General features: G+C 49.2%; 2 protein-coding genes across 3 annotated transcripts; one reads left to right on the forward strand and one right to left on the reverse strand.

Moving 5' to 3' along the window:
* Positions 1-29,304: 29,304 nt before the first annotated feature.
* Positions 29,305-35,904, reverse strand: TIMM21 (translocase of inner mitochondrial membrane 21). The gene is made up of 6 exons (XM_058676885.1): positions 35,361-35,904; positions 32,823-32,885; positions 32,627-32,724; positions 30,732-30,805; positions 30,543-30,648; positions 29,305-29,573 (listed from the first exon to the last, which is right to left on the reverse strand). The coding sequence occupies exons 1-6, from the start codon at positions 35,896-35,898 to the stop codon at positions 29,469-29,471; spliced, it is 984 nt and encodes a 327-aa protein (XP_058532868.1). The 5' UTR covers positions 35,899-35,904; the 3' UTR covers positions 29,305-29,468.
* Positions 35,905-36,317: 413 nt separating this feature from the next.
* Positions 36,318-79,952, forward strand: FBXO15 (F-box protein 15). 2 transcript variants are annotated; one of them, XM_058677082.1, is made up of 10 exons: positions 36,318-36,495; positions 41,163-41,270; positions 45,480-45,584; positions 48,055-48,297; positions 48,782-48,991; positions 51,906-52,032; positions 53,506-53,588; positions 54,972-55,114; positions 76,690-76,814; positions 79,578-79,952. In XM_058677082.1, exons 1-10 carry the CDS (start codon positions 36,350-36,352, stop codon positions 79,845-79,847), a joined length of 1,560 nt encoding a protein of 519 aa, XP_058533065.1. In that variant the 5' UTR covers positions 36,318-36,349; the 3' UTR covers positions 79,848-79,952. The 2 variants fall into 2 exon arrangements, with proteins under 2 accessions (XP_058533065.1, XP_058533066.1); XM_058677083.1 differs by having other exon boundaries at positions 48,097-48,297.
* Positions 79,953-141,831: the final 61,879 nt, after the last annotated feature.

Here is a 141,831-nt window from a genome sequence, read left to right on the forward strand (position 1 = left end):
TCTCTGCCAGTCTGGGCAGGCAAATACCTTCCCATAAGTTTAGAAGTGAGGCCAAGAGTCTGTACTTGAGTTGGAGCTATGTATGCATGCATTTAAACTCATTTATGGAAGGAGAATGGGGTGAATTGAAATTCCCCTCAAAAGACACTGCAGGATTTGGGAATGGGCCTTCATTTGGAAGTAGTCACTGTAGATGTAAGATGAGATTGTATGGACACTGGTTCGAGTCCCAACTGTTCCATTCCAATCGAACTCTCTGCTAGTGACCCAGGAAAGCAGCAGTGGACGGCCCAAATACTTGGGCCCCTGCATCCACATGGGAGACCCAGAGGAAGCTCCTGGCTTTGGACGAGTCCAGCTCAGGCCATTGCAACCATTTGGGAGTGAATGGAAGATCTCTGTTTCTCCTTCTTGCTGTAACTTTGCCTTTCAAATAAAAATATAGAGGTGTAAGAAATAGATAAATAAGTTCAAGGAGGTCTCATGGTACTCAAGGTCCCAGGAAGGGCTCTGCCCTGGGACTACAGTAGCCTGGTCATGTACTTCACAGAAACACAAGAGACAGGAACGTGAAGGCCAGGCCCTGAGCCCAGCCATCGTGGAGTCTCTCGTGGGGTCGGCTTCCTTGGTACAGAGCCACCCCTCATGTCAGTGCCCTGTGCACAGTGAGCCACTCTGTGGCCCTTCATCTGCACTGATTTCTTCTCCTAGCCTGAACTGCAGTGTTCTTTTGTTCTCGAGAAGAACATTGCAAGAAAAACAAAGAAGCTACACAACAGGGCACTACCTGGCCTTGGGCTGGTGTCCAGCAGCATCCCCAAAGGGCTCCTCAACAGTGGAGATCTGCTGCGAAGCCTGAAGCATCACACAGGTAGCAGGCAAACAGACGTCCAGGGAGGTGGAAGGGCAGTGCCCAGCAGCTCGAGAAAGGCTGTGAGGATGTTCCAGGCCACGCTGACTACAGGGACACGGCCGTTGAAGGCAGGAGCAGGTTCTGAAGGAAGCCTGCATCAAAACGCCAGCAAGGTGACTGACAGATGGAAAGTGCGAAGAGTTAGCACTAAGTGTAGCGAGGTTGGAAGCTGTGCTTGGATTATGTCCGAGAACCTCCTGGTCTTGGGGAGCACACCTCAGGGGAATTTGACCCATCTGACTCCTCACAAGGGGACTGCGATGCTCGCAACCTGCTCTCAGACAATTCAGAGAGATCACAAAATAGTGACAGCAGAGGATGAGGCCACAGGACAGCAGCGGTAACCCAGGCCATGGAGACAGCAGTTGTTTTTCTCTCAATGTTTCTATACCTTTGAACTTATTACCAAATAAAAAGTTCAAAAATATTAAACACCTAATGCATCACACTATTGCTCTTGGTATCAGATAGAGATGACCTTAAGGTAATTGTACCCAAGACCTAAATTGCCTTTTGATTTGGGGGGGGGGATGGGGCACTTAAAAGTTGTGTAAATGTTGGCTTGAGTGACCCTGCTCTGTTTTGTGTCCCACCTCAGCTGGGATGCCTTGCCACCCAGGGCCAACAGAGGCTGATGCTGAAAGGGGAGAAGGGGAAGGAATACACACAGAGAGAGAGAGAGAGAGAGGGCAAGAGAGAGAGGAAGGAAGAGAGAGAGAGGAAGGAAGAGAGAGAGAGGAAGGAAGAGAGAGAGAGGGCAAGAGAGAGAGGAAGGAAGAGAGAGAGAGAGAGAGAGGGCAAGAGAGAGAGGAAGGAAGGAGGGAGCGAGGAAGGGAGCAAGGACGAGAAAAAGAAAGAAACTTGAAAGGAAGCCCAGGATCTGCATATCCTTCTTTCTCTAAATATTTTCGCTTTTTCATTTGGTTTCTATAAACCTTCTGCTGCCTGAATGTTGCAGGGAATTTAATGCGAAAGATGACAGCAACTTTGTTTCCTGTCTCATATGAAGGAAGAATTTTCATGCAGACAATTTCCGTGTGCAAAGCAAGATTTCCTTGAGAAAGAGAGAGAGGTGTAAGGAGTTATTCGAATATCCCACCCTGGACCCGGTGCCATTTCTTCTTCCTCACAGCTCACGAAATTTGCGCCAGTCCAGCCATCCACCAATCAGATGTAACCCGGCATTTCACCTGAGAATCCTACCCCCAACCCCCAACCCGTTCCCCAACCCTGCCCACTCACCAATCATCCCTAGGCATTCACCTGCAGGCACCAATCCCCTGGGGCCTGCGCTCAAGCCCTCCCAATCCCCACCCCCACACCTTGCACACAAAAAGGCCCCCAGGTGCAGGCTTAAACTGTTTTAAATAACCGACAAGAGGTCTCCTGCCATAGTGACAGAAGGAGACTCCAAGAGAGGACAGGCCTGAGAAAATGGTGGAAGTGGTGTCTTCTAAGTACCATCTCAGGGAGGTGACAAATGAGTCACAGGGTAGAAAAGAAGAAAAGGGAGAGAGGAGTCATTCACAATGGGCAGCTTTGTCCAGCACGTTGTCCAGAACAACAAGGACATCAGGATGGTGTGGCTGGCGGCTTCCTCCTCCCATGTGATGAACGGAAAACTCCCACATCATCTCCTGGCCAGGCCTCAGGGATGGGAGTCAGGCTACTCTGCTTGCTTTTGTCAAGACAGCTCAAGTGAGGGGAACTGATATCCTGATTTTATCCCCCTACTCTCCCTCAGGGAGACTGTGGGGCAAAGCCAGGGAGAAGGTGGAAAAAAATGAGGAGAAACAAGATTGTAGACTTTTGAAAAGTAACTTCATAAGGGACCAGAGACCCCAACTACCTGTTACAGCTGGCTCATCATTCTGGAGCCAGCTCTGACTACCAGTAGTGGGGCTCCTCACATGAATAGAGTCCATTTATGCTTTTGCCACAGGGGCTACAGAGTGTTTAAATGTGGCTGCCGAAGCAAGGGAGGCGCTGCCGACTTCTCCGGAAGTGAGAGCTGGAGAGGCAGCATGGGGACACAGTTGGCCCTGGGAAGCCTGCAGGGACGGGCGGACACTGGAAGTGCAACAACCCCAGGAGGAGTGAGTCTCGTGTGGGGTCCTGGCCGGGCTGAAGCCCACAGAAGACCACATGATCCCCTTTGGGACCTCGGAAGGACCTTCTGGGTCTCATTTCCAAGGTGGAGTCTCAGGGAAGGAAGAGGAGCCAGTGTCCTCACGCTGCAGGGAGGGGTCTGGGAGAGCTGACTACGCAAAGAGGAAGTCCCAGTTCAGCCATGGTGTCCCTGATCACCACATGGGCCACAGAAGCGGTGAGGTCCTGGGGCCAGGGCTGGACTGGGTTCCTGCAGCTACCCGTGTCAGGGAGGGTGTTCCTGCCCAGCTCTGTCCTGTTCTGCACCCTCCCTTCTGTCTTATCCTTCCCTTGAGCCCTGTGGCAGCCTGAAAATTCAAAATAGTGCCATTGCAGAGCATGAGAGATCATACCAGACAAGTCTGGATGTACTAAGGAGTCCTGGTGAACCAAGCTTGGCGATGGCAGTGCCCACCAGAAATCAGCAATGACAAGTCCAGTGGCAATCCAATTGAAACCCTGACAGGAACAAACAGTCATTACCGTGGAACCTGTCCATGAAACTGAGGACCCGTCCCAGCTTCCTTGGCAATATGGATCATCCTAAGAGACGCACAGCAAACAGCCTGGACACAGGAGCTGCAAGCCTTCGCCCTTCCCTGGCTCCTCCGCCCACATTCCATCACTGCTAGGCTCCACCTCTCCTGGACTCTAGAATGTACACGAACTAGAAGTACAAAGCATCTTGGCATTTGCAGCTTCACTGACTCGCCCAAGCAGTGAACAGAGGATGAGGAATACAGACATACAGGGGCCAAGTTCAGGAGTTATCTGTCCCCGGAGTCTGTCCGCAGGAAGCCAGAGAGCAGGTGGTTACTGGGGAGGCCAAGAGTTGGAGTGCAAGAGCGATGGAAACATGACCGAGAGAGCGAGCCCCTCCCTATCCTGGGCCTTATGGGGCCTTGTGGGGAGAGTGGTTACACAGCAGTGCAGTACCGCCCCCTCTCAAGTTCCAGGTGACATGGGCAGGAGGGACCACATGGGGGAGGTTAACCCTGAACTAGCTGCTTAGGACCGCAACAGTGTCAGTTTTTGTCAGGCCCTCTAAGTCTGCATGAGTCTCAGTGTGAGCAGAAAGATGGATGTTCTAATAAGGACACATTTGTGGGACCAGAGTGTTAGAAAGATATCCACGTCTACTTTAAAATTCGGCAAACTGCCAATTTGGCTTCTGTAACCCAAGCTTGCTTGTTTGCTTCAGCTCCTAACTACCAAGTAGGCTGTGTAAACACTGCCCGCTGGATAGTCACATCATTAATGGTGCTATTGTTTCTCCTAAGGGTTCGTGGCAGTGGCTTGCAGGTGGCCGATCCTCCCCTTTTTCTCAGATTAGAACTCAGCTGTAAGGTTGCTCCTGGCAGCCCAGGCCAAAACACAGATCTTATACAACTCTGGGAAGGAGCAGAGCTCAGCCCGACAAGACAAGAATTCCTAACATTCGCCCCCCTTGGTCACATTTTTCATGCCAGTGTGTTTAAGAGCCCCTACGCGTGGCCTGTGGGGGCTGCTCCTCTCTTCCAAATGTGGTGGTACGGGACAGTCCTCTGGTTGGTGCCTAACGACTCCAGAGCTTCTAAGAGTCTGCCTCCAGCTCATCCAGCTCACAGCAGCCCAGCACAGGGCAGGCCTCTCCTCGCCTTCCAGGCCTCCCTGCAGCCCCAGGGGAGGTGACTTGTTCATTCTGAGTAAACCAAAGACAGCTGCTGGTGACCCCGGGTGCTGTCCCAGCACAGTCGCTCTATTGCAGTGAGGGCTGAGCTGCTTTCGCGCTCTGTCTTCCATGAGGGAGCCTGTCCTTGGGAGATTCTCCAGGCAGCTGAGAACGTGCGGTTTTAATAAACGCAAGTAAAGTTCTTCAAAAGCAAGGTCCTCGCTGGTTCTCTTGGGCTGCCAGAGCCACTCAGTGACGTGTGGGCCCTTCCAGATTTGGGAGGAAGCATACCAACACAGTGCCTGCCCTGCTCGAAATGCCCAAGGCCCAAGGCCTCCTGGACCAGGGAGCTGCCAGGGGCTTGGCCTTAGCTTCCCGTGTCTTTCCCTGAGGGCTTTGTCTGGCTCCACCAAGGGGGCAGGCCCAAAGGGCTACAGGGGATGCCTAGGGACCCTCGGAAGCACAGGAGTGGGTGGATGGAGGGCAGCAAGTTCCAGGCCGTCTCCCGAGCCCTGCTCGAATGGAACCCCAGCTCCCTGTGACAACGTCCCTCGCTCAACCAATATAGGTGCCAGCAAACCAGCATCAGTGCGAGTACGCCAATTAGAACTTGCCTTCTCAGGGTCCAGCAGCTTGGCATGGTGGGTTAAGCTATATTCTTCCATGCAGGCATCCCATATGATCGATGGCTCTAATCCTGGCTGTTTCACTTCCCATCCAGTTCCCTGTTAATGCACTAGGGAATTCAGTAGAAAATGGCCCAAGTGCTTGTACTCTGCACCCATGTGGGAGACCTGGAAGAAGCTCCTGGCTCCTGGCTTCAGGCGTGGCCCAGTCCTGGCTGCCATGGCCATTTGAGGACTGAACTACCAGTAGAAGACCTCTTTCTCTCTCTTCCTCTCCCTCTCTCTTTGTAACTCTGCCTTTCAAATCAATCAACCAATCTTTTTAAAATTTTCTTTTAATTTCTCTACCCCAAAATAAATTTCTAAATAACTCATACAATAATTTCTCTTCTTTAAAGATTTATTTATTTATTTGCAAAGGCAGATCTACAGAGAGGAGACAGAAAGAGGAAGATCTTCCGTCCTGTGATTCACTCCCCGAGTGGCTGCAGCAGCCAGAGCTGAGCTGATCTGAAGTACACAGTAGGGCCCGACGGCGTGGCCTAGCGGCTAAAGTCCTCGCCTTGAAGGCCCCGGGATCCCATATGGGCGCCGGTTCTAATCCCGGCTGCTCCACTTCCCATCCAGCTCCCTGCTTGTGGCCTGGGAAAGCAGTTGAGGACAGCCCAAAGCCTTGGGACTCTGCACCCACGTGGGAGACCCGGAAGAGGTTCCTGGTTCCCGGCATCGGATTGGCGCGCACTGGCCCATTGTGGCTCACTTGGGGAGTGAATGATCGGACGGAAGATCTTCCTCTCTGTCTCTCCTCCTCTCTGTATATCTGGCTGTAATAAGATGAATACATCCTTTAAAAAAAAAAGTACACAGTAAAACCTTGATGAAATTAATTATAAAATTCATATTAACATACTTAAGGATCATTTTTGAATTAAAAGCAATAGTCTTATATAAACACTTTATGTGGTGCTAATATATGATGTTATATAATATTTATAATAATAAAAATATGTATTCTTCAAATAAATATTTTAGGAATTGTACCTGTCAGCTCCTAGTTTACTAGAAATCCATGTTAAGGATGACTAATCTGTTACTGCCGGTCAGAATTCTGCTGGCTGACAGAAGATCCCAGCACAGCATGGGCACGTGACACTGTATTAGCTGTGGGGGCTGTCAGTATGTGGAAGGTGTGATGGCTGCTCATTCAGCTGGCTCACCCATACTCTTCACTGACAGTGCAAACGTTAATCAGATAGGTGCTGCTCGGCGTTGAAAGCCCTGAGAGACGGGACACAGAGTTGTGATCGCATGGGCCAGATGGAAGGCATGGAATCCTGTAACGGCACATGGAGCAAAGCTCACACCACATCCCAGACGAGCCCAGGGGCAGAGGCCAGGGCTGAGACAAGGCCATTGCGTGTGAGATCTTTGAAGTGTTACATGTGTTGTTTCCCAACAAGAGCTGGGGTTGACCAAATTGGCCCTGTTTTACTTTTAAGTCCAGTCGGTTATCATGATTTCAACCCACAGTTGAACCAGCCTTGCGACACAAGTGTGATTACAATCCAGCGGGATCAACCTCATTTGGAAAGCAATGTGCTATTGCCTCACTTTAAACTGCTGGGCTATAGGGCCGCTTGGCAACCCCCGCTTGTTTGGACGGAAGGAGCGCTGGTTAGGAGCTGGGTAGCAGGCTTTACGCTTAAGGTTTTCCTTTAGCTTATTTTGTGACCTTGGTGGTGAGTCATGTAACTTCTTTGGGTCCCATTTCTTCAGTTGTAAAATAATGGATCCACGATAAGCAAGGTTTTGTTGCACAGGAGCCAGTTTAAGAAACAATTAGAAGCTTTTCCTTAAAAAAAAATAAGTGTGTGTAGGGGGAAGATGAATGGGAACTTCCCAGTTAGGGTTGCAATGCCGTATATGCCCTGAACTTGGTATCTGCACCCTCCTGCTCCTGAAATCAGTGAGGTGCATCCATATGGCTCAGTAACAGGCAAGGTCATCTCCAAGGCTTCTGGAGACTTCCATTAGATGGACTTGTGGCAGTGGCTTGGGCTCAGTTTGATGTCTATTGAGACACCTGTGGGTCTAGAAATGACACGCGTGTGTAAAGCCTGTGATCCATGACTAGTCTGAACTTCCCAGGGTTCAGGAGGCATCTCAGGGCTGGCAGGTGGCAGGGAAGTTTGTGGCACTGCCAGCCGCCATTTGCTATTCAACGGTCATCTACTTTGTGAACTAAAGGGACCTGTTGAGTCCAGAACATAGGGGGACGATGACCGCTCCTTGACGTGGCTGTTTGCTTGTTTGGATTCTTCCTGGGTCGTGTTTTCCTTTCCTCTGTAGTTTGTCCTGCTCAGTGATGTTATTCACAGGTTACAGGAGTTTGCTCAAACTCTCAGCATCAGAACAGCCCGCACGTGCCAGGGCTACTGTGTGCGTGTGGCCTGTTCTGCGCTGGGTTCTGGTGCTCTGACACTGGTCCTGCGTGGTTTCTCAGCCAGATTTCTTCCTTGTCTGTGTCCTGCTTGGCTCAGCAACATCTAGGGGTGACCCTGGCAGGTACCATGTCCTATACTCTCAGATAGCTGACTCAGCAAGTGGGACCTAGGAGGCTAGAGAGATGGGGCAGGGAAAATCAGGATACCCCCACTCTGTTTCGTGCAGTAACCATGTCTTCCCCATTAAGCTTGTTTCCATCCACAAGGGCTGTTGCAGTCCCCAACCCTACCAGGTGACGCTGGGACGAGGTCCGCCTTTGTCTTTCAGCCCAAGATAGTAGTATCTCCTGGGGCTGCCAGTCTCTGGTTGTCTCCTTGATTTAACTTCTCTGCTCTTCTGTCCCTAGTGTGGCTACTTCCCTACATTAGGAGCCTTCTGTTTTGAATATTAGAATGTGCTCTGTTTCTCACTTTGGACCTTGAGTCATACAGTTCTTGGGGTTAGTGGCAGAGTACATCTTTGAGAGGAGCTTCTAGGGTGGAGCTACTCCCCTGTGTGGGCCCACCACAATGCTGGCCTTACAGGTGGACCATGATGCTGGCCTTGCAGGTGGACCATGATGTTGGCTTTGCAGGTGGACCATGATGCTGGCCTTGCAGGTGGAGCCTGAGATCCTAGTCGCCAGTGGCTGCAGTTGCATCCTGATGCCCATATAATCACCTGGTGTTGCATGAGTTGAGGTGTTGGTGAGTTCAAGGCTATGGAAATTACATAGAAGCTGCACTTGCCTGATGGCCCAGCAATCATGACCACAGGACTGTGAATATCCGATGGTCTTGGAGAGCTTTCAAACAAACAGTATTAGGCTCAGCAGCCTCAGTACAAAAGGTCTCCCAAGAGCAACCCTAAGGAGGCTGTCTTTCCTGTAGCTCCAAGGTAGGAGTGGCTGGGAGCCTCTGTCTGGGCTGCAGAAACGGCACTGCTAGTCCCTGCATGAGTGCCATGGCCCTGGGGGAACCAGACGGTAGAGCCTTGCCCTCCCCTGCTCTGAGCCTGTCTTCCTGGACTCCCCTGTCCCAGGCAGGGGAAGCTTTCCCACACAAAGTCTCCTGGTCTCAGTGTCCGCCGGACCTGTGAGCTTTTCGTCCAGACTTACAGCGGACGGCAGTTCCCCTTCTCGCTGACAGGCAGGGGAAGGTGAGGTATGTCAGCTTTACTTCCTGAGCCGCCTCTTCTGCCAGGACAAGTCTGCTCATTCTAGGCTGAGGAGAACCTCAGGGCATGGCGCATGAGGGAGCTACAGGGAGAGGGCAGGCAACAGCTGGGACTGACTGGACAGCCACGCTTATTCTAAAAAAAGAAAACAAACAAACAAATGAAGAAACCAAACTATTTTTATTTGGAAGCTAGAGTTTACAGAAAAAGGATACTAGAGATAGCCGTAATGGTTAGAGCTGAGCCAATCCAAAGCCAAGAGCCTTGTCTGGGTCTTCCACATGGGTTCAGTGGCCCAAGGCCTTGCATTATCCTCTGCTGCTTTTCCAAGCCATTAGCTGGGCGCTGGATCAGAAATGAAGCAGCTGGGACATGAACCGGTCCCCATATGGGATGCTGGTGCCTCAGGTGGAGGGTTAACACGCTATGCCAAGGCGCCAGCCAAGCTCTGGGTACACTTATTTGAAAGTTGAGATATCGCTCGACAGTTGTCCTAACTGAAGGTGCTCTGTCCTTTCTTGATCAATTGACTAAAGCAGGGGTGTAGACTGGCTGACATTGAGCAGAGCTGAGGAAGACCCTGCAAGTTGGAGAAGGCAGGACGCCCAGGGCAGTATAAGTTGTTGTTCGCTTTGCATGGGGGAAAAGTGTCCAGGGAGAGGATTGATTTTGACATACAGGCAGTGACTCAAGACTGTAGTTTTCATGGATTTTGACAGAAGAAATTTCAGGACATCAGGAAGGAGGAGTTAGAGGGTCCTCTGGCAATGAGCCCAGAAGGGGCGGGAAATATTTGGGGCAGAGTCCCATCAGCCAGGGAAGAGGCCCAAGGAGAACAGCACATCCCACCAACCAGCTGAGCCAACCACCTGCTGCTTCCTGGGAAGCAGAGAGCAGGAAGCTGGAGTGGGGACAAAGCCAGGGCTGGAATCCAGGCTCTCTGGTGTGGGATTTGGGCATCCCAGACATCATCTTGGCCATTAGGCCAACTCCCTACCCTGACTGATTCCATGGCGATGACACAAGTTGACCGAGACCAGAAAGCCCAGGGATGTCTTGCAGTATTTCCATACTCTTTAGCGTGTGTCAAGGGAGGAATTCAGCGGCCTGCTAGCTCAGGCCCAACGCACTCAGGTGCAGGGAATTAGATCAGCCTGCTGTTGGAGGCGTGAGTGGCACAGTGCTGGCTGTGGGGAGGGAGGAAGGGAATGGGAGGAGAGAGGAGAGCGGCAAGCACTCGGAAGATTCGAGGCTCTATCACCAATCCTTAGGGCAACCTCACTGAGGTGTGCTTCTGTTTGAAGCACCTTATTTGCATTTAAGGCTAATCCATTAGCATTGGCTCAGCACCACATTGTGACCTGAATGAAGTCTATCTCATGCCTTTATTCTCCCCATAGACATTTTGCAGTCTTTGCAGCCCTGTGCTGGTGGAAGGGAGGATATCTTATGAATCAAGGTCACCAGCAAAGTGCACAAAAACAAAAAATGTGAAAAAGAACACTGCTCACATATTGGAGTGCAAGCAAGGGGCCAGAGCGTGAATGGCTGAGTTGAGCCAGTCAACAGTTCCGGGACTTAGAGTGTGTCCTTGTGTGATTGCACGGGCACCGCGACTGCTGGCTCTGGGGTCGCACTTACATGTTAATGGGGAGGTGAGTCCGTGAACAGCAAGGACTGACTGCACCCACTTGGCCTCTGCCATGAGCTACGGTTCAGAGCAGCAGCCGTGCCCACTGGGGTGTGATTTTGATGCTCTGCACCCTGGTGACTCTGACGATGTAACTTAAACTGTGTACTCAGTGATGTGTCACCTGACCACAGAAGCTCCTGAGGAGGGGAGCACGCTTGTCCCCTGCCCAGGAGAGAGGAGGTGACTGCCCCTGCTGGTGGGGACAGCTCCCCCTTGTTGTGAGACAGTTACGTGGCCACCAGGCCATTCCTGGGCCTGTGTGCTGTCACACTGCCTGCTACCCTCCCCTGCTGTGGGCACCAAGAGCCATCCATCCAGGCTGTGTTAGCCAGGCTCTGCCTGACCCCCAACCTACAGGAGGCAGCAGGCACGAGAGCCAGGCCAGGAGCAGGAGCAGCTCGTGCAGCTGGTCTGTGAGCCCTGGCCAGGCTGCAGCAGGCGTGCGTGGCAGTGCTGGCTGTGGGAAGGGAGAAAGGGCCCCCACTCCAGCCCTGATTCTGCCTCCCTCCCTCCATCCCCCCACATCCACTGTGGGTTTGTTTCCTCTAGTTTGCCTCCCTGGCGCCTGAGTAACTTTTCGGACCTTCTGTCATCTGTTCAACAAATCCATCTGTGTTGAATTCCTGGATTTGCTTCTTAATACTCAGCATGGCTCCCACCTCCCTGACCTGAGCCCAGCTGACACACATGCTCTAACTTCATCCCACAGCTGAGCCAACAAAGATGGAGACCACAGAGCTGATCGGGCTTAGCTACGGTCGAAGCAAGAGCAAGGCCACCCCGTGGGCCAGCCTGCCTTCAAGGCCGGTGAGCTAACCATGTGCTCCCCTCCTCGCCCGATGATGGTGGAACTCCAAGGAAGCTCAGACGCACAGCTTTAAGACAGGTCAAATATAGAAAAATACAGAAGGCAAATTATTCTAGAATGATGCCACATGCCTCGCAGCCTTTGCTGGTAGGGGCCAGCTCTGGAACGTGATGAGGGACATGATTGGATGTGGCTCTGCAGCTGAAGCCCTTTCCCAAGGGGGAACTTGGCTGTTGGCCTTGTTCTGGCTCTGGGAACAAGGCTCCTCTCTCCCACCTGGCCCTGCCCGGTAGGTCCTGTCCCAGCGGTCACAGCATCTGGCAGCAAGAAGAGTTTCCCTTCTGCCACCTTCCCTCTGAAAGCTCAGCGCTCCCCTCTCCTGCCCTGACCGGCTTCCCTTGTTGTGTACAGGTCCCTCTGTCTCTCTTTTTCCTTCCTCTCCTCCTAAGACGGTGCACCTGCCCCCTGGCAGCCTTTGAAGTTTACAGTAGTTATGACTGTGCGTGGCAGAACAAGGTGGGCTTTGAAGCAACATCAGGCGGAAAGGGGGGATGAAACCCTCGAGGCCCCCGAAGTGCCATCTCTTGTCCGTGGCTAAGCATCTTCCCTGCCTTTCAAAACCGCAGCCAAGGTGAAAAACTAATAAAAAAGTGAGAATTCCCACCTTAGCCATTAGTCTGTACTCAGAGTAAACCATCCCTCCAGGTTTCATATTGGAGAATATGTAAACTAAAATGTTATTTACTGAAACGCAAATTATAATGACAATCAGGGAAAATTAAACTGTCTATAATCTAATCAAACAAAAATAATTCCAAATTATTCATGTTTTAAAAAAAACCTATTTTTTCCATTGTCCAGATTTCTCAGTAATATAATTGAACCATGATATGCCTTTGAAATTCTTCTTGTTTTATTTGTTTTTGCTGTTTCCAGATAACTAGAAACCAATTTAGTGACAAAGAAGTATTTGTAAATCAATTATAGTTCTTTTCAAGATTTATTTATTTGTTTTGCAAGTCAGTTACAGAGAGAGGTTTTTCATCCGCTGGTTTACGCCCAGGTGGCCTCAACAGCCAGTGCAGGGCAGGGCCAAAGGCAGGAGGTAGGGGCTGCGTGCAGGTCTCACACACGGGTGGCAGGTACCCACACACTGGGCCACTCTCCACTGCTTTCCGTAGGCCACTAGCAGGGAGCCAGCTGGAGTGGAAGTGGAGCAGTAAGATGCAGACTGCCTGCATGGGAGGCCAGGCGTTGTTGACAGCGGCTTAATGAGCAATGCTACAACACCTGCCCAAGGAAACAGCGTCCGTGGAGCGGAGTGTGCGAGGGTTTACCAGTGCACGCAGAGCGACACAACAGCACACGTCCAGCTGGAGCTGGCTGTGTGCTCTGGCCTTGTGGCACTCAAGGCTGTGAGCACTTGGCAGTGAAATAGTTTCTGCCAGAGAGATAAGATTGCAGGAGCAATGAATGTGTCCCAAGCTTGGCGCTGGGAACCCAGTCTCCTTGCTCTCCTGACCTTCTGTGAGTCAAGTGCGCGTCTCTCGCCTTCCCGCCTTATCTCCCACGCTGCCTGCTGTGTCCTGAGCACTCCACGAGGACCGTGAAATGTTCCACACACAGAACACACCTCATTCAGTTCTCCCAATGACGTAAGAAGTAGAAGATGACTTTCTCTACCCTACAAAACAGGGTACTAACACAGAACTTCCAGAATGTCAGCAGGCGCACAGCTAGCCAGGGACACAAGGCAGGGCCAAGTGCAGGCAGTAAAATCAGTGCCACTTGCACTAGGGGTAGGTCTAGAGGAGGGTGGCCCTGGCACCCAGAGGCTGCCCAGGCCAGAACTCTCCTGGAAGCCTCGGGAGTCCCTCGGGCCACCTGCTCTAGCACACATCCTCTCAATGCTCAACATGAACAGAACTAGAAGTCAGGGGAAGGGGCCCGGGATAAAGCAGCTGGAAAACGTGGGGTCCACCTCAGGACCCCTGCCAGCCACCCAGCCCTGAGAAGGCCTGTGTACTTGGCAGAGCCCCCTAAACAAGGGAACCCAGAGCCAGCATCCAGCACCGCCAGCCTCACAAGTAGCCACTGGCCAGCCCGCATCCCCAGCTGCAGCACTAGACCACTGCCCCATCTTCACCCTCACTACTCTCCCCGCCAGCCTCACAAGTAGCCACTGGCCAGCCTGCATCCCCAGCTGCAGCACTAGTCCCATAACCAGCATGTAAAAGGTTATTTTACAATTCTTTCTTTAACTCATATCTAAGCTTTCCTTTGTCTTGCCATGCCATCCTCACGTTAGGCCTCAGTTATTCTCAAGAGGAGGGGCACAGAATTGATCATAAGCTGCTCTGAGCAGTCAGCACCCAGACCTGCTACCTTCCTTCCTTGCCGTTTGCTGAACAAAAATGAGATTCTCATGCTTGCTGTGCTGAGGGAGAGAGGTGGTGGGTAAGGCTGAAGGTGTTTCCACGTGGACGTGTTGCTGTGGCACTGGTTCCAGGCAGTTTTATCACCTGCTAGGATCTGAACGTGGCTGCCCAAAGCTTGCTACCTCACCACCTGGCCTCAGCCACCTGGCCCTCAGTCCGGGACGCCCATACAATGACCAGCCGTTCATCTCAGGAATGTCCTTCCCACTCCTGACTCCAGCCCTGCTACCACCTGTGGGCAATGCCCCGAGTCACCGTGTACCCCGAGCTGAGCGGAGGGAATAGGGTTACAAAAAAGACAACATGCAGTGGGTCATTCTTGTAAAGAGAATGCCATTTATTTGAACTTGCCTGCCTTTTTATAGTCTGCCTAGTTCCTCCCAGTATTTTCCCAATGCTCAAGCAACTCCTAAGATCCCCCGGGGGTATCTTGAAAAAGGAAAAGCAGGGAAGAGGGAACATGCGGTCAAGGCAGGGGCTAAATGTATCAGGCCAAGATTGCCTATCCTGTTACCCCTTGAGAAACAAGCTAAGCTGTGGAGTTAACCCTGGGGAGACTGGGCCCGGCAATCACGCCCTGGCTGAAGCCGGCTAGTCCTGAGGTAGCATCTACCAGGCTCTCTGAGGTGAACTGAGAGGCCCTGGGCCCAGCCCCGTGGGCTGTCTGGGTGCAAAGCCCTCACCAAGAGCAGGCTCCGGACTGTGTCAAGCATGTTCCAGCTGTCCCCAAGGGCCAGCTGCCTCCAGGGTGCAGCTGCTCCTGGCTGCTCAATCCTCTTTGATTTTTTAATTTTTGTGTTTTAGAGGCCAGGAGATATCACTTTTGTTTTGAGATGTGTTTCGGATGCTTGAAGGCACAGGAGCCTGACTTCTTCAAGGTCACATTGCTAGGTTCTGTGCTGATGTATTTCTGAATTGTGCCCAGTCATGCACATCTGCTGAAGGCATGAGTGTATAGCAAGGGAGCAGACGGCAGCGAGAAGGGGTTTGGGCTCTGAGGGGACAGCTGTCACACACGTGCACCTCCGCTGTGAGGGGAGCTGACCACTTCTCACCTTCTAGGTACCCATGTCTTGAGTCTGCAGCCCACCATGCACTGTGCATGGGTCTTAGTATGACAAGAGCTCACAGATGGAGCTGTTAAACACATGTGCTCACTTTAGAGGTGAGCTGAGTGCAGAGATTGTCAGCTTATCTCTCCCAGTTAGCCCACTTGGAGAAGTATTCTCAGAACGCCCTTGATCCTTCTCCAAGTATGTGGAGTCATGCTCTCTTCTGAGAGCCAGCACTTTAATCAAAACCTGTTAGCGCCAATGGGATCTCAACCGCTGACGGCTTTGGGGTTATTCTTTTTGCTTCTACAGAAATGATTTAAGCACTTTCTTCTGAGCCACATACAGAAGCCCAAAGCACCTGATTTAGGAAGACATCTATTGCCTCGGAACTCAGTGCTGGAACAGCGAGTTCCTGGCATGGCTCTCTCGATCAGGAGAGAAGCACTGTTTTCAGGCCCTCGCGCCAGCCTCCCACTCCTGCACCAGGCGTTCCGAGGACTGCACACACCCGTTTCAGGTTTTCCTCTTGTACAGCTTTAAAACCCTCTCCTCACCCTATTTCCCTCCCAAGGATTGTGGCCAAATGAAGCGTTCTATCAGGGAGCTAGGAAGAAAAGCATGAGGCCTCAGCGTTCTGTGGGTAAAGACATGAGTGGTACTGTCTGACGGTGCCCCGGATGCCCAGACCCCAGGCTGCAGGCACCAGAAGGCACTGTCAGCCCTTCTGCCATGGACCCAGAAGGTGCTGCATGTGGGGCAAGGGCCCTGGTAGCCCTAATTCCAACGTTTCCAGCCCTGGAGCCATCCCAAGAAACCAGCTCTTCCTGTCCCACCACCACATTCCAGAGTGAGAGAGCTAGGGTCCAGGAGTCAGGGCCCCCGAAAGCATGAGTTCTCTCTTCTCAGATGATGCAGCCACGCATGGGTCACCCAATGCAAGTGCTGCAACGTGGACACCTGTCCTGGGGGAGGAGAGGTGGGCGACCAACATGCTGAGCTCATGTGGGGGGTGAGGGGCCAGTCTGAGTGCTGGTGGCATCTGTCCACTCACTCTGTCCTCCTGACCCGAGTGAAAGGTCCAGGTGTCCTGCTGCCCCACCGAGCATGCTGCCCTACCAACAGGCTCCACAAGGACAGAGAACCTGGACTTCAGGTCTGACCCTCCTCCGCAACCTCCCAGTTGCTTCCCAGGGAAGCTTGTCACTTCCCAGAGACAGAGTCTGTCGCTCTCCTGGGATCCCGGTTGTTTCCGGCCATGACTTGTCCTTGGTGAAGCCCATAGAACCAAGGCCTGGCTCTCTCTGCCTGCAGCACCTGCCTCAGGCGCAATCTGAAAACCCCATCTCTCCAACCCCTCGTCACAGGACCAGTTTCGTTCTCTGACAGCCATACAGGTTTCTTTCTTCTTGCCTGAAGGTGGCTGTCAAGTTCTGAGACTGTAAATCCGTGCTCATAAACTCATCCAGAAGTGGAAGAGCTACGGCCCAGCTCTGTTTGGGTGTATTTCTCTCTATCCACAGCCCAGGTTGAAGGTAAAAAAATGAGAGAGACCCGTTGAGTTTCTGAGAGTGCTGCCAGCCTCGTCTGTGAATGCCCCACCAATCCCTGATCTCAAGGACTCATTATTCCTCTGCCCCAGGGCTCCCTGTGGGCACAGCCGTGGTGCCTGGCATGACCAGTCCTCTGCCCCAGGGCTCCCTGTGGGCACAGCCGTGGTGCCTGGCATGACCAGTCCTCTGCCCCAGGGCTCCCTGTGGGCACAGCCGTGGTGCCTGGCATGACCAGTCCTCTGCCCCAGGGCTCCCTGTGGGCACAGCCGTGGTGCCTGGCATGACCAGTCCTCTGCCCCAGGGCTCCCTGTGGGCACAGCCGTGGTGCCTGGCATGACCAGTCCTCTGCCCCAGGGCTCCCTGTGGGCACAGCCGTGGTGCCTGGCATGACCAGTCCTCTGCCCCAGGGCTCCCTGTGGGCACAGCCGTGGTGCCTGGCATGACCAGTCCTCTGCCCCAGGGCTCCCTGTGGGCACAGCCGTGGTGCCTGGCATGACCAGTCCTCTGCCCCAGGGCTCCCTGTGGGCACAGCCGTGGTGCCTGGCATGACCAGTCCTCTGCCCCAGGGCTCCCTGTGGGCACAGCCGTGGTGCCTGGCATGACCAGTCCTCTGCCCCAGGGCTCCCTGTGGGCACAGCCGTGGTGCCTGGCATGACCAGTCCTCTGCCCCAGGGCTCCCTGTGGGCACAGCCGTGGTGTCTGGCATGACCAGTCCTCTGCCCCAGGGCTCCCTGTGGGCACAGCCGTGGTGTCTGGCATGACCAGTCCTCTGCCCCAGGGCTCCCTGTGGGCATACCCTTGGTGCCCATCATGACAGAACAGGGCTAACCAGTTTCCCTACACCTACTGACAGCAGTCGCCTCTGACACACCCTTGAGCCCTTCCAGCTTCCTGCTCCCTTGCCACTGGGCTCTACCATGCATGCTTTTCCCAGCCCAGGTCGTTTGTAGCACGTGTGCCCTCGGTGGCCGCCCTTTCCTCTCAGACGCGGCAGTTCCCAGTACCTCTTCCTCTGATGAACTGGTATTAACAAACATTAATTTTTCCTGCAGATGTTTTCAAACATGATGCTCACTACCGTGGAACTAATTCTCTAATCTCTGAGGCAACACTGGTCTTAGGTCTATTATTTCTGAAGAGGAAAACGAACAAACCAGTTAAACATGTCCCATAGTGCGCACTGACTGGTTTGTTAGTTCCAGCATTAATTTAATCCCCAAACTCCATAGGCTCAGCAAACTTTTTAGTAAACTACTAATGAACCCAAACCCTGACCTGAGAGCCTCATTCCCACGCATCCACATTCTCAGCAGAATATCCCTCTGTCTTTGACGGCCAGAAGCACATGTTGGCCCCAAAGGCCTCAGCTACTGCTTGCATGGCTCTTATGGCCATATTGGTGACATTAGGAGGATCTGGCATAATACAAGTTGCTAAGGAAATCGGCTACCCAGTTCTTGTGGTATCTGTGAGGCTTAATCAACGGGCTCTATTTATGTCCAACAAACTTAAAATCACTCATTGTCAACTGTGAGTCCCTTGGTACTAGTGAATGTAGCGATTCTCATCCGAACAGCATCAGGCTGGGCAGGGGCTGCAGCTCAGATGGAAGGTGGGGCCCGCAGCGCTCACAGGCTTGCAAACGCAGACTGTGGATGAATTCGCCACAGCACTAATCACCAGCCCTGGCATTTCGGTGGCAGTTTGATGGGCGTGGCCAGCCTGTTGGGACGTGGTCATATTGGCTGCTGCACCTCCACCCGTTGACTGTACTTGGACTGTGGAGAGCAAAGTTTGGCTATGGGAGGCACTGCTGTCCAGGCACCCTCCCTGTCCAGGGCCTCGGGCCCTGGTCTGTCAGGCTGGGAAGCTCCTAGCCAAGGGAGGCCGAGCCAGCACCCCCCTCCCACCTGCGGCGGGGGCTCAGGATCAGCTCCTGAACGTCTCTGATCTGTGCTGGGTTAATTTTCAGCTGGGCTTAATGCCCAGGGCTGAAGCAAGGGGCACAAAGGGCAGTGTGGGGATCTTTGGACTGGCAGGAGTTTCCTGGTTCATATTCTGCCTGCATAAACTTTCCTGACCTGTCGGCTCCTGGTTGTGCCAAGCAGAGGGGCCTGGTTGCCTCTGTGGAACGGGAGACTCTGGTGTGCCTGGCCAGGACAGGCTGTCCCACCCTCCAGGCAGGAATGTGCATCCCCTAATCCGCCCATAGTTATGGGTGTAGGATGACACTCCAGTATACGTGTAACGCACAGTGCGCAGTGTTCAAAGCCAGAGGCAGCACTGCCCTCGCCCCAAATGCGAACGACCTCCAAGTGCAGGCAATACACGAAAACAACAACAAACCTCTGAAATTGAAAGTATGTTTTAAAGGGTTTGGAAAAACCCCTGAATTTCTTATGGGGGAGAAATATCACCTAGGTGTTCCAAGGGCCCTGTTAAATTTGTTTAAAGATTTATTGGTTTTCTCACTGCTCAGAAAGGCTGAAGTACAGAGATATCGACCTTCCACCTGCTGATTCATTCCCCAAATGACCAAAGCCAAGAACCAGGAATCCCATCTACACTGCCCATGCGCTTGCACCATGCTCTGCAGCTTTCCAGGCACGTTAGCAAGGATGTGGGTGGAATGCAGAACAGCCAGGGTGCTTGTGTTGCAGAAGGGGGATTAACCTACCACACCACAGCACCTGCCTCTTTAGATTCCCAATGCAGATGGTCTTAGGGATTCCCACCCCAGGTGCTGGTTCCTTCCTGCATTCATCATGCTCTGTCTGGGAGGGTATGGAAGAGTTCAGTTTCAGACTTCCTGCCTTCTAGTGAGAAACACGATGAAGTCTGTGGGTGCTCCTGCTCTTAAATGTCTTTAACTTCACACTGCTGGCATCCCCTGTGTCTGCCTGGCCCCTCGCTTCAGAGCTGGTCCTTTCTCACCTGAGTGGTGGCACAGGTGCGCTCCGACACCTGCTGGCTTTGGGCTTCCCGTGAGCCTGTTCCTGAAGCCAGCCCCGCTGAGGCCAAGTCTGCAGCCCCGGTCTTCCCAGGTCTCCGTAGAGTTAATGAGACTTGCCAGGGGATCTTGAAATTCAGGTTATGAAATGAATCTGAAACTCATGTCTTCACAAGTTTGTAAAGATTTTGAAGGAATAGTTCATGACTAAATTTTGCTGTGTCTGAGTGACACGGCCATTTCCCCGGCCCTTCATTGTTTACCGCTGTGTCTATGGTCGCCCTGAACTACAGAATCTTGTTGCCTTTTATTCATGAGACTCATTTGGTGAAGCATGAAGCCTGTTTACCGTAATGTAGACATGTTATCTCAAAAAGTAAAGACAGGAAGGGAGGCAGTGGGAGGAAGCAAATATTGTTTTCTCAGAATTGGCGTCTACAAATTATGTTGAATCTCTTCAAAATAACTGAATAAAAAATTGTATAAATGCCTCCAGTTAGGGATGGGGGAGGGAGGGGGCTGATTCCTTCCTGCGGAGTCGGTCGACCCCTGGAGGGCACGCGGGCTGCAACAGCCTTCGGCGCCCCAAACCCAGGTGTAGCCCCAGAAGAGGGGCACCGGCTCGATGACCCAGCACGGCGCACGCGCCTATCTGCCCTTTTCTGTCAAGTCCTTGAGTTAGAGACGAAGCCGGAGCTCCCTCTTGCGGTGGGTCGCGCTAGCCTGCAGCTCCGGCGCTTAGGACGGTGCAGGCGCAGCTCTGAGAAGGCATCTGGGTGCCCGGATACCTCAGGGTAGAATTCCCTGCCCGTTGTGAGCAGGGAATGGCCGTGCTGTGGGTCTGGGCTTGGGCAGGTTGTTAGTATGCTGACCTGACTTGAAAGACACCCAGCAGTTGGGTGACTGTTGCTCTTCCAGAGGCCTCCAGGGATGAGGGAAGGTGCCTTTGAAAAAACTGATTTCTGTTCTTTGAAAAGGACACACACACACACACACACAGAGACAGAGACAGAGACAGAGACAGAGAGAGACAGAGAGGCTTTCCATCCCTCGATTCACTCCCCAAATGGCTCCAAGTGGCCAAGGTTGGGACAGGCTGAAGCCAAGAGCCTCCTCCGGGTCTCCTGTGAGCCCCCAAGGCCTTAGCAGGAGCTGGACTGGAAGTGGAAAGCCAGGACCCGAATCCATGCCCGTATGGGATGCGGGTGCTGCTGGCAGTGGCTTTACCTGTGGCAGAGCCCCATAGGAGGGTGCTGCGAACTTGGCCGTCTAGGTGAGTAGAACTGAAGTGAAATATTTTAAAAAGTCAAAGTTAAAAAGTCAGCATTTTAAGTAAAGCTTGGGTCAGTGGCACTGGCTTTTCCTGTGGCCTCGGCCTGCAAGGGGCTGGGTGGGAGCCTGCTCTCTTGCCCAGCCAGAACTTGTGGCATCTGGCCATGGGTCCAAACCTAGTAGAGGGAGACTCACTCCCATCTGGGCTAGACAGATGAGCTGGAGGGAGGAGGAAGAGAGGCTGGCGGTACATGAACACTTGCCCACTGTTTTGGGGTTGAAGCCGGAGGAAGGGGACCGTGAGCCAAGGAGTGTGGTGGCCTCTAGCTGCTGGTAGTAAGCCAGATGACAGCCTCTGAGAGAACTGTGCTGGTGCGGCAATGTGGGGAGTAGGCCACTGTGATGGGACAAGAAGGCAGTAAGAAGTGGGTGCTTAGAATCCAGCTGGCATTGGGGAGTCACTGGCCAATGAGGGGGCAGCACCATGCAGGCCAGAAGGGCCTCCCTGGTGAGGGACGAGCTGGATGCTGAAACCATAATTCCTCTTCATCCTGGATTGGGACCTACTGTGAGGCAGGGGGCCAAACCTTGGCCACTCTGATCTGCCGAGTGGACAGTGTGGAAGCGAGTCCTCAGCTGGCAAGGACGGCAGCTGCTGGCCGTGGGTGTCCTGTGTGAACATGGACTTGGAACACAGGGTGTGCCACTGCAGCGCTCATCAAGTCTCCCCCAAGAGCACTGTCCTGTGAGAAGGGCTCTACTGGGTCTCCTCTGCTCCAGGAAGGGTAGAACTGTGCCCCTCCTCGGGGGGTCACACAGTCACGCCCTTGCCCCACCCGCGCTGCTCTGCTGCTGAGCAGGACAGCAGTGTCACTGCCCTTGGGGTCTCCTTTGCTGTAGCTGGCTCTGAAATTGTGGGAGGAGTCAGGGCCTTGCCTTTGGCCCCCTCCTGTGCAAGTTCTTTGTCCTTTTGAGTAAAGTAAGCCAGGCTCCCATCTGTTTTCTGTGTCTGTTAATAGTGAGCTTACCAATAGCAGGTGCAGGTGGGAGTCTGTGTTGGTACTGAGCCCACTTCGCGCGTTGATTCCCACAGCTCCTTCGACCCAACCCGGCTTCCTCGAGTTGTAGGGCGGCTTCAAGAGAAGTGGAAAACGGCATTTTCCCTTCCATGTTGAAAGAAAAAAATTACTGCAATACACACACACTCTCTCTCTCTTTTTTGATAATAACAAAAATAGAAAACTATCCTGTGTAGTTTGGGCAAGTCACATTATTGAACCCAGTGGAAAGGGAAACACAAACTAGCAACCAGGCGATGGCCACCTGCTGACCGTGTTCCTGCCTGGCTGCCCTTCCTGTCACTGCAGGACAAGTGCCTGAGACACCTGCAGGTGAAGACCCAGCACCCAGAGTGTGGGCGTCGTGGTTAACCACCCGGCCCACAGCCTGATGCCCTTTGAAAGTAAGACATTCTGTATTCTGGAGCTTTCCATGCCTTCAGGGCCAAGAAAAGGCACAAGGGGCTGTCTGTGGATTAATCATGATGATTTGAGAAAACAGCAACTCTTCAAATAATGTCAACTTGCACATGCTTGTGAATTTGTAATTATGCTCAAGAAGGAAAAATATCAAGCATGCCAAAAAGTAGTGTGACTATCCAGGGCATGCCTCCGTTTTCAGAGGTCCGGAAGGGTCAAGCGAGTGTGGGAATGCGGGTGGTGTTTTCTGTTAAAACCCACGCCTGTGATGAGGACAGTGTGTCGGTGCTTGCCCTGTGCAGGTACAGGATGTCGGCGACAGATCTAAAGTATAGAATCAGAGGCTTTATGAAACACAGAGTATATGTTACAGTGGAAAAGTCAAAATCAACCTGCTCCCCTAGGACTGGCTTAAACACTAGTTCTGTGATCGTTAACTCTTCTCTCAGCTCACCTTTGAATGTGGCAAGGTCTTTGCTACTTTGAAAATCCCTTTCTTGATTCTGGTAACTGTATCCCTTTGGGTCACAGATTTGTCACAAGTGTAGCCTTACTCTGCTGGTTTGAGAGCATCACTTGGTGAGGAGGTGGCTGCGTGCTGGGCTGTGCTGGGCCTTGCTGGGCGTTCTCTGGGACCTGGGGCACAGGGGGCTTGTACCTGGCGGTCGACGCCTGCTGTTTCCTGGGGCAGGGGCTTCAGTGTGCGGTCACCTGCATGTCAGCATGTTTGGTTCCCTTTGATGGTTGAATGCTGGATGCTGAAACCTGCTTCTCTGCCTGGACTTCTCTGGAAGTCTGCAGGTGTCCTGGCTACCTGGAGCATAGGTCCTTGAGGCTGCGCCACAGGAGCCAAGGCGAAGTCTGCCTTCAGTCTGTCAGACTTGCCTAAGACAGCGCCTGCAAGGCCTGGGGTGCTCCATGTTGAGTGGATGCCATGTGCTGGGAAATCCCTCCACATCCTCCCCTTCTTCCAGAGTTGAGTGCAGCTCTGCTCACAAACAGGCTAAAGGAATCTCAGCCACAGAGGGCCCGAGGCCTGGGAGGTGCCATCTGGATACATAATGTTGTTGGTTGGAATAGCAAGAGGGACAGCAGACCTGGAGGCTGATGTGGGGTGTGCTGGAGGGAAGCGCCACAGCCTGGGGAGTCAGTGTTTGTTGCTCGGGGTTCTGCAGGCTGCAGGTCCAGGACCGGTGTCTGCAGGCTGGTCAGCTCGCATATGGCCCCTTCCGGCTATGTCCTCGCTCAGCCCTCTCTGTGTTTGCTTCTTGGTGTCTCTGCAGGTGTCCACTGGAAGAACACAGGCAGACTGGAACAGGGCCCACCACAGGACCTCACTTTAATGCAATCACCTCTTTAAAAGCCCCAAATTCAGGCAATTCTGAGGAGCATCCACATGTAAATTTCAGAGGGAACAGTTCAGCTGGGATCAGGCAGTCTGACACTGTCCCGGTCCTCATTCCTCTACCTCTTTCTTCTTACTTCCTTCTGTCCTCTCCTTCCCACTCTTCCACCCTCCCACTCATCTATGTACCTGTTTTTATCTTCTATTTGTAGACCTACATATTTTCTATTTATAAATCTATGTATCCGTCTCCTGTGAGACTCCCTTCTGTTCCTTAGGCCCTAATATTCCATGGCAGCAATCTTAAGATTCTTTGCTGTTCTCACTGACCTCATTGTGCAGCTGACAGAGAGAAGTCTTCCACCTGCTGGTGCGCTACTCCAATGCCTGCGATAGCCATGATCAGGGTAGCTCAGAGCCAGTGGCTTGGAACTCCTTTGGTCTCTCCCACCTTGGTGGCAGGCCCCAGATGCTTGTGCTGTGGCATGCTGGACCGAGGTGCACATTAGCACGAAGTTGGACTGAAGGTAGAGCAGGCGGGACTCGGGCATCTCAGTGCCTTCCGCTATGAAACCTCAGGGCCTCCCCCTCGCTCGAGTGGGAGTTCTCTAAGACAATGGTGCAGCTTGTCCTGTTAAGATTGCCTGCAGCTGACAACAGAGTGATAGAAACATGTACTAAGTAATTTGTTGAATGAGCAAATGAAACTTAACACATGGAGCACTACGTAATATATTTTCTCTGTATTAAATGCTACTATAAGCATATTAAATTGTAGCACATTAAGTATAGCTGAGTAGAAATTCATGAGTGAGGAGTGGAGGAGTTATATTTGGATGAGAATAAGACAAACAGAAGCAATAACATTGAGGGTTTATTAGATGGAAGGAACTCAGTGAGGTGGTACTGGTGCTGATCAAAACACCTTCATAGCTGAGTTTGCAAGGTGCAGGGCTGGAAATCTCACTTGACTGAAAACAGGACTTTGGATAAATTCTTGTCTTGCAAACTAGTTAAAGAATTAGAGCAAACAATGCAGGGAAATGCTGGTTTAAACTGAATTCCAACCAATTCACTGGCAGGTTGTAACACGAGCAAGGTCTAACAAGAAAATGACTATTTGCAAATTCATAAAAATGAAAAAAGGGGGCCCAACGTGGTGGCCTAGTTGCTAAAAGTCCTTGCCTTGAACACGCCGGGATCCCAGATGGGTGCCGGGTCTAATCCCGGAGGACCTGCTTCCCATCCAGCTCCCTGCCTGTGGCCTGGGAAAGCAGCTGGGGACAGCCCAAAGCCTTGGGACCCTGCACCTGCCTGGGAGACCTGGAAGAACTCCTGGCTCCTGGCTTCAGATCGACTCAACTCTAGCCCTTGTGGCCACTTGGGGAGTGAACCATCGGACGGATCTTCCTCTTTGTCTCTCTGTATTTCTGACTTTCCAATAAAAATAAATAGATCTTAAAAAAAAAAATAAAAAGGAGGTACTGAGTAGTCAGGTATGTTATTCCAGATTTTAGAGAAAAGATGGGAGTGAGCCCATGGACAGCAAGGCAGAATTGGGGTTGATGGAAGAAGCACTTTGGAAAAACATTTTTTTTTCTTTTTATTGTATTGTTGTTGACAATCTTTACATAGTTAATTACAGTTAAAGGAAAAAGAAGAAAAGAAAAGAAAAAAAAAAGAAAGAAAAAAAAGGTTCAGGGGGATAGGAAAGTGGGTAATGCTATTATGTCCATATTGTTTCCATCATGTATCTGAGGTAAAGGGGGATATTGAGGGAGAAGCCCCACCCGGTTTCCCGCCCACCCCAAGTCCCGGATGTGGGGCATGCTCTGAGATATGTGCTCAAGTGGTGTTAATAGTTCTCCAGTTATGAATCGCTGCCAGTTTCGCTCGATGAGGTCGTCCACTGATTGATACGGTCCATCATAAAGTCTCCGCCTGCCCCATAATTTGCTGCCAACACATAGCTGAGATGAATGATTGTCCTGTTCTGTCTTCTGTCTTTTCTTGGTTAGAGTTCTGAGTCCAGCAGTTCGATTGGGGAGATCTCCAAAGATACTTTGAGGTATTCCCAGACTAGTTTCTTGTATGTTCTAGCAAGCACAGGGCCCGGCACAGTCCATCACCCCGATCAGCTGGTGGTTTCAATTGCTGTGTTGGTTCTGTTTTCAGTCCCGAGTTGCACTGGAACCAATGGGTGTTGCAGTCCAGTCTGGTTCGGCCCTTACATCAACCAGTGGGAGCTGCAGCCTAGTCGGGGCAACCCACGATAACCCCCACCAAGCCCGCCCCCTACCCTGGTTTGCCAGTATGTGTAGCAGAAGACCAGTCTGTCCCCCATCCCATTTGGCTCTGGTACTTGTCAATGGGTATTAAAGCTTAGTGCTATCTAATCAACTCAACCATCCAGCCCTCACAGCTGTTGTTGAGTGCCTCTCTATCTAGCCATCCCAGCCCCCGTCCTAGTTTTCATGCCCTCCCACGGGAATAGTGACCCAAGAAGGGGGAACCCACTTTTCCCTCCCAGGTCTCTCTGTCCCGGTTTATGCACTCTTTAGGTGGTCCTGTGATTTGACTCGACAGAATTAGTCCCCAGTGCCAGCTTCTGCCAGCTGATGCTGCGGCCCTGATCTAGTCCACATGCAGCGTACAGGTGTTATAGCCTTGCTTAGTCGGGTCTGTCTCTATCCCAGCCAACACTCTCCAGTGGGAGTAGCTGACCGGCGAGGGGACCAGTCCCTTAATCCCCCCGCCAGCTCTGCCCCTTCCTTCCTGGATCTCACGTGTGCTGGATGGGTGCTGCATTCATATCCAGTACAGGCAACCACGCCCTGGCATTCCATAATGTGTACTGGTTTTGTCTCAACCAAACCCGGCCCATCCCACACTCTGTTCTGGCGATCGGATTTGCCAGTGGTTGACATGAACTGATTCAGCCTGGTCTGTTCCTGACCCATGCCGAATGTATGCCAGTGGGAAACTTTCCATGGCCTATTCTGGGCTGTTTCCTATCATGCTTCTTGCGCTTACCTGCAGGGACTGTGTCCTGCCAGAGGAGTTGCCCAGGCTCCTCCATCAGAACCCCTCCCAATGCCAGATTTTGCGCTTGCCAGGGGGTTCTTGAGCCAACCCTACTCAGTTCACCTCCTGTCCTAGTAGGAACAGTGGTTTTTCCTGGCTGGCTTTCACCCCATTCTGGTTCTTGTTGTTGGATGTTTCAGCCCAGTCATGGCTCGTCCATACCCACATACAGCTCAAACATGGCTCAGAAGAGGAGTGAGACCCAGCCTAGTCAGTCCCACATCTACCCTGGTTCTCCATAACACCAGATGGTATTGGGATCTGAACCGGCCTGGTGCATCCAATCCCAGCCCACACTAGTGCCTCGGGTGACTACAACTGTTTCCTAGATAGAACGCAGCTCCCATTGCAGCACATACACTCCTTGGTGGGAGCCTCATCCCAGTTGTGGTGTCCCCTTACCTCCCAGTTTGGGCCTGTTCCTAGCCGTAAATCACGCACCTGCCCGTGGTTGCTCTGAGGACCATTAGGTGCAAGCCTCAAGTTCATTTGGGATTCCCTCATTGCCAGTATTCTGTTTCCTCCATTTTGATTGAAGGGATCCCCAAAGAGACTTTGAGGTGTTCAGAGATCAGGTTACTAGCAAGCACAGTGCTTCACGCCCCCAGCACTGTGGGTTCAGGAGGGAGCCTCCCAGGCAGCAGGTCAATGAACCAAAAGTCAAAAACTCTCTGGCCGGGCGGCCAGCAGGCGCCCTGGAGCAGCTCCCCACGTGTACGTGGTAGCTACTGTGTGTTCCCAGGCTTGAGGCGTGGCCATCCCAAGGCCCCCCGGCAGGCAGTGGGGTAGCTGCCTGCAGGAGGTTCAAGTCCTTGGGCCCCAGTCCCACCCTTCCTGGCTCCTCCCCCCAGCTCAAGCCACATGGCGAGCAGTAGGGGAGGCCCAGACTCGCTACACAGACCCCCGGGACTCACCCAGAAAAGGGGTAGCCATTGAGGTTCCGGCAAATCTGGGAGCAGCTCCCTACGTGTACGTGGTAGCTACTGTGTGTTCCCAGGCTTGAGGCGTGGCCATCCCCGGAAAAACATTTTGACGACAGCAAGTTGGAGCGAAGGAGGGAGCGGGCATCGAAGTCATTCAGCTCTGCGTTCCCCTACGGCTACTCAGAACAATCGCTGAGGGGCACAGAGACTTTCTTCTGAAACATTTTATTTCTATTATAAATCTTACTATCCTGATAAGCTCAGATTTTCAAGAGGCATGGCAGATGATAAAATGGGCGATGCATAACCCTGAGTGTGGGAAAAGCAGCCTGATGGTGTCAGGGAGGTTTGCGGCACGTAGGAAGAGTAGGGCTGCTTTCCTGAATCTAGGCTAAGCAAGTGGAACTTCTCAGGTTATTAAGTGTTGATGTTTTGGTGGAAGAAAAAAACACTGAGCTTCTGAAACACTACTGGGAAGCCCAGAAAAGAAGGGTCAGGAGGCAGAGGTGCAGACAATGAAGAGCCCACCCACTCAGTGTTGCACAGGGAGCCAAGGATGCTGCTGCCGTTTCTGTAAAGGCAGATTTACAGAAAGACTCTCCATTTGCTGGTTTATTCCCCACATGGCCGGAGCTGAGCTGATCCAAAGCTAGGAGCTGGGAACTTCTTGATCTCCCACGTGGGTGCAGGGTCCCCAGGCTGTGGGCCATCGTCCACTGCTTTCCCGGGCCACGAGCAGGAAGTTGTATGGGTTAATGTCCATGTGGGATGCTGGTGCTTGCAGGTAGAGGGTCAGTCAGTTGAGCCACTGTACCAGCCCCTGCTATTGTTTCTGAGAAATCCTAGTTGTGTGACATTTTAACAATTGAACCCACTACGTTATGAGCATGGTGACTAAGTTCAAAGAGGAGGTGATCCTCTGGGGTCCTAAATATCCCACCCTGCTGAGAAGGCACAGGAAACTCCTCCATTCAGTTCTGAGCAAGAAGGCAAAAACCCTTGCTAGGGGATCTTGACTCAAAGCCACCTGAGAAAGGTACTCCAGACACGTGATCAACACTTCAACTAAAAAGGGGTGTCACATTAAAGGAAAGGCAGGCTCTACATGTTGGTCTCCAGGCCTCTCTGGCAGTGTGAGGGGGCGGGGACCCTTCTGGTTGCCTTTTGGGGTCCAGGAAGTTAAGACATTTCACCTCAGTCACCTGAACAAACCACAAGAGGGTCAAAGGGCTGGAACAAACATAGGCCCACACCTGGCAGGTGTCAGCCGAGTGCCCGCGTCCACATGAATGGACGCTGCACCTTGGCCATCCACTGGGTACAGGGCTGAGACGCGCACAGGCCCATACCTGGCAGTGTCAGCCGAGTGCCCGCGTCCACATGAATGGACACTGCACCTTGCCCGTCCACTGGGTACAGGGCTGAGACGCGCACAGTCCCACACCTGGCAGTGTCAGCCGAGTGCCCGCGTCCACGTTATTTACCCCCCAGGTATAATGTTCTCAATCTACAGATGAATTCCGTGTCATATAAGCTATACATAATCTACCTTTGTATGATAATTTTGAACAATTTACCACCCAGTTCATCACAGTGGTCACGTGTTTTCAAAGGAATGTGTGGAGAAAAGCGGTTTCATACACTTTTAGTAGTTTGCTTTTATTCTGTAGGCTTTATATAACTATACAATATTTTAAAAAGCACAAAATATTTAATTTTGTCTTTATTAGCATGATGTAAAATTTTTAGTAATAAAACATTCTCATGAAAAATGTTAGGTGCAGCAGAAATACTGTCATGATTGCCAACTGTATGAGCTAGCGGTCCATACCACCCGCCGCCCGGCAGGGCACGGCACGCTAGCAGCATCACCTCTAATTGTCTTGAGCCCGGTTATCTTCAACCACAACAGTTCTTCCAGGGTAGGATCCGATTTCTACAAATATATATCGAAAATCGTAATCCCCGGTCTTTGGGTTCTGGAAACAAAAAAAAGAAAAAGCATGTCCAGGTCTCCTAGCATCACTGCCCCGTCCCAGCTTGGAGCCTCCTCCCCTGACCACGGGGCCTCCTCCCCGTCCCAGCTTGGAGCCTCCTCCCCCGACCCCGGGGCCTCCTCCCCTGACCACAGGGCCTCCTCCCCCGACCCCGGGGCCTCCTCCCCTGACCACGGGGCCTCCTCCCCGTCCCAGCTTGGAGCCTCCTCCCCCGACCCCGGGGCCTCCTCCCCTGACCACGGGGCCTCCTCCCCTGTCCCAGCTTGGGGCCTCCTCCCCTGTCCCACCTTGGGGCCTCCTCTCCATCCCAGCTTGGAGCCTCCTCCCCCGACCCCGGGGCCTCCTCCCCTGACCCCGGGGCCTCCTCCCCTGTCCCAGCTTGGGGCCTCCTCCCCTGTCCCAGCTTGGAGCCTCCTCCCCTGTCCCAGCTTGGAGCCTCTCCCCTGACCACGACCACGGGGCCTCCTCCCCTGTCCCAGCTTGGGGCCTCCTCTCCGTCCCAGCTTGGAGCCTCCTCCCCCGACCCCGGGGCCTCCTCCCCTGTCCCAGCTTGGAGCCTCCTCCCCTGTCGCAGCTTGGGGCCTCCTCCCCTGTCGCAGCTTGGGGCCTCCTCCCCTGTCGCAGCTTGGGGCCTCCTCCCCTGTCGCAGCTTGGGGCCTCCTCCCCTGTCCCAGCTTGGAGCCTCCTCCCCTGTCGCAGCTTGGGGCCTCCTCCCCTGTCCCAGCTTGGAGCCTCCTCCCCTGTTGCAGCTTGGGGCCTCCTCCCCTGTCCCAGCTTGGGGCCTCCTCCCCTGTCCCAGCTTGGAGCCTCTCCCCCGAACACGGGGCCTCCTCCCCTGTCCCAGCTTGGAGCCTCCTCCCCCGACCCCGGGGCTTCCTGCCCCATCCTCTGGGCCTCCTCCCCTAATCCCTGGGCCTTCTCCTTCGTCCTCCCCCAACCCCCGGGCCTCACCTCTTTCACTTCCGCGTGCACGGTTCCTTGCTTCCCTGGCTCGGAGCCCTCGATGTAGAATTTCACCCGCATATACTTCAGCCCATCTTTTACATATTCAATAAAACTGTAAGGAAATGAAGTAACACAAGTCTAAGTTCCTCTTCTTCAAGATGATCCCGAAGCTTCCCAATGCCAACGGATGGCTACCTGACATGCTGCCTCCGGCCCCGCCGTGTTGTCTCACCGTAGCCTCGGACAGGCTCGCCAAAGACACTGGTCACCTGCCAGACAGCACAGCGCTTCACTTGGTTGGTGCTTGTTTCGTTATTTTTTTTGAAAGATTTATTTATTTTTATTGAAAGGTCAGATATAGAGAGGAGGAGAGACACAGAGGATCTTCCGTCCACTGATCACTCCTTAAGTGGCCACAACAGCTGGAGCTGAGCCGATCTGAAGCCAGGAGTCAGGAGCCTCTTCTGTGTTTCCCACACGGGTGCAGGGTCCCAAGGGTTTGGGCTGTCCTCGACTGCTTTCCCAGGCCACAGGCAGGGAGCTGGATGGGAAGTGGGCTGCTGGGATTAGAACCGGCGCCCATATGGGATCCCAGCACATTCAAGGAGAGGACTTCAGCCACTAGGCTACTGCACCAGGCCCTTGGTATTTACTGTCTAAGAAAGTATTTTCTTACAAAGTGTTTTAGAAAAAAAAAAAAACGGAACTAGGACTATTAAAATATTAAAATTGCTGATTCAAATGAGAATACTGAAAAGTTACTATGTAGAAATAACCTACTAAACAATTTAAGCAATTGTTACATGCAGAGGTTGCAATATACCAGTGCTACCTGTAGTTTTAACTCAAAAATGTGAGATCAAAATGACTTCTGAAGTTTCAAAGCACAGCAAAGAAAAAAAAATGCAAGTGATTATAGCATATTTTAAAAAAGCCACATCTACAGGTCAAATTTTCCTAAGAGAAAATTCACAGTAGGAACACAATTTTTATTGAGTTAAAATGCAATTACTTTGGGACACTATCAAAAAATGTGAAATCTGACGTCACACTGAGAAGACTAGGCTGTTGGCATTATTTTGTGTCTTTGCTCTCCCATTTTCCAGGCACACAAAGAAGCAGTATGTCAAGTGACAGGTGAACCGTGAGGTGACAGCAGCAAGCGTCCCACGGACTGACCCGGCAGCTTAACACACCAACACCGGTGCTTGGCTTTCTGCTGGGCAGGCAAGGCGCCCTTCAGAATGGCGTCTAACCCAGCTGTCCGGTGTATCGTTCAGAGCTCTGGAGGTAGGACAGCAGGTGTGACTGTAACACTCTCTCACTCTGTGGGCTTTTGTTCTAAACGCTGAGAAGGTCCCGGAAGGCTGTTTGTGCACAGCACAGCCATCTCCACCTTCCCAAGGTGCGGTCTGCCAGGAACCAGGCTGCCAGCAGATGTGCTGCTGTGGTCTGGAAGGAATGTTTCTTCTTAGTAACTGTGAGGGGCCACGGCCTCATCCCTGCAAACTTCCAGCTCTCTCAGAGACCCTCTCCCTGCCTTGCCCCCATCTCCAAGTTCCCAGACTGTCCAGAGTCCAGGGAAGAGAGATCTGCGGTTTTAAAAAAAAGATGCCAAGTGGCTGGCACCATGGCATTATAGGTTGAGTTTCTGCTGTGGCACCGGCATTCCACATACCTCAGCCACTCTACTTCCCGTCCAGCTCCCTGCTATGGCCTGGGAAGGCAGCAGAGGACGGCCCAAGTTCTTGGGGTCCTGTAGCGAGCGATGTGCAGGACCCAGGGGCTCCTGGCTTCAGACTGACTCAATCCTGGCCACTGGGGATTGCACCTTTGGGTGCAGGATCTCTTTCTCTGTTTCTGCTTCTCTAACTCTGCCTTTCGAGTTTCTACATCTATATAGACATATCTCATACAATTAGGTTGAAAACACCTATACCCTGTGCAAGTTCAGAGCCAACACCTCAGGCAGCTGCTACGTACCACGCGCACATTTCACTGGTTTCAGAAGTGCTACCAGAGTTCTGCTTCCTATTTGTCATAACTTTCCCCATCATCGGAGCCTGTGTAATTCAACTTTGAGGACTCACCTCAGGATGTGATCTGCACTTTTCCAAGGCTTTCCCATATATCTTACTAGGACTGGATGCAGAAAAAAGTTCTTTGAAAATCGTGTAAAACAAGCCACCTGTAAATCACAGGGAAAGATGAAGCTAAGCAGGGGCCATGTTGCAAGGTGAGTTAAGACGACACACAGGGCAAGTTATACTTGCTGGGTTTTGCAACCTGTGACGCTGATTCCCACGAGCACCACCACGAAGTAGGACAGATCTCTTCCGGCTTCCTTCACTGCAAAGAGAAGAGGGGAGAAGGGACATGTACACCAGCCGGCGGCAGGCCTCGGGCCACTCTGCAGTATCTCTGGAAGGCGACACAGAAGAGCCAAACAGCCATTCTCAAACCTGCCGTGCGCCGGGCACGTGGCGGGTTCTCCAGGCAGGCCTAGGAATCGGTGTTTTTCTTCTGCTTAACACAGGGCTACAGTTCTAACATGCCTTGCTCTCCAGGACACCTAGCACCCCGGGCAGCCCCTCGGGAGGACGAGAGCCCTGGACACAGGCCTGCTGCTCACCGATGAAGCAACCACAGGTTCTAGGGACTAAATGGGTGTCAACTCTTGACAGCAGCACTCCAAAGGTCAGCTCCCCCACCCATGGGTGCATAAAATCCACACACAGAGTGGGCATCTGGCCAGAAGTACGGATGATTATAACAAACCTTAGAACGTGAAGAACCCAGACAAGTGGCACAGGTCCTCTACTCACACCGCATGGACCACCTGAACTAGAGAGCACCCCTCCGCCGCACAGCACACTCCTCTGTGGGGGGTTCTGCTCTGTGGGGATCTGGGTGGCATGGGGGCTGCTCTGGGGGGTGGCCTGGAGGTTGTGTGTACTGCCTCAGAGACCCTGGCACAGAGCAGTAGCCTGCGAAAAGCCACACTGACACTGTGCAGTATGGTTTCTAGTGAATGTGTATTGTTTTTGCACTATTATAGAGTCGATCATGGTTCAACTGAACCACCACAAACCAGGGAATGTCTGTACTTTAGGTACATGTGGATTAAGCAGAAAGAAGCTGCACCAGTACGCTGTTGGGGACAGTCCTCTGGATGGATCTTCACGCACCTGCAAAAAGCTCTGATAGAATCGGTATAACTACAACTTTTATAAAATAATTAAAAGTGAATCTGCTGAAAAGGGGTGTAACTGACAGGCCAGTGATGTGGCGCAGTGGGTCAAGGGAAGGCAGCAGAAGACAGCCCAGGTCAGGCCCCTGCACCCTCGAGGGAAACACATCTGGACAGTCCAGCGCTGGCTTTGCAACCACTTGGGGGTGAACCCATGGATGGAGGATACTCTTCAAATAAGCACATGAATATTCAGTAATTACCACAGCCTCAATCTCCTCAGCAAAGGTCACTGCAGATGACAGCACCCTGGGCCCGCTGGGTGGGTGCCGGGCCTGTCCCTCCTGCTCAGGTAGCACAGAGGCCGCTGATCCTCTCACCCAACATTCGGCCTGCCTTGCTTAGGGCATCTCCCTTTTTTCAGCCACTAGCCTGGGCCCCTCCTGTGTGAGTATTACATCCTATACATCTTAAAAATTCATGTCTGGGGTGACATTAGGCAGCGGAGTTAAGTCAAAGCCTGTGGAATTGGTTTGAGTAGTGACTGCTCCATTTCTGATCCGGTTCTCTGCTAACACGTCTGGGGAAGCAGAAGATGGCTTGGGCACTTGGTTCCCTGCCACCCACAGAGGAGTCCTGGGTGGAATTCCAGGCTCCTGGCTTCATCCCAGGCCAGCCCACTGCAGCCATTTGGGGAGTGAACGAGTAGGTGGAAGATCTCTCTCTCCGTTTTACTCCTTGCAGCCTGCCTGGGGCGGTGCCTTTCACACTGGACTGTTATCAGTGAAACATTACACTTCTGACCAATTCAGCAAAGTACAAAACAGTGGATAGGATTCAAATTTGTTTTGTTAACAATTACTAAAAAGTGTATGCATCGAAATGACTTAGACTAGCCATCCCGACATGGGGTTAGCATGGGTCTACACTGCTTTCTTTGCTTCCCTTTGCTTTTTCCACAAATGACTTGTGAAATAAACAGCAACAACAACAAAAAATCAGTTAAGGGCCCAGCGGCATGGCCTAGCGGCTAAAGTCCTCGCCTTGAAAGCCCCGGGATCCCATATGGGCGCCGGTCCTAATCCTGGCAGCTTCACTTCCCATTCAGCTCCCTGCTTGTGGCCTGGGAAAGCAGTCGAGGACGGCCCAAAGCTTTGGGACACTGCACCCGCGTGGGAGACCTGGAAGAGGTTCCTGGTTCCCGGCTTCGGATCGGCGCGCACCGGCCCGTTGTGGCTCATTTGGGGAGTGAATCATCGGATGGAAGATCTTCCTCTCTGTCTCTCCTCCTCTGTGTATATCCAGCTTTCCAATAATAATAAAAATCTTTAAAAAAAGTCAGTTAAAATATCCGTGAATTCCTGACTTTTCCTCCCAGAGCTACAGTTCTGCCCACTGTGTATCCTGCTTGTAACACCTGAAGGCAGGGGCTGCTCGGGTACCGTCCTCTACTGGGTCCTGGAGGCTCCTTCTCTTCTGGCCTCACACAACAGCAGGGACTCCCCTTCCCTGCTTATCTCATGACCATCACCTGCCTGCAAGCCAGCTCCATCAAACTCGTGACCCGCTTCTCACGCGTGTAGGAACTGCGGGCTCGGGGTCTCCGTGCCCACTTTGCTGAGGGCGTCCTTTACCTTTCTGTGAGGTGGACACGGCGGCGTCCCCTGGCTGGCCTCCGCGCACGGACACCTGCTTGCTGCGCTCCTCCTCGGCGCGCTGGGGGCTCGGCCCCTGGGTGCACGCGGCTCTCGAGGCCACCCCGAGGACAGGCTTCGATCGTGGCCTTTTCCGTGGCTCTTGCAACCCCCATCTCACCCCGGGCCCAGTGCCCACGCAGGCGCTGCGAAGCACCAGGTGTTGCCACGACAGCCTCTTTCCTGAGCCCCCGTGCAGCGTCTCCGCATAGCGCAAGGCTCGAAGGAGGTGACAAGTCATGTTGCTGGAGGAACTGTCCACCAGCGTCCACCACCCAGCCAGCCGCACGCGCGCCACGTCTACGCTACGCGGAGTGCTGGGAGGCGCAGGTGAAGACGAAGCATCTCCCCACGGAAGCTGATACCCGCTTTCCCTTCTGTCCCCTCTACTCCACTTACAACCCGAATAGCCTTGCACGCTGACATTCACAGGGCACCGCCATTCCTCCACAGGGTAACTCGGGAAGCCAGAGAGCATCCTGGGAACTGTAGTCCGGAGCTTCTGCTTCGATGCTGCCTCCAGGCCGGGAGGGCACGAAGGACTACAACTCCCACAATGCACCCGCCGCGTCTTCTCGAGGACCCCCCCAGATTTGCTTACGTGACTGGCACGCGCCGCACGTTCCTCCCGCAGCGAGGAGGTGGAGCCGCGTTCGTGAGGGAGCCCAGCATCTCAGGAATGCCAGACAGGAGATGAGGGACGCCGCCCCACGTAGGCCACCGTGTGGTACTCTCTGCGGGGGCGTGGGCAGGACTCGGGCCGCGGAAACTTCTCGAACTCCACTTCGGAGTTCGGAGTAACGACGGCGAAGCCTTAATGCGGGGTGCTCACGGCAGCATTGCGCATGCGCCGCAGGGCGACGCGCGGTGCGCACGCGTCGGGGCCGCGTTGCGGCCGCGTCGCGGCCGCGTCGCGGCTCCTGGTCTCCATGGCGACCGGACGCGGTCGGCTCCTGAGGCAGTACTGGCTTGGCCTCCAGGCGCTGCAGGCGCAGCAGGCGCCCTTTCCCGGCCGCGGCGCCGCTCTCTGGCGGGCTGAGCAGGCCGCGCGGTGCGCCCGGGCTTCCAGGTTTAGGTGACTGTCAGGGGGCTGTGGGTGGGCTGTCTGCCCGGCCGGGGGAGCTCTCGTGTGTGTGTGTGTGTGCCCCGCCTTGGCGCTCACTTGGGACCTTTAATTCTGCCGGGAAAGGACAATGAGGGAAGCCCCTTTATTCCGAAACTGCAGGTGCTCAAGTTAGGATAAAAACAGATTTGGTTTGCCAAGGGCACATTCTTTGGTCTTCTGTCCCCTGCGCTGCAGGCTCCGCAGACCCCAGCCTCTGGCCCCATGAAGCCCACAGTTTCATGCTTTCGTAACCGTGTAGTGGACTGTTCTCTGGCTAGGGAGCTGAGGTTCCGCCGCCCCGCGGCAGTGGCTCTAGCGGAGCCATACCCGGGGATGCCCTGGTAGCCCAGGGTTGAAAGTGTCTGGCTGCGCAAGGCCTCCTGCCCAGAAGGGCGGTCCTCAGGTCCTCAGCTAGGCACAGTGGGGCGGGGCAGGGGGCCCAGGGGAACGGCCTGCACACAGGGTGGGTCTTTCCATGAGCCTTTGTAGTGGAGCCATCCCGCAGTGGTCTCCCAGGGACAGGGGTGCGCAGAGCCGAAGGTGTGCATGGTGGTCTGGCTGCTCAGGCTGTGTGGCTCTGGAGATGCAGAAACTCGTGCGCGTTGTGCCCCCTGCTCAGCCAGACGTTTGAGTGTAAAGCATGGTGCTGGGCCTGGATCAGCTGCTCCAAGGCTGCAGCCCTGGGTCCCCGCCCTCCATGCTGCAGCGGGGTCCTCAGGCATGGGGAAAGTTCTTACTGGAGAGCTACCTGAAGCAAGTCCCGGGACAGCATGGGAGCCGTGCCAGCCCAACTTCTGTGGAGGGATAGGAGGGAGGAAAAGATTGAGCCTGAACTTGAAGTTGCCGTCATCCCTGGAGTTAGTCTGCACAGCGTGCTGTGTGGTCAACCTTTATGCCTCAGTAGCGTGCTCTTCTCAGGGATCGTGTGATTAGTGAGCCGTGGCAGCAAACCCCCAATGGAAGCTGATGTGTTAACCTGTGGCTTGCAGGTGTACATTCTTTGTGCTGAAGAAAAATCAACTGGTGTAAATAGACTGACAGGCGGTGGCTTAAAAAGGCGGCTACTTTTAATATCTGTGCAGCACTGGATATTGATAAGGAATCGTGGCTTCCCTTTTCATTTACGCACAACATGATATGACTCTCACGAGCTGAGTTTAGTAAGAATAACAGCTTTGCTTCAATTGAGCTTAGTCTAATTTGATTGACAAGATATTAAAAACCAGGCACAAAAATTAGATTTTTTGAAGCCCTGGGCTTAAACCTATCTGGCTAAAATCTGTGACTTAAAAAAGTGTCTTCCATTCCGTGTTTGTATCAGTGTGTGCTGTGTGGACACAGGTCTGCAGAAGGCTGTGTGCGACTCGCTGGTGGGTTCACTGCGTGCTCCTTGGCGTGTTGGAGTTGCTGTGTAGACACCATGTCGGTAACGCTGCAGCTTCCTTTGAGGAGATGGGAGGTCCCTGCCTCGGTACCCGGCTGCCTCTGTGCTGGAACCCTGGAGCAGCCCCTTTTGGCTGTCTAATCAGAGCCTTAGTTTCTGAAGCTGTGCGGTAGGGACTTGGACCTGTTGTATCCAAGTGTTTGTTTTTGAAAATGTGAGAGGCAGAGTGAGCAAGTGAGCATTAGTGCACTCCCAGGTACCCGTCAAGGCCAGGGTGAAGCCCGGAGCTCGGGGTGCAGAGACCCAGCCGAGGGGGCCGTGCCCCTGCTCTCAGGGGAGAAGCTGAGCTGGGGGTTGAACCAGCACGTTTGTGGCGTGAGCCTGAGCGTCCCAGCCGTGAGGCTGAGTGGCTCAGTTGCGGAAAGCAGCAGGTCATGCTGGCAGTGCTGGGACCGTTGGCTCTTCTCTGGCCCGGGGTGGGAAGGCTGCCCTGTGGACGCACTTTCACACCTCAGGGATGCTGAAGCCTCGTGCTCAGGGCGCTGACCGTGTGAGAGGCTTTCCTCAGTCTGCGTGCATGCGTCTGAGGGTCACAGGTCGGGAGCTGTGGAGAGGAAGGATCATTATGTCAGGTGAGAGTATAGGCTAAAGCCTCAGTGTCAGAAGCCGTTGCCAGCTGAACATGTTTCATCTGAGTATGTCCTACATAGGCGTTACAAGAATAGCTGCTTTAATGAAGTGATGCTTTTAGAGGGAGGATGTGTTCTTGGTAAAATGTGTTTCCTGTGTTGGTCAGTATCCTTCACCCCATTCAGGTTCATGTCTCATCAGCATCTTAGGAGGTGATTAAAGTGAGCCCCTGCTGGGTTAAGGTGGGTCCTCAGTGTAGAGGAGACCACCCTAGCGGGAAGGACGCAGCTGTATGAAAGCAGGGGGTTAGACCGGATTTGGGATCCCAGGCTAGAGCCCCAAAGGTGGCCAGCCGTTCCAGAAGCAAGGGCGGGTGCCTCCTCAGAGGCCGCAGAGAGACCCCATCGAGACCCCATCCACTGTGAGCCCACAGGGACCTCAGCCCTACCCACACCCCCAGGGCAGGCCCACAGGGGCCTCAGCCATGCCCACGCCCCAGTGCGAGCCCACAGGGCCTCAGCCCTGCCCACGCCCCCAGTGCGAGCCCACAGGGACCTCATCCCTGCCCACGCCCCCAGTGTGAGCCCACAGGGGCCTCAGCCGTGCCCACGCCCCAGTGTGAGCCCACAGGGGCCTCAGCCCTGCTCACGCCCCCAGTGCGGGCCCACAGGGACCTCAGCTGTGCCCATGCCCCAGTGTGAGCCCACAGGGCCCTCAGCCCTACCCACACCCCCAGGGCGGGCCCACAGGGGGCCTCATCCCTGCCCACGCCCCCAGGGCGGGCCCACAGGGACCTCAGCCGTGCCCACGCCCCAGTGTGGATCCAGCTCCTGGGACAGTAGACAATAAATTTTTGTTGCTCTGGGCCGCTCGTTTGCAATACTTGTTAAGGCAGCCCTGGGAAACCAGTGCAATGTGAGAATTCTGTTTTATTTCTGATGACTGTTAGGGAGGGACATGTCAGTGGAGACATGCTTTTCTGCCATGGAAATCTGTTTAAACAGAAGTGCACAAATACCTAACAGGATATTCTGACTGCAAAGCTTGCCTCATTTGTATCTTTCCCTATTTTCTTTCCCATTCCTTCCTGCTCTGCAGAGCACACTGTGCTTGCCCAACCTGAACACCCTGGCAAGAAGCCAGCTAAAATGGACAAGGCCGAGCACCTCTCGCATGTGACCAGTGCTGTTTTTCTTGCGCCTGTCCTCCAGGATCTGCAAAGGCTCATCTTTCTAGGCCTCACTCACATGCTAACTAGTGTTCATGGAGGGTTACCGTGCACCAGCTCTTGTACATCTTTGCAAAGAGAAAAACGATCTATCAAGGAAAGGGAAGTTTGTTTCCCACTTGCCATAGGCACACGTGGAGGCAGTGTTGCTGAGCCTTGTGGAAGGCCCAGCTGGGTGGCTTGGATGCAGCCTGCGGTGTGCATAGCTTAGTGCACCACCTGGGCAGTCAGGTAGTGCCATCCTGTGGTCCGCTGAGGCCTTGGGCAAAGGCCCTCTGTACGTCCCCCAAGCAGGCTGTGCTGCGCTTGGCACTGAGGGCTAGCTTTTGTGAAGATGTATTCTGGGTGAATTTCAGACTTCAGCTTCCAGAGAGTTCACTGCCTTGAAAGTTCTTGAGACACCTCAGTTTTGCAGCTGGTTACTGCCTGCGTGCTTCTTGAATGTTGGTTTAAATGTCTGTGGGAATCAGGCTGGTATGAAGCCAGAGGTGCTGGGACTCTTGGTAAACAAAGTAGGTGGTTCCAGCAGCGGTGTTGGTGAGCTGCGTGTGTGGAGAGTGTGAAGGGTGGGTTCTTAGTGTGCAGAGTGGCTGGGGCGTCAGTCGCTGTCATCACACTTTGCCAAGGAAATGGCCTGTTCCTTGGTTTCCTCCCCAGGACTGGTTGGCCACGAGCGAGCGGCTCTGGGCCTGTGGCTCTCTGGGCGTGCAGATCCCTCCGACGCCTGTGCAGCGTCTCTGCTTTGGAGGACCAACTGTAGTGAAGCGTATTTTGGGAAACTAGCAACAGGGCGAAGTGCACAAAATGCCGCATCCCATTTCATTGAATCTAAAAAGCCGTTATTTGTAAGACACCATTATTTTCTATGTTCCCAAATAAGAAGATAGCCGGTGAAGATGTGTTTCATTGAAAGTGAGGTATTGGAGTGTGAGAAAGCTGTGGCTGTGGCTGCCAGAGCCGGCATCGCAGCTCGTGTTACCCTCCAACACAGCACAGTCGTGTTGGAACTTGTTGCTAATTGTGGTTTGCAAGGCTGAAGTGCAGAGGAAGTTGGTCTTCCAGGTTTGTGTTGAATGACCAGGTGTGGCCTGTCAGTGTGTCTCAGCCGTATCCTTTTTGCTCTTGTTAAATGTGTTTCACAGCATCTCTTTCACCTGAGGAGCACCTGTGGTGAGAGCAGGTTGAGAACATGTGAGAGTTAAGTCCGGTCTTGGGGTTTACGTCCTCCACCCTGCAAATGTTACACTCTCCCCTCTTCCCTTCCGTGCTTCGTGTGTTCACAGAGGTGAAATTCGGCAGTGAGTCATCTTTGGGGTTGGTGCATCTGGTAGGGTTTGGTGGGGGAACAGATCCTGTGGTAGTTATGCGATTGCAGTTTCTCCTGTTTACTTTCAGGAAGGGGCCGGATGTCCCATTGGCTGCAGGATGCCCTGCTGTGAGACTGAGCCCCAGGAAGGCACAGCACGATGAGAGGGCCGCTGGCTGCCCTGGGTCTCTGACAAGGTAAGCTGCAACAGGGTATGTGTGTGTGTGCATGCGTGTGCTCACGTGGGTGTGTGCTCATGTGTGGATACACGTGTGTGTGCACACGCCTCGGCTCAAGGCCTGGGGTTCTTAGAGGAGGTTAATAACAGTATGTGTAGTGTTGCTGTGAGCTCTCTGAGAGTAGGTGTGTGTAGGCTGAGCGCACAGCATGGGAAGTGCTGTGAGTCATGAGCCCGTCACCGCCAGCCTTGTTAGAGTAGTTCCATGAAGCTGAACTTCTCAAAGTGACAAGTAAATTGAATTGTCCTTTTATTAAAATGTTCTTCAGAATTACTCATTGTTCAAATGATGAAGACACTTTTGAAAGGAAGTAGATTAAAATGTGCCCTTTTAAAAGCTCAAGAGCCCCTCAGTGTCTGACTTTTGGGGTCCTGCAAAGCTGTTCTGCCGTGGCAGGATTTCACATTGTGTCCCTCAATGCCTGGAGAACTTTCTGGAGATACCAGTGGCTCTGGACTGCTGAGGCTGTCCTTGTGACCGCCGTGGCTCAGGGAGCTGGGCCCTGCTCTGGGGAGGCCCGCTTGCATGCAGGGCTGTGGTGCAGGTGGCGCTCGCTGGCTCCCAACTGTGGACATGGATGGCTCTCCCAGTAGGATGCTTGCACCGTAGGTTTTAGTGTGTTTTATAAAAGAAAAACTGAAAGAAATGATAATTACAAATATTAGCTTAAGCTTAAAACTGCATTAAGAACAGCCTCTGTCGCACGATAGTGTGGCGTGAGAAGCAGAGCGAATATGTGTCAGTTTCATTCCTGCATCATCAGGTGTTTGAGAATCTGTCTGCTGAGACACAGGCACTCGGGTGCGTTCTCTTGAAGGTAAGGTCTGATGCAAGGGACAGATCCAGAAAGGAAGTGAGTGGAGTAGCACAGGTGTCAAGGCAACAAGGGGATGCTGTCATGCAGCACCGTGGAAGGGATTCTGTGAGGAGCAGACATCTAGGGTGGTCTTGGAGAGCTGAGCCTGAGGAGCTGGGGAGGGTGGAGCAGACAGCAACAGCGGAGGGAAGGGGGAGTTCAGGCCTATAGGGCCCTGGGCAGCCAGGCAGGCTCGGGAGAGGGAGTGCTGGGCCACAGGCTGGAGTTTGGACTTTTTTTTACAGTATGGTGTGATGCACTTTGACTTCTGAAGTTAGCTTGTTTGCCTGTCACTCATCTCCAGAAGAAAGGGGGATGCAGGGACTTGGGCAGATGTGAGATGACACGGGGAGTGTGATTGACAGCATGTATCTGTGAGTGAGATGGAGGTGTGAGGTTGGAACCCCAGTGCCAGCTTGACAGATGTGTAAGGGCAGACACTCCTGCAGGGGAAGGAGAGGAGCTGGGCTCAGGGCAGAGGAGAGGCTCAGCACAGTGACTTTAACTGTGACTGCGGAGCAGCGTGTGCAAAGGAGGACACCAAGCAGACATTGGAGAGGAGTCTAGTTTGTGGCAGGTTCAGGTGGGGTCAGCACTCAGGGAGGGGTGGGGTGTCCTCGCCAAGGAGACAAGGAGGAAGGAGAGTGGCCGAGCCACTGCTGTGCAGACGGGAGTGGGCGGTTGGCTGTGGCCCGGAGAGGCCGGCGGCGGAGGCGGCGCAGGGCCTGGCCGCACAGGGTGAACAGGCAGCGGGCCGCGCTTGCCTCTGGTTGTCTGTACTTTTGAGAGTGTGTGTACATTCACAGGGCCCCACTGGCCTGGTCTCCTTGCTCTGCAGTTTCAGTCTTTCTGGTTGCTTTGCCTCTCACTTTTCCCTTGTCCTTCCCATCGTTTCCTGTTGTTACCCTGGTAATTATGTGAACTTGTGAATAATTGTAGTGCAACAGGAAGTAATCAAGCATGGTAATACAAATTGATTATACCAGCATTGAAGAACCCTTATGAATTATGCTTTAAAAAAGTATCTCTGAGGCACGAGTATTTGGCCTGGGGCTAAGCAGCCGGCATCCTTTGTCACAGGGTGCCAGGGTTCTGCTCCTGGCTTTGGCTGCTGAGTCTGACTTTCTGCTGCTATGGTGTCTAGGAGGCAGCCGTGGTGGCTCCAGCTGTTAGGTCCCAGCCAGCTGCATGTGTGAGAGTTTGGGTCACATTCCAGGCTCTCGGCTTGCGCCCTCCGTGCCCCACCTGCCGGAGCGTTTGCAGCGTGTGCTGGTACAACAGCTGTTCGCACTGTTTTCTCTACAGCCACATCAGCCACAGGTCACAGAAAGGGAAGGCTTTTTTTTTAAGTCTTAGTCTGGTAGGTAGGAAGGTACAGAGTCCTGCGTGGGGGCTGGGGTCATGCATCACAGATGGAGTTGCCATGCTGGTGCGAGTCCTGGCTGCTCTACTGCTCATCCGGCTTCCTGCTCGTTGCCTTGGAAAGACAGTAGAAGATGGCCCAAGTGCCTGGTCCCTGCGCTGAAGTGGGAGTCCTGGACAAAGCGCCTTGCTCCTGCTTTTGGGCAGCTCAGCTCCGGTTGTTGAGGCAATTTGGGGAGAAAACCAATGGATGGAGTATCTCTCTTTTTCTCTTCCTCTTTATTTCTATAACTCTGCCTTACAAGTAAGTAAATCAGTCTTGAAAGAATCCTGTCCCTACCTGCTTTCAGTAGAATTTCTTTCTAATTGAGTATTTCTTTCTAGTTGGTGGATATTGCCTTTAAGTCTCTTACATTTTCTTTGAATAATACTTATTAAAAGTATGAGTGGTTTGCAAAGTTACATCAGAAGATGAAACCAGTATGTAATGGATACTACAAATGATCTCCACAGTGCGTGTGTGTGTGTGTGCGTGTGTGTGATTAAGCTCACTGTCTTTAGCACTAACACCATCTCTTACCACACATGTCTACTTTGTTGACTGTGGATGTGAGGGGCTCCATTGGGCAGAGGTGTTTGGTCCCTGGCTCAGCGCAGCTGCTGGTTGCGGTCCGGCAGTGTCTGGCTAGCTCGCTCGGAGGCGGCAGGCAGCCAGGCCACTGATGGATTCTTGCACTGGTCGTCTTGTTGTGTGGGGACTCACGCCATTTGTCAGAATTTGTAGGTGATGATTTCCCTATGACATACTGGTCTTCTGATTTCTCACCAGAAATAAAAAACTAAATCATGCAAATCACCAGGAGGGGGAGTGGGGAAGCCGTTTTGAATTGGCCGGTGGGATTTTCTCTCTGTCCTTGACTGTAGAGCCCTGCGTCTCAGCCCCACGCATGCGCCGCTGCTTGCTCTGCTGTTCCTCTCGCTGGGGCTCATGGAATGTGTAAAGGGCCCTCTGGTTTACTGACACTGCTGGCTTCCCAGGTGCTTTACGATTTTTTTTTTTAAAGATTTATTCATTTTATTACAGCCAGATATGCACAGAGGAGGAGAGACAGAGAGGAAGATCTTCCATCCGATGTTTCACTCCCCAAGTGAGCCGCAACGGGCCGATGCGCGCCAATCCGAATCCGGGAACCTGGAACCTCTTCCGGGTCTCCCATGCGGGTGCAGGGTCCCAATGCATTGGGCCGTCCTCTCCTGCTTTCCCAGGCCACAAGCAGGGAGCTGGATGGGAAGTGGAGCTGCCAGGATTAGAACCGGCGCCCATATGGGATCCCGGGGCTTTCAAGGCGAGGACTTTAGCCGCTAGGCCACGCCGCCGGGCCCTACTTTACAATTTTAACGTGTTTTGCAGAACTTTACCATGGCTGAAAAAGATGGAGATGTTGAGGATATGTCCCAACATCATATTCATTGAGTCACATGAGTGGACACGACACCTCAGGACACTTGGTGGGCTTGGTGTCTCAGCAGGCCCTAGGAGAAGCCACAGAGTGCGGGCATCGAGGGGGTGGCAGAGCTGGGGGACAGTCCTCTTCCCCGCAACTGTGACAATTTTCTGATGGTGTCGGTGTGGGGTGCGCGGTTTTGTATTTTTCTTATAGTTAAAAGCACAGTTCTGCCTTGCCTGTCTCCCCGGGGAATGGCCCATACTAACATGGGAGACTTAAGGTCAAAGTGAGTGTCTGTGGCTTAGATGCCCGCAGGTGAGCTCTTTGTACCCTGCTCTCTCTGTTGGTTTCTGAGACAAGAACGGTAATGCCAGAAGAATCAAGACAATAATAGAAGATGAGAGGAGTGTGGCTTTCCTGTAGGAGGAATCTGCCGCCAGCCTCCTTTGGGCAGTTGCGGAGTGCTTACTGACTGATGTTTCTGCTCCTCTCCCCTCTCAGATTGCCTTCAGAAATCTTGCTGAAGATATTTTCCCACTTGGATGCTGTGAGTTTGCTGTGCATTGGATGCGTGAGCAAGCGCTTTTATCATCTGGCCAATGACAAGTAAGGGAAAAGCCAAACCTCTCTGTTCTGTGTGTGTTTTAAAGATTTATTTATTTTGTGACAGGAAGAGTTACACACACCCCCAGAGCGAATATCTCCCACCTGCTGATTGACTCCCCAAATGGCCACAGTCGGCCAGGCCAGCATTGGGAGCCAAGAGGTTTTCTCAGGTCTTCCGTGTGGCTGCAGGAATGCCAGCACTTGGGCTGTCCTCCACTGCTTTCCCAGGCACGTTAGCAGGGAGCTGGATGGGAAGTGGAGCAGCCAGATCACGAACCAGCACCTGCAGTGGACGCGGGCGCTGAAGGATCCACTCTGCCACCATTTAGGCTCCTTTGGGTCGTGTTTTGATGACACTTTGATGGAAGTCATGAAGACTAGTGAGAATTTTTAAGCTTTTTTTTAAAGATTTATTTATTTTTATTGTAAAGTCAGATGTACAGAGAGGAGGAGAGACAGAGAGGAAGATCTTCCGTCCGATGGTTCACTCCCCAAGAGGCCACAATGACTGGAACTGAGTCAGTCTGAAGCCAGGAGCCAGGAGCTTCTTCCGGGTCTCCCAAATGGGTGCAGGGGCCCAAGGCTTTGGGCCGTCCTGGACTGCTTTCCCAGGCCACAAGCAGGGAGTTGGATGGGAAGCAGGACTGCCGAGATTAGAACTGGCGCCCATGTGGGATCCTGGTGCATTCAAGGCAAGGACTTTAGCTGCTAGACTATGGCACTGGGCCCCTAAGCTGTTTTTTAAAAATGTAATTTCAAGAATTTTTTTAGACATTAATAGATGTATCTAATGCTTTCTGCAATCACATTTTAAATATCTGCCTTTATATGCTTAAAGGAAGGACTGTTTTTTGCCTGTAATGTAAAGACAAGCTTGTTATTGCCATTGCTGTTGGAGGGTACTGCTTTGCTCTCTTGGTTGGCATAGCTGTGTTGTGTGCACAGTCAGACGCTCTTTCACCTGGTCTCCCCAGGACTGTGGCACCTGCCCTGTGAACCTTGGCCCTGGGTTACAGAGTGGTGGCCAGCCCTCTGCTGGAGGCCCAGTAGTTCCTGCGGAGAGAACGGCAAGGAGTCAGGGAGTTGTAATTCGTGTCTCCTTCCAAACTTACTGGTCATGGAAACTTACTTTGTTAGGAAGAGGTAGGGAGGAGGGGGGTGGGTCTTAAGCCGTCCTCTACTGCTTTCCAGACCACAAGCAGGGAGTTGGATGGGAAATGGAGTAGCCAGGATATGACCTGGCGCCCATATGGGATCCTGGCGCATGCAGGCCGAGGACTCTTAACCACCAGGCTACCGTGCCAGACTGTCACAGCTCTTTGAATGCCAGCATGTGGCACCATGGCTTCTTTGGGTAGCTTCTTTGGTTTCTTTGAGCTAATTTCTGTATGCTGTTGAGGGGCATGACACACAGAGGATACCAGTGAGAGCCCTGGTTGAGGCTGCCTGGGTTCAAATCCTGTTCTACCCTCTGCCTCAGTCCACACACCTGGGTTGAATCACTTTGCATCTGAGTCTCAGTTGTGTCCACTGTTCAGTGAGGACAAAGGTAGAAGCTTATTTGTCAGGGTTAAGTGTGTTCATGTACATGAAGTTCCTCAGAATGCTTGACCTACGGGATGTAATCACACACATTTATGCTAATTGCCATTGTCAATTATTTTAACACTCTTCATTTTTTGTGTTCATCAAAGCAATACATATTTATTCTTGAACCATTAAGAGACCAGAAAGTGAAAACGACGCACACAGTTCAGTCACTCATCATTGGTATTTTTTTGTGTATGTGTGTGTATCTTTCATGGTCTTTTGAAAACATATATATTTTTAAAAATGAGAAGAATCGCACTGCATACAGTGTTGCTATTTCCTAGGAAGCGCTGGTTTGGATGATTCCAAATAACAGAGCTAGAATAATAATGAGAGTGCTCTCTTTAAACTTGACCCTGGCAAATAGGCTTTTCATTCTATTTTTTTAAGGTTTATATTACTTACCAGAAAGGCCAGAGTTGGAAAGAGAAAGAAAGAGAGGTCTTTCATGAGCTGGTTCATTCCACAAATGGCTGTGATGGTCAGGCCTGGGTCAGGCTGAAGCCGGGAACCAGGAACTTCATCCAGGTTTCCCATGGCGGTGCAGGCGCCCGAGGACTTGTGCTGTCCTCCGCAGGGACCTGGGTTGGAAGTGGAGCAGCTGGGGCTCCAGCTGGCACCCAGTGGGATGCTGGCCCTGGGGCATTGGATTAAGCTGTTAAGCCACAACGCTGGGTCCAGGCTTTCTCTTCTTTGGGGTTTTTGAACCCTTGTTTCAAACTGCAGTTCAGTTTAACACATTAACAGCAATAAATGTTCAGTTTGACTTATTCATGGAACTGAGCTAGTTACAATTACTGTGTGTGTCCAATGTAGTTCTGCTACTGTGGAAACATGACAGTGCCTGCTACTTAACACATTTCCTCCTTTTTCCCTTAAGTCTTATTTGGATCAAAATCTACTCAGCTGCTTTTCCACCTAGAAAATCCAATTGGAAAGCTGACCCAGTGGAAGAGACAGCCACGTGTACCAGCTTACTGGCCGTTGGGGAAAAAGAAGCTGGGTACTGGAAGAAAGAATATATCGCAAAGCAAATAGCGTCTGTGAAGAGGGCTCTGGCTCAGGTCTTGAGGCCTGTTAACCCCTACACAGGTCTTCCCGTGAAAACCAAGGAGGCCCTCAGGTGTGTGGCGTGTCCTGCTTTCAGCAATGGCCGGAGGGTTACTGCGCAGCGTGGTTAACCTTTCTGTCTGGTGTCAGCTCCATGCATGGTGCGTGTAAGAGATTAGTGCAGTTTAGACTGTGGGGACTATCTCTGGTCCGTGTTTGCATTTTTGAGCATCTGTAAAGCATACCATGATTTTTTAGTCTGTGTGAAGTAGCCTGGTGTTTTGGGGAAGAGCAGAACGGCCCGGGGATCCGCCGTGGTAGAGCGTGGGTTTTGAAGGGCTGTTTCCTTCTGGGTGGAGTCTGCATCCCTGTATGCTTGTCTGTTGGACCCTGGGACGCAGTGCGTGTTCAGGGAAGATTACCTGAGAATCCTCTGAGCATGTGGACTTTGACGTAAGGAATGAGCTGCTTTAGAGATACCATCCAAAATTGCTTTTAGCATTTTTTTTTTTTTTTTGCAATGAAGTATGAATTTGTAGCTTGCTTTCTTCTTGCAGAATATCTGGTTTAGGTTGGGCAATTGTACTGAAAGAGAAAAGTGGAAAAGAATATGTCATGGAGCATGTTGATCTTTCCTTAAATGATACGTCAGTCACTGTCGTGTGGTATGGCAAAAACTGGCCATGTGTAACCGCGTTGTCAACCTTAGACTTGTGCGGTGTGACACCAGTTTTTATGGACCGGTATAAAATCTCTACCAAAAATAGGTGAGTACTAATTTGGCAGAATTTTTGGGTGACAATATCTTGCATCTAAAAATTAGATGCCATTACTTGTTATTCAAAAGTACTACAATGTTTTATAATTTAAGTATATCTTAAAAACTTTCCTGTCGTTTTCCATCACTATCGAATAGGCAAAGCAAAAATTCTTTCCTATGGCTAGGTCTAAATTTAGGCTCCTTGTGTGTAAATAGTGCAGAATGATAGCCTGGGTAACAGTTTCCTGAGTGACTGATGACTGACCTCTTTGGTTAGTCACCTTCTTTAGTAAACAGACATTAATCATAGTTTAAATCTAAGTTTGTGAAGTCGTGGTTGTTAGTTATATGGTGTGCCTTTGTCTTGAACTTACTGGATATGGAACCTTGTGGGAGTAGCTTTCCGCGTCTCCATTTTCTCATCTGTAAGATGGGTGCTGATGCTCCTGATGAAGTGGTTGGTGTCTGTGGCTGCTCTGAAGAGGAGCGGCGGGTGCACAGAGGCACGGGCCAGCCGTGCGGCCCTCACCGAGCACGTCTCAGTATTCTGCTGCTGAGTGGCTTTGCACTGAGGCCAGCTTCAATATGAGGCTTACATCACCTTTCCGTAATATTTGCCTGACAGTTTGTGGAATTTTCGGAACACAAAGCTATGGCCTGTGAAACATCCTCACCTCCTGTGCGGACTAGCAAACCTTAAGATAAAACTGCCTGCCAGCTCGGAGGAGTGTCTGCCTCTCCTGCTGCTTCCTCTCCGCCCTTTTACCCCTCACTGCCTTGGGGTCCTGCCGTCTCGTGGGGAATCTGTTCTTCCACAGTGTCCCCGGACGCAGCATCGCCGCTGCAGCTCGCCGAGAGCTGTGGTTGGCTCCTCCATGCTGCTCATCCTTGGTGGCTGTCTTAGTGGCCTCTGAGCTTTCTCTGCTGGGTCTGGGTCATTGGATCTGGGAGTGCTTAGGGACCCAGGTTTTAATGTATCTAAAATCTTTCCTACTACTGTGATGGAAAAATCGTAAATTATGACCTCTCATGATAGTACTGAAAATATCTTGGAAACACAGTTTCCTTTTTTATAAATAGTATTTTTATTTGGGTAAGTATCTGTGATTTCTTTTAGTTTTACGACAGACAGCAGATTTTTCTAGTGGAACACTTAGATTTTGTGTCGTGTGAGATTGTTTAGGGAGTCCCAGACCCCTGTGCTGGTTGACTGAGCGAGTGTGTTAGTTGGTATGTTAGGAAGGGTTGTAAGTAAGTATTAGGAAAAATAAATTGTTAACATTGCTTAGAAGGATCTTAAGAAACTGACCTAAAATGAAAATGTTGGATTGTAAAGCTTAAAGATGACCTGTTCCTGAAGTTGTCATCATCAAGGCCAGGAACATTACGAATGATGTGGTGACAAATGCTGAAATTCATTGGCAAGCTTCATTCAGTGCAGTTTATTTCTAATAAAATCTGATGGGTTTCAGCAAGTCTTCGGTAAACTGAAATAAAGAAGTGTTTTTCAGGAATCTGTTTTGATTGGTGCTTTTATTGCGAGTTGAGAAGGCAGTGCGCCCGTCCTGCTGGACAGCGGATCCTGTGCACACCTGTGTGACAGCCAAGAGATTTTTATCTGGTAATGTCCTCTAGCTCAGTGAAAGTCATATTGAGGCAAGATACATTTGGGTGTTCCCTTTCTAGGCAGCCTCTAGGTTTTCTTCCTTCTCAGCATTTTCCGTTCTGCGCTTCGTGCTGTCTCACTTCATGCTTAGCGATGAGGACTGGTGGGTAAGTGCTGACTAGTGTCCGTGTCTGTGAGATGAAGGCCCCTGGGCTCAGTGCTTCCCGTCTGTCTGAAGGCGCCAGCAGGCATGTTCACACAGTGTGCAGACCAAGCCAGTGGCTGCTTTCTCAGTTTTCTGTCCTGGCCATTTCCTGTGCGAGCGGAGGGGTCACTGTCGGGGAGCTGAGGTTTTACCTCTGCTGTCGCTAATCCGCACTCGCAGTTCCGACCTGTGCTCCTCCTCCTGCAGGTCTGTTCTGCTGCTGCTGAGCTCACGTGCGTGCTCTCTGCCCACTTCTTACCCCAGCTGTAGTTCTCAACGCAAATGATTCTGTGGAGAAGTTACTGCAGGACTGGAGTCGGGGATCTGTGTTGGCTTTGGTGCTGCTCAGTTCTGGCTCCCGCTTTGAATTGGCGCCACTCTTGACATCCTTTTTAGGTTTGCACCTAGATGACTGCTGGCTTGTTGTTGGGTTCTGGCAAACTAGCCCCCACTGCTTGGGAGCTTGGCTGTAGGGCTGTGCTGTTGATCGACTGTAGAGATCTCCCCTCCTGGCCGTGACAGCCCGGTGTCTCGGTGGCAGTGGACATGAGGATGCGTCTGCTGCCGAAGAATGGCCGAGCCTTCTTGTTTCTCACGGCTCAGGATTAGATGCAGAGATAAGACAGAGTTTGTAATGTGTTTCCTTCATGAAGGTTGTCATGATTTTGGGCCTAGATTGATTTTCTGTATTTTGGTTTCAGTGTCTGTGTTATCTTGGTAAGGAGTAAAGAAGCGTGAGCTTTCAGCTAGCCTGCAGACTCCTCCTCTGCTGTGTGCAGCATCCCATCGCGCTTGTGATCAGTTCGCTCTTTGGTGTTCAGCGTGCGCACCGAGAGTCCACCTGTGGGCTTGTGTGGGGCCTGGGTGCGGGGCGGGCCGGCGACGGCAGAGGGTCTCCCCCTCTTCAGCTTGCTCTGACAGAGGTAGAGTGAAGGGGAGCACAGCTGGGTTTAAAATATTGGAATGTGTGCCTTTTGCCTTCTGTGTGTACAAGCATGCCACTTAGCACATCTGTAAACGCTCTCCCAGAGTGCCCTGGGGTGACGAGTCAGGGTTGACGACACTACAGGTCTCATTTCTCTCCCCTTTCTTTGGCATGGCTGCTCACAGACCTCGTTGGTACTCTTTAATTGCCAAGTATGACCTCAGTCATTTAACCGAATGCACCGTGATCGGCTGTGACAGACTCGTTCGGATCTTCTGCCTAAGCCCTGGCCTCCTGGTGGGGCTCTGGAAGGTAAGGTCACTGTGTGTCCTGTGCTGTTTCTCCCTCCTGCCCGCACTGACCGCCATTCTGTGGGACCCCACCTGTCATCCTTGGAGACCTTGCAGAGCTGCGCTGCGTCTTGCCCCCTGGCACCCTCGTGTTTCTCTGTGACCCTGGATGCTTGCTGTCATCTCGTAGGTGACAAGCTACCTCTTCCTGCCTTGGTGTTGCTCCCTTCATTTTCTGAGACCTTCCTTCTTCCCCCTTCCAATCTTCCCTCTTTCTGCTTCTGTTCGTTTTCCTCTCTGTCGAGGCTGTCTCCAGTGTATTCAGCACAGTCATATCCCAGCAGACTGCTAATGACTGAGGTGTGGCAGTCGGTGTGATGTGCCTTTCAAGGGGACGTGCCTGTGATGTGAGCCTTTGCCCCGTGCATGCTGAGTGCCCTCACCTGCCGCTCTCTCCCCGGCGGTCACTGCAGTGTGGAACGGTCCGTGTGGCTGTGCCTCTGTGGGAAACATCCGTGCCTTTGCCTGGTGGTCACTCTCCAGAATGTTCTCAGACTTGACGTTGAGAACTGCAGTGTGCAAGTCTTCACTTCCGCCACCTTGTGCAGAGAAGCACGTGGGCTGGACCACGCTGCACGTGGTTGTGTAGGGATGAATTTGGCTTTTGTAAGTCAGTGTAAAGGATGCCGTCTTAGTGTCCTGATGACAGGATTAAACATCATTAAACACGAGCCCAAAGCAGTGATCCCACTGTTAGCAGCAGCATCGAGACCCACGGCTTGGTTTGCCCTTGTCCTCTTGAACCCTCTCCTTTTCTCAGCTTAAGCGCGGGCACCCATCTCTCCCTCCTCCCAGGCCTATGTGAGGATGAAGCATCGGTTTGCTTGCTGTGCATTCGTGGCTTGAATTCCCCCCTCTGCCTTGGCCTACAGTATGCTCTGGTTGATCGGCTTCTTGTCGCCTAGCTGTTGGAGAATGGCACCTCCAATGTACAGACATCGTGTGTCCAGGGTCGATCTAGGCAGGGTTGGCTAGGAGCTCCTCCCCAGGCCTGATGGGTGAGGGGAGCCATGCCAGCAGCTAGCCGAAGCAGGAGCGTTATGGCAGCAATGCTTGGCAGCTTTAGAATCAGTCTGGAGTCTGAAACAGCAGTGTTGGGATCTTTGAAAAGAGTTGAAACAGCCTGAAACAGTTCATCTATCTCTGCAGTCATCGTAGATACTATAATGTTTTGACATCAGAAGTACTGGTGCCGAGTACGTGGCACTGTGTGCTACATTCTTGGGTGAATTGTGGTTCTGTTGATATGACATGTAAGTCTCATTAGACAGTAATAACACATTAGCAGTAATAGTGCATTAGCACCATGGTAGTCTTAGAGTTGTAAGAAACCGCATCTATCCATAAGATGAATGTGCTGTGGTGTTCGCAACGACCTTGTGAAAAGCTAAAATATTTCAGTACAAAACTGTATTCTTTCTAATTACCTTTTCAGAGGAAGGCAGAGCTGGCTTTTGTTGTGGCAAGCCTTCACTTCCATCACCTTGTGGAGAGGAGCACGCTGGGCTCGAACTCACTGTATGTATCTGCGTAGGGATGGATTCAGCTTCCGTAAGTCAGTGTAAAGGATGGCGTGTTAATATCCTGATGACAGTCACAAGGGTATTCTGCTTTCGTCATTAAGCACAAGCCCAAAATATTTTTCCCTCTTTTTAAAAGGGTTGTCTGTTGCAAAGGCGGAGTTAGAGAGGGAGGGAAGGAGAGAGCAAGAGCAAGAGAAAGAGAAAGAAAGAGAAGAAAAGAGTAGAGAGAGAGAGTGGTATCTTCAGTTGACCGCCGTACTGCCCCCTTGGCTGCAGTGGCCAGGGCTGGGTCAGGCGAAGGCAGGAACCAGGAGCTCCCTGCGCGTCTCCCACGTGGGTGTAAGGGTGCCAGCAATTGTGCCGTCCTCTGCCATTTTCCCAGGCTGTCAGCAGGGAGCTGTGTTGGAAGTGCAGCGGCTGGGACTCTAACTGGCACACACGAACCCGGAATCTCAGGCAGTCTTAAGCTGGCACGCCGCCACATTGGCCCCTAGATTATCCTCGAGTACACCTTTGCTTTATTTTGAATTGCTTCAGTATTACAAGGTGCTGCTACTGCCCCCTGAAGCCGTGCGTTCCTGGACTCACAGCTCTGAGTGCGGCTGGCGGAGGTGTTGCCTCGTCTGTCCCCTGGGTGTCTTCCATGCTGCTGGTTGGAATGCTGTGTCCCTTCCCTACAGCTCTCCCCTGCCCTTCCCCTGGGCACTCGTTTTTTTTTTTTTTTTTTTTAACCTGAAACGCTGCTGGGTGCTTCTGAGTTTGCTACTCTGTATAGTAAGGTTTCTCTTTCTAAGTCCCAGGACAGAACTGGGCAGCTGGGCCCTGGAGTGGAGCTCAGGAAGCTGTGGCTGTCTTGTGGTGGTCTTATGGCTGCCTGAGCAGCTCCTGTCTTTGCTTCCTTTGTGTAGAAGTTGATAAAGGGGGGACACAGAGCAGTTGCTTTGAGCTCATGGTATTGAAAATTATTGTGAAGCATGAAAGCAGATGTTACTTTTAAAAATTGTTTCATGGGCTTGGTGTAGCCTGGTGGCTAAAGTCCTCGCCTTGCACATACCGGGACCCCATATGGGCGCTGGTTCTAATCCCGGCGGCCCCGCTTCCCATCCAGCTCCCTGCTTGTGGCCTGGGAAAGCAGTCGAGGATGGCCCAAAGCCTTGGGACCCTGCACCTGTGTGGGAGACCTGGAAGAGGCTCCTGGCTTCGGATTGACTCAGCTCTGGCTGTTGTGGTCACTTGGGGAGTGAATCATTGGACGGAAGATCTTCCTGTCTGTGTATCTGACTTGCTAATAAAAATAAAAGTAAATCTTAAAAAATATTGTTTCCAGCACAAGAGTTTTTTCCGTTTACTGTTTATAAATTTCTGTTTTGCTTTTCAGTCCGTATGAGCCGCCGCCTCATAATCCTGTGCTGGACGACAGCCCAGGCTGTGGACTGCATGGCTACCAGCTCCATGTGGACATGCACAGTGGTGGGACTTCCTACCTGTGTGGGACGTTTCGTAATCTCTTCACCAAGAAAGGTGAAGGCAGTTCAGGTTTCATATCATTATTAAACCTAAAGTTGTAGAAAACAGGTAAACACTTTCTGCATTAAGTTAAGCACTGACCACTTTGTAATCGGCACATCGTTCTGAAACTTTTGCAATACCTTCCCTGGCCTCTGACCCTGTCTCCCTCCCCGCTCTCGCTGCCTTCTAGCTGTAGTCTCTACCCACCTTTTGTACTGTTGTCCTTACTGTTTTTCTGTTTTCCTCCCTCCCAAGATGCTTAAAGGAGTTTGGTAGAGCTTGCAGCCAGGCCTGTGCAGCCCCGTCCGTGTTGACAATGAAGGGGGCAGTGGCCTGTGCCCTGGCTCTGCTGCCTTGGTGTTCTCACATGCCGGAGTTGGGCAGAGGCTGTGTGCACAGCCAGGCGGGCTGTCAGCCAAGCCAGAGAAAATGCCTGAGGCGGCCTCATGCCTGGGTGCCTGTTCTTATGTTACTCTGTGCTCTGTAAACTTGGGTCTCGGTGTGGATTCAAGGTTAGCATTTTTAATAAGGATATTTTTGTGGTAGAAATTATATACTTCCTTTTGCCTCCTGTTAAGAGGCATGTAACGTGAGACCAAATTCCACCGTCAGGTTGCCGTGGTGACCGTGAGACCTGTTCCTTGTAGAGGTGTTCTTTTCCAGCCTTGCTGTTACAGTGTCCCCCAAGTCATTTGCTTAAGAGACTTGACAGTAGCATCAGCAGTGTTACGCCTCAAGCTTAGAGACTCTGATTGCTCATTATTTGTGCATGTATTAGCTGGGCTTTTACAAAGAGCTTTGTGCTGTCACGCTTATGGGTTGAACTTACATAAAGGTGAAGCAACTGCTTGCTTTTTTGCGTTTTAACTACCAGATTATGAAATGCTGAAATAGTGATCTTTGCAGTGAAAGTGACTTTGAGGTCTCTCTTCACTTTAGACTCTTATATTTCTATTTATTCAGTAATGTCTAATCTCTTTGAAGCAAAAAGTTTCCTCAGCAGGGCTAGTGTGCCTGTTTCAGGCTGGCCTCTGCGCCCCTCCAGCAGCCCTGTGCTAGTATGGGAGTGTTCTTTACCCCTTTGTGGTTTCTGTGGCACGTGTGGACAGTCTGTGCTGTGGACATGTGCAGTCCAGGGTTGTGGAATGCTTTTCATTTTCTCAGAAATCTCTTCACTAGTTTTTGCACTGGCTTTGCACAGCTCATATCAAGTTATTTGGCTTCTTATCCCTGCTGCATTTCTCCTGTTACATTCCCCAGGTGGTTTTAATGTCATTGTGGGATTCTGGTCCCAGCTCACTGCTTTTCTCCTAGAATAAATATGAAAATGTTCCTTTCTTTTCAGTTTTTTGGAGGTTTTTTGTATATAATCGGCAGTTTTCTTCTTTAACTGTTTGGTAGAATTTGTTTTCCATGGGAGAAGATTTTTAGCAACAGCTTCCATTTCTTCATGGGTCGTTTTCTTCAGGAGGTGTAACCTTCTGGTGGAGATGGTCCTTAGAGACTGTGGTCTCCATCTGGGGAATGCACATTGCTTCTGGCTTTCATTGCTTTAGGCAAAGCTAAGAAGTTTGTGGATTTTATAATGTGAAGAAATAAATTATGGATTCTTTTAAGATATCACTTTAAAAATTATTGTTAAGTTTTTATTTGCAAGGCACCAGGGTAACAACAGGTACAGTAACAAAAAGGTGATATTAATTCATCACCTTTAACACTACTGTTCTAACTACACCAGGCAGGAGACCAAGACTGTCACTGCGAGCGCAAAAAGAAACCCAATTTAATTCTAAAGACACACGTCAGTTAAAACAGGCAGATGGAGAAAATATACCATACTAACAACTATCAAGACAGTGAGAGACAAAGGTAGTTCCAGAGATGGCCAGCAGGAGCTCCCATCAGCTGTTTGTCAGTCTAGGTGTCCACACTGGTCGGGGCTAGGAGCTGGGGTTTGGTCAGGTCTAGGTGTCCACACTGGCTGGGGCTGGGAGCTGGGGTTCGGTCGGGTCTAGGTGTCCACACTGGCTGGGGCTGGGAGCTGGGGTTTGGTCAGGTCTAGGTGTCCACACTGGCTGGGGCTGAGAGCTGGGGTTTGGTCAGGTCTAGGCGTGCACACTGGCTGGGGCTGGGAGCTGGGGTTTGGTCAGGTCTCCCACCTGGGAGCTGGGGACTCAGCTACTTGAGCTGCCACTTGCTGGCTCCCAGGATGTGCATGAGCAGAAGCTGGAGTTGGGAGCTGGGGCAGGAATTGAACTCTGATGCTCAAATGTGGGAAGTGGGTATCCTGTCCAGCACCCCTCATGATGATGATGATGATGGGGGGGACATCCTTGAGCAGTGCTGTTTTCCATTTTCATTTGTTCTGAATGTTGTCATCCTTGCACACTGAGCCAGTCTCCGTATTAGTGCTGGTGAGCCTGCAGCTGGGCGCCTGGGAGAAAGCACGTGGTCCCTTCTGGGCCACTCCGGGGCCCACGTGACTTCAGAGCCGTGGGCCTGAACCGTCTCCTGCACAGGCTGGCGTCTTGGTGCTGTGCTGTCTGGGTTAGGGTTAGGGTTCTCCTTGTGGGGTGTTGGCACCACGGGTGTGGTCAGGGAGGGTGTTCCTCTGCTGCCTGCTGGTAGCATTTGAACCAGCTCCGTGCATGCTGCGAATCCTCTTGAGGGTGTGTTTATCCAGTGTGCAGCAGATGACGCTCAGTGAAGGATATTGGGAAACGGGGTAGGGGATCACAGTAAGACTTTCCACACCAGGAAGGTGTCATCCGGTGAGCATGCACTCAGATGTGCTTCCTCTCCAGTGGTTGTACCACTGAGAACCAGCAGAGGGTGCTGTCGCCATCAGAGTGTCTGATTTGTAAACTAAGAACTTCCGCTCTGTCTGAGAGTCTCCTGGGGTACCATGTGGTATAGCCGCAGATTCCAGCCTGCTGTTGCAGTGGAACGCACAGCACTTGTTCCTTGTTTTTTGAAAACACTTTGTTCCCATCAAGGCTAAGTGTTTTATCATCATGTCCCTGGCACTTAGGTGGCTCTGGGCTCTGCATTCTCGGGGGATGCTAAGAAGACCTTCCTTTGGGAGCTGCCATAGGAAGCCAGGGGGCAAGCTGCTTTGTGCATTCTGCTCAGTTGTTAGCAAACAGTTGCTGAATGCAAGGGTTGTGCCTGTGCTGGGCAGGCCAGGCTCCCGCCAGCGAGACTTCAGATGCTGGGAAGCTCGGAGGGCAGGGCTGCAGGCCTATACTTAGAGGGGTAGCAGTGGGAATTCCTGGAGTGTGCAGGAAAGATGTGGATGGGGTAGAATAGGCAGTGTGCAGACAGCTTAAAGGAAAGTGGGCCAGGCTGGGCAGCAGGGTCATGGAGCAGCAGAAAGGATTAAGTGTTTCTGGGTCATTTCCCTGCAGAGCTGCATTTGGTCATGCGGCAGGGCCATTTCCCTGCAGAGCTGCATTTGGTCATGCGGCAGGGCCATTTCCCTGCAGAGCTTCCTTTGGTCATGCGGGAGGGCCATTTCCCTGCAGAGCTTCCTTTGGTCATGCGGCAGGTCGTTGCCAGCATTCTCTCTTGGAATCAGGATCATGAGGCTGTACCAGTTTAGTCCACGAATACATTGCAGCTTCGCTGAAGAACTCCCAAAGTGAATTTATTATTCAGCTTGTGGAGCTGAGTCTGCAATCCTTTTGTCAAGATACAATAAAGTAAGAAATAGAAAACAGTGTTACCACCATGCAGTCCAAGGCAGCGTGAAGTTGGACGCCACCTGACGTCCCTCTGTTAGAAGAGCTGTTGTTGTGCATGCTTAGTCTGTGCTTCCTTTACCTCCTTCCTCTTCCTCCTCTTCTTTCCTTTCTCTCTCTCTGATAAACCACTTTGTATTGTGACATGACAGTGAAATGGAAATAGACAATGTGGATTACTGTCAAACACATGCACTTACTACTCAGGTGCTGATGACATTTGGAAAGTGAATATTGGGGCTAGCGCGGTGGCTCAACAGACTGATCCTCTGCCTGCAAGTGCCAGCATCCTGTATAGGCACTGGTTCGTGTCCTGGCTGTTCCCACTTCCAATCCAGTTCTCTCTCTCTCTTTTTTTTTTCTATTCATTTATTCATTAATTACATTGTATTACACCAGCTCTCTCTTTATGGCCTGGTAAAGCAGTGGAGGATGGCCCAAGTCCTTGGGGCCCAATATCCACATGGGAGACCTGGAAGAGCCTCCTGGCTTTGGATTGGCTTAGTTCTGGCCATTGTGGCTATTTGGGGAGTGAACCAGCAGTAGAAGATCTTTTTTTTTCTGTGTTTCTACTTCTTCCTGTAGATCTGACTTTCCAATGAAATTGAATCTTTTTAAAAAAAGAAAGCGAGGGCCCGGCGGCGTGGCCTAGCGGCTAAAGTCCTCGCCTTGAACGCCCCGGGATCCCATATGGGCGCCGGTTCTAATCCCGGCAGCTCCACTTCCCATCCAGCTCCCTGCTTGTGGCCTGGGAAAGCAGGAGAGGATGGCCCAAAGCTTTGGGACCCTGCACCCGTGTGGGAGACCCGGAAGAAGTTCCTGGTTCCCGGATTCTGATCAGCGCGCACCGGCCTGTTGCGGCTCACTTGGGGAGTGAATCATCGGATGGAAGATCTTCCTCTCTGTCTCTCCTCCTCTGTGTATATCCAGCTTTCCAATAATAATAAATCTTAAAAAAAAAAAAAGAAAGTGAAAAAAGAATCTGTAATCAGCATATGTTGGACACACTCAGAGACTCCCATGCCCAGGTCGCCAGGCGAAAAGGGCCTGCGGCTATACATTCTAAGCAGTGTACTTGTAGAGAAAAGGAATTACTGGCTGTTTTAATTAATTCACCATTAGTGAATTATATACATTTCTGTGTATATCATCCTTTAAAGGTTAGGCGAAGTGTTTAGAGGGTCAGAGTAGAATGTATTATGTAGAGTGATTTGCCTGAGATTGGCTAAATGGTTCTAGAATTGAATATATAAGGAACACCAGTAATCAAAGGATTTTGAAATGTTTGCTTTCAGACAAAACGATCCCAATGAAGAATGCAGAGTAAGTTGTGGATAGTTTGATGGTGTTTATTTCTTGGAGCTCTGTATCCCTCCCCCTTTGTTTTTAAAGATTTATTTTATTTCCATTGGAAAATCAGATATACAGAGAGGTGTGTTGAGTGGGCACACTCCTGGTGGCCAGCCTTGTTGGCAAACCCTTCTGAAAAGCGGCAGTATCAGGCCTGCCATGCTAACTCGTCGTACTCTGCTGGTTGTGAGATGACGGTGCAGCCCACGGAAGGAAGGCTGCACTCAGTTGTGTCTTTGAAGTAAGTAGGGCTTCCCGAAGGGCCTGATGAGAGTCACAGAGCCTGCTGGGAGGGCTGTCTAGTTGACCTTTGTATTGAGCTGTTACTGAGTTTCAGAAGATGAAGGTAAAAGGTTTTACATGTTATAGTATGTTGTAGTCTGTTTTTACCAGTATCGGGCAGGGAATGATGGTAGAAACGGCAAAGAGAAATAATTTTTTAAAAGATTTATTTTATTGGAAAGACGGATATACACAGAGGAGGAGAGACAGAGAGGAAGATCTTCCGTCCAATGATTCACTCCCTAAGTGGACACAATGGTTGTTGCTGTGCTGATCTGAAACCAGGAGCCAAGAGCTTCTTCCAGGTCTCCCACACAGGTGCAGGGTGCAAAGGCTCTGGGCCATCCTGACTGCTTTCCCAGGTCACAGGCAGGGAGCTGGATGAGAAGCGGGGCTGCCGGGATTAGAACTGGTGCCCATATGGGATCCTGATGCATTCAAGGCGAGGACCTTAACCATTACGCTGTCGCGCCGGGCCCGAGAAATCATTTTTAAATAACTAAGTATTTTACTTTGGTCATTTGACTAAAAAAATACTTTTTATAGGGCAGTTTTAGTTTCCCAACAAAGAGTAGAGAGAGGTGGGCTTCCCTTATCTCTTAATTCAAGTACATTAGCCTCTGTTATTGACACCCTTTGCCAGGGTAGAATGTTACAGTTGATGTGTAATTCACATGTGTCCACCCTTGTAGTGTCCTGCCGGGAACCTCACTCCCTCAGACGCCCTCGTGGCCGTGCCGTGTTTCCTGGAAAGCATCATCTTGTTGTCTTCTCAGTTCCTTGTTTTCCCGAATGTGATGCAGTTGGAATCATGATTATACAGTCAGTAAGACACAGTGGAGGTTTCTCCATGTCTTCTTGTGGCTCAGGAGCTCCTTGCTTTTCGGAGTGATAGTCCATCATCAAGATATATACCACGGGATTTGTTTGGTTTTCATCCATTTGCCTGCTGAAGGACATTTTTTTGATTGTGTCTAAGCTTTGGCAGATGTATAACAAAGCTGCTGGAGATGCCTGTGTCTAGCTTTGTGTTGGGCTGCTTTGATGATGCGTGTGAAGGAGTGTGGTTGCGGGATCGTGTGGTGGGAATGTGTTTATCTCCATGCGAATTGGGCACATGTCTTCCAGCGCCTCCATCCTGCAGGTGGCATGGCTCCATTTCCTCACCAGTGTTTGGTGATGTCCCTACTCTGGATTCTGGCTGTTCTTTGGAAATGCTTTGAAATTTTTCCAGATGATCATGTCATCTGTGAACAAGGATGGTTTTATTTTTTTTCCTTCCTTAATCAGGATGCCTTTAATTTCCTTTTATTCTGTTATTGCTAAACTGGGGACTTCCAGTGTGGTTTTAAGATTCCCGATATAGCAGGAAGCCTTGAGTTTCTCACCACCGAGTACTAGGTCAGCTGGAAACTGTTCTGTAAATATTCTTACTAAGTTGAAGAAGTTCACCTCCCTTCCCAGTTGACTAAATTTTTTTTGTTATAAATGGTTGTTGGGCTTTGTCAGGTGTTTTATTCTGTCTATAACTATAACCAAGTGATTTTTCTTCCTTGGCCTGTTGATCCAGTGGTTTATATGAATTGATTTTCAAGTGAACTGATTTTGCATACTTAGGATAAAATCTACTTAACTCCCTTACAGCATTGTTAGTTTGATTTGTTCATATTTTGTTGAGATTTTTGCATTGATGTTCACAAGAGATAGCAGTTTATAATTTTCACTTCTTACAGTGTCTTTGATTTCTAAATCACAGTGCTTGTTTCATAGAATGAGTTAGGAAGGATACATTCTGCTGCTAGTTTTTGAAAGAGACGATACGGAATTGATTTAATTTCTTCCTATAATGTTTGGAGGAATTTTCCAGTGAACTCATGTGGACCTAAATGCCTTCTATTTTGCAAGATTGATAACTACTGATTATATTTCTTTAATATGTGTAGACTGATTCAGATTGTCCATTTTGTGCCAGTTTTGGCAGATTGTGTCTTTCAACGAATTATTCGTTTTCGTCTAAGTTATTAAATCTGTGGATTTTGCATTGTTTGCAGTACTCATTTATTGTCCTTTTAATAGCCATGCGATCTATACCAATGGTACCCTCTCTTATTTCTGCTATTAGTAATTTGTTTCTTCTCTTTTTTCTTAATTTGCCTGGCTAGATACTTGATAATTTTATTGATCTTTTCAAAGAACCAGCGTTTGGTTTAATTGATTTTCTGGATTGATTTCCTGTTTTCGGATATACAGATAAATGCTGTGCATTTGGTTCTTTTTGCTTCTGCTTGGCCTGGTTCGCTCCCGCTCTGACCTGGTCGCGTGTGTGCTTCCTCTGTTCCCTCTGTCTGATGTACGTGTCCCGCACTGCACATTTCAAAGGACAGCTGTCACTACATACCCAAAGTTTGACAAGTTGTATTTTGAAAATATTAAAAATATTTTAAAATTTTCTCTTGAGATTTCGTTTGTGACTCACGAGTGATCTAGAAGCAGGTTGTTTACTCCAAGTGTTGTGAGATTTTCCTGATGACTTTGTTAGTGATTTCTAGTGTAATTCCGTTGTGGTTTAAGGCAGACATCCTGTGGTTTCTATTCTTGAAATTTGTTCAGGTGTGTTCTGTGGTTTTGTGGTTCATAATTTTGTCTCTTGGTGAATGTTCTGTGTGAACCTAAGAAGAACGTGTGTTGTGCTGTTGTGAGTCCCAGATGCTGTTGGGTTTCCAGGTGACTGATGACGTGGAGGTCAGCTGTGTCCTTACTGACTTTGTAGCTCCTGGATCTGTCCGGTTCTGATAGAGGATGTTCAAGGCTCCAGCTATGGTAGTGGACTCATTTATTTCTCCTTGCACTTCTGTCAGTTTGGCCTCATATATTTTGTTGCTGTCTTATTAGGTGCATAAACATTAAAGATTGCTATATCTTCTTGGAGAATTGATCCATTTATCATTATCTAATGCCCTTCTCTATCCCTGATACCTTTCTTTTTTCTAACATCTGTTGTCTACAAAATTAATATAGCTACTCTCACTGTCTTGATAGTTGTTAGTATGGTATATTTTCTCCATCTGCCTGTTTTAACTGACGTGTGTCTTTAGAATTAAATTGGGTTTCTTTTTGCGCTCGCAGTGACAGTCTTGGTCTCCTGCCTGGTGTAGTTAGAACAGTAGTGTTAAAGGTGATGAATTAATATCACCTTTTTGTTACTGTACCTGTTGTTACCTGGTTCTCTGTTGTTAGTTATGTCTTCCACTCTTTTCCTATCTTTTGTGGTTTAAATCGTGTATTCTACGAATTTACAGTTTCTGTCCCCTCTTAGTCTTTCAAGCATACTCCTTCTTATAGCTATTTTTAGTTGTTAGCCTAGAATTTGTAATATGCAGTTATCCCAAGTCCACATTGAGGGAGCACTGTGCTTTACACATGGTACCAAATTCCTTGTAACTAAATAATCCTGCTTCCCTCCTGTCGCTGGGCCGTACTCTCATTCACTGCATTGCAGTGTTTGTGAGCATGTCGGATCATAAATATGCATGTACCTGGTTGATCCAATTTTTTTTTTATTTTGAGCAAACTCTTGTTGGTTAGAGCAGTTATGAGTCAGAATGTGAAAGCTGTTGTTAGTCTTTGCTTGTTCGTTCTTCATGCCTACATGCAGACCTGTGTTTCTGACTTGTTACTTTCCTAAAATTTTTCTCTTTGCATTTCATGTAAGACCAGTCTACTGGGAGAAAATCACTCTCAGCTGTTGTCTGAGAGAGACTTTTTTTTAACCTTCAGCTTCACAGAATTCTAGATTGGTGGGCATTCTTTTTTTTACTTTGAATATTTGCTACTTTAAATATTTAACTCTATCTATTTCTTGTTTGCTTAGTTTGGCAAGAAGTCATTAGAATTCTCAACTGTTTATAAGAAAGGCCTTCATTTAGCATGGATTCTTGCAGTACTTCCATCTTTTACTTTCTGTGGCTTTTCCTAACTTTCTAGTTTGTGGAAAGTGGTTTGCCTTAATGTCTTCCCTGCATTTGTGGTGCGCGTAAGAATTGTTGAGTTTTCAGTCTGCGTTTCAGCTGTTAGAATAGAGCGATGACTTCCAAGCTGCTTTTGGTGCTGGCCTAGAAACTAGAAGTTCCGTTTGACTTTTTATTTGAGTTGCTATGAAAATACATTAAAAAACTGTTGCCATTTTTATTATAGGAGTTGAAAATTCAAAATGTGTAGGGGTTTTTAAGAAAGTAAAAAATCACGAAGGACAAAATGTTTACATTTTGATGTTTTTTTTGAATCTGTAGTTCTGTTTCTAACTAATGTGAACAGTGTGTTCAGTTCTCCCTAACACTACGCTGTGTGTTCGGATGCCATGGATGGTTTTCGCAAAGTTGACTTTGAAAGGTTGCATGCCATTCCGTTTTTAGCTTTATCATGGTTTATTGACCTGCCCTTCTAATCAGAGCTCCATTTTTCATGGTTACATCACTGGTGTCATGAACATTGTGTTGGAAAATACCTGAATTGAGATGTGAAATTATGTCTAACTGTTTAAAATGTATGTGTCATTGAATGTTACATTGGCTTTAAAAAAAATACTCTGAGAGGTTTATGGTTTTTACGGAGACCATACTGCTGGCTATAGATAATCCTTTTAGGACTCACATTCAGAGCCACCCCTTACTATTTGCATAACCTTTCTTAACTATCATCATGTCCTTGCTGGAAAAATGAAGATAACATCAGAACCTACCTTATAAGGCATCGCGAGAATTCAAATGAGGCGCTAGAACACTTCAGATCTGCTCCAGTCTGTGTTGCCTTTACTGTCTTTTTTCTAACTGAATGTTCGTTTGTTTATGTTAGATTGGTTCCATCTTAAAAAATGGTTATTTAACTTTTTGAAAGAGGAGAGGGAGAAGGGAGGCCTCTCCCAATCTGTGGATTCATTGCCTAAATGCCCGTGAATGCTGGCGGTGGGTCAGACCAACACTGGACCGGGGTCGTGGGATTCAGTTGCCTGAGCCTGGCGCTGCCTCTCTGGGTGTGTCGGCAGGAAGCGGGGTTGAGGGCAGTGCTGGCACTCGGGCACAGGCGACCCCGGAGGCAGCTTCCCTGCCTCACCTGATGCCACCCCTGCCAGAGTTACACGTGCCAGGTTGACGGCAGACATTTTCTTCCTCTCGTGTTTTACCTGTGAGTTTCGTTTTGCGTGTGTGTTGTGGATCTGTGAGGTTTTGTATTTGTACATAGGTGGTATTTTCACGTTGCTTTCTCAGCTTGTTTTTATGTAGGAAGTTCCCCTGTTGGAGATCAAGCAGATGCTTGTCTAATTTCTTTGGACTGAGTGTTCCTTTTGTTTTGCCTAAGCCGCCTGTTGGTGAGTGTGGCCATCACTCGCCTTGTGCAGGTCTGTACCCTTTCCTATCAGCTCACGTGTTCCTTGTTCATTTTGTTATGAAATAATGCTCTCTGCCCTCATATCTAATGCTTTGCACCAGATATTCCTGACTGCTTTTATCCATTTATTACTGTTTTTTGGAATCTGATTTTTGGGCAGATTTTAAAATATCTTAGTTGATTTTGATTACATCCCTATTAAATATGTACATTAATTTGGAAGGAATTGATGTACTGCGTTTTGGATTTTTGTCTGTCTCAGAGTTCTTTTTTTTATTACTAATGCTTCTGTGTTATCATTGTCAGGAAATTCTTTTGTGTTCCAATTTTATGTTTGCTAGGTCTGCTGTATATCCTTTTTTTTTTTTTCCCAGTGTAGGACACAGTAGCAAATACTCAGGGCACAGGAGAAGTGACGGGTGTTAGGGCAACCTTGCCAGGGTTGGGGGCAGGTGGCTTGGACTGCGGAAACCTGAACTGCGTCTCAGGAATCATGGCACTTGGGCGTTGTTAGTGTGCGCACTTTGTGTAAAAGTCATTTTTATGCTGTGATTTTAAGAATAGATAATTTCCTGCTTCCTATTTTGCTGATATTGCTTGCTCTTGGCTAGATCGGAATGTACTGTATAAGCATTCCTCATAATGAGTGAGGCATTAGAAACAGCTGCCATGCTTTGGGGGATGGTAGTTACCTGGAAACATTGGAACAGATACTTTGTTGTAGCATCTTCATTGCTATGCGCACATTCCAGATTGGAGTGTTTCCATTGGAGTCCTGGACTTGAGAGTGCCATCCCTCACTGAGCCTGGCTTCTGCAGACAGGCTGGGGCCTTCCCTGACTGGGCTGTCTAAGGACCAAAGGGCTGTACTGCACAAGAGAAGAGGAACTGGAGAGCCTCAAACAGGCATCCAGATGTGAGGAATTCTCTGAAAGGACAAGTCGAGAAAAAGCACATCTGTTCACATGACCTGGGCAGGTAAGAAACTGATCTGAAGGCAAAAAAGATACAAATGAGTCTTGAGCCAGTTTGAACCTTTAATAGCAATGGAAAAGCTGTTTCTAGCGCTATTGAGTTAGCCAGTGGTGAAATTTTAGAGTCCAGCCACATAGTTTATTCTCTTTACACTGAAGTTTATTGTTAAGTTCATCCAGTATCATGGATGAACCACCAGTATGCATAGCCCGTGAGATCCCGCCTAACGTGGCTCAAAAGATTTGGAGAGTGTGTCATACCTAACACATGATGGAAACCTGGAAGGGAGCTGAAAAATGCCCTGGAAGGTCAGAAGGCGTGTCTCATTTACCACAGTGTGTTTTACATTTGCATCCAGTATAACCAAAGAAATTGTAAGAGCGTTTTTTGATTTTTACTGTGTCTATAGAGACCATGTCACTTTTGTTACTCCAGGAGCTATTCCTGGACAGAATTAGCCACTTAAACATCGCCTAAAGGAGGGCCTGAAAAAACCAGACAGCTAAAACTTACTAGTGAAGCCAACTAGAAAAGCCATGTTTCTTCTCTGAGAGGTTTATGTTAGGTTCCTAGTAGGGAAGGGCCGTTACTAAAGATTTTCTCGCTGAAAGAGTTAGTGCTGATGCTGTTTCATCAATGCAATGATTATATCACTTTGTTATCAGTTTTTCCTTTGTAATGTCACGTATCTGTGGCCTAATTAATACTGGCTGATTACTATGTGGCAGTCACTTCTATGATCACGAGGTGTCTCTGTACTCACCGTGTATACCTAGGAGCGGCTCAGACACCTCCATGCACTCAGTGTGTGACTGAGTTGGGCTTCGGGGCAGTGTGGTTAGGCTCACTGAGCTGCTCCCCACTGGGCTTACCGGTTCGGTTGTGGCGGTTTCTGCCTCAGGCAGCTCTAATCCATTGGACCCTTTTTGTTTGTCTTTCTGGTTGCTTCAGGAAGGCCAGTCATTCAGTCTCTTATTCTGTACTTCCCACCCTTTCTATGTTCTGTTTACTGATGAGGCAGAGTGGCCTCTGAGCCTGTCCATGAAATGAGAGATGTTGTGCACAGGGCCATTAACTTGCCGTGGAGGGCAGGCCCTTTCCTTTCTCAGACTGCAAGTTTTTTGGAGAGGCAGATATAATGGGCAGAGCCTCTTCTGTATAATGAACTGTGAACATGTACGCAGTAGTGCTTTGGAAAGTCAGAGAAGAGTGTGGGTTGAAGAGGGCTCTCAGCCACGGGGATGCATGCAGACATGCTGAGGGGGTGCATTCTAGGAGAAGGTCTTGGGGCAGAGGTGCAGGCCGTACCCAGCTTGGACAGGGAGTGAGTAGCAGAAGGGCCCCTGGAGGGCTGAGGCAGCTGCTAACAGGGAGTGTTTTTTTAGTGCTTGTTTTCTGAAACTTCCTGTTTTGATATGATTTCCAACCTGGGAAAACATACAAGACTAGTACAAGGGCTTCTACAGAATATTGTTTTCTACCTTGGATCAGTTCCATTTCATATAAATGGAATCACATGGTCAGAACCTTTTCTCTAGGATCTCTCACACCCGTCTTGGGGTTCAGTGTCTTCTAGTGCTAGTGTAAGTATTCCTAGTTTACTCCTAGTCGTTGACAACGCGGTGTTCTATTGAATGATATGCTGCCGTTCATTCATTCATTTCCCCTGTTTTAAAATTTTGTTTTATTTTCTGGATGCACATGCAAATATTTTATTTTTTAAAATTATTATATTTTATTTTGATGAATTTTACGTAGTTGATTAGGGCACAAAGAAAGGGTCAAGGGCTACAGGAAAGTGGGTAAGACCATTGTTTCTACATTCTCTCTCTTTTTTCTTTCCTGTATCTGGGGGAAGGGTGACAGAAAGGGAAAGGCCCTACCCAGCCTCCCAACCATCCCAGGGTCTCCGATGTGGGCCATGCCCCAAGGGCACTGCCCAAGTGGTTTTGATAGTTCAGCACTTGTGAATTGTTGCCAGTCTCGCTATTCTAAGCACAATGAAATCTCTGCAGAATCCATTGGCCCACATAGTTCACATTAGAGCCTCCGTTTGCCCAGATTGTCAATGCCAACACATGACTGGGCTAGTTGATCAATGTCCTCTGACCTCTACAAGGTACAATGGATTGCCATATCCTCCACCTGCACTTGGATATGCTGTCCACTGCTCTGACTGAACCCCTGAGGAGGCTCAGCTTTGACACATGCACTCCATGGTCAGACCATGGAACCTGCACTTCTCTTCATGGTTGAGGTTCTGGGTCTAGCACTTCAGATGGGGGAATCCCCAAAGAAACTTGGTCTGAGGTGATCCCAGATGTGATTCTTGTGTGTGCTTGCCAGTACAGGGTCGCCCCAGTCAGCTTATGCATATGCTGGCGGTTGCAGTTGCTGGCTCATTTCTGTCTCCAGCCCTGTCTTCTATATGAACCAATGGATGCTGCAGCCCAGCCTGATCCTGCCCACTTCATACTCGGCCCTAACGTAAACCAGTGAGAGCTGCAGCCTGGTTGGGGTGTCCCGCCCCTGCCCTGGTTCCTGTGCTTGCCAATATGTACAGCAGACTATTCTGATCTGTCTTACATCCCATTCAGTTTTCATGCATGTCAATGGGCATTGAAGCCTAGTTCAATCCAACCAGCACCAATATCCAGTCCACACATGTGCTGGTGGGTGCCATTCTGTCTAGCTATGCTTGCCCCCGTCCTGGTTCTCATGCTCACCAGTTGGAGTGGCAACTCAAGAGGGAGGTGCCCACTATTCCCCTACTAAGCCACTCCCACTCCCAGATCACACAATCTCCAGGTGGTTCTGCAGTTTAACTTGACGGAATTAGCCCCAGTGCCAGCCTCTACCAGCTAATGCTGTGGCAGAACTCAACCAACCCTCACCCACTCTGACTTACACCTGCATCAGTCAGAACAATCAGCCCAGCCTGGTTTTTCCCTGATCTAGCTTCCATAATGCCCACAGGTGTTATAGCCCTGCCTGGTCTGGTCTGTCCCCATCCCAGCTCATGCTCTCCAGTGGGAGTGGCTGTCCAGCAGGGGAGTCCTCCACATTCCCCCTACCAACTTTGCCCCATCCCGGTTTTGCCCCTTCCTTCCCTGGTTCTCACATGTGCTGGTTGGGCGCTGTAGCCCAGTCTGGTATGGCCCACCTCACCTTGGCATTTGCCAGTGGGTCTCATAGCCTGGCCCGGCCTGGCCCACCCCCAATTCCGGTTGACGCTGGTGAGGTTTATGGCCTAGGCCAGCCCAGCAGGCATCCAATCCCAGCCATAATGTACACTGGTATGTGTTGTGACCAAAGCTGGCCCAAGCCAAACTCTGTTCTGGTGCTTGAATTTACCAGTGGGTGATGAACTGGTTCAGCCTGGTCTGCCCCTGACCTATGTCAAATGTATGCCAGTACATACCTTTCCCTGGCCTGGTCTGAGCTGCTCCCTATTGTGGTTCTTGCATTCACCTGGCCTGGACTGTGTCCTGCCAGAGGAGTTGCCCAGGCTCCTGCATCAGAACCTCTCCTAATGCCAGATCTTGTGTATACTGGTGGGTCCATGAGCCAGCCCTACTTAGTCCACCTCCTGTCCTAGCAGCAACAGTGGCCTTTCCTGACTGGCCTTCAACCCATTCTGGTTCTTACTGTTGGATGTTTCAGCTCAGCCAAGGCTTGTCCATACCTAGGCACTGCTCACACATGGCTCAGTAAGGGCAGAGACTAGTCTAGTCCATGCTACATCTACCCAGGTTCTCCAGAGTACCAAATGGTGCTGGAGTCTAGCCCAGCCTGGTATGTCCAGTCCCAGTCCACACTTGTGCCAAGGGAGACTGCAGCCATGTCCAGACCAGAATACAGCCCCCACTCCAGCCCCCACACTCACCAATGGGAACCCCAACCCAGTTAAGTTGTCTTCTTAGCTCCCCAACCAGGGCTATTCCCAGCACAGGTGCATGCCAGTGGTTGTTCTGATCCAGCTTGGCATAGCCCCTCGCATGTCTTGGCCTTTTCCTTCAATGCTGTGGCCTAGTATCCCTTGCTCATGCAGACCAGTTGGTGTAAGAGCCTAGCTCGGCATGACCTGTGCTCCATCCTGATTTCTGTTCTTCCTTGTCAGTTAAGGTTTGCTTGACCCTGCACAGTCTGTCCCCTTTCAGTTGTAGCTTGGCCCACCCCACATCCTGTTTTAGGATGCACATTTGGATGCTGCTGCCTTGACCTGCCTAGACTGTTGTTGATTCCTTTACCCGTAAGTGATGACAGGTTCCATGATTGATCACACCTAGCTCAGCCCATCACCACCCCAACTTGCGAGCTAACTAATCAAACTTGTATTTCCAAGGGTTGGGCCCACACCTCCCCCAGAGAATCTACCCCCGGACCTGGTTCTCTCACGTGCTGGATAGTGTCTTGACCCTGCCAAGTGTGACCCATTCTTCGTTCCACCACTCAGTCAGGTACCTAAGCCCTGCCAGACAGGCCCCAGCCATAGCTTTTGTGTGGACTGGTGTGTGGCAGTCAGTGATGCTCTACGCTAACAGCCCATCTCAGGTTTCCCATGTGGGTTGATGAATCAGTCTGTCCCGAATAGATCTTATGGACTCTTCCCTCCAAACCACCAGGTCTTAGTTCCCACACTTGCCAGCAAGGTCCATGACCCCATCACTGGGAATCACCCAGGATTCATCCCTCACCTACACTCACACTGGCCTTATCCCTGGATGTCCCTAGGCAGCAATTACATACCCTAAAAACCCTAGAACTCGCTGCTGAGTGGCCAGCAGGCAGAGCCTGGCTCATAATAGGCGCACTGGCCAACCAAAGCCTAGGACTCGTTCACCATGTGGCGATGGTGCCCATGGGCCAAGTCCTGGGCATTGGGTCCAACCTCACTCGGGTACTCTCTGCAAGCAGGTCACCACCACTGTTGAGGGCTGCTGTTATTCGCCACTAAGGTCAAACTCCCACCCCCTAGCTTCCTGCTGGCACAAGGTGGTGGTTGCAGGGCAGGGCTAGGGCCCTTAACCCGTCCCAGAATTCCCTCATGGTTTACTCACCATGTGGGGAGAAATCTCTCGCTCTGGCCTCCCAGAAAGCAGGACTCTCACCGAGTGGCAACAGTGCCCGTGGGCCCAGTCCCAGGCATTGGGTCCGACCTGGCTGGGTACTCTGCACAGGTGGGTCGCCACCACTGTGGAGGAGCCCAACTTTGTATTGTTAAGATTGCCTTATCTATTTGGAGTCTTTTGTTTCCCACAGAGTCTTGAAACCAACTTCTTCCCTCTTTTTAAAGGTTGTTTAGGCTATTTTAGGTACATGGTACTTCCATGTGAAGTTTGAAGTATTTTGTTATTTTTCCTAAGCGTTATTTTTAGACTATTAAGTGGCTGGTGAGATGTTGGTTGTAATTGCATTGAATCTATTGATATCTTGAGTAAGTGGACTTCCTCTCACTGTTCACTCTTCTACATTTTAACTGTGACCTTCTTTGTGCTTGATAATGAATTTAGTGCTGGTCTTTGGGTAAAGTACGGCTACTGAGAAAATGCGTATTAAGTGCATAGTTCACCTGGCCTGGTATAAATGAGCTCCTCTATAATGTTAATATTTGTTACTAATGCCATTGCTCCTCACAAAGGCTTTTAAAGTACTTTCTGTTGTATCCCTGATCGTGGTTAGCTACTGAATGACTAAGTTGCACTGGCGTGGGGTCTTCTGGCTCCGTAGACCACTTACCCATGCAGTGTCCTTGGAAGCCAGGGTGGCGCACCTTGGCTTGTCTCTGGCCGCATTGTGGGGATGGCAGTATGTGTGGAGACATTGAGACTGGAGACTGCAGCAGCAGGATGTCTCTGAATGGGGTCAGCGGCACAGGTGCTGAATAGAGGTGGTGCCAGCTCACAGTCTCTCCAGGAGCGTCTGTGCATGTACCTGTACCTGGGCATGTGCGGTGGCTTCTCCTGTGACAACATGTGTTATGTTGCATAGGAGTCGACATCATAGCCCCGGCCTCCTGATCCCAAGAAAAGGGCCTGGGCTTTGCTCAGGAGACCACATTCCCTACTCCTTGTTGCCTCCTCACACTGCGCACGTCTGGTTGTGGGTTTGCAGGGCTGTGTGTGACTTGGTTAGGAGGACTATCAGATGTAGGGGGTAGTGAGCACAGGGCTCCGAGACCAGGAAAGTGCCCACATTCTAGGGAGGTGGAGTGCGCCTCCAGGGTCTCTGTTTCTTCATTTTTGCCTAATTTAGAGGTAGATTTCTTTCTCTGGTATGAGTTAAATGAAAATGAAGCTTTTGGGGAATTTGAATGTCCATTCTACATTCTTTTCTGGTGTGTGAGGTAGTAGACGAGTTTATAACTCCTCTGACGTCTGCCATGTTCCAGCATGTGTTTGTGTCAGGTGTTTGTGCCCAGTGACCTTGGGCAATTGGCTGCTCATCTCCCTGCACATCAGTTTCCTCAGCTATGAATTCAGAAAACTGCTTTACCCAGTTAATAGTGTTCCTCTGCGGGGCTTCAGCAACTGTCTGCGATGTTGGCATCCCATATAAGTTTCACTTCCTTTTTTTTCCCTCTTTTTTAAATTATTATTTTTAATATTTTTTTATTAATTACATTGCATTATGTGACAAAGTTTGATAGGCTCTGGGATTCCCCCCAAAACCTCCCCGTACCCTCCCCCCATGGTGGATTCCTCCACCTTGTTGCTCTGTTATATTTCAAATTCAGTCAAGATTCTTTCATTGCAAGCATATACCAAGCATAGAGTCCAGCATCTTATTGTCCAGCTAAATTCAACAGTTTCTTGGGGAGACCATCTCTGGTCTGAAGGCAGAGCTGGCAGAATATCATCCCAATCAATTTAAAGCCACAGCATAACATCAGCGACAATTTACAACATTATGGAATTAATTGACATGGTATTAGGTAACCAATATGTTTTAAAAAATGCAAGTTTTTAACCACAACATGTGACTACTTCATTGACATTTCAATTTTAGTTTATACACAGAACCGGCTGCTATACACCCTAAAATGACTATAGGGTACTATTCAGCTGTCTCATGTCTATTTTCATTTTAGTATTTAGCATTTTATAGTGTTGAAGCATAATTTTGCTGAACTTGGCAGATTTTAGGATAGTCTAAACTGGGTTATAACTAACAAGGCATCTGTCAACAATTGAGGTACAGAACAGTTTTAGGAGGGGTGTGCAGAGAAATCTTCAATCAATACCTTAGTGAGGAGTGATTGATCTTTGTGTCCTACCTAGTAAGGCATGTGTGAGTCCAAGCTGACCATTTCCTGTCTGGTTCTAAGCTTTCCTTGTTGTTCTCTGCCTGTCTATCCTAATGTGTGTGTGTGTGTGTGTGTTTACGGGGGGGATCTTGAGCGACCCTGATGGTCATTGCAAGAGGAGCTTCGCTTCCGACCCAGCTCCTGCTAGTGCTCCTGGCAAAGCCGTGGAGGGCGGCCTGCGTGCCTTGGCCCTGGCAGCTCAGGTGAGAATCCTGCCAGGAGTGCCAGGCCCCTGGCTTCAGCCTGCACGTGCTAGGCTCTTGTGGCCATTTGAAAGTCGGAGGAGGCGGCCTTTGTGTGTCCTACAGCTGGAGTGGCTCTGAGGTGGGCGGAAGAACGGCTGACCTCTGACTTACCGTGAGTGTGCAGTTGTGAAGTGGCGGACTAGCTGGTGATGGCACACGGCTGACTTGGCTCCTGAAGAAAAGCTTAGCAGCTCGCTCAGTTGCGGTGGGTGTTGCCAGTTGCTGTATTTGCAGTTTATTTTCGCAGTGTCCTGAGGATAGGCTGCTTGGACTGTGAACTCAGAGTTGTCTGTCTGGTGCTGTTGGCTGCCAGCACGCATGTCTGCCTTGGCTGGGCCAGCCAGGGTCCTCTCGATTCTGCGCATGGCTGTGCAGTCGTGGGGAGCAGAGCAGAGCCACATCTGGTCTGTTTGGAATGTCATTACGGAGCCTGCACAGACTTCCTCCCCGTCACGTGAGCCCTGCTGAGGCGGTGGAGGGGTCTGCCTGGGAAGGGTCAGTGTCATTTGGCACTTGTCCCTGTACCCAGGGCGAGTGCAGAGAAGCTGCACAGTGTGCGCTAATTACCCTGCAGCAGATAGAACATGGGCCGCGTCTGCCCTTGGAACTGGAGGGGGACTGAGGCTGCGCGTGCCCTCCTGCCGGCTCGGAATGCCTGCCTCAGAGGGTGTCTGTCACTTAAAGCAAATTACTTTATCACAGAGCACATTGTTTTGTCACTAGAAGAGGCCCCTTGTGAAGCCTTGACTTCAACCTTTGGCTATACTTAGTTTGGAGAATACCACAGGAAGTAGCTACAACAGGACTAAGGCAATTTAGCTTTGATTTTATTTTGTCATAGAGAATGTGGTAAGCTAGGGTTAGAGGAGAGTTTCTCTTCTGCGTTTTTCTCTATCTTCCTTGCACTGTGATTTGCATTTTGCCTTTATTCAGATGTCTGTCTCTAATGAGATCTTAATATGTGTGTGTGTGTGTGTGTGTGGTGTGCTTCAGGGTTCACTTTCTTCTGGTAAAGCTCATGACCTTACCGAAAGTCTGGTTTTTGGCAGCTGTCCCAAATCAAAATGATAAGGACAAGGTTTGAGGATAAAAGACAAAGTTTAATGCAGTGGCGGGTGGGGAGTCTGGAATCTCTAGCACTGTGTCCTGTGCGGGAGCCTGGGGTGGCCTGGGGCTGGTAAGGAGTACAGAGCAGCAGATGAGGTCTGCTGAGGGCATGGCCCATTGCATGTTGGGAGGGGAAATGTCCCAGAACCAGTTGCAGATCTGATAATGGATTTTTATCCCTCTGGGACATCAGCACAGTTTATTGAGAAATTTGCCTGACTTTTTTATGAGGGCATAGCAGGGTCTTCTCCCTGACGTATCAGCTGCAAACCTTATTTGCCTGTGATCTGCCAGAGCGAGCTCTAACTGTGTTAAGAGCTTCATTACCCAAGTTGGGGCCCACTTTGCCTGCAGTCTCTGTGTACTGTGCCTCTGGTGGTTCATGCTCCTTGACTTTCTGTTACAATAAATTCTGTCCTCTCTTTATGTTGATCGGGGAGGGCTAGATTCCTTTGGAACGTCAGCTGACTTTCCCAAGGCCCATTTCTAGAATTCGTAGGCAAGTGTTACTTATCTGTTTAAACAGATACCTTACTTACAACCTTGGTATTCAGGTTTATTTATCAGAATATAAAAGGAAAAGAAAGATGAATTTCAGAGGGTAATGGTGGTGGGGGTGGTGGGGTACTGTTAGGAGAGGCCCTGGTGTGGCGTCCTTGGGTGGGGAGTGTGTGCTCCAAGTGGACAGCTGTGAGCTAGGGAAAGGAAGGAGTGGTTTTAAGTGTTGACAGATGGCGCAAGATGCTTTTTGTGTCTGGGCCCTTTCCCTGCCTCCTCCTCCTGTGCACCTGCTCTGCAGTCCCTCGTTTCTCAAATTGCATTTCCTATTGTTAATATTTCTGCACCTGCCTCCTTAGGATCCTTAGTTCTGGTATTCCATTTCCATCGCTGACTTGGGAAGCCAAGTCAGAGGAACTTTTGTTTTGTCGTCGTTTTCCCGTTAGTGACAGAGTAGGTATCAAGGTTCACTCCCCCCATCTTTCCCAGCTCCGACGTCACTTACCTGGAACACTCCCATGATTTTTCTGTCATAGAGACGCCACTCCAACCTTAAGCAGGGGACCAGGTTGAGCTGCGCCAGTGGTAGTCTGGCCTCAGCTGGATGAGGCCTTTCTTGGGGAACAGTACCTGAGGATTGTTGATGTGTTGGTCAGCATATATGTCGTCATTAACAAATCTTAATCTTAATATTTTCAGAACAAATTGAAAATGGACACATCAAACTCATTGTTATAAATGTTAAAAATAACAGAGAACATCTACCTCTTGTTGGAAAAATTGGCTTTACTTGGAAAACAGATATTTTTGATGGCTTTATAAAGGTAAAGAAATTTTGAATTTTATTTCAGATAACCTATTTTTTATATAATAGAATGTGGTATGTGTGTGTTTGTGTGTCTGCTAGAGCGTCTTGGGTTGGTTATTGTGTCTCAGGATTTTTGCGCATCCTATTGATTCAGTCATCAGTGTTTTTTGAGTAGCTCTTGGTTTTCACTGAGGGTGGTGGAATGGGAAAGGTGGGTGGTCTCTAAGAAAGTGCCGGGCAAGTGTTCACCAGTCTTCTCTTTCCAGAAGGCCCCTTGCTTTGTGGAGAGAATGAGGCTGAAAGTTGGACTAGGCAAATAGCATGTCCTGAAAATATCATCAAGCATACACCAGTTCCAGTTGTGCTGAGATATTGATCACCCACATGGATGGGAGAGTTGTTGGCCTGGATTAGGACTGGGCAGGACAGGAGGAGCGATGCTCCTCTGTCCTGGTCCTGTTTGCTTCTGGGGCTCTGTGTCCACAGGCACCCTGTATGTCATTGTTCTGTACCTTAGTTTGTGGGGTGAGTAGGGCTTTCAGTCCTGGAGCCAGGGTTGATCTGTGACTCTGGGAGAGCTCCTGTCCCATGGCTTTGTCTTACCCTTTGTGTGGGCACCCTGTTAGAACAGCAAGTTGTGATGACCGAGTGCTAACTTGATTAGCGCCGTCACTGTTGGTGGCCGAGACAGAGACCGACGTCTTCACAGAACTTTGGCTCTTGATCCCTGTGGTAGAGATGCGTGTTTACCAGTGCCATTATTTACAAGTAATTGTCTAAACTTTGGGAAAAATTAAGTTTATCACACACAAGAGAATGTTGTTTCATATCTTGGAGAGCACAGTCCTAACCTTTATTTTTCTTTGCTACATTTAGAGACCTGTGATAAAAATATTTACTAAAAATGTTAAATTAAGAAATAGACCTTAAGCGGGACATTTTCTCATGTGCTGTGCTCTCCCGGATGTTGTGTTTGGAGTCTGAGCAGGTTGTGATGCACAGCACTGCCCTGATCCTGCGCAGGGACTGCAGCCCTGGCAGTGCTGACCGCTGCCCAAGACCACACTGTGGCGTGGACTCTTGATGTAGGTCCTGCGGACTTCATTTCTCCTCCTCTGGCCTTGGCGAGCTCTCCTGACACAGCCTCGTTGATCAGTCCTTTGTGTACTCATCAGTAAATACACATTGGTTACTCACTGTGTACTGAGTTTGATGACATGTGAGATGCTTTCAACAAAACCACCCTCCCAAGCCACATGGTGCATGGCCCTGCGTGTGTGCTGCGTTGAAATGCAACCTCTCCCACCAGGTGGTACATGGCTCTGTGTGTGTACTGCGTTGAAATGCACTCTCCTCCACCAAATGGTGCGTGGTCCTGCGTGTGTGCTGCGTTGAAATGGGAGTAACAATGTCTTGACCACTGCTTGTCATGTGGGTGCATGGAAGGGAGGCCTGTGTGCAGCTGGCCCCAGGAGCTATGTGACAGGTAAAGCCTACCCAAGTCTGTTGTTGAGAGGCATGGGAATTGTCACTGGGTTTTTAACTGTGGAGGACATAATCAGACTCACACATTGTAAGAATGTGGAAAATGGATGCGGAAAATGGATGACAATGAATGGGAGGATACGTTTCATGGCAGGTGTTGTGATTCCTTAAAGAAAGAAAGGTCACTTTGTACCTTAGTCCTTTTGGGCTGCAGCAGCAAACACCATAAGCCGGGCCACTTTTAAGTATTGATGCTGGAGGCCGGGATGCCCAGGCAGCAGGCCCCAGCAGATAGGATGTCTGGTGAGCGCCTCCAGAGGCCCAGTTTCATGCTGCATTTACACTGGGTGTCAGGCTTCTACCCTGAACTTGGTCTGTGCAAACCTTCAGACTGTGGGGCCCCTAAGGAGATAGGGAGGATGCATCTGCTGGGCAGCACAGGGTTTTCTGATGGCTGCGGTCTAGGGTGGTGCCCAGGGTGCAGGCTTGCCCAGCTGGCCCATCAGTGCCGGCTCTGTCAGATCCTGAGATGAGTGCCGGGAAAATTTCAGGACGATCATGAGTTTGCTGAGCTGTAGGGACCCTTCAAATGCTCAGGATGCTGAATAAGTGCTTGAATGTTTAGATCTTGAGCTTAAGTAAAGGGTCCATTTAGAGAAGCACTTATGAAAATCCTAGGCACGTTGGTTGTCTCTTGAGCTGTGTTTGTGGATGCATTCTGTACTGGAGAGATGACGTATAGGGGCCGAGCTCTGAGGAGCCTGGCACAGGGGCTGGGAGAAAGCTGCAGGGAAGTGGTATCAGCTCACAATGTTGGAGGGCTACGAGAGTGAGGAAGCGGATGGAGAGCCACAAACAGAGGCAGGATGTTGGGGTACAGGGAAGCAAGGATGGAGTGGGGGTATCAGAGCTGGAAATGCGGAGTACACAGAAGAGTGGAAGGTGACTGTGATCAGGGCTTCAGATAGCAGTGCTGTGTTTGTATAGTGAACGTACCGTCAGCTGCCTAACGACTGATGTTCCCACGAGGGCAAGAGTGTCCCGGACACATTTCTCTGAGGCTCCGCACCAAACACAGTGCCATATTCACAGTGCCACAGGCACGCACTTGTTTGAATGAGTGTGACGGTTATCCCCAGGACAGGAAATGCTGGGTGTAACTGCACACTGTGTGCTGCTGCACTGGAGTCTGATGCTGCAGACAGCACCACCAGCGAGATGTACACAGTTAGAATTGCCTGCGGTGAGCTGGTGTGCTTGGCATCACTCTCATGAGCCTTTGCCTCTTTTGTAGAGCTGTTCCATCATGGACATGACCCTGTTGGATGAATACAGGAAGCCCTTCTGGTGCGTGAGCTCCCCGGTTTGCATGCGACCTGCCACCAGCCTTCCCGATGGCCCTAACTTGTTGGGCCAGACGTACTGTGTGGACCACACGGACATGGAGGGAGACGTCCACGCAGAGCTGGTGTGGATGGAGGAGCCTGAGGAGTACTTCCTCGTCAGCCTGGTCCTTCAGCTCACCGTGGCCAAAGTAAACCACTGGTTTGGGACAAGATACTAGCTGTGAACAGTTGCTGGCAAAGAACTGTTGCTGCTTAGCCGTTCTTGTTGCTTATAGTGGCTTTGTTCTTGGGATTACCAGTTGAATAAAGCATATGCTTAGTAATTTGGTGCCTTCTTGTTTCACATTAGAAATTAGGAGTTATGGATCATTTTTAAGCTAATGTTTAGAAGGTTAAGTTAAAGATTTTAAACAGAAAAAGGGCTCATTCCAGTGAAAATTTGTAGAAGACAGAAATGAGAAAATGAGTGACTTCTGCTCTTAGGTAGAAAGCAGGAAAGCCTGCTTGAGGGTGTAGTCAGCATAGCACTTTGCACATGTGCTCTGTGGGCTAGCCTTGAGATTTCCCTTAATTGGTAAGAAACCCAAGTGGGAAAATGTCCATGGTCTCCTTAGGGTCACGAAGTGATGTTTTCATTCAGCAGCTGTGTTACTGTTTAATGAAACAAAGTGAACAGAGAGTAGCCTGGCTCATGGGGAAGTCTTTGAAGTCAGCAGCAGTGACTGTCCCAGCAGGTGCAAGTCAGAGCCCGTCGTTAGCAGGTGGACGGCTACTCAGTTTACTTGCTCAGGGGGAATGTTTGTGAACACTGACACATGTCTGGCATTCGTATCAGGATAACGTGTATGTAAGCATTTGTTGTTTTGGCAAGTTTGGTTCTAAGTTTGTTTTAGCTTGTATTGATTATATTGTGATCAGATGGGTGTTTTTTTTTCTTCCTCCTGAGAGTTATTCTCAGAGGTGACTGTGGATGTCATGCTTCTCCCAGGTGTGTGGTCAGGCCTCCCATCTCCTGGTTCTTTCTCCTCCTGAGGAGCTCTGGAGATGTGTGTGTGAGAGTGACCCTGTGACTACAGAAGAAAGATCTCGCAGGCAACAACAAAAACAAACAATGAGAGCAGGTATTAGCAGTAAGCAGGCATCCTCTCAACCTCTGCCCGGGGCCAGAGCCCCTGGGGAGAGACATTTGAGATGTGAATCAGATGGTCAGGGCGGTGTTATTTCACAACATCTCCTGAGAGGGGATGCATGCTCTGGCTATGCATGGTTGAAGCCTTGAACTTGTGAGAGGCAGAAGGCCTCATGAAGCCGGGCATTACTCATGAGGCAGTGTGTTGAGATGCGCTGGTCCTCTGGAACACTGGAGACAAGGGATGAGTGACATTTGGATGGAGGAAGGGGAGAGGACACTTCAGTGATGATTCTTGTCCACCCTGGGGCCTGATGGTCAGACCAGTGGGGGCTGTGAGCTTTGTTCACTGCGTTGCCTGCAGCACCTACCAGGATGCCTGGCCCACTGACGGCCCACAGGATGCCAGCCCACAGGATGTCGGGCCCCTGACAGCCCACAGGATGCCTGCCCACAGGATGCCAACCCATAGGATGCCAGCCCACAGGATGCCAGCCCACAGGATGCCGGGCCCCTGACAGCCCACAGGATGCCAGCCCCAGGATGCCGGGCCCACTGACGGCCCACAGGATGCCGGGCCCACAGGATGCTGGGCCCCTGACAGCCCACAGGATGCCGGGCCTCTGACAGCCCACAGAATGCCGGGCGCACTGACGGCCCACAGGATGCCAGCCCACAGGATGCCGGGCCCACTGACAGCCCACAGGATGCTGGGCCCACAGGATGCCAGCCCACAGGATGCCTGCCCACAGGATGCCAACCCACAGGATGCCAGCCCACAGGATGCCGGGCCCACTGACAGCCCACAGGATGCCAACCCACAGGCTGCCGGGCCCACAGGATGCCGGGCTCCTGACAGCCCACAGGATGCCAGCCCACAGGATGCCGGCCCACAGGATGCCAGCCCACAGGATGCCGGGCCCACTGACAGCACTGACGTGCATGTGAGTGAGAATTGTTCACAGGTTGTGCCCAGTATGATACAAAGTCTGGCCATCCTAATTGCACATTAAAATCAATGGGATGAAAACATTCACCAATCACACTCCTTTGTCAGGACAAAAGCAGAGGAATGATTATGCTGGAACATCTCAAGTCCAAAGAGAGTCCTGAAGTGTAGCTTGTTGAGGAGAGTAACAGGTGCAAACTCTTAATTATGCAGTTGGCAGAGAAGTCAAGTTTGAGCTATACACACACAGAAAGCATATCTGCCACCAGGGTGGAATAGAGGGGCATATTTTCGTTGCAAGTATACTCTAGATGCAGCTTGCTGTCTGATTTAAGATCAAGTCAAAGATTTGAGCAACTTCTGTTTGCAAAGATGATCATTGTGTGGAGCTTCCCAGCACTCTTTTTTTCATTAACATCGATGGTAAGTCTGATGACTGTAGCTGCTTCACAAACATGGAAGGCATACAGAAAAGTCTATATTAAATGATTTCCCCAGTGCTTGTAATGCAAATAGTGTCTCGGATAACAGTTGTGCCTTTACAGAACCAGGCTGGACTGCAACACCCATTGGTTCCAGTGGAAGTTGGGGCTGAAAACAGAACCAACCCAGCAGTTGCAACCACCAGCTGATTGGGGCACTGGACTGTGCTGGGCCCTGTGCTTGCTAGAACATCACAGGAATCTGGTCTGGATTAATTTTGACTGGGGTAGAACATAAAAAAATTGCCATGAATTTATAATAGCACTTCTTTGTAAAGATTTTTATTTGTTTGGAAGAGTTACAGAAACAGGAAGAAACAGAGAGAGAGATCTTCCATCTTCTGTTTCACTTCCCAGCTGACCAAGCAGCACAGTAGCTGGAACTGGGCCAGGCCGAAGCCAGGAGCTAGCAGCCTCTTCCAGCTCTCCCACATCACACAGGGCCCCAAGCCCTTGAGCCGTCGGCTGCTCTTCTCAGACCATTAGTAGGAAGCTGGGTCAGAAGTGGAGCAACTGGGACGTGAATCATTGCCCAGATGGGATGCCAGCATTTCAGGTGGCTGCTTTACCCACTACACCACAATGCTGGCCCCAGCATTTATTGTTTTTTTAAGATTTATTTTTATTGGAAAGGCAGATATACAGATAGGAGGAGAGACAGAGGAAAATCTTTTATCCAATAATTCACTCCCCAAGTGGCTGCAACGGCTAGAGCTGAACCGGATAGAAGCCAGGGGCCTCTTCTGGGTCTCCCTCATGGGTACAAGGTCCAAAGGCTTTGGGCCATCCTCGATCTCAGGCCACAAGCAGGGAGCTGGGTGGGAAGTGGGGCCTTCGGGATATGAACTGGCGCCATATGGGATCCTGGCGGGTGCAAGGTGAGGACTGGGCCCAGCACTTATTTTTGAAAATCGGAGCTTGCTGTGTGTCAGATGCTATACAGTAAGTTTTCCCTGCTTCTTTTGAAACCTTTCAGAAACTCTGTGTAGATTATATTTTCCCCAGAAAAGATAAAATAACCAGAGGGACACAACTGGTAGCAGGCAAAGCTGGCGGAGCCTGACTCAGAGCCAGGTCAAGCTGTGGGATGCTTGCTTCCACACGTACTGTGATGCTGGGACGCAGAAGACGCATCACAGACGTGTAACACGTAAGGAAACATGGTACCCTGGCCTTTGGCAGGTGCAAGTAAACACGCAGTGCAGCTAATTCTGCTACTCAGTAACACTTTCACAGAATTGTGTCTTGCCTCAGTGAAGCAGGTTTATCTATGAAGGGAGCCTGAGAATCAGCAAGTCACCCTGAAGAAGCACAGATGCCCTTCCGTGGGCGAATGCTTCCTGCAGCGTTCCAGGCATAGGACAGGGTCCAGTCGACAGGTGGAGCTGAGTACAGTGCTCAGAAGTAGACACACAAAGGCAGGAAATCACGCTAGGACCACAGTGCCCTTGCAGAGCCAGAGGAGAGGTCTGGGCGTTCGTCCTGGGATGATTGCAGAGTCGCCTGCGAGAAAGAAGAGTGGATGCCACTCCATGCCCACAACCATTCCAGGCAGACACAGGCCTAAATAGGATGAGCAAAGTCAGAAGGCTCTGCAACACCACAGGGCTCCCCACAAGTCAGGAACAAAGGGACAAACAACCTGGTTACAAAACAGACGACTGGAAGTGAGAAGGAAGACATACATGTGCTCAGCAGGACTGTGAAAAGCTGCTCAGTGTGGCTAACCATCAGGAGGGTGCAAGTCGAAACCACGGTGGGATGTCACCTCACACTTGTCAGGATGAGAGTTCTCCAAAGAGCCAAAGGCAGCCATGTGGAGCAGGTGCAACCGTAACACACTGCTGATGGGAATGAAAGTGGTGCTGCCTGTGTGGGAAACAGGATGAGGCTCCTACAAACTTAACATAGCAACCCACCTCTGCGTCTGTGTTCAGAGAACCAAACACAGGACCCTGAAGGGATTCGTGCCCTTGCATGTCCATGGCAGCGCTCCGCTAGCAAAGAAAGCATGGTTTAAATGCACAGATACTATTGTACCTGGGGGAAGGGAAGGAAATCTGGTTTTCAACAGCATAACTGAACCTGGGCAGCATCATGCAGGCTGATGTACGCCAGGCACAAAGAGAATCACACGCCTTAGGTAAGTGTGGCCGTAGGGTAGTGAGCACTCTGGTGGGATGGACAGGTCTGGGTGAGTTTTGGAGCTCAGGGAGACAGCTTTGGACTGACATTAGCAGGACTGGACTGTGCTTGGAGGAGATAGCGGTCACTTAAGGCAGCAGCCAGAAGGCAGCCGGGTAAAACTTGAAAATTCAGTGAATGAAATTGGTGCTGTGAGATTTGTATGGACAAGAAGCAGCCCCAGGGAAAACGAAAAGCTGAAAGAGCTTTTCCTCATGTGGCCTGGGAAGGCTTTCCAAGGCAGCGTGCTGCGTCATGGCGCCGACCGTGGCTATGGAAGGTTCTCGTTGGTAAATAGGAAGGACACATCCTCAGAGTCAGAGCGGGGGCTGGTACTTCCTAACTGCAAGTCAGGAAAAACCAGACGTTTTTATAGCATGAACTGGAGGGACTAATGGCCAAATAAATGCAGTTTGATTGGCTGAAGTCATGAGATTATGAGTACATTTTGCTTGTAATTCGATGGGCAGCTATAATGTAATGACACATTTAAAGATGAGAAGTTCAGCTCACGGTTATAATAAGTCCACCATTAGGGCCTGATAGAGCCTACTGAGCAGCGGCTCAGTCTGATTTACACACAGCTTGAATCCCCGTCCTGGGTCGCCCCTGGTCCTGGTGCTTTTCCAGTGTTCCCCGAGTGGCGCTTGCCTACCTCCCTACCGATTACCCTTGCGCCGATCACTGCCGTACGGCCCATCCAGCCACTTCCCCGAGCCCGCTGGTGCCTCTCCTTAGGAATCAGCTCGTTTGCACACATGGATGACCCGTGAGGCAGGAGGTGCAGTTCCGCTGTGTGCCCTGTGTGGCTCAGGTTGGAGGCCCTACCCTACAGGAGGAGTTAACTGTGGCTGTTCTAGAGGAAGGAAAACCCCGGATGCTGGTGTTCGCTCCCGGGAGGGGGACACTGGCCTCAGGAAATGCGGCAGCTACATCCCAGGGGCGCGCAGTGTGCAGCCCCAAGAGTGCTAGTAGGAAATGTAGCCATGCCCTTTAGTCACGTGGCTTGTGTCACAAAGCTGAGAGCAACAGAGAACACTGCTTCTGTGTGCCAAGTCTTCCCAACCCCACCTATCCATGCGTGTGGGAAAATCATTCCTGTATTTTTCTGTGTGGACTTCAAACCTGGGTCCTACATCAGAGCTGAGTATAGTTTCTTGGATGGAATACCTAACATTGCCTTCAAAGACTTAGGATTCACCGGACACTGCGTGCAAGTGGTGAGGGGCCTGTGTAGCCAGGGCACCTAAGCCTGACTCAGCTGAGCTCTGGCCTCAGCTCAAGCTCTGGTTTTAGACAGCTCAATCCTTGGGTCTCAGCTAAGATGTCTCATCTCAGTGACAGGGTCTGGCTCACATGGCACGGCAGTTTGTCTGAATCCCGCTCTGAAGTATCCAGCCACCCTCAGAAGGAGACCCAGTGAGGACTGACGGTGCCTCTCTTCAGCACACGGCAACAGCCTGGTTGCTGTGGAGACCAAGATGCGAAGGCAGGTAGACGCCCACGTGACACAGACCGCAGGCAGTCCAGAAGCAGGTGCTGAGTTCAGAGAGGGAGCGGGAGGACTGGTGGGCAGGGTGGTGGTGATGATAAAGGCACATGAGCCCTGAAGTAGGAAAGGGACGAAACAGAGGCACGTACGGCTGACGCTCAGTGGGCTAGGCTGAATAATGAGTGTCAGCATTTCTCCTAAAGTGTAAGTTCCTAACAGAAGTGTAAGAAGGGGAGCCCTGGTGCTGACTACAGGAGAAGGAGCGAGGTGAAGGTGAGGCCAGAGAGACCAAGAGGTGTCTGGGAGTGAGTGAGGGAGTCCCCAGGAAGTGTGTGTGTGCAGCGGCCTGCCGCCTCCTGGTCCCCTTGCACTGCTGCTGCCTGAGCGGGTTCAGCTGTTGTGGCTCCTCGGCTCCTTCCAGTGTGGGAGTTACTGTGGTCCTGCTGCTGCTGCTGCTCCCTGTCGTCCAACCTGCAGTCACAGTCCTTGCCTGCCGATGTTCTTCACAGATCCCATTTGTTCTCGCCTGGCACGCTTTGCTTAAGATGCTTTCCCGGGTGCCGTGGCTATCTGGTGTGTACTTCCAGCTGCACACACCTGCACCTGCCCCTGACTTCAGGGTTTCCTGAGCCAGTACCCCAGTGCTCACCTGTGGACACAGCTAGGCAACAGGTGGTAAGACAACAGAAACTGCTGCCCTTGGTCTTGGAACATTTAGAATTATTCCTTGGATGCTGGAGGACACTGGTGAAGGTGACTTAGAGGGAGCAGGTATAACTGGGGAGAAGAGAGTGAGTTCCCTGTGTCCCTGGGTGAGAGCAGCTTTGCTCTTTGCCCAAAGCTGAGTGGCAGGTAACGTGCCTGGCCACAGGGAGGGTCTTCCTCCAAGCTGAATCAGCATGTGCAACTGCAAGGCCCCAGGGGCAGGCAAACCCTCAGCTCCTGCCCAGCACTGTGAGCAGGAGCGCTTCAGCTGCCCCAGCACCCTGGGCCACTATAGCCTACTGGGTTCCAGGATAACAGAGTCCTGTGTTTTTGCTGCAGCCACCTGCAGCCCCTGGTCCACTGGGGTAACCGCACGTGGGGACATCTCATCGCTGCCTGTTGTCCCTCTGTGCTGTTGTGATGGAGAAGTGAGCAGGCAGATGGAGCAAGCAGGCGGTGTGCTTTTAGCACAGGCCTGGCACAGCGACGTAGGCACTCCCTTAGGGACAGCTGCCCAGAAACTGCTGGGACCATGTGCTTGGGGGCGAGGCCCGGTGGAACATGAGCCTGGTGGCCAGGGGCTTTGCTTTCCTCTGCCTTTATGTACCTGCCAGTTTTCTTAGAAGTCACTAACCTGGGTGCTGCTGTGCAGGGGTTCGCACTCACAGTCAGGTGTTGCCACATGTGGGGGTGGCCCTCTCGCCCTGACCCTGCAGGTTGCATACTTGTCAGCTCACAGATGACGTTAGTCACAAATATTGTCTCTCCCTTCCATTCTGCCTTCTTGTTCTGGTGGATCCTGTGTCCCCACCTCCATGGCTCTGTGCCCACCCCTTTCTCTGCTGCTTGGAGCCCTGCCACCATCCCTCTTGCTCAGACTGCCCCGCACCTCCCTCACTTGTAGGAGATCATCCCTGGACTTCTGGCTTATGTGCGAGCTCACAGGCACGCAGCACACTGTGTCCGCGGGGGAACCCTGACTATGGTTTCAGCTAACCAAGACAGCCTGGTCTGAACACAGGTCATACAAGTGAGGGCAGTGGGTTGCATCTCAGTCTCTCTTCTCTATTCTTGGTGAGCGGTGCTGGGACATCTTTGTAAGCAACTCTTAGAAGTCAGGGGCGGTCTGTGCTACTCGTCAGCCACCGGTTATACGTGACTCACGACCTGCCTGCCAGCCATGAGTATTATATGTGATCTGTGACATGATTGGAGGGTCTAGAGAGAGACAGATGTGCCTTCTAGTCAAGATGCCACGTGCAAGGTTCAGTTCCCAGGGAGGGTGCTCTTCTGGCTTCCAGACAAGATGTTCGGGCTGTGTCCTCACTGGGCACTACTCTTCAGTCATTTAGGGGACAGCAAAGTCAAGAGGGCATGTTGAGTGGCCACCCACACTCAACGGCCTGTGCTCCGCTGTGAGAAGGACACGTCAAGGACACTAGAAACCACTCTCAAGGAGAAATCTGGGAGAAAAACATGTAAAATTTTGGAAATATCTTTGAACATCTACTATTACAACCATCAGATGAGGGATGGTGTGGAGTGGTGGAGGCAGACAGGGCACCCAGGGCTCCTGTTCCCCTGGGACCCTGGCAAACCACAGCCAGTGGCTCACAATAAATCCTCAATAAAAATCTCATTAATGAACAAATGAAGGGAAATCTGTTACGACCACGGTAACCTCACTTGCTTAGTGGGAGAACTGTTAATGGCTTTTATTTCTGAATATATCCATGTCTGTTTTCCTAGGCTTGGCAGGCCCCTTAGCACTCTTGTAGTTTTATGTGGGTTTAGCACATAATTGCTGTTGAATATTTGAAAAGCAAATAGTCATCTTGGATAAGAAAGGGTAGTCCTGAGACTCTTCATTTATGGCCTTATCCCTCTGTGTCCCCGTTCGATTTTCTGACTAGTTCTTTGGTTTCTAGCCATTATAATTTCAGTTCAAATCAGAACCTGAAAATAATAACTAAAATGATGTCTGTTTTGAGTCAGGGCTTTGAAAGCGTTATGAACATGCTGTTGCTGGACTTGGCCTTGTAAGTTGGGTCACACATTTTATTAACAGTCAGGAAGAGCGAGGAGAAAGCTCAAGATCGTTTGTCTTTCCAGGAACTGCCAGGTTGTGGGGTGCAAAGAAGAGGAGGGTGGTTGTGCTGGGGCAAGGTTTAGAGAGATGCCACATGGGAGCTGGGTCGGAGAAGGACCTGACCTGATGGGATTCTGATGAAAAGACAGTAATTCTAGAACTTTGCACCCCAAAAGAAACTTCTGCAATACAGCTACAGTACAATACAGCTGTGTCTGCTGGATATTTTGAAGTAAAGTCACCTTAAAAAGTGAGTTTCTTAGAGAAACAGGCCCGATTAGGGGGTGCAGCGGAAGGCACTTGCTCTTTGCGGCTGGTCCATCTGGATGCGTGTCTTACCACGCCACCTTGTACAGGGGGATCCTGGTCCTGGTCTTCATTTAATTTGTCGATTGCAAGCGATACCTGCCCGTGGTCATGAGTAGTCACAGGGAGACAGTGTGGGGAAGGCGCCTCCCCTGACCTGCCCATGGGGGTTCCACTCATTCTCCTCTCCTTCCTGGTGGGATCTGGGAAGTCCAAATGGCAGTGAGGCCAGGAAAGCCTTGTACACGGGGATGGGGCTAAGACGTACTGACCATCAGCATCCGACTGGCAGTTTCGCATCCCCTGTGGTCTGTGTCTCCACTTCCGTGTGCCGGCGGGACAAGTGGCCTTGGCAGCCTGTATTTTTACATTTTCTCAGCTGATGACACTGTGGTTTTCGTTGTGTGTTCTGGACTGCTGGTGCTGTGTGCCTGTGACGCAGATGTGCCAGAGTGAGAGGGGTATCTGCCCAGTGCCCAGCTGCAGGGGTGAGGAGGCTGAGCCTGCAGCTATGCCCCCCAGCTGTGCAACTGCATGACAAGCTGAGCTGTGCACTTGGGACTGAGAATTTAGACTTTTCTCCCCACCCCCTGGAATGGTGGGTGTTAAAATGCCTGTATCCCTGCTGTGTACACGATGGTGTGTAGAGTGCTCTGCCCCTCACAGTGTGCTGCTGGACTCTTGTTTGTTTTTAGGAGACAGTATATAACAAATGAACATATGGAGCGATAGGAAGGATGGATTGTGTGTGTATGTTTAGCAGAAAATGCCCCGATCCTTTGCAGAAGAGAATAAATGAACATTTTCAGAGAAAAGCACAGTACAGTTGACAAGGTTGTTTAGTCTTCAAATATATCTCCTTTGTAAGTGTTTGGAAATGTTTTATTAATTGTTGTTCTTACTTAAGGATTTATTTATTTTTATTTTCAAAGCAGAGTCACACAGAGAGAAGGAGGCACAGAACAAGAGATCATCCACCCACTGGTTCGCTCTCCACATGTCTTCAGTGACCAGAGCTGAGCCGGTGTGTGGCCAAGAGCCAGGAGCTTCTCCTAGGTCTCCCACTACATGCAGGGGCACAAGGCTTTGGGTCAGGCGCACTGCTTTCCAGGTCACAGGGAGAGAGCTGGATCAGAATGGAGTGGCCGGAACCAGAACCAGGACCCATGTAGGTTGCTGGCACCGCAGGCTGAGGCTTAGCTTATTATTTCATGGCACCAGATTATAATGATCACTTTTTAAAGTGATTACATTTCAAAAAAAATTTTAATTTTATGTACAGTTCCATTGGGTCTGAGATCCCCTCTGCCAAGTTCTCACCCCTCAATTGATTGTTCCCATATTTTTATAATATTATTATAGTCCTTCGTAAGGAGTTGTAATTCCATCAGTCTGTTATTTACGTGTGCCCTGACACTGCTGGTGTAGACAATGTCAGACAGTCCATCATCCCATTGTCTAGATCTTCCAACAGTTTCATTGGAAGTCCATCTGATTTGGAAGCAGGGATGCATGCTGCATTGTGTCCCCACTTTGGATATTACTCTCTATTCCTCCATCACTATACCGTCTTTTAAATGAGAAGAGGTCAAAGTCAACAACAGGTATGAAGTTAAAACAAAACAAAAAGGAGAAAAAAGTACAGTACCTTGGAGTCAGAACAACGTACCACTGAATAACCAATGCATGGGTGACGAAAAGAAAGCACAAAAGCCTCTTGGGTAAAATGATGCCACCGTTCAATCCATGAGCCAGCGATGGAGTCGACAAGAGAAAAAAGTATTTGGAAGAAATGAAAATGAAATAAAAAACATCAAAACACATGGGATGCAGCAAAAACAGTATGGAAAGGGTTACTGAACTTATAATTTGCATGATGGTTTTCTTATATTAGAGAGAACATATGATATTTGTGCTTTTGGGATTGACTTATTTCACTGAGCATAATGGTCTCAAGTTGGGACCATTTGGTTGCAAGTGGTATAATTTCATTATTTTTAATGACTGAGTAATATTCCATGGAGCAGATACAGCACAGTTTCTTTAACACTCCTCTTTGGACAGACATCTGAATAGTCTCCATGTCTTTGCTGTTGCAAATTGTGCTGCCTTAAATATAGGATTACAGGTCCCCTTCTCATATGCAGTTTTCATTTCCTTTGTGTATATTCCTAGGAGAGAGATAGCTGGGTCATATGGCAGGTTTATTTGCAGTTCTCCAAGCACTCTCCATACTGATTTCTATGGTAGTAGTACCAGCCTGCACTGCCACCAGCAGTGAAGGAGGGTACCTTTCTCCCCACATCCACGCCAGCAGATGTTGTTAGTAGAGTTCTGAATGTAGGCCAGTCTCATTGGGGTTAGGTAATACCTCATTGTAGTTTTCATTTGTATCTCCCTGATGGCTAGGGAGCCTGAGCATCTTATCTGTTAGCCATTTGAATCTGTTCTTTTGAAAAATGCCTGTTACTTTCCTTTGCCCATTTATATGATTTTTAAAATTACTTGTGTGAGGTTGAGTAACTCTTCATATGTACGTATAAAATAAATATTTTAAAGAAACTTTATTCATTTTTTCTCATCAATTAAAAAATATTTATTTATTTTTTATTGGAAAGGAAGATTTACAGAGAGAAGGAGAGACAGAGAGCAAGATCTTCCATTTGCTGGTTCACTCCCCAAGCGGCTGCCATGGCTGGAGCTGAGCCGATCCAAAGCCGGGAGCCAGGAGCCTCTTCCAGATCTTCCGCATGGGTGCAGGGTCCCAAAGCTTTGGGCCATCCTCCACTGCTTCCCAGGCCACAAGCAGGGAGCTGGATGGGAAGTGGAGCAGTTGGAACATGAACTGGCGCCCATGTGGGATTCCGGAGGTTGCTAGGTGAAGATTTAGCCACTGAGCCAGTCAGCAGATTTGTAGTACAAAATTGCTCACGATGTTCATAACATGTTGTACAGATAGAATATCTTCCATCTTAGGCTCTATCTAATTTATTTTTATCTTTCCCTTTTCAGAACTCATAGATTTGGTAAGGGTTTTTTTTTTATATTTTTTAGTTATTACTTTTTGATTTGCATAATCCTTCTAACTGCTTTCTGTTCTTCCTGTTATTGATTTTGTCCTGTATTTTTTTCTTTTTTAAAGATTTATTTTATTCCCGTTACAAAGTCAGATATACTGAGAGGAGGAGAGACAGAGAGAGGAAGTGGAGCCGCCGGGATTAGAACCAGTGGCCATATGGGATCAAGGCGAGGACCTTAGCCACTAGGCCACACTGCCGAGCCCCATTGTCCTGTATTTTTTGATTGTTCCTCCCACTTACGTTTATTTACGTGATCATTTCATAACTTTCTCTTTTTTCTATTGTTAGAGAAGGACGTATTCGGTGGATGGTGCTTTTGATTTCATTGCCAAGAACTTTTTGCTCAAGCCAAGGTCGGAAGACTTTACACGCTTTAATCTGGAATGTTTATTATTTGTTGCTCCTACATTTAGTTCTGTGAGCCATTTTGAGAGGAACAGGGTCTGATATGGGTCTATGTTCTTTTTGTTTCTTTTTCTTTTTTTCTTTAACATATTGTGATACAACTATCCCAGCATCAATTGTTTTTTTCTCTCCTCATTAATTATCTTGATACCCAAGTCAAAATTAAACCAATGATTACATAAAGGTTTATTTTTGGACTCAGTCCTAGACCATTGATTTATATGCCTATCCTGTGCCAATGCCACTGTCTTGATTAATGTGGCTTTGTGGTTGAGTTCTGAAACTGTAAAGTATAAGCCCTCCAACATTACTCTTTGTTAAGGTTGTTTGGTATATTTTAGGTTCTTTACATTCCCATATACATTTTAGGATCAGTTCAAATACCTGCTGGGAGTTCTGTAGGAATTGAGGCAAATTTATAGATCAGTTTGGAGAGAGAATCATTTTGACAGTGTTGAATTTCCCACATCTGAACACTGAATGTTTCGTTATCTGTTTAGTTCTACATTAATTTCTGTTAGCACTGTTTTATAGCTTTTAGCACATGATAGTTTTGCACACATATTTTTAAAAAATTAATTCCTGCCTGTTTTTTGATGTTATTATGAACAAAGTATTTTCCTAAAGTCCATTTTCATATAACTTTTTTGTGTATTGGTTTTATTCAGTTACTTCGGCAAGTTCACCTGTTTGTTCTGGTAGTGTTTGAGAGTATGTATGTGCTTGTCTACATGTGTGAGAGGTTCCTTGGGGATTTTCTGTGTCTAAGATCACGAGAGTTTGACTTGCTTATTTCTAGAATAGATGTCTAGCTTTTCTTTCTGTATCCTTTCCCGCTGCTCCTTTCCTGCTGTCCTTCCAGCTTGGCCTCAGCCTTCTTCCACACTCATTCCTCTCTTCCCTCCTGCTTCCGTGCTTGTCTTGTCTCGCTGCATTGGCCGGGATCATTGAATCCTGTGTTGAACAGAAGTTTCTGATCTGCCCAAACTTAGGACACATCTAGGCTGGCACTAATTAGTTCAATGTTAGCTGCTGGCTTTCCACAAATACTATCTGTCTGGCTAAAGAACTTTCCTTCTATTTCTATTTGGTTGAGTTTTTATCATGAATAAATGTTGGATTTTCTTAAGTGCTTTCCTGGATGTATTATGGTGATTATGTATTTTTATGCCTTTTTAAAAAATCATAGGTAGTTGATTTTCAGATATTAAACCAACTTTGCATTTTTAGTAAAATATCACTTGATTAAAATGTACACTTATCTTTGTATGTTTCTGGATTTAGCTTTCATTTTTAGGGAATTGTCACTTGATTAAAATGCACAATTGTCTGTGTAAGTTTCTGGATTTAGCTTGCTAACATGTGACTTAGGACTTTTGCTTCTATTACCATGAAGGAATTTTTTTTTAAACACCTTTATTTGCTTTAAAAACGTAAGACTTCTTGTACAATAAAGCATAAGCATGTTTCATCTACAAAGTCAAAATATCTTCCTCATGGAACACACAGGAAGAAAGAAAAAACACACACATGGCAAAGTAGTCACAGATTACCTCTAAAATAATTAAGACTTTTGGCCAGAAAAATTAATCTTCTGAAAACAAAAGTATAACAATAACAAAAAGCCATATTTCACACCTGGTACTAACAGTAAACATTCATAGTACAAAATTATCTGTTAAAATCAAATTCCTATATATTGAAAGTATTAATATCATCAAAATACCCATCATACTTAAATTTACAAGCTTATTGCAATCTCAAAATACCAAAGACATTTTTTTTCTCATATCTAGAACATTGTTTTTAACTATTTTTCGGATTGACATCATTTCATAACAGCCACATCAATCACAGCATGAATAACAACAGCAACAACGTCAACAACAAATTGTTGCACCTTGATTAATTAATGTGCCACTGAGTAGGCAGCACATGCTTAACTAAAAGGAAACACAGAAGTCTCTTAGGAACCATGTTGCCATTGCATACGCCATGGGCACTTGATGAACTCCACTAGAGAAAAGAAATTATTTGGAAGCAAACAAACCGACATAAAAACATCAAAACATCTGAGACACAGCCAAAACAGCCAACAGACGCTCAAAAAAACCAGTATAGATTGGACTATTGGAGTTACCCTTTCCATGTTGGCTTCCTTATATGAGAGAGAATATATGGTATTTATTCTTTTGTGATTGACTCATTTCGCTGAGCATAATGGTTTCTAGTTGGGACCACCTGGTCTTAAATAGAATAATATCGTTCTTCTTGACAGCTGAATAATATTCCATTGAGTAGATGTACCACAATTTTTTCAACCATTCTTCCTTAGATGCACATCTGGTTTGTTTCCATGTCATTGCTATTGTGGATTGTGCTGCTGTAAATATAGGATTACAGATTCCCTTCTCCTATGCAGATTTTACTTCTGTTGGGTATATTCCTAAGAGCGGGATTGCTGGGTCATATGGCAGGTTTATTTGCAATTTTCCAAGCACTCTCCATATGGATTTCCACAATGATTGTACTAGCCTACACTCCCACCAGCAGTGAAGGAGGGTACCTTTCTCCCCACATCCACGCCAGCATGTGTTATTTTTCGAATTCTGAATGTAGGCCAGTCTCACAGGAGTTAGATGGTACCTCAAGGTGGTTTTCATTTGTATTTCTCTGATGGCTAGAGAGCCTGAGCATCTTTTCATATGTTTGTTAGCCATTTGAATCTGTTCTTTTGAGAAATGTCTGTTCATTTCCTTTGCCCATTTTGCTACAGGGTTTGTTTTTTCACTCTCCCTGGGTTTCTGAAGCTCTTTGTAGATCCTAGATATTAGTCCCCTGTCACTTGTGTGGAATGCAAAAATTTTCTCCCATTCTGTTGGTTGCTTCTTCACTTTTTTAATTGTTTCCTTTGCTGTACAGAAACTTTTTAGTTTGATATAGTCCCATTTGTTCATTTTGGATTTGATCGCCGTTGCTTTAGGCGTCTTTTCTAAAAAGTCTTTCCCTGTTCCTATATCTTGGAGTGTGCTTCATATGTTTTCCTTTAGTAGTTTAATGGTTTCTGGGTGTGGGTTTAGGTCCTTGAGCCAATTAGAGCTGATTTTTGTATAGTACGACAGGTGCGGGTCCTGCTTCTTTATTCTGCAAGCTGCTATCCAGTTGTCCCAACAGCTTTTATTGAATAGACCAGGTTTTTTACCTGGATTGTTTTCTGTTTTCTTGTCAAAGATTAGTTGACTATACATGTGTGAATTCCCTTCTGGTGTTTCTATTCTGTTCCACTGATCTTCTTCTCTGTTTCTGTACCAGTACCAGACTGTTTTGATAACCACTGCTCTATAGTATGTCTTGAGGTCTGGAATTGTGATTCCTCCGGTTTGATTTCTATTTTTCAAGACAGCTTTAGCTATTCGTGGTCTTTTGTGATTCCAGATGAACTTCTGTATCATCTTTTCTATTTCTGAGAAGAATGTTGCTGGGATCTTGATTGGGATTGCGTTGAATCTATATATTGCTTTCGGTAATATGGCCATTTTGATAATGTTGGTCCTGCCAATCCAAGAACATGGTAAGGTTCTCCATTTTTCAAGGTCTTCTTCTATTTCTTTTTTAAATGATTTATAGTTTTCATCATAGAGGTCTTTCACATCTTTAGCTAACTTAATTCCTAGGTATTTAAGATTCCTTTCCTCTATTTTAAAGGGAACTGTACTTACAATTTCTTTCTCAGCGGTGGAATTATTTGTATACACTAGTGCCATTGATTTGTGTTCATTAATTTTGTATCCTGCCACTTTGCCAAAGTCTCTTATGAGTTCCAATAGTCTTTTGACTGAGTCTTTTGGTTCTCCTATGTAGAGAATCATGTCATCTGCGAATAGCGATAATTTCAATTCCTCATTTCCAATTTGTATTCCTTTAGTTGCTTTTTCTTGTCTAATAGCTCTGGCAAGGACTTCCAAAACTATATTGAAGAGTAGCGGTGAGAGTGGACATCCTTGTCTAGTTCCAGATTTTAGCGGGAAGGCTTCCAGTCTTTCCCCATTTAGTATGATACTGGCATTGGGTTTATCGTAAATTGCTTTGATTATGTTGTAGAATGTTCCTTCTATGCCTATCTTGTTTAGGGTTTTTAACATGAAGTGGTGTTGGATTTTATCAAATGCCTTCTCTGCATCTATTTAGAGGATCATATGGTTTTTATAAGTCAATTTGTTGATGTGATGTATCACATTTATTGTTTTGCGAATGTTGAACCATCCCTGCATGCCTGGGATGAATCCCACCTGGTCCAGGTGAATAATCTGCCTAATGTGTTGTTGGATCCTGTTGGCTAATATTTTATTGAAGATCTTTGCATCTATGTTCATCAAGGATATTGGTCTATAGTTCTCTTTTTCTGTTGTTTCTCTCTCTGGCTTTGGTATTAAAGTGATATTAGCTTCATAGAACGAGTTTGGAAGAATTGCCTCTTTTTCTATTGTTTGAAAAAGCTTGTGTAAGATTGGGGTTAGTTCCTCCTTGAACGTTTGGTAGAATTCAGCAGTGAAGCCATCTGGTCCCGGGCTTTTCTTGGTTGGGAGGGCTTTAATTGTTGATTCAATCTCAGTGCATGTTTAGATTGTTAATTGCTTCTTGATTCAATTTTGGTGGATTGTATATGTTCAAAAATCTGTCCATTTCCTCTAGGTTTTCTGATTTGTTCGCATATAGTTGCTTATAATAGTTCCTGATGATTCTTTGTATTTCTAAGGTATCTGTTGGTATCTCCATTCTCATTTCTAATACTATTGATGTGTATTTTCTCCCTCCTTTTTTTAATTAGTCGAGCTAGTGGGGAGTCTATTTTGTTGATTTTCTCAAAGAACCAACTCTTTGATTGATTAATCTTGTGTATAGTCCTCTTGGTCTCTATTTGGTTTATTTCCTGCCTTATTTTGATGATTTCTTTTTTTCTACTAGTCTTAGGATTGCTTTGTTGTTGTGTTTCTAGTTCCTTCAACTGTAAGATTAGCTGATTTACTTGGTGCTTTTCTTGTTTCTTGAGATAAGCATTAATTGAAATGAACTTTCCTCTCAGCACCACCTTGATTGTGTCCCATAAGTTCTGATAAATTGTGTTGACGCCTTCATTTGTTTCAAGCAATTTTTAAATTTCCCCTTTGATTTCCTCTCTAACCCATTGCTCATTTAGTAATATATTGTTCAGCCTCCATATGTTTGTAAGTCTTCCTTGGTGTTTCGAATTCTTGGTCTCAAGCTTCACTCCTTGGTGGTCTGAGAACGTGCATGGTATGATTTCCACTTTTTTAAATTTGCTAAGGCTTGTTTTATGGCCTATAATATGATCAATTCTGGAGAAAGTTCCATGTAGTGATGAAAAAAACGTGTATTCTCTGTCAGTAGGATGAAAAGTTCGATAGATGTCAACTAAGTCCATTTGCTGTAGAGTTTGAATGAGTTCTATTGTTTCTTTGCTGAGTTTCTGGTTTTTTGATCTGTCCATTTGTGTTAATGGTGTATTAAGGTCCCCCACTAGGATCGTATTGGAGTCTATTTCTCCCTTTAATCCCATTAATATTTGTTTCACGTAGCTAGATGCTTTGGCATTTGGAGCATAAACACTTATTATGCTGATCTCTTCTTGCTGGAGGTATCCTTTGATCATTATGTGGTATCCTTCTTTATCTCTTTTGATGCTCTTCACATCAAAGTCTATGTTATCTAATATAAGAATGGCTACTCCTGCTTGTCTTACCTTACCATTTGCTTGAAATATCTTTTTCCATCCTTTCACTTTCAATTTTTTCTGATCTTTGTTGGTAAGATGCGTCTCCTGTAAGCAGCAGATAGTTGGGTTTTGTTTTTTGATCCAATCCTCCAATTTATGGCGTTTGATTGATGAGTTTAAGCCGTTTACATTCAGCGTTATTATAGATAAGGGACAGTTTGGTCCTGTCATTTTGGCGATGTGTTGTTCTAAATTAGGTCTTGTGTTAGCATTTTAGTTGGATGTTCTCCACATTTGCCTTTGTTTCTGATGGTTGCTATTTTTTCTTTCATAGGAACTTCCTTGAATATCATTTGTAGGGCAGGTTTAGATGAGACAAAATCTTGAAGTTTTTCTTTATTGTGGAAGAATTTTATTTCATTTTCAAAGACAAAGGAGAGCTTTGCAGGGTAAATTATTCTGGGCTGAAAATTTTTCTCTTTTAGAATCTGGAATATGTCACTCCAGTCTCTTCTGGCCTGTAACGTTTCCTCTGAAAAGTCAGCTGTGAGTTTAATTGGGGTTCCCCTATATGACACTTGATTTTTTTCTTGTGCACATTTAAGGATTTTTTCTTTTTGTTGAACTGAAGAGAGCTTGATTATCATGTGTCATGATGAAGTTCGTTTTTGGTCAACTCTGTTGGGAGTTCTGTGGCCCTCCTGTATATTATTTTCTAATTCTTTGCTCAGCTTAGGGAAGTTTTCCTGTATTATTTCACTGAATATGCCTCTAATCCCAGCTTCTCTTTCTGCACCTTCTGGAACACCCATAACTCTTATGTTAGACATTTTAATCATATCTTTTAATTTTTGGATACTTTTTTTAGCTTGACCTAGCTCTGCTTCCAGCTTTTTGTTTGTTTCTTCGTGGTGGAAGGAATTATCTTCTAATTCTGAAATTCTTTCTTCTGCCTCATTCATTCTGTTTTTGAGACTCTGCACTGTATTTTTAATTTGCTCAACTGTGTTATTCATTTCTGATATATCAGCCTTAATTTGATGTATTACTGCTATTTCTTCTTTGAACTCTTGTTTGTACTTCTCATTGTTGACCAGCAGCTTTACAATGAGTTTTCTGAGTTCTTTGTCCCCCATTTTCTCAATGTCTTCCTCAGTTAACTCTGAGAATGGGTGAAGCTTTTGCTCCTTTGTTGGAGAGACTTCAGTAACATTCATAGTGTTTTTTTCTTGTCTTTTACCTTTTGTAATTGCCAGTCTGTTTGACGACATCTCTATGGTCTGTTACCTCAGGTGTATAAATTGACTTTAATGTTCAATCAGCACCCTGAGTTTAGGAAACACAGCTGTCCTGAATAATTGCTTTGTGGCACTGATTTTATAGGCAGCACTGAGCTTGTCGCCCCCTGCTAGCCAACACGTTTAAGTACCTCCTGAGGTCACCCTGGGCAGACTTGGTGGCCAGAAAGATCAGGGGGCTGTCGCAGTCAGCTCCAGGGACTACACAGACCCCCCCAGGCTGCAAGATTATTGCCGTGGGCTCAGCTCCGCGCAATTAACCAACAACACGCCCACTCTGGATCTCCACTTAGGGTTCACACCTGTTATCCTGCCACCCGCTATGGCTCCAGGTGGAGAACTGCAGTTGCTAGTTTTCAGTTCCAGGGACCACACCGACCCCGCAGGGAGCAGAGCCGGTGCTCCCCTCCACCCCTAGATCAGATCCGCATGAACAGTCAGAAAGCGGCCTGTGTGTTGTTCTGTCAACTTCGCTTTGCGCCTCTCCACACAAGGTGGCTCCCTGAGTCCCCGACTCCCTCTGCCTGCAGCTGGTCCCAAACACCCAGCTCAGATTGTCAGGTCCCGGACCACACTCGCCTTCCAGCTCCCCACACAGACCCAGGCTCTAACCTGGCGGTCACAACGCCCGTGTGGAGGCCACCGCCGGATGTCTGGCTGGCGCTGGAAACGGATCGCTGGAGCCCAGATCACCGGAGCCCGCGGTTCCGAAGGCTGGCGAGTCCCTGGTCGGCCACAAGGTCAGTCACGGGAGCTCTTCGTGCCAGGAAAGCGTCACTTCGCAGCTCCAGTGCGGTGCTTCCAGATTCTGGTAAGATGCCTGTGCTTTGGATTTTGACTGACTCCTTGTCTGGCTCGTCGGCCTGCTCCGAGTTCTCAACAACTTGGTCCAACTCCTCACTCAGCTCCATCAAGGAATTTGAGCTGTAGATTTCTTCTCTTATTATTTATTTATCTAGCTTTAGAATACTAACAGTAGTGGGAGTCTCCTTGCAGAACGCGAGTCTCACTGAAGGATCTGAGAAGAACTACTCCCTTGCGTCTCAGGCTTCCTGTTCCTTAGAAGTTCAGAGCAAAATGAGTCCAGTGAAATAAAACAAGTATCTGAGTTACTTATTTTGTACAAACAATTTACAGTTGTGAAATAACTAATACTCTGCTAAAAGTTTATGCCTTTACAAAAGAGAGAGATGAGAAGTGAATGCCACTTCCAAGACTGCATGTGTTACGTGTGATGCCCACCTGAGCTACGAGCTCTGAGACACTGGAGACCCAGGCAGAGCACGCCCAGCAGAGCTGGTCCCTGGGGGTCATGCAGGCCTTCTGGGCTGGACATGACTTTGGCAAGGTCAGTTCCATAATGTGCAAAGCCTGCATTTTCTTACCTGAAGGGACAGAGGCAGCATTTTCAATTGCTTACTTTTCTGGGATGCTTTGCAGCTGTAGTTTTCTTGGCCAAACACCAGATTCTGAAGTGGTTGATTGGGCTCTGTTGTGTGAGACAGGGAAATAAAGTAAGGAAGAAAACAGAGCAAAATACAGTGTCCGGTTGGAATGAGAGGCCTGGTCTTTGCTTTCTAGGACTTGGACCCTGCTCTTGCGTGGGTTCTGCAGCATTACACAAGAGTGAGGAGAATCCCGCCTCACTAAGTGATCATCCTTTCGGGAACTCAGAGTCATCCTTGTAGGATTTTAACCCATTTTCTTGATTATTTTGTTATGAAAACATTCAAGCTTCTGGAAAATTGAAAGCTTTTAAAATAGAAAACCGTAATATATGCTGCTGCAAAATTCTCGAATTATTTGCTTTGTCATTTTAGATTGTGATTCTTTATCTTTCATAGCCATCTTGTAAAGTCCAGTTTGATAATATTTTTAGCAATTCACCTTTAATGAATTTTTCTAAGCACTCAGATTTCTATAGCAACTACTGTCTTTTTGCATTCATCTATGAATTATTCATCCAGTTTAGCAAACGAGGACTTCTGTACCAACAAACCCTTACTGTGCAGGATCTGAGCACTGGAAGTTGGTGTATCCTACTTGGAGAGCTAGAGGCTGTACAGTGGGCTGCAGGCTACTCTGGGTTTGAAAGACACATGCTCACAAACAAATGGACCCTTTGCCACTTTTTCGCCAAGCCAGAGATATCTTTGCATTCATCCCTTTAGCAAATCTTGAAAACACCTGGCCTCTGTAGCCCACCTGGAAGATCTGCCTTACACCCACATGTCTGCTGCATATGCCCACCACGAGCAGACACCTGCTGGGTTCCTTGCACAGCAGTCACTCTTGAAAGTGGGACAGAAGGCTTCTAGTGGCAAAAATTTCAATACCCAGACCTACCTCCAGCGATAGAAATAACCTATTGGCAGATTTGTGCAATCGACTTTATCTGTAATGCACAAAGATTACCATGATCATTCAAGTTCACTTGCTCACTTTCAACAGTGCCTCCACTTCCAGTTTGGCCCTCTTCTCACAGCTTTTACATGCTTCCATGCCACCTGCTCAAACCCACACAGAGGGTGCTTCTAGAGAGTGTGTGACAATCAACACAACATTCTTCTTGGTTTGTCCCATCCTGGAGAACAGAGTCCTCATTATGTAGCATAGCAGGTGCAATTTTGAATCACCTGCCTCAAATGTTCAGCTCTAACCTGCCCTCTTTCAGCTACCTGCTCCTTCTTCCTGTGTGGCACAAGCAGGCTCATGCAAGCTGGCTCTCCCATTTACCATCCTCAGAGCCTTCTCTTCATTGCTCACATCTCAGGACCCTAGCACTGTCCCTTGGCTGAGATGACACCTCTTCCACCTTTGCTCTCAAAGCCTCTCATCCTCTTGGGCCTCACCTGTCCAGGCTGCCCGAGTTGCTGCTGGTCTTCGGCTGGCACTCTCTTTTCCCCTGGGTCCCTTCCTTGTATCTTGTACTTAGTTGTTACTCAGAATATGCTGGTTAATTTGAATAACGTCCGTTCGTTCAGAAGCTATCACATAGTATCCTAAATGGGTCATTTTGGACCAGTAGTGTAACAGCTCGTACCTTCAGGTATAGGTAAATTTGTATTTACGATAAATGTGCAGAAACACTGCTGACCAGTAACTGTCAGCTGGAGTTGTGTCTGACTCTCGTTTGCACAGTGAAGCTCAGCCATGCAGGCCTGGGCCGTAAAATCAGTGCCTCTAAGCTCTGCATCTGAATGGCACATTTGAAAAGGGAAGGTGGCAACAAAACTGGTGATGCAACTTGGAAGCTTCTGGGCTTTCATACCATTTGTGACATATGATTTGACGTGAGATGCGGTCTACATCTGTATTGTATAGATATAGAAGATACTATATTCATGGTCATATAAGGCACAGCATTGATGTGAGTGATTTCTTGGCTTGTGCTCTGAGATGATCAGAAGGGCAAGAAAACCACTTAGAAGTGTCTGTGTCAGAGATGGCCACCAACACCAGCATCTCCATGGCATCCTAACACTTCTCAGGGATTCTGTATCCTCCCAGAGCCTTGGAAAGACCTTGGACCCTGATGTTCCTCCCAGAGCCTTGGTGGGTGTGTGTGTCCCACTGCCAGGAAGTATTTTTACTAAATTGTGTAGTGGAACCAGAGTCGGAAATTCAAACACTTGTGTGAGAGAGAACTTCAGAAGTACTTGTCATTATGGCTGTTGGAGTTGCTGCTCATGATGAAACCCAGAACACGCTTTTCTGAATTGTCGCCAAAATGGTCACTCCTGGTGAGAAGGTGCCACCCTTGCTCCCTGCACTGCTGCCATGACTGTGTCACCGCACCCCGGCAGGAATGATGAATGCATGCACCTGAGACTTAGAGACCTGGCAGGGGCAGGCACAGTGGAGGAAAGTGGAGACGTTTGAGTTGCTGCAGTTTGGCTGGCTGGGGAGTTTGTTTAGCTGACCTCTATGGAACATTCTCAGACTGCACAGCAGGAACTATGGCAGAGCAGAACGGCTGGCTCCCCCAAGCAAGCAGTCTTACAGATGGATAGATGTGCTGTGTTCCTAAAACTGCCACAGGCAGAAGCCAGCTCCATTTCACATGGGAGCTCCGAGACCCACAGGAACAAATGCTTTTCTAGCAGGAGTGACTCAGTGACCTGTTGGCTGCGTCCTCCAAGGCTTCCACAATGGCCCCCATGGATGTGAAGTGGCCCTTGCCCCCACTGTGCTGTTTTCCTCCTGGGACTGTTGGTGGGTTCAGTCTGCTGGGTGGCAACCAAAGGTTGACTCTTGCCCAACCATCCCCTGACACTCAGGAACCCTGTCTCAGTGTTTATCCTCAGTGCCAAAAGCAGTGCCTCATGCCAAGAGGCATCTGAGTGACTTTCAGTGGACAATGGAAAAGCAAGGTGAGGGGTGCCTGCGCCTTCACTTGTTTCCTCTGGGAAGGGGGTGGGGCTGCCGGCGTGTGGTGACTCACTCCTCTTGTGTAGACCAGGCAGTGACCTCACAGCACCCATGCACTTCCACTCTCCCAGCGGCCCCAGAGGCCACCCACGGGAAACTTATTGGGATTCCTGACATGCAGCGAGCCCTTTATCTGTGCCAGAGGTGTGAGTGTGTGTGTGTTTCCAAAGTTTCACCTGCAGTGAGACTGGTGACAGATGGCCTCATAGTTTGATGGGAAACAACTGCACATGTTTAGTGTGACGCAGTGCAGCTGTGTCAGTTGGGGTTCTGTGGAGAAAGAGAACTCGTGGGAGCGGAGTGGTGTCTGACTGTGTGCAGAGATCTCAGCCTGATGGCAGACAGTAAGAGTTGCCTTGGCAAGGTTCAAGTGCACAACACACGTTACTGACAGTCTGCACAATGGCACTCTTGAAATTATTCCTTTCTACTGGAGATCACAGATCTGTTATCTTTGAACTGATGAACAAAAATTCTACCTAATGACAGTGTGCCATGTGCCTTTTTGAAGTAAGTGTCCACTACAAGATGGCAAAATCCCTGGAGTTTACACATGTATTACTAGGGGCTTGTTTTCAGCATGTTGCTAAACCTGGTAGACTGCTGGCTAGCCCACCCCTAACCTGGTGTTGCCGAAGGGAGGGCACAGGCTAACAAGGCTCCCAGGTGTGGTGTCTTCTGGCTGCCCCTGGGACTCCAGGATGCTCATCTTCCTGCTGACTGCTTTTGTTAGGGCATTGTCAAGGCAAACTCCCAGGAACACAGAAATTCTGACTTTTCTCCTGACCGCTCCCAAAAAGCCTCAATCATATTTGGATGGTAGACGCATACTGTGTAAGCATTGTTGGATTACAGAAGGGCCAAGCGCCTAACCCCCACTTCCAGAATCTGCAGTCAAATCACTTCCGAGTCTGTTCTTGGTGTGGATTTTCAATGACCATCTGAGAGGAGTGTGAGTCATCTTAATAATGGGAATTAATCATCAGTTCAGCCTGCTAGACAATATTGCAATCAAAACAACAGAGGTGGAAGTGTTCCGGGCAGAAAGAGCGTGGAACGCAGCTTAGCTGAGGCACACTGCAGCTGCACCCCGACTTCCGTCAGGAGGCATCTGCCGTGTTTAAAATGTTTGTGGCTGTGCAAAGCGCTTTTGTCACCAAGGCCTGTCAGCAGTGTAATTTCAGACTCAAACAAGGCACAGAATTGTCGTAATTACGGACATTTTGTGACCAGAACACTTCCAGTCAAAGGCTACAGTTGTAGTCATAGCTCTTTGAACCAATTGAGTTTGCTTTCTGTGTCAATTTCTGAAGAAAGTAATTGCTAATAATACAACATTATCAGGGTATCATCTCCTTTGATGATAACTTGATTGTCCCAGAAAAGTGAGTTATTAGAACAATTAGAGGCTGGCTACTGTTGCGCACAATCTAGACAAGCCTATGTTTTCTGCCCTGTTTTTTGGCACATTTGATGCCTTTGAAAATTTGCCTAGTTCCTTTTTCCCAATCTGTTTTAAATTGTGTGGGCGTCAAAAATTGCCCCTTTGTTCCTTTTGAAGGTTTGCAGCAACTTGCTTTCCGGAATGCCTGCGCAGTTTGGAACGCTGTGTTCTAAGGCCCCAGGTAGGGCTTGGTGGGAAAGCAGAGATGTGCCGCTGCTTGGTTGCCTCAGTGAATCTTCAGAGCAGCACTGGAATAGGTGTGCCCTTCCAAGTCACAAAAGAACCAAGGAAGGTCACACAAGGACAGAGGACCTGTGGGACACTCTGGTCCTCTGATTTCAATATCCAGGTTCTGTCTTCTAGAACATTCTTTTTTCCTTTTTCTCTGCAGTAACAATAAATCACTAAGCTGTCGATATTGCTGAGGTTGATGCTTGTACCACAGTGCTACAGATGAGGTGGGAGCATGGGTGACTGGGTGACCCCAGAGGGGCAGAGGCAGAAGGTGTGTGAGGACAGTCTGAGTGGATTCCACTGTCCCTTTGGCAGCAGTGCCAGGGGACCTCCAGGTGGCGATGTCTTTTAGGGGTTTGATGCCTGGGTCTGCAGCACAGGGAGGATTTGGGACTGCAGACGCAGATTTGGGAGACCTCTGGCATTCTGCATGAACTAATTGGTGACCCTAGGCTTTGGTGGCAGTGGAGAGAGAAGGTTTGGTGATTGGGGAAGGTAGTTAAGTCTCGGTTTCCTGGTTGTCATACCTGCCTTAGGTCATTGTGGTTATTAGACATGACTGCAAGGAACTGCGTGCGACACCTAGCATGGAAGACACGCACGACAGAGGCCAGAACACGAGGACAGCAGAGACAGGGGACAAGTGAGGGTAGAGAGAAAGAAGTAGAAAAGGAGGAGGAGGTCCAACAACAACAACAACAAAAACCAGCTTCTTACAACAACAGGGAAAGTTTAACTTAATTCTAAAGTTACATTTGTGACATCCTCCTACATAACTCTACGTGGGGATTTAGGTATTTAAAATTCAAAGTCATTTTCTTATTCCCTGTTAGATTTCAAATGAGCAAAACTGAAGAAATATTTTTGCATGAAGTTGTAACTTTTGAAAGTTCTGTGAGTTTTTGTGTATCAGCAATAACCCAGTGAGGACTCTGCAGGCAGGATCTGGAGATGACGATGGAGAACCTGCCAGCCGGATCCCAGGGAAAGCCTGAGCCCCCAGGCCAAGTGCCTAGTCTTGTATATTTGAAACATGTCGCATTACTGATGCTGTCTGCTCAGGTCTGCTTTTTATTGGATGGTATTCACTTATCTTTAATGCCCAGGGTAACCTTTCACCTAAAACATCTAATGAAGGCCAGGCAAATTTTATTTAATTAAAAACTAATGTGTGTGAAAAGGAATCTGAAAATTTATTCCTAGCTCAAATGTTTATTGCCTAAGATCTCCATAGGAGTTTAATGAGATTGAAATTTATTTCCACAATTAATGGTATGGTCAAGGGATGACTTACAGCTCCTGTGTGCACAGGTAACAAGTGATGACGTAAGCTCCTGTGTGCACAGGTAGCAAGTGATGACGTAAGCTCCTGTGTGCACAGGTAACAAGCGATGACGTAAGCTCCTGTGTGCACAGGTAGCAAGTGTGACTGGCAGGTGCAAATGGTCTGGAGATGTCATCCATCCAGCTGATTTTAAATCAATGGATTGCAGAATTCTTTTGTCAGGAACAAATTGATTATGATTCCTTAGGCTCCATTGTAAAATTATTCCTGTCATCCATGCATTAAAAATGCTCTTTCCACCATGTAGTTTTTACAGTGGCCATGTCTCTTTAAGCCTGTCAGAAGTCATCCTGCATTGAGAATAGCCTGTGGCTGAAAGGGCAGGGTGGGGTAGCGGGAGGGAGGGCAGGTACACTAAGAATAGAGGACTCTCGCACAGTGAAAGGAAAGGTTAAGCAGCGAGGAGGGTAGCGTGCTTTCCCTCTCCGACCTGGAAGAGAGTGGTAGGGAAAGAACCTGGCGTTGGACTGTAAAGGGATTAGTGTACCACTCCCCGCTGGAAAGGGTGTGGTCGGAACAGATGTCTGTCAGGTGATTTGACCTGAGCACACACCGGATGGTTAACATTTGGAGGTGCTCATCGGATGGCCAGAGTCCAGCCACGTCATGCGGAGAAATATTTATGCAGGAGAATGTTTGGGTGGGAGAATGCTCACTACAGGTGTCTCATGTGACTGAAAATGTGGAAGCCCCTTATCTGCCCCACAATATGAAAATTATTATGCAAACTACAGATGCTTCAGGGTGAGGGATTTTAGGGCACCAGAAAGTCACGTGTCAGGAAAGTGTGTGCATTTAATGCCAGTGAGGTGAGCAGAGCAGTGTCAGCAAGCACAGGCAGAGGGCTCTGTGAGAGGAAGGTCGGCTTGCAGCTACTCTGCGTAAGCACCTGCTTCATCAGGATGTGCAGCCTGACTAGGCTCGACTCCGGGTGGGCTGGGGTCTCCTGCTGTGCCGTGTCCAGCCTGGGGTGGCACTGGGCTGGAGGGTGCAAGACTTCGCTCCTTATTGCAGCCCCCCTTCATGGCTGGCGTGGGCCTCCGGGATAGTGAGAATTCTCTCATGACAGCTCTGTTTCCCCAGAGAGAGCTGCTTTACAAATCCTTCAGTTTCCATCACTAAGCACTGTTTACTCAGGTCTGTGTGCACTTGCCCAGAGAGCCAAGGCCACTCTGGATGTGGTGAAAATGTTACAGGTGGTCCCCGTCACCCAGCCTAGGTCTGGCACTTGAGCCCAGGTTTTCATGTCCAGGTGTGAACTGCTAGGCCACTCCGGATGTGATGAGAATCTTACAGGTAGTCCCCGTCACCTATCACTCAGGTCTGGCAGCTGGGGAGATTCACCTTCTTATTGTGGGATTTGTGGCTAATTTTCTGTGTAGTTTTGGGAATGCCATTTTCTGTCTTGTTTCTGAAGTTTCGGAGAGGTGATTTCTAAGGTGTCTTGTATTGCTTCTAGAAATTTAAGTTCATGTCAAGAAGACTAGATGAAGCGTATAACAGCTCTGCTTCTATTGAGAGAGAATTGAAAGCTGATGTTTACCCCAGGAACAGGTGTCAGCTTGTGCATGGGCAGCAGTGGGCGTTGGACACTTGGTTTCTGTTTTCAATATCGTCATTGACCTTCCGACTGACTGGTGGGAAATCAAATCTCGTCTATACGTCAGCTCTCTTGTGGAGCTAAGAGCAATTTTTCTTCTTGCCTCAAGAGGTTGTGATGGGAGACTGCACCCAAAGAATGACCGTCTACAGAAGAGTTGAGGCTTATGTTGACTATTAGTACACTGTACTACTGTTCATGAAGAGGGTCTGGGAAAGTTACAGACACAGGCGTGAATCAGTAATCACTGCCCATCTAGAAATGAGTTGGTCTCATGTCCGTTTTCCACGATGGCTCTAAGCCCTGGTGTGCACCTCACTACTGCATCCGCTACTCTGAGCTCATAACTGTGCATGAAAATAAACATTCGGGGAGGGGGTGCTTGGAAGTGAACGAGGTTGCAAAGGCTGCCAACAAGTTGTTTTATTTGCAACTCTACTCATTCTGTAAGCTGGCAACGTTTGAGACAGAAGATATTAAGATCAAATCATGTTGCCTGCTTGTTAAAAAAGATTTTTAAAATTAGCAGTTGAGGGCCCAGTGTGGTAGTCTAGTGGCTGGATCCCACATGAGCGCAAGGTTGTATCCCAGCTGCTCCACTTCCCATCCAGCTCCCTGCTTCTGGCCTGGGAAAGCAGTCGAGGGTGGCTCAAAGCCTTGGGACCCTGCAGTGTGGGAGACTCAGAGGAAGATCCTGGCTCCTGGTTTCGGATTGGCTCAGCAGCAGCCATTGAGGCTGCTTGGGGAGTGAACCAGAGGATGGAAGATTTTTTTTCTCTGTATCTTGTTTTCTCTGTATATCTGTCTTTCCAATAAAAATAAACAAATCTTAAAAAAATTAACAGTTGAAAAAAATCAATGAATAAAAATTCATAATAATATTAATATTAAATGAAAATTAGTCAATGAATTTATCTCTCTGCCCAACTAATAATATATGCTTTTGTTTCAAGGAGATTGGTTAAAAAAGAAAAAAGAAGCATTGTACTGATACCAAGTTTTGGCCAGTCTGAGGAGTATGAGAACAATTTACACACTGGTGGGGGCATCTGGATTGGTGGATCCAAATTCTAAACAATTTGCATGGAAGAGCTGCGTGTCTTTTTATTCCACAACCCAAATGCAGGGAAGCAGAGAGGAACCTGTGCTTGTGTATCCAGAGGCAGGTGAGTCTGTGGCTCGAGCAGCTGCAGCTCGCACAGAGCTTAGCAAACAGCCCAGCAATGGCAGAGGACAAATGGATTATGGTGGATACAGAGGGCTGTGGGAAGGCGTGCTGTTCAGAGACGAATCCCGCACTCTCCCAGGACTGTTGCATCTGTTTGCGGAGGCTCCTCCAGCAGGTGGCCACCAGCCAGGTGCTGCTTCGCAGCTCTGAGGTGGTGGGGGAGAATGCCCTGCAGGTTTCTCTCCCAGCTTCTGATGGCTGCTTGGAATTTTTGGCCTTGGTTTTCAGATGTGTCACCCTGGTCTCCCCATTGTCTTCCTCTGGCCTCTCCTGTGTGTTTAGCTCTAAATGTCTCTCTCCCATAAGCACAACAGTTGTAGTAGGCTGGCGCCCCCTTGCCTCCTATGTGATCTCAGCTTTACTTAAGTAATTGCATCTGCAGGGACCTTATTTCCCAATCGGGTCGCCCTCTGAGGTACTGAGGGGTAAGGACTTCAACATATGCGTTAGAGCAGACACAACCATCATTCTCAATACTTCACACTGAGGCTCTTGTTGGTACTGACTTCCACTTTTCTTTTTCCATCAAAATGTATGTATGTGCAGAAGTCAGCATGCCCAGGAAGGTGTCCTCGGCCACGGGAGCTTCCCAGCCAGACCTGTGGCCTCCTGAATGCTGGATCTCTGGTGGACGCACGGAAGAGCCCATCAATAGACAGCAAGTCATAAGGGGAGCATGTCAGACGATGTTCTCAACACAGGGTCACTGCTCGGAATGGTTTATATATGTTATTGTAGGGAGTTGTTTCACTAAATCACTGAGTTCACCTTCCTGTGGTAGTTAAACCATTTTCATCGCATCATTGCCCAGCTTTCCATAAACAGCCTCTTCTGGTAGAGCATTTATCAGTTATGTGCTTTCTTCATTGCTTCTGGACACAGCAAGGGTTTCAAGCAGAGTAAGGAAATGATACAGCCCATAGATCTTCCCAAATTCTCCTCACAGGCCATTATTTGCAGCTACAGTGAAGAGCAAACCCAGAGAGGAAGGCTTGCTAAGCCCAGGAGTCCCTGGTGTCACAGCCCAGCAGGTGTGTGGGCTCCAGCAGGTGTGTGTCAGCAGCCTGGAGAACGGGCTGCTACAGGGAGACATTAGAGGAAAAGGGACAGGAGTTATCAGGAATGGTTAAACTCACCCTAAAATTAGACATATGTCCATCATACCCCCTATTAATCCAAGCAGATAAAATACATTCTCACAATTTCATGGGTGCTAATAGTAGCTGCGTGTCTGGCTCATGAATGATGTCATGCAGGTGCATACACAGAGCTGGGAAGGCTGCATCCATCTGACGTGTTCACTGCTCGCGCCATGCGGATGCTCCTCCTGCAGGAGGCCCATGCTGAACACAAGTTCTGTACAGTGCAATGAGTATTCCCCACTACCAACAGCACTTAGGGGTACAAACCTCAGGCCACAGAACTATTTTTATTTTAAAAAGGGGTCGTTAAAAGGTAGTTTTGATACTGTTCTAAAGGCAGAGCAGGTGTGCTCTGTGAGCAAGGTTTAGAGACAGACACGTGTCCCTGGGCTGTGTGTGTTATGGGGATCCCATCCTCAGTGAAAGAAGGGACTGGAATGAGTCCCAGCGGTGAGGCCAGGCCCTCTGTCTTGGTTTCTGTGGCAACCCCTCTCCCTGACAGCCCTTGTCCTGTGCTGCTGTAGCGCCTTCGCAAAGCCCCAAGCTGCCGCTGTGCGCTCGCTCTGCTGCATGTCAGCGCTTGCTTGTCTCTCTCGCCCTGCATGTTCCAGGTCAGGTGCATCACAAATAATCGATTTCAGGTGCCTACTGAGGCCTGGAGATGCCATCCACTTGCTCTGCTTGCTGTTCAGGTTAAATGCCACAGAAGAGGCCAGAGATTGCTCACAACAGCAAAGTCGGAAGGAAGGATCAGGAAGGAAGGAGCAAGCGGCCCAGCGTTCCTGTGGGATGAACTGCTTGTCCTTGGGAGGGGAGGAAGCCTGCAGGGTGGTGAAGAGAGCAGGGACAAACGAGCCTTCCTGTCCCCGCTTTTGTGACCCTAGTCCCACCACTGCAGGAAACAATGGCAAAGGGGTAGGAAAACATGACTTTAGCCAAAACATGACACAGACGAGGCACCCTGGAAGCAGAGTGGCTTCTGACCACTCCCACTGCACGGGAGACTACCCCTTAGGGGGCGCCGCACTGTGTGGGTGGCTGCAGGCGTAGGGTACAGGGGGCTGGAGGTTGTGCCCGCCTCGCACACTGGTCTCCGTGTGGCATGAATACATCTGAACGCCTGTGCCCGCCCTGGGTGGGGGAGTCTGAGGGACATGGCTTGTGGCTGGTGCTGGAATCTGCATACTGGAGGTGCTGCTGCAGCACAGAGGGGTCACACTGGCATCCTCTCAGGGACTGTGCACTGGTAGACCCCAAGTTGCCAGCTTCATAAGGTAGCACCATGTCCAGGGACAGGTGGGGTAAGGCCAGTGAATGCTTGGAGGAGCTGGGATTCTGTCTTCCAGGCTCCAGACATCCCTGGGAGAGTCACCAGGGAAAGGAGGAGGATGGAGGAAATTTGAAAGCTGAGAGTTTTCACCTAAAACCTGGATGAGGCGACAGCAGGTGCATTATATAAGCAAGGTGGAGCCATCACCAGTGGCTCTCACACAGCAGAAGGTGAACGCAGCAGGTTTCTGCCTGGGCATCTCCTGGCGCTGTCGTCTCAGGGATCCAAGCTCCTCCCTGCTTCCCAGAGACCCCAGCTTCCTGTTGCAGAGGAGGAGAGGCCTGGAATGATGTGTTTCTCCCACTTCCTTGGCAAGTGCTTTCCTGAGACACAGGACTGTGGGGATTTGGGGTGGGGAGCTTTCTCCGTCCCAGTGCGCCTACCCTGAAATCAGAGCGTTGCTCCTAATTTTATTCCTTGCCACACAAGAGTTCCAAACAAGGGTCAGGTCCTACTTTGGCCAGAAAGAAATAGGTCAACAGGTAAATTTTCACTTCCAATTCCTGGATGGTAAGTCTTATCTCAGTATCAAAAAAATTATAAGTTCTGGAAATATAAATCAGGGACATGTCAGCTTGGACCTGTGGGCTGTCTTGGGCTTCTTTTCTAAGCTGCCAAGTTGGATAGTGCACAAGTGGTGACTGATTTAACCCAAAGCTGCCTGGAGGAAGCCAGTCCATGCTGCTCCTCTGCGGGAATACACCTCTGACCCGAGCTTGGTCGGTCTCTGCTCTCAGCTCCTGCATAGCTGAGTTCTCTTGGCTCTAACCTGGGGAGCAAGCTTTGCAACCTGTGACTTGGCGATTGTATTGTGACCAGCACACTTTAAAGAACTCTCAGACAGCACCCCTGTGGCTTTGGTAAAAATCGAATGTGTGCGCAGTTGTGTGTTTGGGCGTGCGGTGCCCAGTCAGCTGTGTGCGTGTAGCAGGATAAAGTGTTTCTTATCATGGATTATGATTTCTAAAGATGAAGTGTGCTTCTTATTATGGGCTGTGATTTCTAAGGATGGAAGCTGTTGACTACGGCTCCGGAGGCAGAGATGGACCAAACGTCTCTAGTTTGTCCTGGATTTAATAACTGGTCTCTCAGCTTGGTATATGCAGGAGACCAGGAGACAGTGCCTTTGTTCAATGATGGAACGTTCTTGTTTGGAAGATCGCATGTGTTCTCATCAATAGGAATTAATCCTTTTTGGGTTGTGATTATGAACATTCCTCAGTGGTGAAGATGGGAAAAAAAGTTGTGGGAAAAAACAGGGAAGCACATCTTTTGTTTGGAGCCGAAGGAGAAAACTGATGTTTTCAACATATGCAGTGTAGAAAGCCATTGTAGTTTAAAGCGAATCACACTATGATTTAATCATTGCTAATCCAGACAGAATTACGTCTGGAAAGGCTGCTGACTCTGTTTAGTTCAGGATTTACTGTTTTTTTTATTATCCTTGGAGAGCAGGAAGTCTGAATAAATTACCTCTTGTCTCAAGGCGTATGCTTTCTAACTTGTGTTGGTTCTTTTAATTGCTCACGGGAGAACGGGAATACGCTGCTGTGTGTTTCATGTCGTTTGGAGCACATGTTTTACTCCCAGCACTGGAGTGCTGTGTGAGAGCTCACTGTCTCTGAATGATGAAGTCTGGGTGGGTGCCACACTCGCTTCCATGGTGGGGAGCTACCACATGGAGTTTACATCCCAGTGCGTGACTGCATGGTCAGTAAATACTGTACTCACACACTCGAAATAAACTCAAGCTGCTGGAAGTGTTGGTTACATTTCCTTGAAGAACAGTGCAAATGGAGTTGTCTGTAAGCAGGGACAAAACTCCATGGAGTGAGCCTGTGGGGTTGCTGAGCAGTGAGCGGAGGATACAGCCCCACATGAGCTTCTTCTGCACACCGGGAATGTTTTGGCAGCCGTAGGGCCCTTTCTGGCTAAATTCCAAATCGATCCATCCACTAGGCAGCGTCTTCCTTGGTGCTCACTGGCAGTGACATCTGTGTGAGTTCACGTAAATGCCTTCGCAGGCAACAGGCAGAGGGCCCACTGAGAGGAGAGAGCCGGAGAGTGACAGCCACGGATCACCGTGCAAGCATACCCACTGGGGAGTACGGCGGGCGGGGTGCTAGGTGCACATGACCGTGTTCACAATGCTGTGGTCAAGAGGAGGGTGGGCATGGTTCATGGTGATGCGGTCAGCCTCACCCTCCGCCAGACTGTGATCTGTAGGTGAGAGACGGATGAGCATCTGCTGGGGCTGTCTGTCTCATCTGACCAGGTGACCTTCTGTGTCCTGGTGCCACAGCAGGTCTGCAGAGGCAGGGACTGGGCACCTGGAGGGGGGATTCCACCCCCGCCACCACCTGGAGACACTGTCATGATCCTTCCGCTCCTGTTGGCTTCATCATCTGGAGCTGTCCATCGGTGTGCGACAGCGAGCTTGCACTGAACCTGTTTCTGGGTCTTGAGTCTCAGCACGGACTTAGTCCCGGCTGCTGAATCAGTACCATCAAAGGAATCGACACTCGGCTCTCAGAACAAGGGCAGGACTTGGGCGTGGCGAGGGAAGGGTCTTCCCCTCAGCGGCGGCTTCGAGAAGGAGGGGATGGCACAGGAGGCCACCTCCTCCATCAGCTGCCTTCTTGCTGGATCTCATGGCAAGTCTCCCTCCCCTGCTTTTTTTGTTTTAAAGATTTATTTATTTATTTATTATTGTAAAATCAGATACACAGAGAGGAGGAGAGACAGAGAAAGATCTTCTGTCTGATGATTCACTCCCCAGGCGACCACAATGACCAGAGCTGCGCCGATCCAAAGGCAGGAGCCAGGAACTTCTTCTGGGTCTCCCACACAGGGGCAGGGTCCCAAGGCTTTGGGCTGTCTGTGACTGCTTTCCCAGGCCACAAGCAGAGGCCTGGATGAGAAGCGGGACTGCCGGGGTTAGAACTGGCGCCCATATGGGATCCTGGTGTGTGCTAAGCAAGGACTTCAGCCACTAGGCTACTGTGTTGGGCCTGCAATTCCTGTTTTCATCTTAGAAAAGCTATTCCTGGCTTGACCGATTTCGTATTGTGTTTTATTCTTTGATAATTTACTGTGGCCAGAGCCCACAATAGGTCTTCTGTACTCCAACCAAGTTTTGAGGTAATGTTTTGAATGGAAACTTCTTAATGCCCCTGTAAAGAATGATTATTTTTTCCAGCCCCATGGGACTTCCTTCAAGGAAACTGAGCAGACTGGAGGAGCTCAGAGGTGTGAGGGACTGGATCCGAAGCGAAGGGCTGTGAAGTCCACATCCGAAAGCTCTCTGAGGTTCAGTGAGTAGGAGAAAGCCTGCCATGAAGTGCTGGGTGAGCGGCCTTGACTCTCCATCCTGTAAGGGGTCTGTGTGGAGGCAGTTGCGGCAGCTCGGCGACGCTGAGCTGGTCGCATCTGCAGGTGCAGACCACCATCGCAGCCCTCGGACAGATGTCCAGCATGCCCAGCAGTCAGTGATTGTGGGTTTCTAGATGGTGATTTCCAGACCTTGTCCATGTGGGCCCTGAGCCCTGCTGCTGTGTGTGTGTCAGTCAGCACTCTAAGGCAAGGTGGGATCACTCGGGCCACATTCCTTATGATTCGCTGAGCACGAGGGCTCTGTGACCAGTGGGGGTGAGAGACGGGGACCCTGAGCGAGCTTCACAGGCTGGGACAGGTTTATGAATTTCTTGATCTGCTTGCTCGCACTTCCTGTCGAGTGACAATTCCAGCTATGTTCTGAGACAGCCAGATAACTGGGGCAATGTCTTATTTTTGGAAATGTTATTTTTTCCCCCTAAAAGGGTAACAGAGTTTAGCGACTTTTTTTTTTTATTCCTAGAGAACTTTGTCAGTTTGGTGATGGCTTGACAGGGGAAAACTTTTGATGCAGACTGTCACTGGATTCAGGGGTTGGAAGGGATCTCCGAATCGCCCACATTTCAACTGCCGGCTTCTTTCTGATGACTAAGTGCAAGGCAGTTAGTGTGTGCTGGTCACACTGCAGGTTTTGTCTGCTGCCATGGGGCCACCGGGTGCTTGCTGCTTCAATTCCCAGGCTGTACACAGGACAGAACTCCCAGGACAGTTCTCCAGGAGGACTTAGACCCTTCCTGTCCACCCTGGTTCCTCCTCATGGCTCTCGGTGGTGGGAATGAAGCATTGGAGAGTGTGAGGGGCTGTACAGTGTAATCTGGGCTTTGCGTAGACTTCGGAGCAGAATGGTGTCCAGCGTGCCAGCCCAGGTACTCAATTCCCCAGGAGAGCCAGTCGCAGGGACGCTACTTCCTTGGCCCCACCTGCAGTGAGTGGGGCTCTCCTGAGCCTGGCACCAGCAGCAGTGAGCCCAGCATTCTTGTCCCTTGCTGCCTGTGTGGGTGTTGAGGTTCCCTGGACCCAGGGGTGTTGGTGACTGCATGCAGACCTGCTTCATGTCTAGCTCTCTTCCACTGTTTCCTCCTGCCAAACAGGTGGCTGTCGGCCCTTAGGCTCGGTCTTAGGACCTCCAGGGACCCCAGGCGTCCCATGACAGCACCTGTATGTACCCAAGCCTTGGATGTTTCCAGACACTTGCTGGGTAAAGCCCTGCAGTGTTTGCCATGTGTCCTCTGAGGACCTGTCATTGCAAAAGCCCTGAAGAGCCAGCTTCTTGTTTAGCTATTAAAAAACATTTCTAACAATAATTATACACAATTGATGCATAGCATGACATTTCATTTTATTGTGTGTGCCCGTAGAAGCATTTTAAAAAAAAGCTTCAGCATTTTTTCCTGCATTCACTTCATATGTAGATATTATGTATGTGCAAATGTACAGTATTTTTCTGGAAAAGAGGGATATTAGTATGAGTTGCATGGCAAGGAGGTTATGTTGTCATTTCATGGCATAACTTAGTGGAAACATTATTTGTCATTATCTCTAAGCCATGGGATTTTTGTGGGCTCCCATCCATCCCTCCTGTCCTCAAGGCACTTCCTGCACAGTGCTACCCTGTGTCAGGCCTTGCGTCAGGTGGAGTGGATTTTTGGGTGGAGGAGTTGGGTTTTCCCCCAAATCGGGGAACCAGGAGTTCTCCTGACCTGCCTCCTCCTTGTCTCCAGTCAGTGTGTGACTGGCAGGTGTGTTGCCTACTCCTGTTGTCAAGCACAGGTGCAGCTGTATGCTCCCCGTCTTCCTGGGGACCCCAGCGTGACAACTGCTGGGAGGTAAAGCTGGCAAGGGAGGCAGCCAGGGGCTTGGTCCCCTCTACCAGCAGACCCCTGAGTACCTCCCGCTCAGTCTGATGCCTGCCCTCGCCCTGGAGTGGAAGGGGGCACAGCCCGATGTGTAATGGCCATTGGAGTCAGAACCCATGGTGCCTTGCTGTGATGAGGCTAGTCCCTGAACCCCACAGTGAGTGCTGCATGCAAAGCCTTGACCCTGAAGCCTTGCTGAGTGCCCGGGAGAACATGGCTGCCGAGAGACTTAAGCTTGTAAAATGTTAGATAACTTCCTGCTTCCGGATTTAGAGTTCACTTCAGATACTTCTGGCCGGAATTCAAATGCATGAATCAGGATGTCTAGCTTTAGGTCTTGGCATGCGTTTCTTTATCATCTCAAGCATTTTTTTTTCCCCAAAGTTTCCTTTTCTTCTTCCAGAATTTAAATATAAATTGGTTTCTTTAAAGATTCGATGTGTTTTATGTGCTGTGAGAGCACACGGAAAAGGGAAGGTGTTTGTGTCTGTGGGGCCTTTGACTCGTTTGATCCCACTGGTGTGCAGTATTCATCAAGAATCCACATTGGCTGCATTAGTAAGACAGATTTTCTGTCTCCAGGAAGTTACCTACTAGAACAGGTAGCAAATAAATACATGAATATGATCGTTTCTGAAAATGGTAAGTAGGAGCTAGTCTGAGAACTTACTAGCAAACAGTAGACCCTGGAGCTCCGGCCAACTTAGACAGTGCAGTTTTGGAAACTTGTGAGGTTTCTCAGGAATCAGCAGGAGTCGCTCGGGAGCAGGAGAGCCATTTCTTCAGGGGCACCCCGGTGTGCCCTCTGTCCCACACATGGCAGAGGCTGGGAACCAGGTCTGATTACTCTTCAGCCTGTTCAGCCCCATGGTCCTCAGCCCTGCATCTGGGAGCTGACCCTTGAGAGTTGAGGTCCTGGAAGGCAAATGGACTCTGCCTCTGGCACCTGTTGATGTTCTCCAGATGCGTGGGGAAAGCCCACTTTCTTCCTCAGGGTCTCCAGCCTTCAGAGACTGTTTGGAACCTGGACTGTTAGGGATCGCAAGGAATGGTTGGAGTCGCTGGCCAAGGCTTAATGGGCTGTGGAGGGTCACTCTGGGTGGGCAGCTTCTAAGCTGAGTTGTAAGTGACAGAGAGAGGAGACAGGTGAGCTTGCAAAGGAATGTTCTGTCTGAAATGTCCAGATAGCGGCCAATACAAGAGTTGGTGCAGAGAAGGCAAATGTTGCCAACCTGCAGTAACACTAAATAACGAGGCACACTCTCGAGGGTCTGGAAAAATAGGAACCACCACCGCAACCGGAACAGGAAGGAACGAACGTTTATTGCAGAAAGTGGGCTGCTTATATACAGCTCTCCACCAATCACTTCTCCCCGTGGGTCCACCTGATAGGCCAGTAGCAATGACATAATCACAGCGAGGGCATCAGCCTATCATCGTGACTTCCTGTTTGCCTACTGGTGGGAGCAACCCCGCCTCTTGGCCCTCGGCCAGCTGCCATCTTGCGATGGTGTATCATGCGTGGGGTCGGCTCTGGCCCACCGCTCCCCACAGGTAAAGTTGGCAGGAGTGCTAATGAAGGAGGAGGCAGTGCTCAGGGCTGTGTTGAGCAGCTAGGTGGTGTCATGCTATGGAGGGTCTTGCAAATGCAAGTAAGAGGTTTCAGTTAAGCCCATGTATGGAGGGAACCATTAGAGGGTTTAACAGGATCCTTACGCTGTTGCCCCATCCAAGGAAGAGTTGATGGCTGCTTGGAGCAGGCGTGGCAGGAGGGAGGCGGGAGGGTGGGGACAGGTAGTTCAGTTCTAGCCACTCGGAGTTTGAGTAATTGCTGCTTGCTCCAGCAGAAATGTCGGGTGCAGATGGAAATAAGCATGTGCATGTCAGGGAGGAGCTTGGTGATTCAGACTGGAGGCTCCCCGTGGTGCACATGGTATTTAAAGCTCCGAAACGAAATGGGATGATGTCACCAGGAAGAGAGTTTGGGTAGAGAAGAAGGAGGGACGCTTCTGGAAGCAGAGGACAGGGAGCTGGTGAGGGAGGAGGCCAGTGGGTGGGGTCCCGCTGTGCCAGCAGCATCAGCACTGCTTTTTTTTTTTTTTTAAAGATTTTATTCATTTTATTACAGCCAGATATACAGAGAGGAGGAGAGACAGAGAGGAAGATCTTCCGTCCGATGATTCACTCCCCAAGTGAGCCGCAACGGGCTGGTGCGCACCGATCCGAAGCCGGGAACCTGGAACCTCTTCCGGGTCTCTCACGCGGGTGCAGTGTCCCAATGCATTGGGCCGTCCTCCACTGCTTTCCCAGGCCACAAGCAGGGAGCTGGATGGGAAGTGGAGCTGCCGGGATTAGAACCGGCGCCCATATGGGATCCCGGGGCGTACAAGGCAAGGACTTTAGCCGCTAGGCCACCGCACCGCCAGGGCCCAGCACTGCTTTCAACCAAGGACTTGGGTTGGGTTCACATGAGCATTGTTCCTAACAGGCAGTGCGGAGTGCCTTGGTATATTTTACATCACAGTTATTTTGCCTTCTTCATACTGCTATTGCTTTGGCTTTTGATAAGGGATTTGAGACAACTTGGTGGAAAGCAAGACTTCAGACAACCCAGGAAAATAGAAAACTAAGGTGAAATGAGAAGCAGAGGAAGCTGGCGGTCACCATGTTGATGTGCTGGTTACCAGGACTCTGCCAGCAGCCAGCAGGAAAGGGAGCAGGTGAGGTGACACAGCCGACTTCTGGAGGAGGAGTGGTCAAGGTGAGGCAGACGAAGCACCTGCTGCAACAGAAGCTAAGCCTGGGGTTCATCTGAGCATCACCACATAAAACATGATAAACGCATGTCACAGAGAACGGTCCCCACAGTTGTTTCATTCGTACAGAAAACAACAGAGGTGGTTCCTGTTGTCATTTCGTTCTATAGGTGAGGAAACTGAGGCTAGCTGAGGTGGACTTGAGCTTGATTCACTGTGTGAATGCCTGAATGACACCCTGCGGCTGCCACTCTGTCCTGCCAGTGCGGAGTGCCGTTCAACTGTGGACTGGCTCTCACCAAGTTGTACGGAGTGCCGTTCAACTATGGACTGGCTCTCACCAAGTGTACGTAGTGCCGTTCAACTACGGACTGGCTCTCACCAAGTGTACGGAGTGCCGTTCAACTATGGACTGGCTCTCACCAAGTTGTAGGGTTTCCCTCATGGCTGTCCCCACAATTAAAATCAGTCTGTCTGTCTTTCTTTCTTTCTTTCTTTCTTTCTTTCTTTCTTTCTTTCTTTCTTTCTTTCTTTCTTTCTTTCTTTCTTTCTTCCCCCCCTCCTCCTTCCTTCCTTCCTTCCTTCCTTCCTTCCTTCCTTCCTTCCTTCCTTCCTTCCTTCCTTCCTCCCATTATTTGCTTTTATTAGAAAGGCACATTTACAGAGAGAAGGAAAGACAGGAAGGAAGATCTTCCATTTGCTGGCTCAAATCCTAGATAGCCACACAGGAATTGGTGCCCATATGGGATGCTGACTGTTGAAGATTTGAAGGCTTGGCCTATTGAGGCGGTGTGCCCCCCTCCATCCTCTCCGCAGACCCCCTTACTGTACTGACTGACCCCTGGCACTGTATCATCACCCTGTTGACCTTCCCCCTTTCCCCACACTGTTTTCCTGCGCTCTGCTTGACTGTCTCCAATGGGATGGTTACAAAAATTTCAAATTTTCTGCCTCCACTTTGGCTACTTGTCCATTGTCAACCTGCTTTCTTGTCACCTTGTTCATGGCCTCACGGACCTGGCAGTCATTGACGCCTGCACTCAGTGGCTGCTCATTGGAAAGCCGAAGCACTGAATGGCGTGATCTCCTCCCTTTGTCCATGTCCATTCAGTGTTGCTGTCGGATCCCCAATGTGATTATACACCTTCTGTGGTGTAGTATAGTGAAAGACACAGTGGGGAGAAGGAACCTAGAGGATGGGAGGATCTGGAGGTGCCATCGTCCCTCCTGCCCTGTGTCCAGCTCCTTGAGGCGTCCCCTGCCCCTACAGTCATCTTTGCCTGAGACCCTACCTTCCTGCCCCCCAGCCTTCAGTCCTCCTCTTCCTGTCTTCCTGCACAGAAGGAGGAGGTGCAGGAAGGCCTTTCCATTGGCCTGGACTTCCTCACAGTGTGATTGTTGGGTTCTAAGAGCAGTGCCTGGGTGGGGTAGAGGGAGAGAGAGGCTGAAGAGAGAGGGAGAGAATGTCCTGTGGGGACCTGTCCTTGGCTGTGTCTCCTGGGAAGTCAGGCCGTCACTCTTTTTCACTGGTTGAGATAGCGACTTGCCTGTTTGGGGTTGGGGTACAGAGGTTGGCCCTTTTGATGTCTTGAGGCTGCTTTGTTAGAACAAACATGGTGACAAATGTCCCTGAGATCTTTGACACAGCAGCTTCCCTTCCCACAGAGAAGGCCATTGGGATGAGAATGTGTGGGTGAGGAAGGGACAGCTCAGAACAATGGGAACAGAACAGATTGCAGGGCGGAGTGGTGGAAGGGCCCGGAGCCACATGGTTGATCATCCTTGGAGCAGGAGGGCGTCAGAAGGCACAGGTGGACTGAGTGCCTGAGTGCTTTCCTATAAGGGTGCCCCACAGAGCATCTGAGGGGTGTCTGCCACACTGGTTTCCATCAGTTTGTCTGAGAACCACAAATAAAGATGGAAGGATTTTTCACAATTCACATTTTCAAATGCTTCACTGGAGTGCACAGGAACTGCTAAACCTCATCATGTTAACTTTTTTTTTAAAGATTTATTTTAAATTTTTTATTGGAAAGTCAAATATACAGAGAGGAAGATCTTCCATCCAATGATTCTCTCCCCAAGAGGCCGCAATGGCTGGAGCTGAGCCAATCTGAAACCAGGAGCCAGGAGCTTCTTCCGGTTCTCCCATGCAGGTGCAGGGTCCCAAGGCTTTGGGCCGTCCTCAACTGCTTTTCCAGGCCACAAGCAGGGAGCTGGATGAGATGCCGGGCTGCCGGGATTAGAACCAGCCACCCATATAGGATCCCAGTGCAAGGCGAGGACTCTAGCCACTAGGCTACTGTGCTGGGCTCATAAATTTCATAGGTTCTCAGCAGGATGTCTCTGCCTTGAGCCCTGGGGTTCCCAGATGAGGAGCAAAGCAGCTCTGACAGAAGCAAAATTTGTAGCTTTCCCTTGGTGTCATGTTGCCAGGACCCTTGGGCGGACTCCTCCTTCCTTCCATGGCTAATCTAAGGTTGCATGTTGAGGCTTCGGCCCAGTCAGAAGATGCTGTGTCTGCTTGAGATGAGCAGGTACAATCCACCTTGAGACAATGCCCTATCCTGAGCACACAGTGCTACTGTGAACATACGCAGGAAAAATGCAGTTGTCTCCCACCCACAAGCATTCAACAGGCACAGAGGAGCTCCATCGGTGTGTGCGTGGGGTGGAAGCCTTCCCACGCCTGTAGGCGACATGTTCATCTCCACTTCTTTGTGTGCACATCCGCCACTGACAACAAGCTCTACAGCTGCAGATACATTTTGAGAAACTAAAGGTGTGAGAGTAACAGTATAGTTATGCAGACAGGAAAGTGTGCCATCAATTAGCTGATCAATTAGCTTCGTTCCCTCCAAGTGGAAGGAGCAGCCAGTGCATTATAGCTTGGTTGTGTTGACCACACTGCTAAGTGCTATGGGTACAGTGTGACTGCCCACCCACAACTCTGTAAATTAAAGGGAATACTTCAAATTATAACTCAAGTGCTACGTCCCCTGGACAGTGGCTTAATGGCATCATCATTTTATAAGAAGGAATTTTCTATCAGCACATTATATATAGCACATGCTGTATAAATAATTGATGTACCATATTAGTATAGACTTCACCTCTGCATAAATTTGGCATTAATAAATTTTCCTACTTCTGTGACTAGCAGCCAGAGAAAGAAAAAGTTAATGCAGTTAGGAGGACGAGAAAGGAATCCGTAACTATCAATGAGAGCATTATTTGTGGGCTTGTGGACATTTTCAGTGTGATTTTTAACTTCTGAACTGAGGGCAAGTGAGAGATCATCAACCAACCTGCTAAAACAAAACAAAAACCAAACCCTTCAGAAATTTTTATTCCCACTAAAAGGGTCATTTGTATGTGAAAAACGAGCACATGCTAAGCGTAAGTTTAAGGAGATGTGATAAACATGCAAATTGCATGTCTCCTGTGTTTAGTCAGCTTTTTGTCACCGTAATGAACACCTGTGAGGTGCCACTCTGGAGAGGGGAAGGTTGAGTTCACATTCGGCTCTGGAGGGAGTGGGCTGGGGTGAGCTCGCGTTCAAGGTGAGGAAGGGGATCCAGGGACAAGCCTGCTGGGGTTTAGCTGTGAGACAGCACCCGGCAGGGATGCAGTGTCCCTCCCGGAAGTCGGCAGTCTGCTGATGTGCTGAAAGCCATCAGGTGCACAAGGATTTTCTCTTGGTGGGAACTTCCCTCTGCCAGGCTGACACCTGAGGCCCTAGCTGTTGCACAGCCATTTCTGGTCACAGCCTGGAAGCGACCCAGGGAGTGGGGTTTGAGCAGGGAGCGGGTGATTTTTCAGCCTGTAACTGTTTCCTGGCCTCTCAGCGGCACTTTGGCTGGCATCTCTTGGGCAGCTCATGGAACTGCAGGCCATCAGGAGGATGAAGGGGCTCAGATCATCACAGGGTGAACGTTTAACCTCCTGCTGCTCCACTCTCTCACCTGTGAAGAGGAGACAGGAATGGATATTTCACAGGTGGACGCTGAGAATCCTAACCTGTGGGGGTGCTTGTGAGCCGCACTTGAGAAGTGTGCTCTCTCTTTTTCATTTGCTGCACTGCAAGCATTTATGCTAAGAACTACTAAGAGGAAAGATTGAAATAGCACAGAGCTGGAGAACCACAGGGAATAATCTTATCAACTGATGTAGGAGGTGTTTGTTAAAGTGGTAAACTTGGAGCCATTCAGAGTGGACATGCATCTTGCTACAATGAACATGCTGTTTCCAGCAATAACCTGGGATGAATGTGTTCGTAGCAGCTTAGGAAACTGAGACGACAGCTCCATGCCGGATAAAGCAGTGAGAACGAGGGAAAGGAAGGCTTGGAAGAGACCTGACTCCTGGAGTTCTTGGCTGAGAGTTTGACCAATGTGCCAGTGAGATGCAGGGTGGAGGGACAGGCAGTCTTTTTGAATGCAGCCATGTCAGTCTGAGGTTGGACAGGCAGACAGGGTCTGTTGGTGCACCTTGCTTTAATTCAGGCCTGGGGTGACTTGGGATTAGGTCACTAGGGCTGTAGCCACAGGCCAGGGAAGGGTGCCTGAGGACGTCTGCTGTAAACATAAAGCAGTCAGTTCATCTCTAAGTCTCACCAGGAAGATTCTGGAAGAGTTCCCACCAACTGATTTGGTGTTCAGCAGCGCTGCGGGCTGAAGGAAGCCTGAGGATCTATGGTTGGCACCCATGCTGGGGAAGCACAGTCGTTACTCTCACGCTGTGAGATGCTTTCTGCAGAACAGGGACTTGAGACATCATCCCTGCTTCCCCAGCCGGGGGAGGCATGGCTCACCCACTAGGCGCAATGAACACACTGCAGCGTTCTGTCTGCACAGTGAAGGAAGTTTATGAGAATAGTTTGCTGGGATTTAGAAAGTCTGGATCATACAAGACAAGGCTAGTAGTCAATCCAGGCCGCTTTGCCCTCCAAGGCTTGCTCCTTCCTGTCTATACATTTGTTGTGCTTTGCTGTATGTAGCTGGGCTAAAACCAACCATTAGCAAGTAACAAGTTATTTTATGGTAACACTTTCCTTTTTGCTAAAATTTGTATTGTCTTTATAAACTTCCTAGTAAGAAAATGTCTTCACAGAACATCAAGAAAAAGTTCTGCAGTGGGTGTGACTTAGCTCACATTGTAAGCGTGAGTCGTGTGTGTGTTCTGTGTGTGTGTGTGCCTCATATTAAACCCCTTCAAGTTCACGGCTATGTCCTGTCGTTTTGTATAGCACACCAGATTTTTATAGATTTACAAAATTCTCTTTTTTGTTGTATTTCATGTAATTTGTATATTCAAGCTACAGAACAATTGCAACGTAAATGGATGTGAAATGTTCTTGTAAAATGAGCCTGTGGGGCCAGGAAGATAACAAACTGGTCAGTACAGCTACATTCCCTATTGAAATGTCCTTGTCCATTCCCAAGTCCAACTTCCTGCTGCTGTGTTCTGTTGGGGGCGGCAGGGAATGGCTTGAGTGCTCGAGCCCCTGACATCTGCATGGGAGGCCTGCGTGGAGTCTTGGTTCCTGGCTTTGCCTTCCCGAGACCCTGGCTGTTGCGGAGGTTTGACACAATGAGCCGACAGATGGGAACAATATGTCTGTCTGTCTCTCCCCATCTCTGCTTCTCATGCAAGAAAAAAATACTTTTTAGAAGACTATGCTGTACTAGGATTTTAAGTTATTGATTTCATCCTACTGCATTTTCAAGAATCATGACTTAATTTTATATACTTGAAAGCAAGTAAAAAAGAAGAGCAAATTTTTGTCCAATATGGATGTGGCTTTTTGTTCATAAAATATGATTTCCATAACTATGTGGCACATATGTCAAGAAATATTCCTCAGTGACGTTGTAAAGGAGGCAGGGAGTGGAGATATCCTGTTATAGGGAGTCATTTACTCAGATAAACATATTTGGTTTGAAGCAGTAATCTTCGAAGAACTCAGGATTTGCCTGGATTTTCTACCTGGATCATGGAAGCCGAAGGATGGAGAAGTTTCAACAGAAGTCTAAGTGGAAGGAACTTGACATTGTGGATCAGGCTGTGAGTGGATACAGGCTAACTGAAACGCTGGCAGGTGCGTGAGGGGAGTCTCCAGGCACTGTGAAGATGTCTTCTGGGCAAGCTAAGGCAGAAGCAAGAAACGGGAGGCACTTGTTCAGAAACACAGGGACAGATGCCTGCAGGTTGCACTCACCTCCTGCACTGGGGAGCCTAAGTTCGAGCGTGGTTTCAGTGTCAGGATCCAGCTCCCTGTCCGTGCATACTCTAGGAACAGCAGCTCCCTGCTGCCCCAGGGACACCTCCACTGGGCTCCTGCCTCCTGACTTTGGTTTCTGCCCAGATCTAGCTGGTGCAGACATTTAGGGAGTTAATCATTTAGGGATGGAAACTCTGTCATGTTGTCTCTATGCTTCTCAGGTAAATAAACAGAAGCATAAGAAGGAAACACACGTGTGTTTCACACAGGCAGGCGTTCATGGGTCCATGCTCACACAGATGTTACGGAGTGTCAACGGTTCCCGGTGGGGTACTTCCCTCGTCACCATGCTGTACTGGATTTCTTTCTGTGGAGGACTGTCATCCTCACACACGCTAGTTGTAGATGAACCCATGGGGACCCTGGTGTTTCCCAAGTTCACACAGAGCTGGGATCTAACCCTCGGTCTCCCCCACATGGCTGTGCTGAGCCATGGTCTAGTGTGTGTTGCAAGGGCCAACTGTGTTGTGTAACACACACACACCCACTCTTCTTCACCTTTTTGCTGGGCATCACTCTAGGTGGATTTTACAGGTGTAATCTGAGTTAATCAGACTGGAAATTGTGCCAAGTGGGCCAGGCCTAGTCAGCTGGAAGCCCTCGACAAGTGACGCAGCCCCTGCAACCCGGGAGTACAGAGTGGGCTGTGGGCTCGCAGCCTGGACAGCAGCCCTGCTCAGCCCCTGCTCCTGCTCAGGGACTCCGCCTGGGGATGCTCTCTGCTTTCCAACTCTGATTTTTAGCCAGTCCACACACCACTCAGTTACTGCGTGTGTGTCTCTGTGTGTTTGTGTGTATATGCATACTTGTATAAGGGATTATGCCAACCCTACTGTTTTTCTTCTCTAGTAGAACGCTGGCACATGTACACAGTATTGCATTTCCATGACAAAATTTCTTTAAACCTTGCTCCAAATGCTGTTTCTTTTCATCTCATATGCTACTAGAAACTTTTAGATATGTGTAAAATTTACAAAGTAAATTTTAATTTGTCATACTCTTTTATATATAATATCAATTGCACATTAATTTATAAAGTTATTTGTCATATGCTTAACATGTCTCATTTATGACAGGCAATGCTTCATCACATGTCATTCATCCTCATCTGTGCAACTTGTTCAATATTTTCCACAGGGTTTAGAAAATAGGCCTTGAAATACATGTTTTATTGGGGCCAAATATTGGAAATATCCACAGGACCCCTGTAATGATTCTTCTTAAAAAGTATTTATTTATTTATTGAAAGGCAGAGCTTACAGAAAGACAGAAGGAAAGACAGAGAGTGAGAGGAAGCGGGACCTTCTGTCTGTTGCTTTACTTCCCAAATGACCAGAATGACTGGAACTGGGCCGGAGCCAGAAGCTTCTTCCAGGCCCCTCATGGATGCAGGGGTCCAAATAGTGCAACCATCTGCATCGTACACTACCTTCCCTGGCACATTAGCAGGGACCTGGATTGCATGTGGGGCAGACAGGACTCAAACTGGTACCCATATAGAATGCCCTATAGACATCGCAGGTGGTGGCTAATCTGGTTGGGCCACACGGCCAGCTCGTTTCAGTATTTTGAGCTATGGGCTTTAGCAGGCTTGGCTCTAAATCTTAAACCCGACTGTGTACTTTATTTTTAAGCCTTCTTGATATTTTACACTGGCTGTAATATCCTATAGCATTGTATACTTTATTCAGAAATCTTTAATAAACAACCAGGGACACATTGAACCTCAGGAGCATCTAATGCTGAGTATATCTTGACTCAGCAAAAGTGCCTGGGCCTTTTCTAAAAGGCAAGCATTTGGCTGGGATACAAGTTGGCGAGTGGTGCAGATAATTCACTCAGGGATAGAACTTGGGGCCTCAACATCAGAGAGTGGAAAGATAATTGGCAATAACTCTGACAGCCTCTTGAAAATCATGTAAATCCTTAGCCACTATCTGGACATCCAAGTACAGTTCCACCAACAAGTCCCACAATTGCAATTTGGCTGGATATGTCATATTATCGAGAGTTTTCTGGAATGTGTAATGTGATAATATTCAAATGATGTGTCTTTGAGCAGGTGTTGAGGTCAGCAGTTGGCCCTGGTTCCCAGCATGGCTGCACGTTCTTGCTGAGTGTGCTGCCCAGCATGGCTTGCCTGCCACATTTTGCAGGGTAGACACATAGGAGAGGAGGAGATCAGAGTGTCACTTACTCCCTGAGTGGAGAGGAACTGGCTTATTAGCTGTTTTTCACATGTTGATTGCTTATTCAGAAAGTGCTGGGCCTTGGCTTTCCTTCCTGTGTGTACATCCTCCACTGGCAGCCATTTGTTCACTCGCAACATGGGGCAGTGCGGGATAAGTGAGAGCTTGAAAGCCAGCCTATTGTTAGCATCCTAAGCAGTAAGGTCCTTGGTAATAAGAACGTTGTGTCTCTTGCCAGCACCCACGACACAGTCATAGGTTAGCTTCCTGCTCTGAAGAAGGGTGGAATCTTGGAAACTTCACGTTTTTCTAATGCAACTTGCCCTGGGTTAAGCTTTTCTGTAGCAATTGATATGAACAAAATGAAAGGCCACCATGACACAACACATGTGGAACACTTCCTGTTCCAGGTGTGGTAGAAACGCATTGCAGTGACAGTTTAAATGGTAGTAGGTGTCTTGTTGGGTTATGTGCCTGGGGAATTGAGTGTGTTAACCACAGCAGGGTTCACTTCTCTCTAATGAACAAGAAATCTGGAAGCGACAATAAAATGCTGGTGTGGAGGCTCTGCAACGTCGTTCAAGTCCTAGGCTCCTGACTGTGTTGCTGTTTTTAGCATGTGGCTCTGGCTTCTCTCACACCTCCTACTTTATCCTCCAATTCTCACACACACACACCCACTTTGCTCCTGGCTTCGCCTTCGCTTACATCTGACTTGACTTGGAATGCTGAGGAACTCTGGAAAGCATCTCCACATCCTGCCTCTTCCACACCTCTCTGGGCACGTCGCTGTACTTGGTCCTCTTGCTACTGCTGGGACTTCTCAAGGGGTTGCCCTCGGAGTAGCAGCAGTACCATCACTTCGAAATTTATAGAGATGTGGACTATCCAGATGTTTCTGTTCTTGCCCCAGCTCTAAACAGTCAGGAGCTCTGAAGGCAGGGCCAGCAAGCTGTGCTTCCTGGAGCTCAGCAGGTGAGCCTGGAGAGCATCTCTGCTACAGAGGATACTGCTCATAGCCCGGCTTCCTGGCCCAAGTTCCCTCTCTCCCTTTACCTGCAGGTGCAGCTTCTCCAGCTAACCCTGGCAGCTTCCTTTTTGTATTTGATTGTTGTCATCAACACACAAACAGTGTACTGTTTCTGATTCTTCGAACAATTCAGCCACAAAGTGACTCAGTTCTCCCACCAACAGCTGGCTAGACTTATTCCTTCTTCCCCTTGCAACAAAATTCCTTGTAAGGTTTGCCTGCAGTCACTTGCAGTGCCTTTCCTCCCTTCTGTCCTGACTTACCCCAAGACTCCAAGAGCAAGGCTAATCTCTCACTAACTCTTCCCTTCAGCTCACATGACGTTCAACAGGACCGCTCAACCCCAACATTGCCACAATCCCAGCACCACAGTCTTCCCTCTCCAGTCTCCCAACCCTCTTCTTCCCAGTATCTGCTCACTGGGGTCCTCTGTACAGACTCAGCCCCCTTGATGATTTCTGCCTCATCACTTATATACCTTGGACATAAACTAACTGCAGATGTTTCTAGAACAAGACTTTGCTGTTTCTCACCCAAACCTGCCTCTCCTAGTTTGCCTATCTGTATAGCTTTGTGGGTATCACTTCAGAATAACTGTTCCTAACGTCCTTCCATCTGCCACTGCCTACATTCAACCTCTGGAAAATCTTGTTGACTTCACTTGCTAGAAACGTGCAGTATAGAGCTCCGTCTTTCCTGCACTGCCTCCTCCAGACCCAGGAACTGTCTGTTCACCTGGATATTGCACAGGTTTCTTTGTGTTTGTGTCTCCCCATGGGTCATTCAAAACACAGAGACTAGAGCTTCAGAAACCCCAATCAGCATCCTCATTCCTCTCTCCAAAATCTTCAATGGCTTCTCACTCAGGCACAAAGTGGACCTTGTCTCAGTGAGCCGTCACTCTACAGATCTGGTTCTTGGGCCCTGTGGCTGCCCCCCAACCTTCTCCTTCTCCTAACCACATTGGACTCCTTGGTTTTCCTAAAAACAGCTTCTGCCCAGTTCCTTAAGGATGTTTGTCTACTGACCATTGGCTCATCTCTAGAACACTGACAAGGCCTCTCTCATCTCCTTCAAACCTTTGCCCTAAAACTACCTTTATGGTGAAGTGCATCTGCCACACTTTTTATGAATCCCACAAGTGTTGATCAGGATCCAACATCTGGCAATTAACCTATGGAGTTGTTTATTGTTAGTCTCAACTGGTATTTGTCCTACTGATTTCCCAAGACACTGAGCACAATGCCTGGTAGCTCACAGGTTTTCTGTACTATTTGTGTAATTAGTGGCAATTGTCTTGCCATTGTCACAAAACAGGCACTGCTTCTAATGTCTACACACTTGCCAGGTGGGAAAAATAAGAAGAAGTTGAAGACAAAGGCAAAAGCAGGGAGGATGGAAGGCAGAAGGAGTGGGAGCAAATGCATAACAATGAACCCAGCAGGCTTTGAGTTCTCCGCTCATCCCCCACCAGCGTGAAATGAAAGGAGAAATCCCTTCCTGAGTGTCTTGTCATGGCAAGCGAGGTGAGGGTTTTTTCAGCACGAGAAAATAGCATTTTCAGAAATGGAAGCCTGTGTGATCTTTTAAATGCATTTCCATAGACCCTTCACCACTTTTGTGGACAGACAGGAAAGCTGAGGTTGAGGGTGATAGGGGACTGCCCAAGATCACACCAACTGGAAAGTTCCACAGCCAAGGCTGAAGCTTGGTTTTCTCTAGCTCCATCCTGTTACTGGGAATGGTCACATGGTCCCTAAATGACCCCAAATTAGTCCAATTAATTGGTTCAGTCAACAGCTTTTGAATACCACTCTTGGCAAAATATACTAGGTAGTATAGGTATTTATACTGGATGCTTTTTGCCATTGTGGATTTTATATTTCAGTAGAAATGCAAAGATGCAACCACATGATAAAGAAGTCATAAATTAGCTATGCAAGAAGCCTGGGCTGCTAGAGAGAGAGAGAGACTCTCAGGTTGGCCTGAGTGGGCATTTACAAGCAGTTGGAAATTTGGGCCTTAAAGAGTGGATACACAGATTAGGGAATGCTGTTGAGGTGGCAAGAAATTGAAGGTATCTTGGTGGAAATGGTGACACATCCTTTCTTAGCACAAACTGGGAGAAATAATACTGGGAAGATTAATTACAATTTTAATGTCTTCTGACACAAATGGAGATGGATTGTTTTAATAAGCATGCTTTTGGTAGATTTACCACTTGGTAAGGTGGCTGGATATGAATTTATAATCGCCTCCTCTCATCATAAGTGGGAAATGCTGGGTGGGCTACAGCCGGGGTGTGTAGCCTCTGATGGCAGGTGCTCAGGGCACCTTGTTCCGTGTGTGTCTGGGTTCTCAGCTGGATGGGCGGCTGTAATCGAGCAGCTTGAGCTTCAGAAGCTACACTACCAATGTTTTTTAGTTGCTACCACTATGTTTTTTTGTTTGTTTTTTTGCCAATTACTGCTTTGTTTGATGGGCAAATCCAGCTATTCTTGTGGCACAGGGAGGCTGCATGAAAGCAAAAGACATTCTTCTTGGGCCTACCTAAGGGTGCCTAGTGCCCTATTGTGGTTGGTCAAACCTACTCTGGGGGCGGCATAATTCTTAGGTATCTAACCCACACCATGTGGTACAGACAACCACTCCTTAGCCATGCTGTTGTGCTGTAAGCATGAGTTCAATGTGGCTGGTGGGAAAACTGAGTTACTGCCTACCTGAGTAGGATGTGGACTTCTGGCCTTGACACAGTTGGGTGGCACCCTGTGGTGTGTTTGCTTGGAAGACCTCTCCTGCCACCATCTCTCTTTCCTGGTTGTCTTATGAGGTCCTCCTTACTCTCTAGCAAAAGCTTACGGAGACAGAACAGATAGGACAGCAGCACACCAGTGTGGGTGTCTTGTGAGTAGGGAGACTCAGTGAGTGGGTAGGCATCCCTCTGGTGAGGCGGATACTCGCTCTGTGTAAGCAGTGGGCAGTACAGTCCTCCCAGGACCTTGTGGGCCTTCTCAGGGGGCTTTCTGGTCTGATCACGTCGTGGGAAGGTAAAACTGTCACCTGTGCTTCTCTCATGTCATTTGGTGGAGAGCCCTGTTTCAAACATCTGGAGCAACCTGATTCATATTTGTGAAAACGGCACCTGTGTGGCACTTTCATCTCCCTCACCTGTGGGAAATCTAGTGGTCAGCCTACCTTTTATTTTATTTTATTTTATTTTGTAAATGAATAGGCTAGAGCAGGTTCCTCGACACTCTTAGGAGGTGACAAACACAGGGAAAGCACTGTTACTTCTCCCGCCCCCAGGGAAGGACACTTTTCTTCCAGGTTTTTCTGTTGCCCAAGCCCAGCTCCTCCACCCTTGGCGCATGGGCTCTCCGCAAGCTGGGGGACGGGGCTGGTGGAGCCCAAGTTGGGAAGGAATGATAGGCTCCTGGTTCTTGCAGCCCAACAGAGTTCTGCCTCATCTAAAATCTCCTGCCTTCATTTTTTCCTGACTTTGATTGCAAAATTGTAATCAAAGTCAAAATCTGATGCTTTTTAAATCCCTCATGCTGAATTTTGAGTTAAATAATGATTGTTTTCATTCTGAGAACTTCAGCTATTAATTGTGAAATCTGATGTGATTGTAAAAGTTAAACGTTGTACCAGAATAACCTCTTAAGCACTTAACCACAGGGTCACAAAGTGGGTTGATGGCAATTGCTTTAGCTTAACCTGTATAACAACTATGAATGATATCCTTATAAATCTGTAATAACATCATTAATACATGATGACAATCAAAGTGACAAGAGAACCTCAAGGAGTAAATATTTTATGTAATTGATTAGCCATGCAAGATTCATTCGTAAGTGTTCATTAGAATCTTCAGGTTGTAGAACTAGGCTGATGCTAAGTAATTGACTAGATAATGAGTAATGAGGCAAGGTTTGTCTTTTAATTTACCAACATCCTCACCTACCCCAAAATGGGAGATTGTTCCTATCAGCTAAAGAAGCAGCTCTGCTTTTCCTCTTGTTCCTAAAGGAAGCAAAGTGTTGTCCTGCTCTGTGATGCACACAGAGCTAGCTACACAAAGGTGGGCACCTCTCTTTTTTTTTTTTTTCAGCATATATAGTTGGGTTTATTTATTTATTTTTTTTTATTTTAAATTCATTAATTACATTGTATTATGTGACACAGTTTCATAGGTACTGGGATTCTCCCCACCCCTCCCCAAACCCTCCCACCATGGTGGATTCCTCCACCTTGTTGCATAACCACAGTTCAAGTTCAGTTGAGATTCCCCCATTGCAAGCATATACCAAACATAGAGTCCAGCATCTTATTGTCTAGTCAAGTTCAACGGCTTCTTAGGTATACCCTCTCTGGTCTGAAGACAGAGCCAGCAGAGTATCATCCCGATCAATTAAAAGCTCCAACATACCATCAGCAAGTGGGCACCTCTCTTTGCACCAACAGGTTCAAGAAGCCTTGACTGCAACCATCAGCTGGGAAACACCCTGTAGCAGATTTCCTCGCCCTGAAACTACTAGGTGTGTTGGGCAGGATGAGGTCTCTTCGGAGACAGCAAGGCCCTAATGCCTCTTAGTAAGTGCTTCACACAGCCACAGAAAGAGGTTGTGTGTGTGTGTGTGTGTGTGTAAGTAGGTGAAGGGCTTTGCCTGGGTCAGTTCCGGAAGTGCAGTGTATCCTCCAGGGTTGGGAATTGTCGGGGCATGAGGCAGAAATGGAGCTTGGAATGATGTGCTTTGCGGAGGCTCCTCCTTCTGTGACCACGCTGAGCGTGGAGGAAGAGGCTGAGGGCCAAGAAGGGCTGGACACTGCCAGGAGCAGGAAAGGGGGACGGAAAGGACAGCAGCTTGGACAGCTGCAAGCAATATACCTGCACTGGACTTCCAGCGTTCAGAGCTTAGGATGCTAACTGTGTGTCTTGCAGGCCACCGTGTCTGTAGCAATGGGAAGCAGCAACAGCAACAGGAAACTCCTACACCAGGGGCTGAGTCTAACTTGCCAATTTTAGTGTTTCTAGGGCCATTTGTTGAGTGAGTGAATGCCCAAAGTTACTCAGATGCACAGCAACCAGACACATGTGATTGGTCTCAACCTGCTACCTAGCTCCTGTTCAACAGCAACAGATTTCCAAACACTGACCCTGAAGTGCTACCAAGTCCAGAAACACCTGCTTCAGAGTCCTGCCTGAATGTGCTTGGGCTTAGGGGAAGGAAAGGCTCTTCAGTTCGCTCCGCCTATGCTGCGCCCAGTCTGCATTCTAAGCTCGAGCTGTCTGACTTCGCATTGCTCTCTGTCCCTGCTCCTTTTCCTCCTGGGGGTCACCACCATCTGCAACACCGTGTCCATGCCATCGCTTTGCTTGACTATTTTCTCTTTCACTTCACTGGATTACGGGAGTTGTGAGAGCAGGTACCCTTGCGTAGGCTGGGATTTTTGACTTCTTTCAAGCAGATGGGGTCAAATATTAGCATTTGTACAAATTCTGTGGGATTAAGGATGTGGCTGAACTAGAACTCCACCTAGGCTCTGGATCCGCTCCTCCCATTTCAGTGACCACTTCCTGCAGGCTGTTCTTCATGTATGGGCATAGTTGACCCCAGAGGGCTCAGACAGAAAGTGTGGGTTCTCCTTCCCAGATCATCCATCAGCTAAACTGCCTCATCTGTCCTGGAGGAGAGAGAGAGGAGTGGGCGGCAGGCCCCGAGTGCTTCCCCTGCAGAAGATCCCCAGTGTGAAGGGGGTCCAGGAGAACCCAGGGTCCACCTTAAGCCTGTCTTCATCCTCACTATGGCTGTCCTGCCCAACACAGCTCCCGGCAGGTAAGAGACCCACTGACATGAGCCAATGGAACTTCATCTTGACAGTAGCTCTGCAGAGCTGAACAGCGTAGCTCTGTTCCTGGAAGCCTGAGATAAAGTGACTGGGCTTGGATCATCCCAGAGCTGGGATTCAAAGCCATGTCTACCTTCTCTAAAGTGCCTACATTGCCTTCTAAGAACACACAATGTGATTTTACTTGGCAAAGAGGCAATTGGAGGCAGCAGGCACAGATGTCCTTGGTTGCTGCTGCTCAGGCGTCGTGGTGGAGCTCACTGGGTGCCAAGAGCAGAGCTCTGTCAAGGGGGTGAGTCCACCACCTCTGGCTGCAAGGCCAGCTCAGGCACCTGCTCAGGTGTCCTGCTGATACACAAGCACGTAGCACCTGCTGTGGCCCCCTCGCTGCCTCTCAGGCCATTTCTCCCACAGCCTAAGGATAATCTAGCCACCTTGCTTTTTCCTTGATTGTGTAATTCATTCCTTTATGGTTGTTGCTACATTAATTATCTTACCCCAGATTTTGGGCAAATTGGAAGGGGAGGCACGGTCTGAATTATCCACTCCCTCAGTGCTTGGGGCACCGCAGCTGGGGCTCAGCACCACCCTACCATGTAGACTGAGCACACAGCGCTCTCTTCCTCCTGTGCCTGAATTGCAGAGGTAATCTGGGAGCATGCTTGGGTATCCAAACAACACAAAGATGGCAACATTGTGTTCTGACAAGGCTGTCAGCTAGGAGGGTTTACCAATGTGACTCAGCATGCATCGGGGCTTTGTTTCTTAAAAAACACTTTTAGGGGCTGGTGCAATGGCACAAGGACACAAGGCTGAATCCTTGCCTTGCAAGCACTGGGATCCCATGTGAATGCTGATTCGTGTCCTGGCTGTCTTTTTCCCATCCAGCACGCTGCTCATGGCCTGAGAAGGTAGTGGAGGATAGCCTAAAGCCTTGGGACCCTGCACCCACATGGCAGACCCAGAAGAGGCTCCTGGCTTCTGACTGGACGGGTTCAGCTCTGAACGTTACAGCCATTTGAGGAGTAGAAGGATGGAAGATCCTTTTCTCTGTAAATCTGATCTGCCTTCCCAATAAAAATAAATAAATCTTTTTTTTAACCACTTTTACGTAAAATTGGGTTACCAGCCAATGCCCATGACGTGTCTTGTCTCTAATGCTCTTTCGCCAGGTTCTCTGCAGTAGACAGCAGATCCTTCAGTGTGCAACACACTTGTCTTAGCTGCTTTGAGATACCTGTGAAGTTCCCCGGCATGCCACTTGATTTTTCTTAAATTAAAATTGTATTAAAACATACACACACTATATAAGTAATTTTATGTAAGTGTGCAGATAGTTGAGCTTTCTGTCATATGATCACACTCGTATAAGCAGTCCCCAGATGAAGCACAAAGCATGAGTAGTACCCCAAGGCCTCTCAATTCCATTGCTTCCTCTCCGATTTTGTATCTAACATGTGAAAGAAGAGTATGTTGTCATTTACGTGACGTGGTTCAGTGAAGTACTGCTCATAGCTATGTGCCAAATGATGTAGCATCCATATGATTTTTGTACTGTCTATATATGAAGTACCACAAATAACAGAAAATATGCTAAATGTCTGACTATTTCTCCAGCGTGGAGATCTCAGTTGCTCCTATTTTGTTCCAAATGTTAGGATTCAATTCTGGTTTCAATGGCTGAGTGGTATCATAACATGTATATATGCCACATTTTCTTTATCAGTATCTTAGCTACCGTGAATTGGGTTGCTAGAAATAAGGGTGTACAGGTAACTCGCTCATATTGACTGTGCTTCTGGGTCTTATTTGATAAACGCTTCCCTGAATTCAAGGTCTTGCAGCATTGTCCCTGGGTTCAGCGCTTAGGTTCAGGTCCTTGGTCTGTTGTGGGTTCGTTTTTCAGTAGTGAGGTAAGGGTCTTGCTGCAATCTTTGTTATGTTGAAATCCAACTTTCATGACATTAATTTTGACTGCTTTTCTTCCAGGAAATAATTTTAGCTCTGTATCCTGTCGTAGAACACTGGGATGTCAGCCAGGGAAAGTTCCAGGCCTAAACAGCCCTTGCTATCATTGAGTCCTCCTTAATTTTTTTTTTTTTGTACTTTGAAAGTCAGAGTTACAAAAAGAGAGAGAGAGAGAGAGAGAGAGAGAGAGAGAGAGAGAGATCTTCCGTCTGTTGGTTAATTCCCCAGATGGCCTCAATGGCCAGGGCTGGGCCAGACTGAAGCCAGGAGCCCACAGCTTCATCCAGGTCTCCCACGAGGAACGCAGGAGTCCAGACACTTGGCACGTCTTCAGCTGCTTTTCCTAGGTTATTCGCAGGGAGTGGGATAGAAGCGGAGCGGCTGGGAAATGAGCTGGTATCCATATTGGATGCCAGTGCTGCAGGTGTGATTTAACAGTCCTTCAGGTTGAGCTCCTAAACATGACTTATCACTAGGGTATTAACTGAAACAGTGTTCTGCATTAACCAAATGGTCAGTTTAGATATGGCTTACATGCCGTCAGTGAGATAAACTTACAGCATCCTCCTGGAACTGACATCTTAGGGGTAGTCAGGAAATGCTGCTTCTTATCTGAATGGCTGAGGTCACTCCGGACCGCTTGCCAGGCTGTGTGCTCTGATCACCCAAGGGACTGCATAGGGCCCAGGTCTGCAATGCTCAGTGGTCAGGTTTCGAAGTCTTCTACAGCTTCACTCTGATTTGAGCTCTTTGTGGTCTGTAATCGCTGAGTCCACAGTGCAGGTGATACTTCCCTCTAACATGAATGTGTCTGAAAACGCTTTCTGTGAGCTTCTAATATTTCTTTCCTGCACTGTGCTTGACACATTTGCTGTTCATCTGTGGTAACAACTCTGGGGGACTCTCCCTGCACCCAGAGCTGCTTCCAGTGTCCTTTGCCTCTGAAAGCATTTTTGATGGCGATGGCGGCCAGGCCTGGCTCTGTGCACTGCGCTTGCATTGGGGGAGACTGTTTCTATAAGCTAGAGTGGTCTTATTTTCTCAGCCAAAATTTGGGACACACGGCCCAGCTAGGATGGATGTACATATGGGTACATAGCACATAATATTTCTTTTTTAGAAAACCTGGGTCATGTGGTCACCGTATATGCACAATGTATGGTCCCTTGCTTGTGTATTGATCAATTTCTATAGTTTCTCTGTCAGGGGCTTTCCGTGGGAAGAGATGTCCATGGTTTCTGCTTGTGGTAAAATGACTTCCCGCTTGGGGACCACCTTCCCAGGATAAGCCGTGCATTCTTGGTTTTGGGGTTCTTCAGTGGATATATTTTCTTGCTTCCATTTGGGGATATGCGTTATATCTAGGGAAAAAAAAGGCTGTGTGTATTAATTTGTCCTGGCAATGTCTGTGGAGGAGTTTGCCTTGTGGAAGGTGATATCAGGGTAGGTCTGTGGGGTGGAAGCCTTAGGAGACTCGCAGAAGGTAGGAGGCAATGTCGCTGGTGGGGCAAACACACCTGGGTGTTTTGAAAAGCAAACTCCATGATGAATGAAGGGAGGACAAGCAAATGGCAGAGAAATGGAAAACTTAATGGCATAGAAGGTGTTTCTCTTTCACAGCCATCCACCCTTCAGCCTGCTCCCCGGTGACTAATGGAGAAAACAAACTAACAGGTGGCTGGAATGCTTCACTCCCAGGAGAGCAAGCCACAGCCTAAGGAGGTGGAGCAACAGAGGCGGGCTGTGCATCAAGCATCCTGAACGCTGCTGTTAATATAAACTCTGGGAGTGGCAATTCATGGCATTCCAGCAGAGGGAGAGGGAGACAGCATTCCAGCAGAGGGAGAGGGAGACAGCCTCCTAAAGCAGCAAGGGATGATATATTCGATTAGAATAAATGAAACAAAAAGCTCCTGGGAGAAAAATGGTCCCTTGCTGCAGTTAAGCGCAACTGGACACTGTATCTCATCACAGGTGACAAACGGCCTCCAGGTGACCCTGGCTTTCAGAGAGTGCCAGGAACCCAAGGGGAAGAGCCCAGTAGGGTGCTAAGAGGGCAGGCAGGCCCTCCTCCTCTTTTGGCATTAATATGCAACCCAAGTAGCACTCATCATGGAAACTGAACAGCGATTTTAGTTTTGGAAAGATGTTTGTGCGCTAAGGTGGGGAAAAACGGGAGGGGAGTTCCTACTCTTGCTGTTGGCGGCAGCTGAGTGTGTGTGGGTCCATGCCCTTGTCTGCCCCTCACCCACAAGACACAACAGGTGCATGCAGAGCCCTCCTTTGCTTAGGCTGCCTCCTCACTCATGAAGCTCTGAGTCACTCACTCCTCATACGATGACCAGCTCCAAATGCATCCTGTTCCCTATGGCTGTGTCACGGACAGCTGAGGTGGACAGGGCTGGGCTGTGCCTCACTTGGCCACTGCTCAGTACCTGGCAGCCAGTGCTGGAGAGGGGAGGCCATTCACTATTTTTGCTTTTGACAAAAAAAAAAAAATTCTCTTTCATCATCTGATGCCAACACAGGGCTATTTCAGGACTCTTCCTTCGGTCCCCCCACTCCTGCCATGCCAAATGTGAGTGCAGCCCATCCCACCTGGGACTTACTGAGACGGAATTTTCTGTGTGGAATAGAGGGAAGTGTCTTCTGCAAGTCCTTGAAGTGAGGAGATAGATTTTGCCAGTATTTTGTTGGATTTTGTAATTGTTTATCTGGCTGCATGGGGGCACAAACAGGAGTTGTTCTATGTTGTCGGGGAGAAATACAGTTTGATTTTTTTTAATGTAGCATGTTCATTTTCACAGGGTAATTTCATTATCTCCTCACTCAAGAGGCTGGGGGTGTAGCTGCCGGGCCTGCTGCTGCCCATGCTCACACCACCACTCAGTTCCGTTTCCCCTTTCCGGTTGGGTGTCGCTCCTGCAGTGTTGCCAGCTTCCAGCTTTCAGGAGGGGATCACCACTTCCTACGTGGTGTGCTATTTTGTTCTTCTCCAAATGTCATCCTCCCCGCACTCCCCTTCCTGCAAGGATGTCAGTAACTGTGGCTGGATTCTCTTGGGGGGCTCAGGTCTAGGAGGGGTGCCCCGGCTCAGAGGCCAGGCTTCACGGAAGCCTGCGGTCATCTCCATGACAGCTTTACTGTCTGCCCACACATGGATGAGTGCTTGGCTAGAGGCACAGGCCAATCCGAGGGAGACACGGGACATCTGGCTCAGTACAGGCTCCTCAGGCTGTGGGAGGGGAGCCTGCTGCCAACCCTATGTGCTGGGGAAGGTTTGGGTTGAGAGGCCCCTTCCCTGGGTCAGGTCCAGCTCTCCTGAAGGGCCTTGGGGGGCAGGCACTGGAGGGTGCTGCTGTCTGTCGTGTTTGGGTATGTGTGACACATACTGTGCCTTCCTGGGTGTGGGTCGCAGGAGAAGGGGTTAGGTGTGAGGAGAAGGGGGCAGATTCTCACTTTGCTCTTCTGCCCCATGCTAGACACTCTTGTTAAACTTTCTCCACCTGGCGTGGGCATACATAGGCGAGTCCCAGTCCTTTAGACCCTTCATCTGCCTCCTGGTGCTGCCAAATCACCGGGACGGTGGTGCTGGCCCCCTGCGAGTGTGATATGCCTTACCGCTCTGCTGTCGCCTTAGACCCTCTGTGGCATGGAAAACTCTGATGGTGACAGTCCCTGGCTTGGGCTGAGAGGATCAGGTCCTGTCACAGCTGTGTCTTCCCCACCATGTGAAACAGCATTGTGTATCGACTGTGCCCAGCAGGCTCTGATGAGCAGCCAGGATTCAGGAGAAGTGAACTGAAATGCCTCTCAATCATGGCGTCCCTTGGAATTCCAAGGGTTAAAGGATTCTAAGAAGGTGTGTGGAACCTGTGTTAATAGAGACAGCTGGATAAGCAGCCAAAACCCCAGTTTTGGCATTTGCATAGGAAGCAGGCTTTGTGTTGGAGAGGCACTCAGGTAGGGCTGCTAGTGCAGGTGTGAAGGTACCCAGCTGTGAGTCGGCCTGTGCTGGGGAGTGGCAGGGGCTGCTGGGAGACAATGGTGGCAGGCTGGTGAGAGGACCGGCCCCGCAGAGCCAGGCTGTGCGGGGCTCCTATGCCAGGCTCAGCACCTGTGCCCGGACGCCAGGGGTTGGGCGGTGGCATGCTAGTGCTGCCTGCTGAGGTAGTAATCCATGACTGCATGGAGGTTAGAGTGGAGGTGGAAAGGCTGGCAGGAGACCACAGGGCGAGCAGTGTGGGGAGTGGGCAGGAAGGAGGCAGGA

This window comes from Ochotona princeps, chromosome 18 (assembly GCF_030435755.1).
Source record: "Ochotona princeps isolate mOchPri1 chromosome 18, mOchPri1.hap1, whole genome shotgun sequence".
Classification (NCBI taxonomy): domain Eukaryota; kingdom Metazoa; phylum Chordata; class Mammalia; order Lagomorpha; family Ochotonidae; genus Ochotona; species Ochotona princeps.

Excerpts from the sequence above, each read along its gene's own strand:
- FBXO15 (XM_058677082.1), top strand. The coding sequence starts at position 36,350 with ATGGCGACCGGACGCGGTCGGCTCCTGAGGCAGTACTGGCTTGGCCTC. Across the intron at positions 41,271-45,479 it reads TGCCCTGGGTCTCTGACAAG|ATTGCCTTCAGAAATCTTGC; the intron begins GTAAGCTGCAAC and ends CTCCCCTCTCAG. Across the intron at positions 55,115-76,689 it reads TAATCTCTTCACCAAGAAAG|AACAAATTGAAAATGGACAC; the intron begins GTGAAGGCAGTT and ends TAATATTTTCAG.
- TIMM21 (XM_058676885.1), bottom strand. The coding sequence starts at position 35,898 with ATGCTCTCTGGCTTCCCGAGTTACCCTGTGGAGGAATGGCGGTGCCCT. Across the intron at positions 30,649-30,731 it reads GGCCGGAGGCAGCATGTCAG|TTTTATTGAATATGTAAAAG; the intron begins GTAGCCATCCGT and ends ATTTCCTTACAG. Across the intron at positions 29,574-30,542 it reads TGCACGCGGAAGTGAAAGAG|AACCCAAAGACCGGGGATTA; the intron begins GTGAGGCCCGGG and ends TTTTGTTTCCAG.